The following is a 143,083-nucleotide window of genomic DNA, read 5'->3' on the forward strand; positions in this document are numbered from 1 at the left end:
CATGTGAAGACAGAGACAGAGATTGCAGTTATGCAGCTACAAGCCAAGAATGTCGAGAGTTGCTGGCACCCACTGGCAGCTCGGAGTGAGGCATCGAACAACAGACTGTCCCTCAGAACCACCAGAAGAAACCAATTCTGCCAACACCTTGATTTCAGACTTCTGGCCTCCAGAACTCTGAGAGAATAAATGTCCATTGTTTTCAGCCACCAAGTTTGGTAATTTGTTACGATAGCCCTAGGCAACTAATACAGACTAAAATCTTTAGTTCATACTTTTCTTTTCTGTGCTGCTCCATGGTTGCCTTACTTCGTGTGTTACTTTGGAGAAGTCTGAAGTCTGAAGGCTGTCTAGTTCTCTTGCCCTTGCAAGTTATTTAACCCTTTTGCCTGGAGGCTTTGAGAATTTTTCTGTATCTTTAAGGTCTAATCTACCACAATGTCTCAGAATTGACCATTCTCCGTTAATTTTCTCAAGTGGCTGCGGGTTCTTTATCTATTTTTATAGACAATGATGCAGATTGGTACTTTATCTTTATTTATTTATTTATGGCCACACCGCACGGCTTGCGGGATCTCAGTTCCTCAACCAGAGACTGAACCCTGGCCATGGCAGTGAAAGCACCAAATCCTAACCACTAGACCGCCAGGGAACGCCCCCATATTTTGCTTTTAGGTAATCTTTTGCTATCTTAAAAAATTTCTTCTTCCTTTTTTTTCTTATCTTTGTTTTATTAGTTAGTCAATAGTTTTAACTGATTTTTGAATAATGGTGAAAAATCCAAAAGTTACAGGACACCTACCCTTATACCCCATTCACTTCTCCCCAGAGGCAACCACTGTTCATTGTGTATCCTTCCAAATATATTCTATGAATATATGAATATTAGTGTATTTATATTTTTTGTCAGTGTATTTATATATATATATATATTTACACAAATACACTATATTATACATGCAGCCCTGCACCTTGCTATTTTCATTGTACATCTAGGGTATGGTTCCAAATTGGTGCATGTAGAGCTGCCTCATTTTTTTGAAGACCGCATGGTCTTCCATTGCATGAATGTACCTCAATTTATTTAACTAATGCCCTAATGCTGGACTATAAATTACAGTCTTGCTATTATAAACAATACTGTAATAAATATTTGGTACATATTTATCATTCCACACATGTGGGAGTATACATATAGCCTAAATTCCTAGAAGTGACACACCTATTAGAATGGCTAAAATCCAAAACACTGACAACACCAAATGCTGACGAGTATGTGGAGCAACAGGAACTCCCATTCATTGCTGGTGGGAACACAAAATATACAGACACTTTGGAAGGAAGTCTGGCAGTTTCTTACAAAACTAAACATACTCTAATGTTATGATCCAACAGTGGTGCTCCTTTGTGTTTACCCAAAGGAGTTGAAAACTTACATCCACACAAAAAACTGCCCACAGATGTTTATAGCAGCTTTATTCATAACTGTCAAAATTAGGAAGCAACCAAGATGTCCTTCACTAGGTGAATAGATTAATAAACTGTGGTACATCCAGGCAATGGAATATTAGTCAATAATAAAAAGAAATGAACTATCAAGCCATGAAAAGTCATGGAGGAAACTTAAATGTATATTATAAGTGAAAGAAGATAATCTGAAATGCTACATGCTGTATGATTCCAACTATATTATATGGAATTCTGGAAAAGGCAAAACTATGGAGACAGTAAAAAGATCAGTGGTTGTAGGGGGTTGGAGGGAGGGAGGGATGAATAGGCAAAGCACAGGGGATTTTCAGAGCACTGAAAATACTCTCTATGGTACTATTACGGTGGACACATGTCATTATACACTTGTTAAAATCCACAGCATGTACAGCAGCAAGAGCGAACCCTCATGTATGCTATGGACTCTGGGTGACGATGATGCATCAATGGAGGTTCATCCATTGTAACAAATGTCCCGTCTGGTGGGGGTGTGGTGGTTAGGGGGCTGTGCTGTGTGTAGGAAAAAGGGGTCCATGGGAACTCTCTACTTTCCACTCAATTTTGCTGTGAACATGAAACTGCTCTAGGAAAATAAAAGTCTATTTTTTAAAATCCTGGGGGCGTCTGCAGGATCAAAGGATATATGCATTTAAATTTTTAATAGATATAAGAGCTTTCCAGAACTACTGTGGCAATTTACATCAGCCTTGCCTATTTTTATACCTCACTCTCATCAATACAATATAGTTGAACTTTTTTTTTTTTTTTTTTTTGCGGTATGCGGGCCTCTCACTGTTGTGGTCTCTCCCGTTGCGGAGCACAGGCTCCGGACGCGCAGGCTCAGCGGCCATGGCTCACAGGCCCAGCCGCTCCGCGGCACGCAGGATCTTCCCAGACCGGGGCACGAACCCGTGTCCCCTGCATCGGCAGACGGACTCTCAACCACTGCGCCACCAGGGAAGCCCCTATAGTTGAACTTTTTGATCATCACTAAATTGTTAAAGGAATAGGGTATCTGCTTGTCATTTTAATTTTCATGTCTCATTATAAATTAGATAGAACACCTTTTTTTTCTTTTTTTTAATATGTCTGAGCCATTTGAATTTCCTTTTGGGTGAAGTGCCTGTTCATTTTCTTTGCCCATTTTTCTATTTGGTCTGCACCTAATTTTATAGTTAAAAATCTACAAATTGGAATGGGAATGATGGTGTTAAGATCTTATATTTTGGATTGAAAAATACAGTTATCATATACCCTGCAGTCAACCTTGCATCTTTAAGCATGAGGTGAAACTAGAACTGAATGAGAAGAGTAATAGCGTATGTGTAGGGCGCGGTCAGCTAACTGCTACGCGGCAGGAAGCTGAAATAAGCTGAGTCATCCTTCCTGTGGCCACTGCGCTTGCGCTAAGTATACTAATGAGGTTTTAAAGTAGCGACCTATCCGATGCTGGCTCACAAATCGCACCATCGGCGAAAGCCAATCACAGAGCGACACATGTTCTTAATCCCTATATAAGCAGACTGCTATAGGATTGCGGGGTCTTCCTTCCATCTTTCTTCAACCAAGCTGTGCTCCAATAAAGTGTGATACGAGAAGAATCTTGCGTGTGGCGGCTCGTTATTCTGCCGGTCAGAAACGGCTCGCCGCAAGTGGTGCCGAAACCCGGGAACTTCGCGCCCTGCATGGAGGACCGATTCAGAACTCGACACACGGAGTGAACCGTCGGATCAAGATCCGATCTGGGTGCCATCAAGACTGACGAGAATTGTTGAAGAAAACTTCAGAGAAGATGCTGAGCTGGATGTTCCTGATGATTCTTAATCGAAGTCTTTGTATTAGTTGGAATTCCACAAAGGATTATTCAAATTGTGCAACTGAGTGCTGCCGGGCTGGAGCCCGTTGCCTTTGGAGATTTTGCCTCTTGGCTCTCTTCTGCCTTTTCCTCCTTTGGGGAGTGGGTGGGGGTAGGAATCTTTGGAGTCTGCTGTGTATTTGGGATTATGCTGTGTCTCTGGTTGGTCTGTCGTGTGCGCATTAGGGCACATCGAGATAGGGTCCTGCTCACTCAGGCACTTCTGGCTATTAATGAAGGAGATTCTCCCGCAGCCTGGCTCTCCGCCCTGACGAAATGATTGCCCTTGCACAGAGAGGCCTTGTCGCCATTGCACCTCTATAGGGAGTCATTCATTGTCCTGATTGCCCTTGCACAGAGAGGCCTTGTTGCCATTGCACCTCTATAGGGAGTCATCCATTGTTCTGATTGCCCTTGCACAGAGAGGCCTTGTTGCCATTGCACCTCTATAGGGAATCAGCCATTATTCTGAGTCAGCCTTTGCACCCTGCAGCCCTTGTTGGCATTGCACGCAGGAAGGTGTCTCAAACATGCCAACGGAAAACTGCCCTCGAACAGTGAGCACATCATGAGGTGAACACTTGTACGGGCTACATTCTGCTTGGTGTTCTAATAAATAAAAAAGAGGGAGATGTAGGGCGCGGTCAGCTAACTGCTACGCGGCAGGAAGCTGAAATAAGCTGAGTCATCCTTCCTGTGGCCACTGCGCTTGCGCTAAGTATACTAATGAGGTTTTAAAGTAGCGACCTATCCGATGCTGGCTCACAAATCGCACCATCGGCGAAAGCCAATCACAGAGCGACACATGTTCTTAATCCCTATATAAGCAGACTGCTATAGGATTGCGGGGTCTTCCTTCCATCTTTCTTCAACCAAGCTGTGCTCCAATAAAGTGTGATACGAGAAGAATCTTGCGTGTGGCGGCTCGTTATTCTGCCGGTCAGAAACGGCTCGCCGCAAGTGGTGCCGAAACCCGGGAACTTCGCGCCCTGCATGGAGGACCGATTCAGAACTCGACACACGGAGTGAACCGTCGGTGAGTAGTCCAGTCAGGTATGTTTTCAAGATAGCGCATCAGAGAATGAACAAACAGGGACTACGGTAGATAGGCCTGAAATTATGAAAAGAGAAAAAAGAAAACAAAAGGAAAAGCAAGAAACGGTGCCAGGATTATATCCAATCCTAGATGAGTTTAAGGAATTATATTTGTTTCAAGATGAATTACATCCTAGAGAGGAGGAAGATTTAGAAGGAGCGGCCGCGGCATATGAACAAGAGCGGTATGGGCATTGGTACATGCCGCCACTCGCTAGCCCACCATATTTTAATCCTGCGGAGGCTAGAGCTTCCGCCCCTGATATCTAATAGAGGGATAAGACGTAAGTTATAAGGCATGACCGCCCCTATAGAAGCCCGCGGAAATTTAAACCGCCGAGGCTTGGGTTTTTCTCAAGGGTCACTGAGTTTATGATTACATGGAGGACCACAACACCTGTGTGGGTACCTCAGTGGCCTTTGTCAAAGGAAAAGCTGGAGGCGGCATCCAAACTAGTGGATGAGCAGTTACAATTAGGGCATTTAGAACCCTCCCAGTCACCCTGGAATACTCCGATTTTTGTTATTAAGAAAAAATTAGGGAAATGGCGTTTGCTTCATGATCTGCGAGCTATAAATCAGCAAATGCAAATTATGGGGCCTATACAGCGCGGTTTGCCAGTATTGACAGCTCTTCCGCGAAACTGGCCTGTTATAGCAGTAGATATTAAAGATTGTTTCTTTTCTATTCCTTTGAATAGTCGAGATAAAGCCCCTTGTATGGGGTTGCTTGAACAGGCCTTAGGCGTTTTGATTAAATATTTAGGGAATGGGGGATTGTTTCTTGCTCCCGAGGGAATACAGAAGGGAGATGTTGTAAATTTTTTAGGAGCTGCTGTACATGGGAATAAGATAGTACCTCAAGAAATTGAGATTGGGACTAATTGCTTAGAAGCATTGAATGATTTTCGGAGGTTGCTTGGAGATGTGAATTGGATTCGGCCATATTTAAGTTTTAACCCGCTTGGATCTAAAACCTTTGTTTAGTGTATTAGAGGAAAATCCTGATCTTAATTCCCCACGCCAATTGACCCCAGAAGCCCATCAGGCACTTCAAAAGGTAGAACAAGCTATTACAAATGCACAATTAGAACGCTGTGATGATTCTCAACCTGTTTGGATGTGTCCTTTTAATTTAATTTCCACACGCGCTCTAACAGCGCTAGACTATATCATGTGTCATCTACAGTCTTAAGAAAAAAAATTTAACATTACCAGAGCTTTGGCTAGGAATATTGTGAAGAGTTGTTACCCAAAAGACTGGGGTTAACCCCAGAGGCATTCCAAAAGCTTTGCTCTTTTTTGTCAAAAAATGCAGGTGATTCATATTACAGGCTTGCCCTATAATCCACAAGGCCATGGCCGACGAAAAGCCCAAGGAAGGAGTCAAGACTGAGAACAACGATCATATTAATTTGAAGGTGGCGGGGCAGGATGGTTCTGTGGTGCAGTTTAAGATTAAGAGGCATACACCACTTAGTAAACTAATGAAAGCCTATTGTGAACGACAGGGTTTGTCAATGAGGCAGATCAGCTTAAAGAACTCTTAATAAAACAAAAAGGGGGAATCGCAGAGAACTGTACCCCTAGACAGAGACTTTCACTTGCCTTATTTACCATAAATTTTTTACATTTAAATAATGATAAAGAAACCTCTGCTGAACGCCATGTGGCAACAAACCATAAAAATTATGGCAAAGTGATGTGGAAAGATGTGTTGTCCAATCAATGGAAGGGCCCGGATCGTGTTATTACTCGATCCAGGGGATCTCTTTGTGTCTCCCCACAGGATCAAGATCCGATCTGGGTGCCATCAAGACTGACGAGAATTGTTGAAGAAAACTTCAGAGAAGATGCTGAGCTGGATGTTCCTGATGATTCTTAATCGAAGTCTTTGTATTAGTTGGAATTCCACAAAGGATTATTCAAATTGTGCAACTGAGTGCTGCCGGGCTGGAGCCCGTTGCCTTTGGAGATTTTGCCTCTTGGCTCTCTTCTGCCTTTTCCTCCTTTGGGGAGTGGGTGGGGGTAGGAATCTTTGGAGTCTGCTGTGTATTTGGGATTATGCTGTGTCTCTGGTTGGTCTGTCGTGTGCGCATTAGGGCACATCGAGATAGGGTCTTGCTCACTCAGGCACTTCTGGCTATTAATGAAGGAGATTCTCCCGCAGCCTGGCTCTCCGCCCTGAATAATTCGAAATGATTGCCCTTGCACAGAGAGGCCTTGTTGCCATTGCACCTCTATAGGGAGTCATTCATTGTCCTGATTGCCCTTGCACAGAGAGGCCTTGTTGCCATTGCACCTCTATAGGGAGTCAGCCATTGTCCTGATTGCCCTTGCACAGAGAGGCCTTGTTGCCATTGCACCTCTATAGGGAATCAGCCATTATTCTGAGTCAGCCTTTGCACCCTGCAGCCCTTGTTGGCATTGCACGCAGGAAGGTGTCTCAAACATGCCAACGGAAAACTGCCCTCGAACAGTGAGCACATCATGAGGTGAACACTTGTACGGGCTACATTCTGCTTGGTGTTCTAATAAATAAAAAAGGGGGAGATGTAGGGCGCGGTCAGCTAACTGCTACGTGGCAGGAAGCTGAAATAAGCTGAGTCATCCTTCCTGTGGCCACTGCGCTTGCGCTAAGTATACTAATGAGGTTTTAAAGTAGCGACCTATCCGATGCTGGCTCACAAATCGCACCATCGGCAAAAGCCAATCACAGAGCGACACATGTTCTTAATCCCTATATAAGCAGACTGCTATAGGATTGCGGGGTCTTCCTTCCATCTTTCTTCAACCAAGCTGTGCTCCAATAAAGTGTGATACGAGAAGAATCTTGCGTGTGGCGGCTCGTTATTCTGCCGGTCAGAAACGGCTCGCCGCACGTATGGGTACGTTTTCTGTATATCTGGGTACAACCTCAGCCTCTTAACATGAGAAATAATAGCATACCTAAATGTTATAAAGAGCATAGAATCAGGTGCACCGTCTAGTTTCATTTATGCTGTCTTTTGTGGAACAGTCCCGAGCTACATTTCATTAGATCATGCAAGGTTCTTTGTGTAGCCTGAAATCTGGATAGCTGCTGAACATACTTTTTGGTATAATAAAGTTAAGCACTGTACCAGATGTGATCTGCAAACTGACTATTTAAAGTAGCCTGAATAGGGACTTCCCTGGTGGTGCAGTGGTTAGGACTCTGTTCTCCCAGTGCAGGGGGGCCGGGTTCCATCCATTGTCAGGGAACTAGATCCCACATGCATGCCGCAACTAAGAGTTTGCATGCCACAACTAAGGAGCCCACGTGCCACAACTAAGACTCAGTGCAACCAAATAAATAAATACATAAATATTTTAAAAAAATAAATAAATAAAGTAGCCTGAATAACTCAGTTGCTTTTTTGGCCAAACATGAGTAAGTGGACAAACAGTGAGCATGTGTTGCAGTATCAGACGAGATACTGACCTTTGTACTACTTTCCTAGAGCTACCTTAATAAAACAAAAACAAACTGGGTGTTAAAACAAATTTATTGTCTCATGGCTCTAGAGGGTAGAATTCTGAAATCAAGGTTTTGGAGGGCCACGCTGCCTTTGAAACCTGTAGGGAATCCCTCTTTGCCTGTTGGCAGTTTCTGGTGATTTGCTGGCCATCTTTGGTGTTCCTTGGCTTGCAGCTGTATAACTGCCGTCTCTGCCTTTGTCATCACGTGGCATTTTCCCCGTGTGTCTCTGTCTTCACATGGACACCTTCTTATAAGGACACCCTGCTCCATCTCCAGAATGACCTCATCTGAACTATATCTGCAATAACTATTTCCAAGTAAGATCCCATTCTGAAGTACTGGGGTTTAGGATTTCAACATACCTTTTTCGGAGGGACACAATTTAACCCATAACAACCTTTCTCTAGAATCTTTTGGGAGAAGGTGAGAAAGACAAGGTAAAAGCCAAAGAGGCTGACACCTTCTACATACATTGCATTCAGCCTGCCTGAGCCATATCGGCATTTGCTGTAAGCACAGGGTGGATGACTTACCAAAAGCTTAATTTCAGAGGAACTTACAAAGCACTTCTGCCCCATGTGGATCCTAGTCCTTTCGTTTGTGATTCACTGAACTGTATGCTCCACCTTCAGCCATCACCCTGCCACCCTGTCCCTGACAGGACGAGCTGCAAGCTGCAGAGAAAAAGAAATGAACTAAGAAGGGTCAAATGATCCCCCATTAGATCACAGATCAGACTGCAGGCCGGGGAGACTTCTGTCTGCTTCCCGTGCTATTGTGCTCCGAGGGGGGTCCCCTCCTGTTGTCCACCCTGTCGCCCTTTGAGACTGACAAGGACCCACACGTGGAGCTGTTCCTGAAGTAGTCTCAACTGATCTCAAGTTTCAGCCAAAAGACATCCTTTTTGAATTCGACACCTACTGGCCGCCTAACCTATTAAGCATCTATTCACCAAGGGCCAGATTTTACTACTTGGTTCAGTCACCCCTCTGCCGAGAGCCCTTTCTGTCTCGCTGTGGGTAGCATCTGAACTTCTGCTTGTTGTCTCAGAATTAATGTGCAGCCTTTCCTTGCTTTCCTGAGGAATTTTGTACTACTAATCCACTCACATCTAAGTGGCTTTTTCCCTTCTTTCCCAAAGTCACCTTAGAGCATTTCTTGCCCTTTTCAGTGGCCAAGGAATTTTATACTAACTTCTAAAAAGGCAGTGAGAAGTTATCCTTATTTTAAAATGGGAATACACACACACACACACACACACATATATATATATAAAATTGCCAATATATATTGAATATATATATTTAGAGCAGGCCACACTTTCACTTTTTTTTTTTTTTGGTGTGATGACTATATAAGTCCAGATGAGCTTTCAGCCAATTATTATTCCCTGCTCCATTCCCCCATTGTATTTTTTTTTTTAAAGAGCCACGGATGTTTTCTTTAGATTCTTTGCTAGTAAATAAAAAAATTCTTGCCTTGAATATCATATGATAGCTGGGTGGGGTTTTTTTGTTTTTTTTTTTAAGCATGACAGTTTTGTCAGGGATAATTTTCAGATTATCAACTGACTGTTAGAAATGCAAGCAACACAGAGAGTTTTGGTTTTTTCATCAGCTACACTTCAGGTATTTTTCTTTTGACTCCAGGCCCCAGAGATTGGTGGCTGAAAAGGCCTGGCGGACTTCATTCCAGGGAAGGCAGAAAGCAAAGGCCAATCCTGCCCTCCCCAGCAATCAGCAGCAGTTTTCTGGAAAGTAGGAAACAGAAAAGAAGAGGAAGATTAGATTTGAGTTAAAATTGTCACTTTCTCTCCAACTGGGAGAAGGTCATTCTCTGACATGATGTGGGGTATGAGGCACCGTATCTCTCTTGTTTGCAGAAGTCACCTAACAAAATCTTTCCCAGTAGGACATACCTACTCATAAATCAGCAGCGTCAGCTTCAATCACAGCTTGCATTCTAGAATGCAGACACCAGGGAGAGGCTGACCTAAGGTAACCTGGGGGGACTCCATGCCCCCCTGGCTCTCAGAGGTTGGAATTTAGAGGATGGCATGCTTCCTGCTGTCTTCACAGGGGCATTTAGAGAGCGATTTAATCCCGCATTATCTTTCCATTATGGGTACTTCTCCTCAAAAGTCCTACAGTCTTTATCTACCAGGGCCCCAAGTAGGGGGCGGTAAGTGAGGCACTCTCCTAGGGGCAAAATTTAGGGGAACCCTAAATAGCCCCAGTAATCAAGATAAACGGTATTTTAACGCAAAAAAATTAAACAAACAAATTGGCAAATAAAGCTGCTAACTGCTTGGTTTTGGAAATAAAGCTTCCAGGGCTGGGATCAAGGTGAGGAGAGAGAGGTGGGCTCGTACAAGTGCGGGGGCAGATCCTGCATTTGATATTTTGATATATTGTTCATTATGGGGTTTTCTGCATTAATTTTGGCCTTTAAAAATTTTTTAACTAAAATACTTACCTTGATTATTGACTTTTTTTTTCGAATCCATAAATACTGCAACTGAGGCAATTGCCTCTCACTGGCCTCACCCGAGTCCCGGCGTTTAAAATACTGACGAGTCAACAAAAAGCTATCCACCTTCCCGAACCACGACTCTTAGATAAGGACCAGGCCCCGGGGTACAGACACCCTGCCGTGAAGTCTCCGCGTCCCAGTGGGTTTAGACCCTCCCCTCCTCCTTTCCGCGCTCGGGTATTAAAACACTGCGCGTTCTGCCCGGCCTTACTCGGAGCGGCCGGCGCGCCCGGGCCACGTCCGCTCCCGCACGTCTGTCCACGTTAAGAGATGACCCCTTCCCTCTCAGAGACCCAAGTTTCACTCACCGCCAAGGCCGTCCCGCACAGCGGTCCCCAGGCCCGCGCACTGCCGCAGCGCGCTGTCCGCTCTCCTCTTTCTAGGCGCCGGGCCCGTGTGATCGCGCCTGCGCGCTCCGCCGTGCGCGGGCGTGAGAAAGGGCCCGCGCCGCTCCCAGGTTCTTCCGGAGGGGCAGAGGAGGGCGAAACTGCTCCCCGCGCGGCAGTGCGCAGGCGTAGCGGCGCGCGGCGCTTTCTTCCGCCTCAGCCACTGCGGCTCCGGCGGCGCGCCAATCGCTGGGCTGCCCGGTGGGGGGCGCTGCGGGCCGGGGCGCCCGGGGGTGGTCGGGGCCGGGCTAGCCGCCCCGGGGCGGGGCCGCGCGGGCCGGGATGGGGCGGGCGTCGGGGCGGGGGTCCAAGCCGGCGAGCGGCGGCGGCGAGCACAGGAGAGGCTGCGGACCGAGGCGCAAGGTTCGGACGCGGCGCCATGCGCGGCCCCCCGGCCTGGCCGCTGCGGCTGCTCCTGAGGCGGGGCCCAGCCGCCCGCGCCCCCGGGACCCGGCCGCCGCCGACGCTCCTGGCGCCGGCGCGGCTTGGGGACTCGGGGCCATCGCTCCTCGAGGGTGGCGAAGCCGCGCGAGCCCCGCGGTGCCGGGCGGGCCGCTGCCCGGGCGGGGGTCCCGGCAGCCCCGCGGGCGGCGCGGGCCTGGCGCGGCTCCTGGCGCTGTGGACGCGGCCCTCCGGGCCCTCCAGGTGCGGGGCGCTCGCCGGGCCCGGCGTCCCCCGGCTCCCGCGCGCCGCGCTCCCCGGTGGCCCAGCGGCGGTCGCGCGGGCCGGGGGCGAGGCTTGGCTGCGCGAGCCGGCCTTGCCTGCGGCCGCGGCGACCCCCGGACACGACCCGCTGCAGCGGCCCGTGGCTGCCGGGCGCTCGGAGGCCCAGAAGCTCCTAAGGCTGGCGCAGCCCGAGCGCCGGAGGCTGGCAGGTAGGGCCCCCGTCCCCTCCCCGCGGTCACCGCGACCTTACACACGCGAGGTCCGGGGCCGCCGAGAGGGGCACTGCGGTGGCGGCAGGGGGACCCGGGGCCACTGGAAACGGTGCGGAGGACGGGGTGCCTCTACCTGGGCGTCCCCACCTGGAGCGCGGACAGAGCGCGCCTGCTGTAGCGGTGTGGAGCCGGCAGGCCCGCCAGGAATCTGCTCCCAGAGCTAATGTTTGTTTTCTTATCTTGATACGTATTATACAAATGGGGTAGCATCTCAGTGTTGCAGTTTTCGGGTCTGTTCCGTTTTTACTTTGCTGGCGTTCTCAGAATGACCTGGGTTTTTTCCCCGTATCTTTGTAAAATTAATCCTAGCCCCAAATAAACCAATGTTGTCATATGTGCGTGCTTCAGGCAAGTTTATTAAGCAGCCAACAATATTTTTACTCTGTGAAGCAAAGCAGTGTAAACTTTTAAGGTTTGTCCCCTGCTTTTGTCTCCTGGGTGGTAGGCAGGAAGTTACTAAGTTCTTATCAGAAGAGTCAACACTGGTCGTGATCAGTGATCTGTAAACTCCAGAAGTGTTGAGAAACTGTGACTCATAACCCAACTAAATCATAATTAAGTAATTTTTAAAAAGAAATCAAAATGAATATTTTTAGGGCTTCCCTGGTGGCGCAGTGGTTGAGAGTCCCCCTGCCGATGTAGGGGACACGGGTTCGTGCCCCGGTCCAGGAAGATCCCTACATGCCGCGGAGCGGCTGGGCCCGTGAGCCATGGCCGCTGAGCCTGCGCGTCCGGAGCCTGTGCTCCGCAACGCGAGAGGCCACAACAGTGAGAGGCCCGCGTACCGCAAAAAAAAAAAAAAAGAATATCTTTAGAAACAAAATCCAGATAAACAGATTTTTGTATAGCTTGTCATTTTAGCCATAAATGGAGAAATGTTTAAATGCAAGGGCCTTGTAAGATCTCAAAGGTTTTGAGACTTCTCCAAGTCTTCGTTTCTTTAATAAATATTGAGTCTCATTGTGTGCTAGGCCCTTGGGTTCCACTGATGAGCAGGAAGAAGCATGGTTCCCGCTCCTGCTGGGGCTTGCAGCTTAGTGGGGGAGAAACATTGATGAAAAGATATGTGACTGGAGATGAAACTGCACGTGTGATGAGGGCTTGCAATGAGGGCTTGTGAGGTTCTTAGGCTTGAAAGAGGAGAGAATCCCACCTTTTTTTGTTACAAGTCCATTGCTTTAGGAAGGATAGTCCTAGAGAGCTATTTGTGATGTAGGGCAGGTTGGTGCCGTGGAGGAGGGCAGTAGAGTGGGAACATTTATACCTCTCACTGACTGTTACAGTTTAGGGGGCTTCTTGGTATTACTGAGGTATAAAGAGAACTATCTCATCGCTCAGTTGGTTGTGCGTGTATTTTTATGGAAATAAAGTTTTTTTCCTTTTTCCTCTTTTAAAAGAAAATTTTGAGGCTAGGAGCTCTCACTGGCCTGTGAGCTGCTTGGGAAAGGGGCTGTGTCTGCCTCATCTTTCTGTGTCTAGTCCTTAGCCTGTGTGTGTGTGTGTGTGTGTGTGTGTGTGTATGTGTGTGTACTTTTAAATGAAGAGGCCAAAAACAGCTGAGTTGAAGAGAAGGAATTACAATGTTAATTTGTTAATTTTTAGGAAAAGGAATACAAAAATCCTTTTTCAAAAATTCCGCTGTACGTTTGAATAACAGTGTTTTCATCTGTGTTCAGTAGTTTGGTGAGCATGCTGCCTGAACTGTGTGACCAGAAAACTTTGGTCTTAAGTGATTTGTGTCAGAAACTTTAAAAACAGGGTCCGCCATTTGAAATGTTTACAGGTGTCTGCTGAGAACAGTCATTTTCATTTCTCTTCTAAAGGAACCACAGTCCTCGATGCTCTCCGCGGCCCCTCCTCCCTGTGTCTCACTTTATGTAGGAATTTGCAGATATCTTCCAACAGCTGTGGCCTACAAGGTCGCTCCGCAGTCTTTTTTCACTGATAATTCTTCGTCTTATCACCTTGGTCACAGGAGTCTTAAAAGATGGAGGAGCTCACTGCGGAGCCCCTGTGGGCTGATGGGATAAGAGGTAACTGGTCAGAGCCGTCCTGCTGGGCCTGGCAGATAGAAGCGGCTGCTGGGGCTCCCAGGGAGTTAGAGACAGGCTGCGCGGTGCGTGGGGTTGGGAGTTAGGAGGGGGCCGTGAGATGCCGATGGAGGGTCTCTGTGCGGCGGGCCCGGTGCAGCAGGGGAGCTTGTCTTGCTCACGCTTTGCAGGCAGGCCCCTGGTCAGATGTGGCAGGTGCACGTCCAGCCCTCCACCCCCAGGGTGTTCACTTAAACACTGATAAGGGCCTGTGTGGTTTGAGAAGAGGACAGTTCTCAGAACCTGATGCCCGCCAGGAGCTTTTGCTGCATTTGTACTTACATTTTATGGAGATAGACCGTGACGTGACCAAAATGAACAGAGTGGTGAAACCAGTGGGTGCGGTAAGCAAGGAGAGGGCGAAGCATGTTTCCTGCAGCCCAAGTCGGGACAGAGGGTCTGACAAGGACAGCACTGGTGGGACAGTGAGGCTGAGCCTCCGCAATGGAGACTGCTCCAGAAAGCCCTACGAAGTACCACGTTGCAGAGAAAACATGAACATTCTGTATCTGTGCTGCGAAATGTGCTAGTCAGAGTTGATTCAAGACGGAAATACACGCCAGATTTTGAAAGGACTTAGTATGGAAAAAGAATTGTGAACTTTCTTTACTTTTTAATGTTCATCGCATGTTGATTAATATTTTGGATATATTGGATCCAAATATACAAATAAAATACAGTATTAAAATTAATTTTACCAGTTTCTTTTAAATGTGGCAGCTAGAAGATTTTAAGTTCTGTGGGCGGCGCCCGTCGCGTGTCTGCTGGACAGGAGCACCCGACGCTCTGGCCTTGCCCAGACCTTTGTTCTCCAGGTCACTCCACGAGCCTGCGAGGCTTCCTCACCCTCCGCTTCCTGCTGGCTGTCAGCCCCCTTCACCTCCTGCCCTGGCCAGCTTAGCTAGATGCCAGGCTAGCTCAGCCTCCAACCTGCACCGGGCCTCTACTCCTTTGTTCCCTGTAGACACAGAAAGCTCCTTTCCTCCTCTGTCCCACCCGTCAGAGAGTGGAGCTGCTGGCAGGGACACGGGTCATTCCTGACGCCTTGCGGTGACAGCTGTAATATAGATAATAGCGGATACTTACTGTTTACTAGGTACTGGGCACTGGGCCCGAGGCTTTACGTGTGTGTGTGTGTGTGTGTGTGTGTGTGTAATTTCTCCTCACAACATTTCTGTGAGGGAGGGGTTCTTTTTATTGCTATTTGACAGATGAAGAAACTGAGGCACAGAGAGTTTGAGTGACCCACTCAAGGTCAAACAGCTAGATGGCAGACCCTGTCAGTCCCAACTTCAGAACTGACCTTCCCAACATGCTTCCCAAATCTGAAATTCTCAGCTCCTGTAGAATCTAGTTCTTAAAAATATCTGCAGTCCTTGTCACTGTCCGTATCCCCTCTGCCCCTCCCCGTTTCACCCCAGTTCCCCTCTCACCTGGATCAGGGGAGCCTCAGGTCCTTTCTTTTCACTCTGCTGCCAGAGTGGATCATGTAAAATGCAAATCTGACTGTCTCACTCCCCAGCCCGAGGCTCTTTTAGCCCTGCCTTGCTGCAGAGTCCCAGTTCTACTTTAGAACCCGGAGCCTAGTATGCCTCCACTTTATTTCTCAGTACTTCTCTGCACCAGAGTCCCTGTTCCAGCTTTATCCTGCAGCCTTCCTGCTCCCTGGCTGCCCTCACCCGCAGGCGAGGCCCCTGCTGTGTTCTTGGCTTGGAATGTGAGAAGACGAAGAAGACAAACTTTGTCTCAGAATGTGGTTCTTCAGTGTATGAACTGGGTGACCTTGGGCAAGCTCCCTCACCTCTCTGTGCTTGAGTTTCCTCTCTGGAAACAAAAATGAGGGTGATAAAAGCATTGTTGGAGAGAGTGCATATCAAACGCTTCAGAGAGTGGTGGGTGGTTGGTGCCTTAGTACTTGAGTGACACGGGGGTAGCTGCACCTGCCCAGCACAGTGAGCAGACGAGTCATTAAAAGATCTGTCCCGTATCCAGTGGTGATAGACATGCTTGAGAGCCTCCTCCGCCCCCCAGACCTGTCCATCCAGGAGCTGTCTACCGGCCACAGCCCTTCTCCCAACAGCCTCTGTTTCAGGTTTTCCATCCCCTTTCTTTTGGAGGAGATTTCTCTTATTCTTTGAACGCTGTGATGCAGTAGAATGAGGGTAACGGAAAGATACTTGAAGATACCTGTCAAGAGACAGATGACAGTTGCTTGGGACCCGTCAAGCAAGGATAGGAACAAGCAAGATGCTTAACCATGGAGAAAAGGTGGGGAAGAGTTTCCAGAAGGATTATGGTATACTTGGCTTGTCGGGTTTGGGGAGGAATCAGAGATGACAGCTGTGGCGCAAATCTACATGATTCATGAATGTCCGAGATGGTGCTATGTAGTAAAACCTTAATTAACAGGAATCCAGCCCACCCAACGCGGAAAAAAAAATTTAACTTTTGTATACATTCAACTTGTAGAAGAAAGAGGCAAATGGCAATAAGACAAGCTGTCAATCGTTCTTTGTTTTTGTTTTTTTAATTAAAAGGAAAGAGAGGGGAGATCCTGGAACGAATTTTGATTCAGCCCAATTCCTTTCTCTTTGTAATCATTATCATTACTGTGTAAGAACTAGTGTGTGTTCATGAGATACAGGTTCTTATTTCGGAGTTGTAACTTTGAGTTTGAAAACTAGAGGCGGGAGGGAGAGATGGACCTTGATGGCACTCTGCATACATTACACTTACTGAAGTATTTGCCAAAGGGAAGAAACAGACCAGAGAAGCTGGCTGCTGATGACAGATGAAACAGGCCTTTCGGGTTAACCCCCGGCTCGCCAGGCCACTGCTTTCTGGAGCAGCCCGTTTGCCACGACCGTGCCCTGCAGAACCCGAGCTACACTTGCCTCCTACACCCTTCGGGCTTCCAGTCCCTCTGAGCACTGTCATCAGGAACACAGCGATTTGAAACAAGACCCCGGGTCTTAAAGCAGAAGGAAATGGCCCTTGGCCAGGTTCACGTTATGCAGTTCGGTTGTGATAAAAGGGGTTTTCAGCCAGTCACATGGGCTTTCTGGCTCTGGTAAAGGAGTCATTGCCACACACGGACTTCCTGAGCCACCAGATCTTACGATTCTCTTTAGGCTGTTGTCGAACTCTGATACGCTTTCATGCCTCCTTTGCCAAAGTTCAGTTTATTTGTTCATTCATCCAACAAATATTTATTGAGCTTTTCCTATATACCTGTCCCTGTAGGCAGTGGGGATACAACAGTGAACAAAACAGACAGAAATCTTTTATCCTACTGGAGAGAGACAGTAGACAAGTGAAGCGTTGCGAAGTGCTGGGAGGAGAACGGAGGGCGAGGCTGCTGTGTTTGGGTCTGTATTAACAGATAGGACTGCAGAGCAGGCCTCCTTGAGGGGAGGCCATTAGAAGACCCCCAGGAGGGGAGAGAGTGTGTGCAATGTTCCCGACTTAAGTCAGGCTCACATTCCTCCTACAGCTCTGTTTGCCAACTGAACAACCGGTTCACACTGAGTTCGTTCTCTACTCTTTTTATTAAGGTTTCGTGAAAGTAAAGCCTTTCACTGAAGTGTGAGCATTAGGCAAGACACAGATAGAGAAGCTGTTTGCAGGGTGTTGGCAGCACCCATTCCCCAGGGCTCAACCCTCATTGTGTCCACTTGGGGTTCTCGCCATTGATTCTCCAGTGATGGAGCTAGCTGGGCCCCAAGCGGGACCAAACTCAGAAGGTGCACAGTGGCACGCGCCCTGCCCCAGTCACTTGATGCCACTCTTCAGAAGGAACCTCTGTTACTTGTTTCTTGCTACTCTCCTGGAGATATTCTGTGCATTCATGAGCTTGAAAATCAATAAGCAAAAAAGTGCCACAGATGTTAACATCTGTGTCCTGGGCTTTTTCACTAACAGTGTATCTTGGTGGATGGCTTCATGTCTCTTCCTATAGACTCACCTCGTTCTTTTTAACGACTGCATAATATTTATAAAATAAATGCTCCATAATTGATTTAACTTTTCTCCATTAATGAACGTTCAGGATATTTTGAATCTTTTGCTGGGATAAGCAATGTCATAATGAACACCCTTGAGTGTACATTTTTTGCATACACATATGGGAGTGTATCTGTAAGTTAGAATCTTAGAGCTAGAATTGGTGGATGAAAGGGAATGTGCATTTATGTTTTGACTGATAAGATCACATCGCTCTGCCGTTGCAACTGTACCAGTTTGCACACCCACTAGCAGTGTAAATGCTTCCTTTCCCACAGCTTTACCAACACCATGCTGTCAAATTCTTTGATCTTTGCCAGTCATTAGATGAAAGTGTAGTGTAAATATGCATTCCTCTTATTAGGAATGTTGTTATCTGATACATGTTGTTCCTAATTGGATTTTCTCGATATTTTCTTTTCTGAAAAGATACTGTGCCCTGTGTCTTTTTTGTTTTTAAGGCGTGTGAACAGTTGTGTTCTTACATGTTTTATTATCATGCTCATACTCTGGTACTTTATCTCCCAGAGCAATAATATTAAGAAGGAACGTATCACATGTGTAATGGCTGCCCATAACTGCTTTCCAAAGGTTCAAGTGTTTTGAAATATTAGACATAATCAAGAGCTTTACCTGCATAGTTTGATCTTCAAGCTAAGATACAGTTAGATGCCAGGAAATAACAGTGTGTAGCACGAATGTAGGAAAAATGTCATCTCGGGAGGGAGGCCAGAACGGATTTTTGTGGTTAGCTGTCAGTTACTCCTGAGGAAGAAGAGAGCAGCAGACCAGGGTAAAGCAAAAGCCGTCTTGTCTGGGTACTTGGGGACGATCAGTGCCCTTACAGTCATCCTGCCTGATTTGGCCCCAGAAACTACTCGGTTCTTCCCTTTAGTCAAGGGTCCAGGAGCTAATGGGAGGAGACTCCCGGCATCTGAGAGCATCACATGATCTGAAAAGTTTATTCGGGAAAGAAGCGTGATGAACTCAGCACCCTGCCCCTTGGCCGAGGCACCGATGAACCGGAGAGTTGCTTGTGTTTTCCAGCTGCAGTTGGGTTTCTGACGGTGTCCAGTGTCATCACCATGTCCGCCCCCTTCTTCCTGGGGAAGATAATCGACGTCATTTACACAAACCCCTCTGCGGACTACAGCTCCAGCCTGACCCGCCTCTGCCTGGCGCTCGGCGGCGTGTTCCTGTGCGGCGCCGCGGCCAACGCCGTCCGCGTCTACCTCATGCAGACGTCAGGTGCCACGACCCATCTCCTGGGCCACATGGGGTGGGGGTTGGGGGGCGGATCTCGTGGGTTCCCTGTGCTCCGGCCCCCATGTTGTGCTCTCTTCCTCCACCGTGTGGGGGACAGGGCCAACACGGGGCTGGGGATTGTTGTAGATCATGTGTTCTGTGCTCAACCTGCCTCTCCCGTGAATTGGAGCGCAGTCGCCTGTGTGCCTTCCGGGAGGTTTCAGTGAGGCGGCCGCAGAAGCCGGGCCGTGCCCCGCGCTGTGCCGCCCCTGCAGGCGGAGCCGGGCGATAGTGGTCCGTGTCACTGTGAGGCTTGCTTGTTAGTAGGCGGTGACACCACAGTGACGCTAGAGCCCGGCACACCCGACTCCAAGTCGGTTGCTGGCCATTTAGCTGATGAAATACTCTCTAGATAAGTAACCAGTTCTTGCCATTCGAAGTTAAATCCAGGAAAGGATTGCGAAGGAGAAGCAAAATTAGCTTTTGAGAAGTTAAGGTCGTAAAACTTCTCTGTAAGTTATACTTTACGAAAGTCTCTTGGTCACATTCCGTTTACTACTGTATCCTGTTCTCGGCATCCTCGGGCTGTGGGCACCGAGAGGAGATCGGTGCTGGTCAGCAGCGCGTGCCGATTAGTGCGCACGGGCTCCCACCGCACCCGAGCCGGCGCAGACAGGCCTCCGGGGCTGCGGCTCAGAAGAGGCGCCGACCTCGGGCCGCGCGGCTGCGTGTTAGCGGCTGAGCCCAAGCCGATGCCACTGCTCTTTGCCTTGCAGGTCAGCGCATCGTGAATAGGTTGAGAGCTTCGCTCTTTTCCTCGGTTCTGAGGCAGGAGGTCGCTTTCTTTGACAAGACGCGCACCGGAGAGCTGATCAACCGCCTGTCCTCGGACGCGGCCCTGCTGGGGCGGTCGGTGACCGAGAACCTCTCGGACGGGCTCAGGGCCGGAGCCCAGGCTTCCATTGGCGTTGGCATGATGGTATGTCGGCCCGGCTGCCGGGGTGCCCTGCGGCCGGGGCTCGGCCCGCGCCCTCTTCTCAGGCGTGAGGTGCGCTCCGTTGAGCTGTTCTCATCGCTGTCGCAAAGGCCGCGGGGACCTGGAGCAGCTGCTTCCTTGGTGGCACCTGCGCCTTCACTTCTCCGCCATGAATTCCTGTCTGGAGAACGGACCGTTGGCATTTAGAAAAACTTACCTTGTTGCCTGGGTTTTCCAAGAACGTGTGAAAGTGGTGGGAGGGCCCTCGGGTCCTGAGTGTGGGTCAGAGGAGGGGTGTCAGTTCCGTCCCCAAAGGCAGGAAGCTGCCACTGCCGTCTGGATGGGACAGAGGCCTCATTTCCTCTCCTCCTCCTATCAGGAGCAGGTCCCCTCCTGCACGCAGGCAGCTCTGCCCTCCCTTAGGGGAGCCGGCTCCACCCAGGCCCGTGTCCCTTCCTTAGCTGGGGGCCTGAGCCCAGCTCCCTTCTTCACACCAGTGGTCTCTTCAGACCTGCGCAGCTGCCTGGTAGGAATGTAGTGCAGGCCACGTGTGCCAGTGTACATTTTCTAGTAGCCACGTTTTAAAAAGCAAAAAGAGGGAATTACCTGGCGGTCCAGTGGTTAAGACTCCGCGCTTTCACTGCTGTGGGCCCGGGTTCAGTCCCTGGTCGGGGAACTGGTACTAAAATCTCACAAGCTGCGTGGTATGGCCAAAAAAAATTAAAAAAAAAAAAAAGCGAAAAGAAAGGTGAGGTGAGATTAATCTTAATAATTTTACTTAATATAAACAATATTATCAATTCAACATGTGTTTAATATAAAAATTGTTAGATATTTCAAATTATTTTTTCATATTAAGATTTCAAAATATAGTGTGTTTTCTTTTATAAATTTATTTATTTTGGGGTCTTAGTTGCTTAGTGCAGGTAGTTGCAGCGAGCGGGGGCTACTCTTCGTTGCGGTGCACGGGCTTCTCATGGCGGTGGCTTCTCTTGTTGCGGAGCATGGGCTCTAGGCGCACGGGCTTCAGTAGTTGTGGCTCGCGGGCTCAGCAGTTGTGGCTCGCAGGCTCTAGAGCACAGGCTCAGTAGTTGTGGCACACGGGCTTAGCTGCTCCACGGCATGTGGGATCTTCCCGGACCAGGGCTCGGACCCTTGTCCCCTGCATTGGCAGGCGGATTCTTAACCACTGCGCCAGGGAAGCCCCCAAAATATAGTGTGTATTTTATACTTACGGAACGCTTAAATCTGGATGCTAAATTTTCATTGGGAATACCTGATCTGTATTTAGATTTCATAAAATTTGTGGTTGAAAAAGTATATTAACATACCCAAATTCCCAGACATTCTTAAAACTTTACCAATAACTAAATAGAAATGGAGTATCAGTTTTTAAATTTAAATTTTAATTAAAACTAAATAAAATGTAAGGTTTAGTTCCCCAGCACACTGGCCACATTTCAGGTGCTCAGTAGCTGTGAGAGGCTGTCATCTTAGCATAGTTCTAGACCCCTAGAATGAGGACGGTGACTGATCTTTTCTCACAGGTGGAAAAGCTTGGGTTTCTGTCCTGTGTCCCACAGGGCATTCAGTCCAGAGCAGAAGAATATGTTGAGCCTGTAAGATCTGACATACAGAGTGGAAGACAGCTTTGAAATCTTATGTATGCCCAGCCAAGAGAGAAGCAAAACTCTGGGAGAAGGGCCCTCCTGAACTAAAGCACCATTTCCAGATATTAATAGTCCAGGGCTCAGGAAGAGCTGGGAACCTCTTTTTGTAGCAGGTGAAGAGAGTCCCAGTGTAGGGCAGGTGGCTCATCAGGGGGAGGGAGCCTTAGTACCTTGAGCTGCATAGCAAAGTACCACACCTGGGGGCTCAAACAACAGAAGTTTATTTCCCGTGGTTCTGGAGTCTGGGAGTCCCAGATCAAGGTGCTGACAACGTAGGTTCGTTCTGAGGCCTCTTCTCTTGTCTTGTGGGCAGCCATGCTCTCGCTGTGTGCTCCGCTCACAAGGCCTGTCCTCCGTGCTTGTGGGGAGAGAGCTGACTCGCTGGTGTCTCCTCTCTTAAGGACCCGAATCCTATCAGATCAGGGCCCCCGCCCTTATAACCTCATTTTACCTTCACTCCTTCCTTAGAGGCTCCATCTCCAAGTCCAGCCCCATTGGGGCTTAAGGCATATGAGTGTGGGGGGGACACAAACACTCAGCTTATATCAGGGCCTCATAAGGGGGCATCCCCTGGGACCTGGCCTTTAGCTCTGGAGGAACAGAAGTGTGCTTTGTTTCTCATGGGCTCCCTGGACCTGACTATGGTAAGCCTGCTCCCAAGAACCTAATGATGTCTGTACCATACTGCCAGTTTGGTAATTTACGTTCGGGGGTCTCCCTCCCACCATTAAGATGTGTGTCCTGATACTCCAGCGCTCCTTGTATGACAGCACCCTGCAATATTCTTCAGAAGGATATTTCTAAGCGTGGAACCGGAGCACGGGAGGGAGGGTTCTGAGCCCGTCCCCAGGGCCTGGGGGGCACCGAGGGATGCTCCTGCCCCCCGTGCAGAGGGCTTGCTTGGGCTGTGCTGAGACCTGCCTGGGTGCCTCGCTGCCCCTGCATGTGTCCTGTGGCCACTGCCATCCCAGCGTCTGCTTGTCTGCTCAGGGTGGGTCGTCCCATGGATCAAGGTGCTGAGCTCATTGCTGCCTCAGGGCCTCTGTGTACTTGCTCTTCCAAGACCACATGTCCCTGTGGTTTCTCTCTCTCTCTCTCTTACCTGTTTGCTCTCTGACTCTCATCTTTGCTGTCCCCTTGGATGAAGCTCCATGTGGGTCAGTTATCTCCCAGGTGCCTAGAATAGTGTTCGCTGCATGACGGCATTAGGCAACCAATGAGTAAATAAGTGAATGATTGCGTGCTTCGTCCTTTACTTTACATTTCAGTCTGCAGCTTTTCCTCAGCATTTTAGGAGAGCCTTGTACTGATGATACTATTTTATAATTAATAATTTGTCGAAGAAATGCTAGTACCATTTAAAATACAATCACCTAATTGCAGGGTTGGCTACGGGAAAACCCCACTGTGTTACTTCCCCTTCGAGCAACTCCAGTTGTTAGGAGACTCCTCCTTTTGTTGAGTCTAGATCCATCCAACTGCGATTCCAGTCCTCTGAGCCGCGGAAACAGCTCTAACTTGGTTGTTACACCCCCTGCCAAGTCCTCTTTCAACTCTGTCATATGATGTGGGTATTTTTGGTCTTGCTGCCACCTGAGTCATTTCAGTGAGATATTGCTCAGGTTGTTCAGAGCCCTTGATCTGGACCTGAATGCAGAACTCCTGGTGAGGTCTGGCCAGCGTGGAGCAGAAGGCGGCCTCCTTCCTCTGCTCACATCCTGCCCCCCTTCTCTGTCGGTGAACAGCGTGGCCTGATTTACACAGCACTGGTCCTGCGTTGTGTCAGTAGTGGTGCAGCAGTGGAGGGTAAAAGAGCCCCACCCTTGCTTCAGCAGCTCTCTGTCGCGTCACTCCTGTGTGGCAGGCTGAATATTCATGGGGCTTTGTGAAGATTGAAAATGTTTGAAAAGTTCTACCAAAACTGGATGTACGATTTTGAGACAGCAACCTTTAAGCCTGCCTGTTAATTTCAACACACGCACACACTTAGAGCGGGCAGTGAGAATGTCTTGCTACTCTGTGTAACACAATACCTTTTGGCTTTTGTTTTTGACAGTTTTTTGTCTCCCCTAATCTGGCCACTTTTGTTTTGAGTGTGGTGCCTCCAATATCCATCCTTGCTGTGCTTTATGGCCGATACCTACGGAAACTGACCAAAGTCACTCAGGACTCCCTGGCACAAGCCACTCAGGTAAAGGCCCCTCCCTGGTGTGGTCTGCACTTGAATGAACTCAGAGCCAGGGTATCGGTGGGCAGACCCTAAGGGATGTGCTGAAGCTTTTCAAAAAAGTACTTCCTTTTCCTTACATTAGCCCCCCGGATCTTAGCAACACAAAGTACTCTGCCTTCTAGACTAGATTAGTACCCACACCTCAGCGTTGAGCCCACTTGACTGTACATTGTGTGAACTTCTTACTGTCACTATTTCTTATAGGACGAAAAAGCTAATTATATTCTGAAAATAGTTTCTGGATGATACTCTGTCCTCCATTAATGAATAAGGGTAGCTTTGTAATGCTATCCAGTATTGTCTTTTTTAAAAATTAAAAATAACTTATATTTTCATGTTACAAAACCATGCATATTTATGAAACTAAAATTTTGAGACTATAAAGAGAAAAAATAACATGCATAATTCTAGCTCTCAGAATGAATGTTATTAACATTTTGGAGTCTATCCTTTTCATCTGTCTTTTTCACTACGTAAAATATATGTCTTTATCTATCTACCTACCTTCCCATTTATCTCTTTATCTACCTATATATATGATGTGTCTATGTATAAATATATATTTGTTTCCAAAAACAGGATTGTTTATCACATACTCTGCTTTGTAATCTATTTTTGACTTAGTTGCGTATCATGAGCAGCTTTCTATTGATAGTATCTTAAAAATGAGAACCACATTTTAATTTTGCCTCCCTCGAAATATATGTATTATTTCTCCCAGCTAGCTGAGGAACGTATTGGAAATATAAGAACTGTTCGAGCTTTTGGGAAAGAAATGACTGAGATAGAGAAATACACCAGCAAAGTGGACCATGTGATGCAGTTAGCAAGGAAAGAGGCATTTGCTCGGGCTGGTTTCTTTGGAGCAGTAAGTAGATCATTTTGGAAAGAGTGGAAAGGGTAGACGTTATGACTGGGAGGGGTTTTTATTCTGTGAATCTTGCCATACGTAGAAAATACTTCTCCCTCAAGAGTAAGAATTACCATCCTTAAAATATTTTTGTGAAGGAGGAGAAAAACAAGTAAATGTAATTAAAAGAAAGGTGGTGAGACCAAGACAGTGTGGGATTGGGCACTGATTCTCAGAGTGTGGTCCAGACCAGGCATGTCAGCTTCACCTGGGAACTGGTTAGGCACACCAGCTCCACTCTGGATGTCCTGAATTGGAAACTCTTGGGATGGGGCTGGCAATCTGTGTTTTAGCCCCAGGTCATTCTGATGCAGGCAGTTTGAGACCCACTGAGGATTAACCAAAATAATCTCAGTGTATTTCAAGAAGGAAGTATAAGAAAATTGATCACGTTGATCACAATGAACTCGGGTAGGACACCGAACTAGAAAATCACCATGATGGCAGATTCATAATATGTTCAAACTGGAAAGAATGTTAGAGGTGATTCAGTAACGGCTTTGACTTAACGGATAGGAAGGCCCAAGGAGGCAGCACTTACAGAGACCACGCACCTAACGCAGGTCAGGGCAGGTGAGCGAGATGCAGGGCTCTAACTTCTCAGTGCAGCCTGCCCAGCCCAACACGGTACAGTGTACTGATTTCCTCCAGTTAGGGAAGGCCTCCTTACTATCATTTTTCTCCTTTGCAAATTGATTAGACTGAGTAAAATAGGAATCTGATGGGTGACTTAGTGTTTAGGTTTCTGTGTTAATGAGATTATTTCCTTCAATACTGTGATATTTCAAAAGTATTTTTAAATTCAGATTAAAACTTACTTAGTATTTTGGAAAAATCTTGCTTGATGGTGAAATGCGTAAAGGGAATTATAGGCCATGCAAATGCTTTTTGCATTTGGCGACTTTGGTTCCCACCTGACTTCTGTGTTTTCTTCCCTTGACAGACCGGGCTCTCTGGGAACCTGATCGTGCTTTCCGTCCTGTACAAAGGAGGACTGCTGATGGGCAGTGCCCACATGACAGTGGGTGAACTCTCTTCCTTCCTAATGTATGCTTTCTGGGTTGGATTAAGCATTGGAGGTATATAATTTAAATAGGCTTGGGAATTTACAAATCAAAAATAGGGTTATAGTTTCTGAAATGAAAAGTTAACTTTCCCATTACTCCACCTCTCATCAATTAACTAACTGCAAAAACCTCTCCTAGAATGTTACTCCAACTTGACTTTGAAAGAAAGAGCAGAGATACAAGTGGGATCCTCCGTGGGGTCTGGAATTTCCAGGGTTTTGCAGGCCCCCCGTAGCTGGTGGAGCTCCGGGTCTCACTGGAGCTCTTTCCAGCTGCATGTAGGGCAGCCTGTTCCCTTTCACCGTAGGATGGATGCTGGGGAGGAAGGGTGGTGTGAACAGACATGTACAGGAACCCCCGTCCTCTGGTGGTGATGCTTCCATGATGGGCAAGTCACTGGTGGGGAGTAAAGTTCCTTCTGTACAAAGTCAGCCATGTTCAAAACTAGTGAACAGTCACAAATATAAGTGATGAAGTACACGAAGCACAGTTGCTTGCTTTTGTCAAGAGCCTCTCAGATGAGCTTTCATCGTCTACTTCTGAGTGAAGGGAAGCAAGACCCGTGGAGTCTGCGAGGTTTTCTTTTCCGTAGCTTTCCTGAGGCCCCAGCCAGCTGGGAGCAGATGATTTCCTGCTTTGGAAAGGATGGAAAGGTTAGATAAACACTGAAGTCTGGTTCAAGGAGCTCAGGTATACCATGGGGGTCACCTCAACCCGACACTCTTGTTGTTTTCAGGGTTTCAGGGTTTTCTACTGGTTAAAGGTATAGACTTTTCCTTAGACATCTGCAGGCAAGTGAGGATGTTTTCTGGACTGAGATTTCCAGAGACTCCTTTAAAAATAGCATAATAGTTCCTCTGGCTGGTCTTGAAGACAAACCTGATCAAGACACTTCCGGGTGCTGAGTGACTTGGGATGCGAGAGGGCCAGTTCAGGAGGACAGAGCAATGACAGTGTTTCTCTTTTCTCTCCGTCTCTTGGGTTGGGCCTGTCGGGCTGTAGGCTCGCACACCCGTGTGGGTGGGTTCCTTTCAGCCTTTTGTCCCACCTCAGAGCGGACTTGTCTGCCGCCACCTTCCCTCTCTGTGGCCTTCCTGTGCACGGTCCACGCTTGACCGCTGTCAGCTTTCTTCCTGCCCGCCCCAATCTTGAGTTTTCTGCCACATTTGTCTTGATCTTTCTTAGTCCCTCTGCTGACACCTCCTTTTTCCCATAGTACTTGACCTGATAGACACTACCTCTGTTTTGGGGTGTTCTGCTGCCCTATCTTTTGTCCCAGGTTCATAGCTGTGTCTTGCACAGAAATTGGTTGGAAACACAGTTCCCGTCCCCTGGGAGTCAGTTACCTCCCCTGGTCACAGATGTGCTGCTGAGGCTTTGTCTGTGCTTGAGATTTCGGGGGGCTCGGCCTCCTGAGCCACAGGCCACCCCACAGCTCTGGTTGATGGTTCCTGCCGTCTGGAGGTGGAGAGAGGAGTGAAGTGTGGGCGGGACTGTAGGGACCTGTTACAGGTTGAGTTGGGTTTTAAATGTCTTTGTGAAGCTCACTGTTTAGAGTGATTCTGTAATGAATCTGCAATCAAGAAATCCTGTTTTATTTATTAAATAAATCAGAATTTTTATATGTTGGTTCCTGCTTAGAATAGATTTTACTGGAAAAAAAAAACCCACAGTAAATTCTACATTTATTTTCTGTTGTGAGAGTGTCAGAGGTGCTATTTGAAGGAAAACATGCTTGTTTCTTTTATACCAGAGAAGGCTCTTACATCTTCCTATCAAACCCAATATCTTTTTTTCTTACATTTTTATTGAGGTGAAATTCACATAACACAAACTTAATCATTTTTAAATGTACAGCTCAGTGGCATTTAGTACATTCACAGTGTTGTGCAACCACTACCTCTGTTTAGTTCCAAAGTATTTTCCTCACCTCGAAGAAAGGCCCATACTCGTCAAGCAGTCTATACCCGCCTCCCCAGCCCCTAGCAACCAGTTTGCTTCCTGTCTGTATGTATTTACTTATTCCGGATATTTCACGTGAATGGAATTATATAGTTTGTGGCCTTGTGTGTTTGGCTTCTTTCCCTTCGCGTGTTTTCAAAGTTCACCCACATTGTAGCATGTACTTCATTCCTTTTTGTGGTTGAATAATATTCGATTGTATGGATAGACCACATTTTGTTTATCCAGGGCCATTTTGTCTTTGTTTCTGTTTTCCAGAGTCTAAACTCTTTACTATGTTGTGAACTACTTCCAACTCTTTCCCTTGGCTTTTCCTTCCTTCCTTCCTTCCTTCCTTCCTTCCTTCCTTCCTCCCTTCCTTCCTCCCTCCCTCCCTCCCTCCCTCCCTTCCTTCCTTCCATAGACTTCTTAAAAGAGCAGTTTTAGGGGCTTCCCTGGTGGCACAGTGGTTAAGAATCCGCCTGCCAATGCAGGGGACACTGGTTCGAGCCCTGGTCTGGGAAGATCCCACATGTCACAGAGCAGCTAAGCCCGTGTGCCACAACTCCTGAGCCTGTGCTCTAGAGCCTGTGAGCCACAACTACTGAGCCCACGTGCCACAACTACTGAGCCTGAGCTCTAGAGCCCGTGCTCTGCAACAAGAGAAGCCACCGCAATGAGAAGCCCGCGCACCACAACCAAGAGTAGCCCCCGCTTGCCACAACTAGAGAAAGCCTGCGTGCAGCAACGAAGACACAATGCAGCCAAAAAAAAGGAGCAGTTTTAGGTTCACAACAAAGTTGAGCAGAAAGTACAGAGAGTCCCATAGACCCCCCGCCCCCCATGCACAGACTTCCCCATTTATCAGCATCCCCCACCAGATGGTGCATTTGTTATAATCGATGAACATACACCGAAACGTTATCACCGAAGTCCAGAGTCTACCTTAGGGGGTCACTCGTAGTGTTGTATGTTCTGTGGGTCTGGACAAACGTATAACGGCATGGATCCACCACTGTAGTGTCATACAGAGTAGTGTCACTACCCTAAAAATCCTCTGTGCTCTGCCTATTCATCCTTCCTTCCCGCCAGCCCCTGGCAACCACTGATTTTTTTTACTGTCTCCACAGTTTTGCCTTTTCCAGATGTCGTGTTGTTGAAATCATGCAGTGTGGAGCTTTGCACCTTAGCTTCCTTCACTTAGTAGTAGGCATTGAAGGTCCCTCCATGTCTTCTCATGGCTCAATAGCTCTTTTCTTTTTAATGTTGTCTGGATGGACCACAGTATCCATTAAAAGGACATCTTTGTTGCTTCCAAGTTTTGGCAATTATGAATAAAGCTGCTGTAGACATTTGTCTGTAGGTTTTTGTGTGGATATAAGTTTTCATCTCCTTTGGGTAAACACGGAGGAGCACGATTGCTAGATTGCATACAGTAACAGTATGTTTAGTGTTGTAAGAAATCGCCAGACATTCTTCCAAAGTGGCTGCACCACTGTGCGCTCCCACCAGCCCAGAATGGGAGTTCCTGTTGCTCCACGTCCTCACCAGCATTTGGTGGTGTTAGGATTTCGGATTTTTGCTGTTCTGATAGATTCGTTGTTGTCATAATTTGCTTTTTTCCCTGGTGACGTGATGCAGAGTATCCTTTTATATATTTATCTGCCATGGGTGTATCTTCTTTGGTGAGATGTCTGTTTGTCCATTTTTTAATTGGCTGTTTGTTTTCTTATTGTTGAGTTTTAAGAATTCTTTGTATACAATAGTCTCCCCTTATCCTCGGTTTCACTTTCTGTAGTTTCAGTTACTGGTGGTCAACTGCAGTCTGAAAATATTAAATGGAAAATTCCAGAAATAAGTCATAAATTTTAAATTGCACACCATTCTGAGTAGCATGATGAAATCTCACGCTGTCCTGCCTCCTGCCTGGGACATGGGCCATCCCTTTGTCCAGCGCATCCCACCCGTTAGTCTTTTGGTAGCCGTCTCAGTGATCAGATGCACTGTGTAGTACTGCAGTGCTTGTATTGACGTGACCCTTGTTTCACTTAATAATGGCCCCAAATTGCAAGAGCGGTGATCTGGCAATTCAGATATGCCAAAGAGAAGCCATGAAGTGCTTCCTTTAAGTGAAAGGGTGAAAGTTCTTGATTTCTTAAAGAAAGAGAAAAAATCATATGCTGAGGTTACTGAGATCTATGGTAAGAATGAGTCTTCTGGTCATGAAATTGTGAAGAAGGAAAAAGAAATTCATGCTGGTGTTGCTGTCCCACCTCAAACTGCAAAAGTTACACCACACTGCTTAGTTAAGTTGGAAAAGGCATTTAATTTGTACAAGATACTTTGAGAGAGACCATGTTCACATGACTTGTTACAGTATATTGTTATAATTCTATTTTATTATTAATGTTACTCTCTTACTTTATAAATTAAACTTTATCTTAAGTATGTGTGTGTAGGAAAAAAATACAGTTGACCCTTGAACAACACGGGTTTGAACTGTGAGAGCCCACTTATACAGATTTTTTTTCAATAAATACGTACTGTAGTACTACACAATCCACGGATGCAGTTACAGAGGGCCTGCTACAAAGTTATACATGGATTTTCACATGTGAGGGGGTTGGCGCCCCTAACCCCTGTGTTGCTCAAGGGTCAGCCGTAGTATATATGGAGCACCACGGTTTCAGGCATCCAAGGGGTTTTGGAACGTATCCCCCGCGGATAAGGGGGAACTACTGTATTTTGGATACCAGTCCTTTGTCAGATGTGTCTTTTGCAAATAATTTCTCCCAGACTGTGGCCCATCTTCTCATTCTCTTGACAGTGTCCTTCACAGAGCAGAAGTTTTTAATTTTAATGAACTCTAACTTCCTTATTTTTTTCTTTTGTGGATTGTGCTTTTGATATGATACTTAAAAAGTCATTGCTGAACACAAGGTCATATATGTTTTTCTCTTATGTTATCTTCTCAGAGTTTTATAGCTTGGCGTTTTACGTTTAGACCGCTTTGAGTTAATTTTTGTGAAAGGTGTAAGGTCTGTGTCCTGAATCATTTTTTGCACATGGATGTCTGGTTGTTCCAGCACCATTTGTTGAAAAGTCTACCCTTTCTTCATTGAATTGCATTTGCTCATTTGTCAAAGATCAACTGACTATATGTATCTGGCTCTGTTTCTGACCAATGCATTCTTAATTTAACCTGAAGGTTTTAATCCACTGTATCTTGTATAAATAACCGTATACCTTAGACAGAATATTTGAATTGCATTTTTTCAGCATGCTTACTGAGGGAAAGTGTTACAAGTATATGTTCTGGCAGTTGACATGGAGTGTACTTGGAGTTTAAATCATTAATTAAATCATAGTTCAAAGGTGGCTTTAAGAAGAGGTTGGAGGCTTCCCTCGTGGCGCAGTGGTTGAGAGTCCGCCTGCCGATGCAGGGGACATGGGTTCGTACCCCGGTCCGGGAGGATCCCACATGCCGCGGAGCGGCTGGGCCTATGAGCCATGGCCGCTGAGCCTGTGCTCTGCAATGGGAGAGGACACAACAGTGAGAGGCCCGCGTACCAAAAAAAAAAGAAGAGGTTGGAGTATTTAATATTGCCAAATTTCTTTTCAGTTTTTAGCCTAGTAAAAGTTGTATTTGTTGAGTGTCTGAAAGGAGGGTTTGATTATGTGGATATGTCTTTTAAATGAATATTGGGGTACCTTAAGTTCCTTATAAGTATGGGATAAGCATTATATTTTATTTATATTGCTATGTTTTTGAGTAGGTAGACTTTTATGTAACATTGTGATTTGTTTTTTGTGTTTTTTTTGCGGTACGCGGGCCTCTCACTGTCGTGGCCTCTCCCGTTGCGGAGCACAGGCTCTGGACACGCAGGCTCAGCGGCCACGGCTCATGGGCGCAGCCGCTCCGCGGCATGTGGGATCTTCCCGGACCGGGGCACGAACCCGTGTCCCCTGCATCGGCAGGTGGACTCTCAACCACTGCGCCACCAGGGAAGCCCTAACATTGTGATTTTAATTCAGTGGTTGATTAATATGACTATATGTATTTATAAATTCCCTGATCTGACCAAACATTAAATCCTTACTAGAAATAATGAAATTGGAGGAGGAGAAACTGAAGGAACACAAGGGTATGAGACTGAGGGAACTCTGATGGATTCCCAGGTAGCTGCTTCAAATCAGATTCTGTATTAACAGCAGGTTGTGGTCACTGTTCCCAGAGGTGCGGGAGTAGCAGAGGGCCGTTTCCTGGTACCAGTGATAGACGTGTGCCTTTGCTTCTCACCCAGGTCTGAGCTCCTTCTACTCAGAGCTGATGAAGGGCCTGGGTGCCGGGGGCCGCCTCTGGGAGCTCCTCGAGAGAGAGCCGGAGCTTCCTTTCAATGGTGGGTCTGAAATGGGTTTGCTCCTCTTGGCTGGGGTTAAACAAATGTGGTTTCGGACCGTGACACCAGCTTCCTGCCCCACTTGGGATGGACGAGCTGGAGCGGGACGCTGTCCCTTGCATGTGGCAGGGACAGGGCCGTCAGCGGGGTGGGCGGTGAGGAAGCACAGCTGCTGGGCTCTGTCATGGGGCCCCAGGGCGTCCCTGGAGGCGTGGGGACTGACCACAAAGTGTGCAGCCACTGCTTACCTCCCTGCAGGCGATTTGCTACCACAGACAGCAGGGTAGAAGTGAGTGCCTCTCAGGGGTGCAGATAGGAAGGGCCCGGCCAGTGGCCAGTGCCCAGACTCGTCTCCCTTGGTGCTTTTGACGTTTGTGTAGGCAGGGGGAGGGAGGCAGGAAGAGGGATCACACGTATAAAAGCCTCTGAGTTGCCTGGCTTCGGGGGTGGGGTGGAGGGTGCTGGTGCTAATTGGCCGGAGCTGTCTCCTTCATCAGCTGCTTCCCGGGAAGCCGGTGCTCGGGGCAGCTGTGTGGCCTGGGCCAGCCAGCCAAGGGGTCGGGGGACGGGGCTGGGAGCGGCAGCCACTGCCAGCTGCTCGCTGATTCCCTAGGTACTGGCGTTGGCCCCAGGTCAGTAGTGAATGCCCAGTATTCTCCACTATGACAGGCTGGGAGAGACTGAGCCCCTTCTCCCAAGTCAGGAGCAAGGTTACACAGGACAGAGCAGACCTCTGACCCCCCTCTAGCTCCGGGGCTGTTGTGCAGCGCCCGCCTGTTCATCATCATCCTCTGAAAACATTGATTTAGAGAAGGTGAGGTAAACCCTAGACAAGGGAACCGCGGAGGCAGCATACAGGGAGAAGGCCACTGGGCTCGCCCGGATGGCTCCCGGGCTGGAAGCTCCATCCACGGCTCGGTTGGCACGGGCAGCCTGGCCCCTCTTCACCTCGGCGTCCCGTCAGTAAGCCTGGGATGGGGACTTCTACCTCTCAGGGCTGCGAGGCTCCAGCAGGGTGGCGGGCGTATGGTTGTAGTGCCGATGCAGAGTGGGTTCAGGGAAGCGCTGGTCGGAGGCCTCCTGACTTGCCCGGGAAGAGCCCAGACTCCAGGACTCGCCATGCTGGGCCGTGTCTGCAGTCAGACAGGCGGGCACTGGGCTCCGCTGTGAGCCTGAGCTTTGCCCTGAGTGATTGGAGCTCCATCTTCCCTTGCAGAGGGGGCCATTTTAAACGAGAAGAGCTTCCAGGGTGCTTTGGAGTTCAAGAACGTGCATTTCGCCTATCCAGCTCGCCCAGAGGTGCCCATATTCCAGGATTTCAGCCTTTCTATCCCAGCAGGATCCATCACAGCACTGGTTGGCCCAAGTGGTTCTGGCAAATCAACAGTGATTTCTCTCCTGCTGAGGTTGTACGACGCCAGCGCTGGTGAGTGGCTGAGCACATTGTAGGACGGGAGGCCTCTCCTGGGCCCCCAGAGAGGGTCAGGTTACACAGGGGCCGTGCAGTGCGCGAGTTCTGAACACAGAGGGTTTGTTCCCAGCAAGGAAGTCCCAAACAGAGGATTCACTTTTCAGGCTATGGCAGCTCACACAGAGGGCCCATCAGGCACGTTGTATCTTGTGTTCGCCACTCAGGTCCAGAGTGACTTCCTGAACCCCATCTCCTCGTCTCCCGTGTGGTGCTTCCTCCACCGGGAGAGGGGCTCCAAGAAGGTGCCTCGGGGCTGCTGAGCACCACCGGCCACGGCAGCGCCATGAGTACGTGCCACTCTGTGCCGGCCCTGAGCTTGTGCAGGAGCCCGGGCTCTCCCTGAAGCCCTCCAGTCCTCCTGCCTGGGGCTGGTGTGCAGACAGGGCATGTGGCCGTCACTGATTCACTTCTGGGCCGCTGCTCCATTGAAGCTTTCTTGCGGTAGTAGAGATTTTCTTACAGACTTTTCTCATTCAGATTTTTTTTTTTAATTTTTAACTGGATTATAGCAGCTTTCAGAGCAAAGAACACATTATTTTACTTCTTTATATCTTTTTAAAATATACAGTTGACCTACAACATATTAGTTTCAGGCGTAGAGCATAATGATTCCATATATGTATATACTGTGAAATGATCACCACAGCACGTCGAGTTAACATCCATCACCATACACATTTACAGAGTTGATATCCTTCTTTGTATCAGAGCTCGGAGAAGATAGTCTGTTTTTGGATTAAGAAAACAATGATGGGGACTTCCCTGGTGGTCCAGTGGCTAAGACTCTGCGCTCCCTATGCAGAGGGCCCAGGTTCGATCCCTGGTCAGGGAACTAGATTGCACATGCATGCCGCAACTGAGAGTCCGCATGCCGCAACTAAGACCCAACGCAGCCAAAGTAAAATTAAATAAATATTAAAAAAAAAAAGAATGGTATTTCTCAGCAAGAAAACAATTGTCAGTATAAAATAAAACCATGAATTTGAAGAGTATGTCTTATGGTCTTTTTGGTTACAACAGTGTGAGAGCTGGTTATGTGCCAGGTAATTATCTGACTCACAGGTCCTGACCACAGAACCACCAAGTGCATTAAAATGGGTATTACTACACTGTTGGCCTCTGGCATCACTGCCTTGGTTTACCCTCTACTTGCTGTAAAATTCTGAGTTTAGAAAAATCCTAGTGAGTGGGATGCAAATCAAGTCAAAATACTAAGTCTCTAGTTTCTTCACAACGGTGAATAAATCAAGGAGAAAAGCAACTACACTTACATTCCTGCCTTGTGTAGCCTATAGAACACTTACACTTTTTAAGTCAAGACCTCAGGTTTTGGTAGGTTTATGAAAGTTTACAGCTGGCTTGTATAATGCCACACACCTAACTGAGAAGGAATGGGATTTCTTGTGTTGGTCACTGTCATTGTCATCGGGAAGCATGATTGCGTTCCCTCAAGGTGTAGAGGTAATTCTGTCAGCTGAGGTCACAGAGTTACATCTGACTGTTGAAACACTCTGCCACCGTGTCAGAGTGTTAGTTGCAGACAGCAGACTCTCCAGCTGTGCTTACTCGGGAAGGCGAGCTGGATGGATGAGCTAGGTGGGCTTAGTCATCTAACCACTGCAGGGAGATAGTAGGCGTGGACAATCCAGAAAAGTCCCTTTTAGCTCTGAAGTTCCCTAAAATACGTTGGTTTTAGATTCTGTTTGGAGATTTTGAGTATCTGATCTTTAAAAAACTGAGTCTAGAATTTTCACACCAGAGCCTTTCTGGGTTTACATGAGTCATTGGCCCCATGACACTCAGTGACTCTCCTTCTTCTCTGCAAGGAACGATCAGTCTTGATGGCCGTGACATCCGTCAGCTAAATCCAGTCTGGCTGAGATCCAAGATTGGGACAGTGAGTCAGGTAGGAGGAGAGGGCTCCATTTTTATTACATTTTCTTTTAAAATTGCTTTTGTCATTTGCTTTTTTCTTGGTCTTGAACCTTTCAAAAGAAAAGGAATGGAAGTTTTCTAGATGTATGAAACCAGTCTCCAGGGCAGGTTGTTTAGGTTTGTAAATAGTGCTGTTTCATGAAGACCTTAAACATTTTAACCACTCGAAGCATTGACTTTATCAGAAGCTGGGGACTGGCATTACTTTGTAATGCAGATAGTCTAGAAGATTGGGGAGAAAAAGATACAACTGTTTAGCTGCTTCTGGCTCTTCCTCAATTCTCATTTTCATTGCTAGCCAGTCTACTCTTTTGCATAATGGGTTTCAGAGACAAGCAAGCAAAGGCTGTGGCCAGAGCCAGGGTCTCCTTGCAAAGAGGCTGCAGATTTCAAGAACCTTGATGGAATGCGGTGTCTTTGATGAGGCTGTTTTCACAGGACCACTCGGTGCAGGGGAGTTTTGACACAGCTATTGGTATTTTTATCACCAAGCTTCGTGCACAGCAGGCAAACCTAAGCACCCCGACTGCTGAGCCTCTTCCTCTAATGAGCCTTCCCTCAGCACCACTCCATTGGTGGGGGGCAGCGACGGGGGGCTTGGCTTGGTGGTGCAAGGGTAACGGCAGTGCCACAGCCTTATTAGGGAGGGAGAAAGAAGCTGGGAGTTCATTTGCTTTTTAGCAGTATTCCACAGAATAGCTCTGTCCAAATGCCACGTTCCCTTCTGCTCTGTGTGTATATCAAAAAGTGATAGAAATGGATTCTCCCATTGCCCTTGGAAGGCAGGCAGCTGGAGAATGCAGACGGGCTCGGGGTCCTCCTCGGGGAGGGGGACTTGCGTTTACAGAGCTCCTGCTGTGTGCTGGACGCTTGCAGGTGGCTACTGTGGGACCCCGTGTCCTGCAGTGGGGGACCTACAGGTGATAAAGGCAGTCCTGCTCGTGCTAATGCATGAATTTTTTAATCGCCCATGGGGTATATTTATGGAGAATGAACCAGAAAAACAGTATATATTCTCTGGGAACCGTTTAGTGTCTTAGCTGTAAGTATTGTACTAAGCTCCACTGTATTTACTAGACTGTTGCAATTTGCAATAAATACGTTTTATTTCCAATGTGTAGGAACCAATTTTGTTTTCTTGCTCAATTGCGGAGAACATTGCCTATGGTGCAGACGACCCTTCCTCGGTGACGGCTGAGCAGGTAGAGAAAGTGGCTGGTGTAGCCAATGCAGCTGCTTTCATCCGACATTTCCCTCAAGGGTTCAACACTGTGGTCGGAGAAAAGGGTGTTCTCCTCTCAGGTACCTTTTTGTTACCCCTTTGCAGCAAACACTCTCTAAACACTTCCTGTCTCAGTGTTATTTTCTAATTAGGCTCTTGTCCTTAGAGTTTATGAAATTAACCTTTTTCGTTTTCTCACATCTCTTTTGTATGTGGACAACTCCCCAGTTCCTTTCACTTTCTACCCCAGACATGTTTCCAGATTCCCACTGGTGTCCCACTGGGTAGTACTCAGCCACAGCAGCTTTCTCTCATCCCAGAAAAGATACGTTTTGTAACTCGAGATCCTTGAAAATTGTAGAAAATAAGACAGATACCGCGGATGGCAGGATGATTTGTCCAGGGAGGCAGAGACTGCATCAGGGCAGACGTGCAGCTGAAGGGGCTCCTTATTCCTCACTTCGTAGGTTATATGTAGACCCAGGACTTACAAACTTTTCTGTAAAGGACCAGAGAGTAGATGATTTAGGTTTGTGCGTCACACGTGGTCTCTGTCACAGTCTTATTATCATTTTTTAACGACTCCTTTAAAACATAAAAAGCATTCTCAGCGTGAGGCTGTGCACAGACAGGCCCTGGTCCAGACCTAGCCCAGGTGGAGTCCGCTCTGCCCCATCCTGGACGAATGGGGGCTCGCAGGGCTGTGGCACCATCTGGCCCATGGTATCGGCTCACCCCGCAGGTCAGATCGCCTTTGGGGGCGGTGTTTCCAGGAGGGAAAGAGAAAACAGTTATAATGCTTTCAAATACAGAAGTGGGACCAATGAATAGAGGAGTAAATCTTTGGTGAAACAGATTTTTTTTTTAATTACAAATATTCAACTGTACTTCCTTTCACGACGAGCTCTGTCACGGGATGTGTGCGAGCAGGGGGTAGAGGCCTCCACGTCAGAGTGAAGCTGCCGGGTTGGGTGGGGGCAGGAGTCCTTCCAGTGCTAAACCGTTTGCTTGAACTTAGACTGCAGACAGTTTAACACAAAAACGTTTTAAGTTTGTTGTGTATGATTTGTTTCAATGATAGGCAGTAGATGAAAAAATATTTTTTGATAGATTGGGGAAGTTCCGGGGTTTTGATAGATTGGAGAAGTTCCGGGAGTAGAACCACTACTGTGTCGCTGGAACAGACGTGTCCTTGGGCAGGACTCCAGTGTAAGCTGCTGGTGGTGAAATTACCGAGATGGAGGGGTGGGGTTGGGAGCTACCTGTGCTCTGTCCCATGAGCACAGCACCTGCTCGCTTGGAACAGGTGCTGCATGTCCTTCCCTTCGACCAGGACGCTCAAGCTCCATCTCCAGTGAAGTAACCGAAGGTCACAGTCTACCCTGGAGGAAGGCCCCCCGTGTGCGCATTAGCACTGGGGTCTTCAGAGCTGACCAGAGCCCTTGCTGGCCGCTCTGCTGACCCACACCAAGCACTCAGACCCCCACCAACCAGAGAACTGGGAAAGGAAGGGTTTTTCCTCCTTCCCTCCTCGTGAGGGTGGGGTTGCCTGGTTGAGGACAGCTTTTAGCAGCACCACCCATTTCAGTTTAAATGATTAACTTGTCTCAGATGAAATAATAAGTAGGTTCAGCCAGTAACATCAACCAAAAAGGAATGTTTTCGTCACCAAAAGTGGAATTGAGTTTCCTAACATGAACTAAGTTGGGAGGAGTGAGTTGAGTCCTGTGCTGAGACTTCACCAGTTATAACTTAGGAGAGCGTCCCTGGGGGGAAGGAGAGGGTGGGGTGCAACAGGGGTGAGGAGGGGAAGTATCATCTGGCCGTCCCTCCCCCTTCCCCCACACCACCCCCTGGCGTTTAGTCGAATTTGAGTTTTACAAAGGGGGCTGGCTAGCATGGCATAGTCTATCTGTTGCCCCCATTTTCATACACGCACAAAGTACCGCGTGTGTCGGTTGTTCCCTGGGGCAGGAGAAAGAAAACAGCGTGAGAGTGGAAGTATGGAGTAGTGTTCTGGGCGGACAGTGGAGTTACCAGTCCCAGCTCCTTTCGCTCCTGTCCATCTCACGTACTGCTCTGAAACCTCTAACTTCCTCGAGTTTCCCGTTCGTTTCCTGCTACAAGAGGTGCCCTCTTGCGGGGCACGGCACGTGTGGTTAAAAGCGCACAGCACTGTTCAGACCTCGGCTCTGCCACTGGCCAGCTGTGAGGCCTCTCACAGGATATTGTGCCTCAGCTTTTCACCTGTAAAAAGAGAATCATTATAGGATCTACTTCAAAGGCTTGTTTTTGAGATGAAATGAAATAATACATGTAATGCATTTAGGAAATGCCTGGGACGTAGGAATTCCTCAATGTTAGCCATGATAATAATTATTGTTATTATTAATCTTGAGATAGATGAGGAAACATTATAATATTTAAAACGTAGGTTTCTGTTCTCACATCTATCTCAACTATGACTGGGAGAAACTACCTTCAAATTGCCACATGGCTCATCAGAAAAGCCTGTTACCAAGAATTTTTGTTAAGGCGTTCAATTTTAAAATGTATATATTGTCATTGTCAGGTGGGCAGAAACAGCGAATTGCAATTGCCCGTGCTCTGCTTAAGGTAAGCCGGAAGCCTCTCGGCGGGGGTTGGCATTGTTCTTAATCAGGGACCTTGTAATTTGTAATGTGCAACTTTTCTTCTTCTTCCTTTTTCTTGGGAAGGGGCGGGTGGGTATATGGTTGACAGTTCTGGTGAAAGATGAGTTGGGAATTCCACTGAGTACCTGTGGTCCAAATTTAGCAAGTGTTTCCTGAGTATTAGGAGCCAGAGGGAGAACAGTTTAACACACGGATCTTCCATCAAGAAGCATACAGAATATTTTAAAACAAGAATGTCTCTATGTGTGTAACTGAGTCACTTTGCTGTGCAGCAGAGCACAGCATGGTACATCAACTACACTTCAGTACAAAAAAATAATAAAATTAAGCATACAGTCTAACTGGTAGAGTAGTGATTATATCAAAATACCAAAATAATACAAGTATGCTTACTTGTGTAATCTGTAATCACCTGCTAAACTGAACAGTACAGACTTGAAATACTTATACAAGGCTCCTAAGAGGAGAGGGAAAAGCTGAAAGTCATAGACATTGTATTTTGTAGGAAATGATGGCCTTCTCCTTCGTTATATAACTATTCTCCTCAGATTTATAGGTGATTTTTTTTATCAGCTTTATTGAAGCATGATTTACATATCATAAAATTGACCAGTTTTAAATGTACTTTTCAGTGACTTTTAGTAAATTTACAGAGTTGTGCGCCCATCACACAATCCAATTTTAGAACATTTCTGTCACCCTGATACCCTTTTGCAACCTTTCTGCCTTCCCAGCCCCAGCCCGCCACTAATCTACTTTCTGTTTGTCTAGATTTGCCTTTCTGGACATTTCAGATAAATGGAATCAGACAAGATACAGTCTTCTGCTTCTAGCCTCTTTCAGTAGTATAGTTTTTGGGGCTCCTCCATGTTGTAGCCTATATCAGTACTTTATTCCTTTCCATTCCTTTGTATGGACAGACCACAATTTGTTTATCACCCAAGTGTTAATGAACTTCTGGATTGTTTCCGGTTTAGGGCTGTTGTGAATAGCACTGCTCCGAATGAACAGTGTACAAGCTTTTGTGTGGGCGTGTTTTCATTTCTTACGGACGGATTCCTAGACAAAGCTAGAATTTATGTGTTTCTCAGTTCTGTGTGTACTACTCCTAGCTAAACTACAAGCAGGACCTTCAGAGTCTAGACTCCATCTGACTCACTTTAGAGCCCCACTTCATACTGTTGGTTGATTCACCAGCAGGTTAAAGCTGCACTATGAAGAATATCCGATTCAGTGATCACTGTGATCATGGTTTTTGTGTGAGATCATGCGATCTCAGACACTTACGAGTTTGTTTTTCTTCTTTTGTAGCAGCTTTACTGTGATAGAATTCACACACTCTACAGTTCACCCATGGAAAGCGTGCAGTTCAGTGTTAGCGTATTCAGAGTTGTGCCTCCATCACCATAATCAATTTTAGAACATTTTCATCACCCCCAAAATAGCATCCACACACCACCCTGCCTATTTCCCCATCGACCCCAGTCCCAGGTAACGACTCTGCCCCTGCAGAGCTGCCTGTTGTGGACATTTCCTCTAAGTGGAATCGCACACGAGGTGGACTTCTGTGTCTGGTTCCTCTCGCTCAGCAGAGTGTTTTCAAGGGTCATCCATGTTGTATCACGTATCAGAACTTTATTTCGTTTTATTACTGAGAGTGTGTTTTTCTAATAAAATTATGTTTTCTTTTCCTTTTAATGTTTTTCCTTCTTCAGAATCCCAGAATTCTTCTCCTAGATGAAGCAACCAGGTGAGGCTATCTTAATGTGTAACTGGATTAAACCAAATTCTTCCTCTATCACAAATTTTTATTCTGTACTTCAAGTGATACGGCTGAGAATGCCTTACACTTTAAAGTCACGGGGTCTGAATTAATCATGACAGTTGGGAGGCAGTGAGCAGGCCGAGTCATGGGTTGAGGGTTCTAGTTTCAATTCAGACATTTGTGATGAATCCCTGATCACCAATCAGCAACTGTGCAAAATGCTTTTAACTTACATGGCAGTAGTTCTATGGAGGTCACGGGTCCAAAGCTTCTTTTTTTTATAGTAACTTTATAATATAAAATATAGATAGTTGACCCAAGAAGTTACAATTTTGATCATAGTGAAAATTGGCTGCTAATGAGGGGCCAGTGTACGTGTACCAGGAAATACACGTGTGAACAGTGTGCGTGGCCCTGACATCTTTGATTTCCTGTGGGTTCTCCTATTCAGTGCACTGGATGCTGAAAACGAGTACCTCGTTCAGCAAGCTCTGGATCGACTGATGGAAGGAAGGACGGTGTTCATCATCGCCCATCGTCTGTCCACCATTAAGAATGCCAATATGGTAGCTGTCCTTGACCGGGGGAAGATCACCGAGTGTGGGAAACACGAAGAACTGCTTTCGAAACCAGACGGGATATACAGGAAATTAATGAATAAACAGAGTTTTATTTCAGCATAAAGAAGCAATTATTGGTAAACTTAATATGAGACACTTTAAATCAAAGCAGCACTGCAGGAAAAACATTTTTTAAAAACCCAGGCTGTATGAAATCTGTAAATCATACTTCAAGTTATTTGAAATCTGCCTATTTTTTCCAAAGATTGTAAAATATTGTTTTGAGATCGACCTGTTCTCAAGACCTTTTTATTCAGAGTTTTAATAATTGTAACTTTCTAAATGTCTAGTTCACTGAAGTTATTTTCAGGTTTTGTACTTTTTATCTTGGAATATTTTGATGAATATAGCCTGGCACCTCACTTTATCTGCTGTTATAAATTGAAGCTATTGTCAAATGACAACTTTTAAAAGGAAATTATAAATAAAGAGCCTAATTATTTTAGGCCACTTTACCAATCACTGTGTAATCTCTTGGTAGTACTCTACCTACTTTGGGTATCGTTGTACCAGGTAGCATAACAGAAGGTGAAAATCTAACCCTTTATTTTATCCTGATAATCTCATAAAGCAAACCTGACATATATATATATGTATCTATATATATGTGTGTATATATATATGTATATATATGTGTGTATATATATGTGTGTGTGTGTGTATATATACACACACACACACACACACACACACACAAATAGTTAACATCACATGGCAAGGAGGGATCATGTATGTTCCCCATCTCCTCTCTTCAGAGGTGTGAAAGTTCAGGGACATGTGTTCCTCTGGGCTGAGACTGTGTTTGGATGTGTGCATTTTCAACATTTTTGGCACCTAAGAACCTGATGAGTTGTGAAAAGGGAAGAGGCCCCATCCTTTGAATATGAGAACTTCTGATTTCATTATTTACATATTTGTTTCTGTGAATTTGGGAAGCCAGGTATTATCAAGAAGGATGTAAAAATGAATTTTACACTTATGTTGTCTGAGGCATGTATCTTGAAAATTATCTTTTAAGAGTTTATAATTCCTAGCCAAATTTTACAGCTTTTTATCAGTTACTTAGTTTTGAAATTTCATTCAATGAGGCTAAATTCCAAAATTATTAATATAACTGTAATGTTCAACCTTAAAACATTTGAAGGAAACTTATACGTTCTTGCTATTCTGCAGAAGATCAAGAAAGCTTAAGAGCTTTTCACTCTTCTGAAAAGAGGACATAACTAACCATCTTTCTTTTATTTGTGGTTGTAGTTTTATTCACCTAAATTTCTGAAAATTCCTCAAGCAATGCTGATGCCATTGGATTTGTCGTATTTCATATCGGCACCATTAATTTGCTGTTGCCTCAAGAAAAAGTGCTTTTCTACATTGATAATGCCAGAACCTAAGAAGTGACAATGTTGATGTGATTAAAATGGACGTTTCCTCGTGTCCTAAGTATTGATTAGTTTCCTGATTATACTGGAAGAAACCACTATTTCACGATAAGCATGGAGTATTACATTTATTCTACGTAAGGGAATTTATTAATGAATAAAATGAGTTCAGTGAATGAATGAACTCAGTGTTCTTTGAATTAGTAAACAGTACATCTGTGACAGTAATTTTAACAAGCTTTACTTGTTTTCTTCATGGTTTACTACTATGGTATAGTTCTCAGAAAGATACAATCACAAGGTTGGATCTGAGGGAAATCTCTTTGTGCCATAGAAATATTTACAAAATTGAATTTGATCATTACATTTTATTTTCTTATACAATGTGTTAATTGTGTCTTGGGTAACATTTTATGTCATGGATTAAAATTCAAGCACATTACATTTATTGTGCACTTTATTTCTATTATTATTACAGATGCAGCTTGTCACTTGCCACTCACTGATAGGGTTTTTTTTTTTTTTTTTTTTTTTTTTTTACTGATAGGGTTTTGATATGAGTCTGCAAGCAGTTGATTTACTATGCAGTCAAACCTCTCTGCTAAGGATAATCTGTATCTGCAGCCACTCCCCAGCGCTAGCATCACCACCTCAGCTCCACCTCAGATCACCAGGCATTAGATTCTCATAAGGAGTGCGCAACCTAGATCCCTCGCATGCGCAGTAAGGTTCGCACTCCTGTGAGAATCTAATGCTGCCGCTGATCTGACAGGAGGCGGAGCTCAGGTGGTAATGCGAGCGATGGGGAGCGGCTGTAAATACAGATGAAGCTTCGCTCGCTCACCCACCCTTCACCTCCTGCTGTGCGGCCTGGTTCCTCCGTGGCCTGGGGTTGGGGACCCCTGATCTAGAAGATAAGCAAAAAGAAGTTTAAATCACATGAAAGTCTCCACGTGAAGATAAAATGTCCCATCAGTGAGCTTAGTGTTCTGTGGTCTGCTCTCCCAGGCTCCTCTCTGTGTAAGGTCTCTGACCTTGGACCTGACTGGTTCCCAGGAAATAATCACAAATTAAACCACTATAGGCCGTACCCTGTATATGTACTTTTATAAAGTAGGGCTCCACTTAGGGAAGTCCATTTTATTCCATAAAAGTGCCAAAGCTGTTAGAAAATAAGTGAAAACAAATGTAAATGTTGTAAAACGTTAAGTATATTAATGAAAGAAGTATATGGAAACTGCATTGTAAATGTTCGTTTGAGGGTGTTTGTTTTTCTCCGTTTTTACATCTGAGGCATCATGGAGCTTAGCTGGTAATCGCCATTCAACCCATTCAGTAAACATTTATGGAGCATCTTCTATTTTGTTAGGTCCTGTGCTAGGTGCTGGCTGCACCTCCCTCATGAGGCTGGCACAGGGGTCCACAAGCTGTGACCTGCTACCTGTTTTGTATGGCCTGCAAAGCTAAGGATGGTTTTTACAGTTTTAAATGGTTAAAAAAAATTCATAATACATGAAAGGTATATGAAATCCAAATTTCAGTGTCCATAAGTAGAATTTTATTGGAACACAGCCATACTCAGGGCAACAGACAGCAAGCTGGAGATTCTTCCTCTCTGGCCCTTGACAGTAAAAGTTTGCAGCCTCCAGCACTGGGGAAAACAACACACATTCTTCACTGCTTAAACATAGGATGTTTAAACTATGCTGAAATTTAGAGTTATCTCAAGAAGTTCCATTGCCACTAGATGGGGGCCTTGGAAATGACTAGGCCTGGATAATTTCCATGATGAGTTCTTCATTGCACCCCTGCCTTTCCATTTGAAGAGGATCATAATTTCTGTGTTGCTGAGAATGGAATTCTGATAGTTCTACCACATCTGCAGGAAATAATCCTGGCTGCTTCCCTGTTGTTGACCGCAGGGATGAGTCCCACATCAATCAGTGTGGTCGTAACAGAATGGGCTGAGTTTTAGGAAGGTTGGACAGAGGGAGGCACACCTAGGCTGAGAATCTTACACACACACATGCTGCACTTGTGGGGTATTTTTCTTTTTATCTTAATGAAACAAAAATGGGCTTATATTGGACATACTAATTTTTAACCAAACTTTTTTTTTTTTTTTTTTACCGGTATGCGGGCCTCTCACTGTTGTGGCCTCTCCCGTTGCAGAGCACAGGCTCTGGATGCGCAGGCTCAGCGGCCATGGCTCACGGGCCCAGCCGCTCCGCGGCATGTGGGATCCTCCCGGACCGGGGCACAAACCCATGTCCCCTGCATCGGCAGGCGGACTCTCAACCACCGTGCCACCAGGGAAGCCCACCAAACTGCTTTTTTTATTTGATAATATCTTCCTACATCTGCAACTATTCATTACACACATCCACATGTATTCTTTTTAACCATATAGCATTCTATAATGTGAATATACTAGAAATCTATTGTTGGACATTTATCTTACTTGCTGTATTCTTTGCTGTCATAAACAACATTACCTATATATCTTTGTTTTGATTTCTTTGATTTTTTCAGACAAATTTCTAAAAGTGAAATGGCCAAGTTTAAAGAGCATATACAAATTATAAGGCTTTTTGATAGACTGTCCTAATAAAAGACTACTAATTCATAATCCCACCGGGAGGCTATACAGTAGGACCTCTTTCTCCACAGCCTTTTCAACATGAGCTATTTTCTTTTTCTTTTCTTTTTTTTTGCGGTATGCGGGCCTCTCACTGTTGTGGCCTCTCCCATTGCAGAGCACAGGCTCCGGACACGCAGGCTCAGCGGCCATGGCTCACGGGCCCAGCCGCTCCACAGCATGTGGGATCTTCCCGGACCAGGGCACAAATCCGTGTCCCCTGCATCGGCAGGCGGACTCTCAACCACTGCGCCACCAGGGAAGCCCGCTATTTTCATTTTTTAAAACATTCCTGCTGGTTCAACAGGCAAACAGTGCTGATGGGTGGTTTAACTTGCATTTCTTTAATTAGTAGTGAAGTTTAAGACTTTTTCATGTGTTTTTTGTCATTTTTAGTCTTTGATTTAGTGCTACTTCATGCCCTTCATACATTTCCATTTTTTTCTATTGGGGTAGCTTACTTTCTCTTACTGATTTTCTTTAAAGTTTACTATTTTATTATAAATATTTTTCCTTCAGATTTTTTGTGTTTTTTGACGTCCACAAATGTAATGGTGTCTCTGTTCTCTAATTCTCACAAGTGGGCACTATTAGCAGTTTATCAGAGGCTCAAAAAGGTGACACAGATAGTAGACAGCAGAGGCGGGATCTGAAACAAGTCCCATTTAATTCCAGAGTCTATACACTCTTGTCAGTTACTACACAGTAGTTAGCAAAATGTCCCAAGACAGCTGTCTCAATAACACTTGGAATAAAGACACAGACCTGCTAGAGAACGGACTTGAGGATATGGGGAGGGGGAAGGGTGAGCTGTGACAAAGCGAGAGAGTGGCATGGACATATATACACTACCAAACGTAAGGTAGATAGCTAGTGGGAAGCAGCTGCATAGCACAGGGAGATCAGCTCGGTGCTTTGTGACCACCTAGAGGGGTGGGATAGGGAGGGTGGGAGACGCAAGAGGGGGGAGATATGGGAACATATGTATATATATAACTGATTCACTTTGTTATAAAGCAGAAACTAACACACCATTGTAAAGCAATTATACCCCAATAAAGATGTTAAAAAAATAAATAACACTTGGGAGTGCAAATTGTTAGAAATGCAGACTCTCAAGCCTCAGCCCAACGAGTCAGACACCGAGATGGGGCTCAGCCGTGTAGCTTAGCCAGCCCTCCAGGTGCTGCTGGTGCCCACTTAAGCTGGAGAGCCACTGCACTACACTACCCTTCATTCTGGATTTCCAGAGTAAGTGGCTGCACTAGATTAAATGAGGTAGAAGGATAAACAGGGAAATGGCAGCACTGGGGAGGGATAGAGAAGCCCTCGGCTGCCCCAAGGTGTACGTGATGTCTTCTGTTCCACGTGCCTTCTCCACCCTATCCTCTGGGAGGCTGGCCTCCACAGACTGTCCTCGTATCCTCCTCCCTCACACCCTGGCCTCCCTGCACTGAGGTCACAGTACGAACACTCCCAGTCCCCTTCCTTCCAGGTTGCCATGAGTTGCTGCATCTCCTGACCCAAGGCCACGGCTCTGGCAGGTGGCCCTATTTCTCAGGTTCTGGTGACCACTTCCTTTCTTGGCCCATCTGCTGTTAGGAGCCTCAGGGCTTTACACAATCCCTAATAGTCCTCTTTTGAAATTTTATATATTTATTTTATTTTGGGCTGCGTTGGGTCTTTGTTGCTGTGCACGGGCTTTCTCTAGTTGCGGCGAGCAGGGGCTACTCTTCATTGCAGTGCATGGGCTACTCACTGTGGTGGCTTCTCTTGTTGTGAAGCATGGGCTCTAGGCACTCAGGCTTTAGTAATTGTGGCATGAGGGCTCGGTAGTTGTGGCGCACGGGCTCAGCTACTCCGCGGCATGTGGGATCTTCCTGGACCGAGGCTCAAACCCGCGTCCCCTGAATTGGCAGGCGGACTCTTAACAACTGCGCCACCGGGGAAGCCCCCCTAATAGTCCTTTATTAAACTCTCTACCCAGCTTGAGGGTGCTATCTATTTCCTCTGGGATCTTGTCTGATAGAGTTTACAAGGCCCTTCCTGGACCCTCATTTCTCCAGTCTCCTCTACTTTTACTCACTTGTTGTTGGTTGGTTTGTCTGAAGTCCCTGGAATGTACCAAGCTCTTTGCTGCTTCAGGACCTCTGCCTGAGGACCCACTGCTTCAAACACTCTTCCTCCTCTTCTTTGCCTGGCTGACGGCACGTCTCAGCATAGATGGCCTTTTCTCTCAGAGGCCTTGTAGATCTTCTTCCAAAATCAGGTACCCCAGTCATTCTCTGTCAGACACCCTGCTCTTTTCTTTCATAGTACACATCTCAACTTGTAGTTGCGTAAATAAGTTTGTGTCCATTTGTTCAGTATCCGTCCTTCTCACTGGCCTGTGACTCCATGGGGGCAGGGCCCATGGCTGCTTTGTTTACAGTCATAAACCTCAGCACTTAGCGCACAGTCTGGCACGCGGTGGGTACTCAATAAATCCAGAATGAATGAGTGACTGTCTATTCGCCATCCTTCCTTAGTCATACATCTGGGCTCCAGGGAAGTTCCTTTGAGCACAAAGGTGCTGGCGAGTCGTTTCAGCCCCTGCAAATAGCAACTTTTATAACTGGCTGGTGGACAAACCACCACTAACCAGACCCACAAAGCCCAAGAACAGATTTATCCCACAAATACCCACTCAGCCACGACTACTCTCATCCCCCTGGTAAGAATGAAACAAGAGGGGAATGCACGGGGCTATAAAAGCTGTAAGACTCAAAGATGGGGTGCAAAGTTGGGTTATAAATCTAAGGGGAAGAAAGAGCAAAGCAGCTTGCCTATATAACCTTTGAGTGACTGTCCTGATGCTATAACGTGCACAAAAGAATGGCTTCCCAGGGGAAGTGCCAACACCTGACATCCACATTGTGGTCTCCCACATCATATGCCAGTGTTTACTTAACCATTCCCTTATTTCAACAAATATTTAATGAAAGTCTATGTACCTGTTATGGTGTGCACAAAGGGAACAGCTGTTAAGGCATTCAAAAGGAGCTAAGTGAGAGAGGGTTATGTAAACAACTGTCATGCAGTGTAAAAATATTATAGCCTCTACGTAGGAGCACAGCGGGCAAAGGATAAAGGGATGCCTAGTCCTGTGGAAGTCTGCACCGAGAAGGCAGCACTGAAGTAAGATGATGTAAGAGGCAGACGCTTGTGGGCAAAGGGGGAGGGAAGGCATTCCAGGCAAAAGACACATGTGCAAGGGCAATGCAGGGGGGTGTGGGTTAGGGACAGAAAAGCCAGCCAGAGTTATATCACAAAGGACCCTGCAAGGGAGCTTAGCAAATTACCTTTGGGCAACGATCAGCCAGAGCATTTAGAAGCCCAAGAGCAGCTTCTGGTTTTCCTTAGTTTGTTAAGCGGTGTCAATTAAAAATATATATTCACAACCTGAAAGTTGAGAGTTGTGTTTTATTTGGCAGGAATTTTTAGGACTTCAAGTCCAGGAGGCAGCATCTCAACTAACCCTGAGAGAACTGCTCCAAGGAGGTGGGGAGGGGGGGAGCCAGGATATATAGAGGTTTTGTAACAAAGGGCAGGTAGTCTGAATGTCAAAATATTACTGTTAAAGAAAACCAGGTATGTCAAGTTATGGAATTTAGTATTTTTCTATGTATGGGAAGATGCAAGAGTCTGGGCTCACCGAAATCATTCCTTTGATATGCACCTCAGCTATCTGGGGCCAGCATCCTGTGTTTTAATATCCTGAGTTTCCTCAAGGCGCATCAGCTCACCATCAGCTGTGGCTGCAATCGCTGATGACTGACATTCTCTGTTTACTGATACGACAGGCAATATTCCATTTATCAGCTGGCAGCATGGGAGGACAGTGTTGTAAGACTACACAGAGGCACGGAGACTCAAAAAAGAGGTGAAAGTCTACAAGAGAGGGAAAAGGTGAACACGTGAACCAAGGCAGAGGCAGTGCAGATGTGGTTTCTACTACAGATGCTCAGTACAATGTCCCAGGTGTCACAGTGGAGGAAAGTATGAAGAATGACCCTAGGACAGAGCTCTTCCTTTTTTTTTTTTTTTTTTTTCCCGGTACGCGAGCCTCTCACTGTTGTGGCCTCTCCCGTTGCGGAGCACAGGCTCCGGACGCGCAGGCTCAGCGGCCATGGCTCACGGGCCTAGCCAGTCCACGGCATGTGGGATCTTCCCGGACCGGGGCGCGAACCCGTGTCCCCTGCATCAGCAGGCGGACTCTCAACCACTGCGCCACCAGGGAAGCCCAGAGCTCTTCCTTTTGCCTTGGCCAACTGCCCAGTTTTACCAAATGTGGCAGAGGTGGTAGTAAGATAGGGGTCCTAATGAAATCGTGAAACCAGCTTTTAACGACTGAATTGCGAGGGGTCTGCAGGACTTCCAGGTGAAAGCGTCCACTAGGCGGCTGTCAGAAGCCTGTGGTTTTTGAGCAGGATCTGGTTAGCGATACGGACTTGTGGCGTCACCAACGTGAATGGGAAATGACAAACCTAAAGAATAACACCTAAAACACTGAGTGTGAAACCCAGTGTCAGATTTAACACTTTTCCTCCCTTCTCAGCTTGGACCAGGGAAGAACTCATTTCCCGAGAGGCTCAGGAAGGACCAGCGTGCAGAGGCTTTGCGTTCCAGTTGCTGGAGGGCCACCCCCACCCGCCGGACTAGAGAAGGGCACCTGCTTTTGCTGCTTCACTTCCCTGGAAACTCCGGATTCTCGCCGCTCCAGGACGGGTCCACGTGCACACAGACCCCCTCCCCCTCTAGGGGCCGCCGCCTTGACCACGCCCCGTGGCTCGACGTCACCACCCCACCCCCTCCTTCCCGGTTTCTCCTGACTTCCCGACCACGCCCCGCGCCTCGGCGCGGCGCTTTGGCGTCATCACAGCGCGCCCCGTGGCCTGGCGCTGCGCTTTGACGTCTTCACCACGCTCTCTCCCTCCCCTCAGGTGTTCAAGCTTCGCGCGCTGCCCGAGCCTCAGCTCCACGGTTGAACGTGCGCTCTCTGTAGCCTCTCCCTTGCGTCATGTTCCCGGCCGTCTCCTCTCCGCGGACCCCGGGGCCCGGGGCTCGAAGGGGCCCGCTGGGCGGAGTCGGGCCGGGCTCCACGCCCCGGGCGACCAGCAGGAAGGGTTTGGCCCTGGGGTCTTCGCTCAGCTCTCCGGTGCTCTTCTCGCCGGCCGGCCGTCGTAGCTCGCTGAGCTCGCGGTGAGTGATCGTCCCGGGTTTGGTTTGGCGACTCACAGGCTCACGGGCCTCCAGAAGCCACCAGAACCGGGGACGGCGCGGGACGCCAGTGTATTGGGAGAAGAGACCTCTGTCACCCTTGCATCCTTGTGTGTTATTTTAGTCTCGCTTTAATTCATCAATTGAGTCTTCGCATCATGCACTTTGCATGGAATTACCTTTGTGTAGAGGTGAAGAACACATTGGATTAGAATCAGTGGTTACCCGCCTCACTCTTAGTACCCCTGTGATCTGGTGTAGGTCACTCGTGATCTCTTCGTCTGCGAAATGGCGATAATGATACCTGACCAGAGCCTGCGAGGAGTCAGTATGAAATGCCACGATGCAGATGTAAAGTGGAGAGTGAGGACCTCAAACCCTGGAAAATCATTATATGTGCTTAACATACTAACTGCCCTTAATATCCGCTGGTGGATAATTAAAGGGATTTTAGCTACAGAAGTTAGCTTTGTAGCCAAATTAATAGGGAAAAGGCTTTCCATAAGCAATGCGATAAGACTAGTAGTTTTGTTACCAAATAAAAGCGTGGCACACCAGTTCACGTCACTCGTGAAACCGTGGTCTGCATCTCCCCTTTCATAATTAAACTAGAATTTTAGAAGAAGCTAACATGTGTCTTGAGTGGTTTCTTTTGAATTCATCTATCAAAAATGAATTTTCCCCTGCAAAAAGACGGTGATACTGGATCTTGAACTTATAGTTAAAATTTATCTATAGAAGTTTGCAATACTTTAAAGGAGAAATGATTTTTAAAGAATACCTTGTATCCTTTTGCGTTTTGTAAAGTGCTCTTCAAATGGTAATCTTGTGATTGTTTTCTACTCCTTTTGAGAAAAGTCAGTGAATAAAAGTCATACTTGGTTTTCTTTTTTTTTTTTATTTCTTCTTATCTTTCGGTAATCATTGAAAGGAAAAACCTTTGTTATAATACTTTGTAAGAAACAATGCTCTCAGTCACTCTGCATCTCCTCAGTTAATCCTGTGATAAGAGGTAGAATAACTTTTATACTAATAAATTTACACTGGTTTTCTGAATGTTAAGAAGAAGGGGAGAAGGAAATATAATTTCTACTGCTGTATCTGTTATCGAAGACCAGGTAGCAGCAGATACTCACGACCCTATTTAATTTCTTGATTTTGATTGTATAAATCTGGTAGATTCTTATAATTCTGTATCTGATGAGAGCTTAAAGATAATCTAACCCAATGTTTGTAAAACATTTTTGACCACAGAGTATGATAAACTCTATATTCTATTTCGTTTTTTAAAAATGTTGATTGAGACCCATAATTTGAAAAACACTGATCTAGTCCAGCCTTCTTATTTCACAGCTAAGGAGGCAGAGTTATAAAGAGTTTAAGTGAATAGATCATGCATCTAATTACTAGAGCATGAAAGTCTGAAACCAAGTTTTCCTAAATCCTGTCAGTCTTTTTTTTTAATGAAAAATAAATTTAATAACACAGTATATATGAGCCAGAGTTTTTTCACTGTTATACTTCATCTTCTTGTTTATCAGAGATTTTTCTCTTTATTGCGAAAATATATACATAAAAATTATAATGAATAATGGAAATTTTTAAGTTATGAGTGAAATAATATGGTTCCGTTTCTTTAGAGGAACACCTACACGAATATTCCCGCACCACTCCATAACTGAGTCTGTGAACTATGATGTGAAAACATTTGGATCTTCTCTCCCTGTTAAAGTCATGGAAGCCTTAACATTGGCTGACGGTGGGTATCATTTTCCATTTGTCTCTGTTAGCAATGCAAAATGAAGCCTAGGTCTGGCATGGAGATTGAAATTTGTGCGTTCTCTGGTATACCTTCACTTCAGTGGAGAGAAGTAGGTGGCTTATTTGGTTTTTCATTGTAGTTGAGAAATATGATAAATTTGGGAAGCAGAATGAGTTCATTTTAGCACAATCAAAATAAGTGTTTATGGTTGTACATACTGTATATGCAAACGTTAGTCCAATTTCAAAAGTTGATTGAGTATATGAGCATATGAGTATATGCTTTTTAAACAAAATCCAAAAAACTACTGCCTCACATTACTGGGTTTAATAATTCAGTAGAATCAAGTCTTACCTCCATTTCTGGATCCTATGTAGCACCCTAGAGGCTGTATGCACAAATTTATGTTATCAGTTTGGTGCACCATTAGAAGATTCTCCTGGCAGACAATTAGAGTGGAAGTGTGGACGGTGCAGCCAACACAAGCTTTAGAAAGACACCGTTAAGGATGAGTTGGGGTGACTAGAAGAGCAAAGTTCAGAGCATCCTGTGATTTCCTGGAACAGTGTTTTTGAGACTGCAGGTAGTGACTGAAATCAGTTTAGTGGTTCATGACCAGCATTTTTTTAAAAAATGAAGTAAAATAGATTGCAAAATATCAGAGTGCTTCTCATTTCGTTTTATTAAAATTGTGTATGAATGCATCATGATGTAAAATGGATTTCATACTGTGAATGACAGTCACAAAAGTTTAAAGTACTCCGTTCAACAAGAAGGAATATTTCTCATCAACTTGAACCGGCACATCTTGCCAGTAAGTCCATGGGAGCTTCAGGTCCAATTATTTTCAGGCAGCTAAACTTCCATGAACCTCTGTCATGCATTGTTCCTATTTTAAATATATATTTTCTTTTCCTGTCTAAAAATTTCAGCTTAAATTGCATTTAAACCTTTTGACACACTCCTGGTTCCTGCCACCAGATCATGTTAATAACAAATAGTACACAGCCTCAGAGGAGAGAGTCTCTAGAAATCAGGATGTGTAAATTGAAGAGTGTGTAAACTTGAGAGGAACTCGTCCTCACGTGGAAACTTCCAAGTGCTAGTCAGTTGGTGTGCTGTGTTAGCGTCCTCGAGGGTTCACCAGTGGAGGATTTGGAGCTGCTGTAGTGCTTTCAGGAAAAGAAAATACGGAGCAGATACTCCAGTTCAGCAAAAAGCCCACCCTTAACCTAGGTATGATGTGGTATTTTAGCTTGTACATTATTGATGCCTTTTATTTTGCCCCTCTACCCTGACTTTAGTTTTATTTATTTATTTTTTTTGCGGTACGCGGGCCTCTCACCGTTGTGGCCTCTCCTGTTGCGGAGCACAGGCTCCGGACGCGCAGGCCCAGCGGCCATGGCTCACGGGCCCAGCCGCTCCGCGGCATGTGGGATCCTCCCGGATCGGGGCATGAACCCGTGTCCCCTGCATTGGCAGGCGGACTCTCAACCACTGCGCCACCAGGGAAGCCCTACCCTGACTCTAAACGAAGAGCAAAGCTCACATTAATTAAATTTCTAGGGCCGCTAATACATTTACTCAGGTTTACCACCAACATGTACAACAGCAATAGAGCAGTCTCCCTTATCCACAGGCGTATGTTCCAAGACCCCCAGGGGATGCACCAGACCCTGTGTGTACTGTATTTTTTCCTGGACGTACATACCTGTGATAAAGTGTAATTTATAAATTAGGCACAGTAAGAGAATGTCCAAGTTGCCAGCGTCACTTCTCTGTGCTTTCAGCCGTGTTTAAGTAAAATAGGGTTACTTCAACACAGGGACCGCGATACCGCAACAGTGACTCTGATAACCTGCACTACGACTATAATTGGCTAATGGCCGGGTGGCAAAGGAATGATTCACCTCCCCATCAGGACATCAGGACAGTGTAAGATTTCATCACAAACTTAAGAAGTGTTATTTCTGGAATTTTCCATTTAATATTTTGGACTGCAGTTGACCACGGGTAACTGATACCATGGAAACTGAGGATGAGGAGTGACTACTGTATACTAATTTAGTTTTGTCACTTAATACGGAATGTAACCCTTTAGGTCACCATATAATTAAGTAATTTATCATACTTTCAGAGAGCTCTTATTTGAAAATCTTGTTCTTTTGAAGGAACGTGATTTTTCCTTGAAATATTTTATATATTTAATGAGGTTTATTATTTGTGTTGCTTTATCAAAATTATGAATGTTACTAAATATAATATTATAAAAAGTAAGATATCTGTCTCTAACAAAACTTAAGAAGTATTAAACCTAGGCCCAAAATATACTTTTTGCCTTTAGATATATTTCTAAAAGTAGTTGTCAAAGTTAAATGGATCTCTTGTTTCGGATATTAATAACTCTTGAATTATTCAAGAGTATTTTTTGTTGGTGAGTTAACCTCGTGTGTGTGTGCTGATTACTTTTTTAGGTGAAGATGGTGCCAATGAAGAAGATTTTGGTGTGAGGAAGTTTTAAGTTTTTCTTATTCATACTTTAAGATTAATTACGTACCTCATTTTTTTTCTTCAGTTGACGATCAGCTGACTGTTCACATAGATGAAGGTGGATGGGCTTGTCTGGTCTGCAAAGAGAAACTCATTATTTGGAAGATTGCTCTGTCACCTATTACCAAGGTAATGGTTCTTTAGAGAGCTGGAAAGAGAGGAGAGGATTCCTGATTGGCTCTGAATTTTTACCCTAAATTTTTAGAGTTGTTGGAGAGAGTTGTTCATAATTTGAATCTACTCAAGCATTATAGATTTGCATTTTCACAGCAATATGAAATACTGAGCATATCATTTCAAAAAAGTTTCTCCCCTTATCATGATTTTAAGCAAGATCCATCTTATTTACATTTAATAAAATTAGAGACATGGAAGTTTTTAATGAATGTCATGCTAGTCACTCTGTCTAATGAAGTCTAAGACTAAAAGCCATCCACATAAGCTGATGAACTGAGTTTATTTATTTATTTTTTTTAAGGTTTTCAAAATAACATTTATTTCTTAAAAGTTAACATGTGCATAATAGGACACCAAAGAACACAAGAAGCGAAATACAAAGTCATCCATCATCACAAGCAGTTTACCATTTGATGTGTCCTTCTAGGTCTCGTTTGTGTATTTAAACACAACCAAGCATCCATTTTTATGGAATTAAGATCATACAGTTATGTATCATGCTTTTTCACACATCGTGAATATTTACCATTTCAAAGTCCCAGAGCTATGAGTATTTTGATAACCAAAAATACACTACACCAACTCAATCTGGAAGGGAAAAAAATGTAATCCTTTCTTGGCGACAAAAACTTCAGAAAAGACAAAAATGGCAACAGGCCTCTAGATAAAGATATTGGCAGAGTTATGATTAAAATACTACATTCCCTTAACGTTCAATTAAAAATGAGACATAAAGCAACAGAGGTCCCAAAGTATAATACTTTTAAGAGAATTCATTATCTGATCTAAACTATTAAAGTATTAGCAAGGAGGTATATTTCTGCTGAATTACTTAACAGTGTATTCCTATAGTACAGCTAAGAGATGCACACACATCAATGGTTATCATCAAAATATAAAAAGGAACACATCCACATACTTCCCTCCCTTCTATACTTCCTTCTGCCCCTCTGCTGCCAACCTAATGAACAAGTCCTGGTGTACATTTCTCAGATGGTTTAACAATTCCATGTCCAAGATGCTACTTTTTTACCAATTATAACAAAGATATTTACAAATTGGTTAATTCACTAGCTCTACTTTTTATCATACATTGTCACCTCAGGACTCCTAAAAAGCCTAGATGTTGCAAAATAATGAATGAACCTTGTCCATAGTAACCATTGGTACTTTACAAAAATGCACATTTAGACCTATGGTTATAACCTAAAACTGTCTTCTAGATATGGAGATACTAGCTAAGAGCCCTTCCCTTCACCCTTCCTCTTACCCCTCCTCCAGCATATCAGCGACTAAGTACAGGACTATATCTAGCTCCAAGAGGTGGATTAACGTAGACGCTCCCAGAAGACACAGCCCTTCCTAAAAACCAACAAAAGGGCATTTATTAAGGGGTTATTTTACTACCTCTACTTTTAATATACTTTGGGCATTAGGACTTGCTTATTCTTTAATACACAGCAATATTAACTAAAACACACAAATAGAACAATGGTTAGACAATCTGAACTTGTCTAAAGACTCATGGGCACAGATCCCTTCTCTGTACTTCCTTCCCTGTCCGCTCCCCGCCTCCCCACCACCCAGTGAATAGTCAGCTTACTCTCCAAGACTCAAGTTTAACAATTTCCACTCCCCCAATACAACCATTCCTATGAATTAACAGAAAAAAATACTTAAAAGGTGTTACTTTTAACTCTTTATTTTCAACATACGTTGTATACTTTTACACATCTAGAAAGATTAGATGTTTCAAATCCAGATTTAAGTTTGTCCACTATGTATACACGTAGTAACACTGAAGAAACTGCACACAAAGGCTATAGTCACAAAGTGTCTCCTAAACAGGAACACTGGCCTAGAAGCTTCCCCTTCTCATCTCTATCAACCCAGTGGACAAGAATAATAAGCATCTGTAATGCTTAGAGGGGATTTTAACAATTTTACTTCCTCCAGTTGTTTTCAGAAGTCTTTCCTATGAATTTTAACACAAAGTGTACACAATGTATTTGTCGGCTATTTTTGTCATACACTGGCAACCTCTTTAACATCTAGGAAGACTAGATGTTGTAAATTTGGACCCTCTGTCCTTTATGTACGCTATGTACAGAGCCAAGTAAAACAAAACGCAGAGACACACCAGACAATGGTTAGTCTTGGTATAAAGCCCTTTACACTTTCTTCTTTCTCCCTGAACCAGCACAAATAAAATAATGTGTACTGCTCAGAGAGGTGGTTTGATCATTTTGATCACTTCATTTCTAAAAGACAGTATTTCATATGAATTTTAACAAAAGGATATATCTACAAAATATGTTACTTCACTGCCTCTACTTTTAACATACTTTGTGCACTTCTAAACATCTAGAAAGACTAGATGTTTCAAATAAGGACTAAAGTTTGTCCACTGTATACACAGTAGTGTTGAATAAACTACGCACGTGTAACAATGGTTAGATCTGAAATTGTCTTCTACATAGGAACATTCTAATCTAGAACACTTCATTTCTCCCAGTACCTCCTTTCTGCCATCCATCCAACATTGGGCAAGTACAGGCACAGGTGTCACTTAGATGTGATTTACAATTTCACTTCCAAAGGCCCTTTTCAGAAGACGGCCTTTCAATGAATTTTAACACAAAGTGTACAAAATGTGTTAGTTTACTAACTCTACTTTTGTCATACATTGGCAACCTCTTTAATATCTAGAGACTAGATATTATAAAATTGGGACCCATTGCTCCAGTATATACAAAATATATACAGTAAAGTTAAACAAAATGCATGTAACATATAGAGCAATGGATAAGTTGAAATGTCCTAGTACCTGCTAGCAAAACATCTTTTGCAATCTTCCCTCCCACCTCCCTAAACCCAATGAACAAGCACAGAGTATACTGTTCAGAGAGGAGGTTTAACAATTCCATTTCCAAAGACAGTATTTCCCATCAGTTTTTAAAAGCTATTTACAAGAAGCATTATTCTACTAAAATTACTTTTAAATACATCAAGCACTTCTAAACATCTAGAAAGAATAGATATTTCATATAAGAACTTACTTGTCCACTATGTACACAGCACTGTTAAATAAAATTGCACACATGTAACAATGGTTATAATCTGAGGTATCTTCTAAATATGACCATTTTGGCCTGAACCATTTCCTCCCTCACTTCCTTCTCTCCACCGCCAATCCAGTGGACAAGTACATGCATATGTAATGCTTAGAGGTGGTTGAACAAATTCATATCCAAAAGTCATTTACAGAAGACAAGCTTTCTTACGAATTTCAGTGAAGTATACAAAATGTGCTCATTTTACTACTTTGTCATACACTGGCAACCCCTTTAACATCTAGAGACTAGATGTTGCAAAACTAGGACTCAATTTGTCCATTATATACACGATATACACAGCAAAACAAAATGAACATACAAAAAATGGTTTTGTCTGAAAATGTCCAGGTATGAACACACTAGCATATTACCTTTGCAATTCTTTCCCTCCCTCCTCCAAACCACTGAACAAGTATAGAAAATAGTATACTGCTCAGAGAGGTGGTTTAACATTTAACATTCCCAAAGACAGTACTTCCTGTGAATTTTAGCAAAAAGTTATTTACAAAGTGATATTTTACTACCTCTACATCTAACATACGTTGGGCACTTCTAAACATCTAGATGGACTAGATGTTTCAAATAAGGACTTAATTTGTCCACTATATACAGAGCAGTACTGAATAAACTGCACACATGTAACAGTTATAATCTGAAACTGTCTTCAAAATACCAGCATTCTAGCCATTCTAAGACCAATCCCCTTCTCTCTCTCCCCCCTCCACCAACCCAGAGGGCTATAATGCTCAAATTTTCAGAAGACAATCTTTCCTATAAATTTTAACACAAAATGTATTATTTACTAACTATTTTTGTCATACACTGGCAACCTCTTTAACATCTAGAAAGACTAGATGTTGTAAATTAGGACTCATTTGTCCATTATATACACTATATACACAGCAAAGTGAAACAAAATGCAGGAACATAAAAAAGACAATAGTTAATCTTGCCTCACTATAAACACACTGGCAGAGATCTCTTTGCACTTCCTTCTCCTCCCCGTGACCTTGAACCAGTGCACAAACAAACACAGTGCATACTGCGTACTGTTCACCCCTCCCCACCCGAACAACAGTTCATACGAATTTTAACAAAAAGATATTTACAAAATGTCTTTTTACTACCTCTACTTTGAACATATATCAGGCACTTTAGAAGATCTAGAAAGACTAGGTATTTCAAAAAAGTACTTATTGTCAACTACACGTACAGTAGTAAGGAGTAAAATGCATACACAAACCAATGGTTCTAATATGCAAATGTCTTCTAACTGTGACCAGTCTGGCACAGAACCTTCTTTTCTTCCTCCTCAACGTCTTCCATTCCATGTCCTCTAACCCAGTGAACAAACGTGGTCCTCTGTGGCTCCTGATGTCGCCTCTAGAGGCGGTCAAACAACTCCATTTCGAAAAGTCATTTCTAGAAGACATTTCTTTTCTACGGTTTTTTTAAAGAAACAAATAGGCATTTACAAGACATGTGACTTTAACTCTATCATACGTCGGCAACCTCTTCACATCTAGAAGGCCTATATGTAGCGAAAAGTTTTCTTTCGAAAGGTTAGGGGGAAAGTTGAGAGCAGCTTTTTCATATTATATACACAGGCCTTCTATAAACGGCCAGTAAATCTTCCCAAAGGGTGGCGGGCACTTCCTACTGGTAGCACGTGGTACATTATTCTCCCATTTCTATCTTACGACATCGAGGTCTTGGTAGAACGACGACCAACCGCCCGATGACCCGATAACGTTCCACCCGTCGTCGACCGGGGCTCCGCTCACCTTCCGGGCCCATTAAGGCCTTTGTCCGTTGTTGTCCGGACGAAGTGAGGTCTCGTCCAGCTAGGGCAGAGAGGTCACCTCAGGTCCTGGATCCGCGCGGGCTCCAAGGCCTAAGGGTGGGTGAGCTGGCGTCCACGTAGAGCCCCCTTCCCAGGCCCTCGAGGCTCTAACGGCCCTCCGCAGCGTTCCAGTGGCCGCCATTCTTCTCGCCCTGCCACGCCCGACGCCCAAAGGCGCCACGTCCTCGGTGGGCTCCCGGAGGCTTCGCCTAAGCCCTGCAGTGTGGGGTCAAGAGACCCGGCGGTGGGCGGGATCTGGGCTCCAAGGGTCCGCCGCCATTAGGTCGCAGAGGTGGGGGTGTGGGAGCAGTTCGTTGCTGCTTCCAGGCTTGGGCCCTGCCAGTGGACGGCTGCGGCGAGGGCTCTGGGGCTCGGTAAGACACAGCCTGAGCTTGTCCCGGGGGCCCCCCAGTTCACCTGCCCACCAGAGGCCGGAGGGCCTGGAGGGCCCCGGGCTACAAGGCCGCGATCCGCTTCTCACCGCGCTCTCTGCCGGAACTCTCAACTGAGTTTCTTAGAAGATAGGAATGTATTTCACTGAATCTACTGAATGATGCATAATAAAATAGGAAAAAATGATACCAGTTTTTATAACGCTAATTTAACTTTCAATTGTCAACTTCTCACACGGGGGTTTTCATTTGTACATCCACTACCGTACCCTCAGCAGCCTCTTTTTCTTTCCGCTCCAGATCAGGCATACTCTCCTGTACCACTTGTGTTCACTGGGCCATTGTTCCACTGGGACTTGGGCTCCCACTTACCTAAACTCTTCACATCTACTGGCCTCTGTACTGCTGCTACCTAGAAAACCGTGTTTGTAGTTTTAGGAGCATAGGTGAGGGAGAGGGCCTGGGGTGGGCATCCTGAGTTAGCAGAGGAACAATGATACTTGGCTGAGTCTAAGAAATGTTTTCTAGGTGACTTGGAATACTAACTCTGTGGTCATGCAGATTTTAAATGTCAACTAAACAAATCAAGATTAGACTGGGAAAATTCCATAGGAAGCCTACACACTTCTTTCAACCAATAGACTTTTTGGTCTGGGAAGAGATTGGAGTAGTTTATATTAAGGGTCTGGTTTAGCTGCTACGTTTTCCTGATTCTATATCTCTTAAAATATTTTGTTTTAAAATTACTGAAAATGATGATGAAAGCCTGATCAAAAAAATATGAGAAGAAAGAGTATTTGTAGAATGGTATTTCCAGCAATGAATTAGAATCTAAAATATGCAGAGAAGGGAAATAGTGAAGCCAGATACATATTCAAAAAATTGGATTTGACATGAAAGATTTTTTGTTTGGATTTGTTCTATAGTTATCTGTTTGCAAAGAACTTCAGCTACCACCTACTGATTTCCACTGGAGTGCCAACTTGGTGGCTCTCTCTTACTCTGCTACCTCAGGTGAAGCACATTCTACTCAGGTAGGTGACTTAAATGCTTATTGAAGTACATTTTTTAAAATAAGGGAGTTCTAAAGTTGGAGGAATCATCCAGCCCAGTTCTGAAGCATAGCTGTAAAGCTACAGGAATCAAGACGGAGAGGTGACGGCAAAGAGATGGACACACAGGGCAGTGGAACAGAATAGAGAGTAGAGATACAGACTCGCTCAAGGATGGCCCTTTGATCTTTGACAAAGGCACAAAAGAAATTCAGTGGATCAAGGATGGTCTTCTCAGTAACTGGTGTTGGAATCATTGGCTGTCTTTATGGAAAAAAGAAGCATTCCTCCTAAACCTCATTCTTTATGTAAGGATGAACCCGAAATGGATCATAGATCTAAATGTAAAATGTAAAACTAAAAACTTTTGGAAGAAAACAGGAAAAAAAATCATCATGACCTGGGATTAGGTGAAGAGTTCTTAGAAATTACCAAAAGCATGAGTCATAAAAAAAAAAATAGATAAATTGGACTTAATCAAAATTTAAAACTTGGCTCTGCCAAAGGCACTGAAAAGAAAATGAAGAGAGAACTACAGACTGGTAGGAAATAGTATATTATATAAATATTATATACGATTTATCTATCCAACAAAGGACTTGTATGTAGAACATAAAATGAACCCTCAAAGCTTAGTAAGAAAACAGACAACCCAATTTAAAATAGGACTTGAATGCTTTACCAAAGAGGATATAAGGATGTCAAATAAGCACATGAAGAGGTGTTCACATCATTAGCCATTAGGAAAATGCAAATAAAACAAGTGAGATACCACTAGACCCCTGTTACACTGGCTGAAATTAAAAGCACTGACACTACCAAGTGCTGGCGAGGATGTGGAGCAACCGGAACCTCATACATTGCTGGTGGGCCTGCTGGTGGTACAGCCACTTGATTTTCACTTCTTATAAAGTTAAAGTACCCTTGCCCTATGACCCAACAATTTCATTACTGGCTATTTACTTTAGAGAAAGTAATGCTTATGTTCACACAAAAAACAGCACGCTAATGTCATAGCAGCTTTATTTGTGATAGCCAACGGCAGAAACAATCCGAATGTCCTTTCAACTGATTTATCCATAGGATGGAATCCTACTCAGCAGTAGAAAGGTATGAGCTACTGATACATGCAACAACAACCTGGATGAATCTCAAAGACGTCATTCTAAGTGAGATAAAGGTTATATTCAGTGTCAAATATAACCAGAGTCAAAAGGTTATATTCTATATGATTTCATTTGTTTGGCATTCTCAGAAAGACAGAACTATAATGATGGAAACGGTGATTGCCAGGGGTTAGGGTAGGGAAGGGTGTGACAGTAAAGGGAAAGCGTTAGGGAGTTTTGGGTGCAGATGGAACTGTACTGTATGTTTATCGTGGTGGTAGTTATATGAGTCTACACATGTTTTAAAATTCACAGAACTGTAAAAAGCAAAAGATTTTATGCGGTCTGAAGAGAAACCAGAGTATAAAAATTCATAGAACTGTAAAACAAAAGGGGGAAAATGTCAGTTTTACTGTATGATAATTTTTTTAATATGAAAAAAAGGAATTTTTATTTCTGATTTCTGTTAATCAATAATACATTGCCCTAGTTTCTTTATATCAGTGTCAACAAACTCCCGATTTGGGCTCCTTCTTTTATTGTGGTTACTGAGTGTTATGGTCTTGTTTTGAGGCTGTTGCTGTCATGGTTGCCACCAGAGAAGGATCCATCCGCTATTGGCCAAGCCTTGCAAGTGAAGACACCTACACAGAGACGTCCGTAGATCTGGGAGGTGATAAGACTTGCAGTTTCCTAACAACAGTGCAGGTATATGATATTCTTTTATATTTATTGGAAAGCTGTGATTTGGCTTGGAAGTGGGATTTAAATGACTAAAAATTTGGGGTTTTGAGCACATCATACAGGCAGGGGGTGGGGGGAATCAAAAAGAGGCAAGAAAAGAAAGTCAGGATCTAGGATTTGAACACTTAAGACAGAGGGAAGCCCTTCTCATAGGACTCTGCAATATCAGTAGTGCATAGTAGCTGATGTTATTCATTTCTGTCAGGAAGATCTTCATAAAATGACGTAGAAACTCTTAGACAGCAGGAGGAATGGTTTGCTAATATATACTCTGCAGGTTTACTGAAGAAATAAAATCTGATACTTGATTTGTTGAACCTGCATGATGGTGAACCTATCACTTAAAAATCAGAATTAAAAAATACATGCAGTTAAAAAAATTGCAACAAAGTTATTCTGTGTAGAATTAATATTAAGTAAATGGATTCATAAGTAAGTGATTTTAATAAAATAGCACTGTTCTTTTTTATTCTTTTAGATTTGTTTTAAGGTACAGATGATTTCCTTCTGTATCAAAGTGATTTGTGTTAATTTTCTTTTCTTAGTCTTAACTGCTTAACTAATTTTGCTATGTTTGTTCACAGGGAGGAAGTTTTATTTTATCCTCATCGGGAGGCCAGCTGATTCGCCTGATACCCGAAAGTGTAGGAAAAATTCATCAGCATATCCTGCCTCAAGGGCAAGGTGTGCTTTCGGGAATTGGTCGGAAGGTTTCTTCTCTTTTGGGAATTTTATCTTCTAGCAGTGATCTCATAGTAAGTTGATAAAATAACTTTGTTTTACAAGCTTCTCTTAGTGAAATCAATAAGTTGGCAGTTCCCTATGAAGTTGGTATTGCCTCTGTATGAACTGTGGTGTACATGAGCTGAAAGCTTTGATCTTTCAGTGAAGCATTTTTATTATGATGGTCAAATGAGTTCATACCCTGTAACGTTAATATTCTTAAGTCACACAGATTATCTTATAAGTAAATTCTTTGAACTAAAACTATGATGTAAAATTATAAACGTGTTTAAGGATTAATTTTGCTTTCTAGACATAACCAAAAGTGTGTTCTCCACCCCCATGACTCCAGCTATCTGTGTGGATGACTCAAATCTATGTCTGCTGGGCTTCTGCCTCAGTCTCTGGAATAGTGAAGGGAGGCTGATGGGAACTAACGTGTGGGGGGCATCTGCTCTCTGCTAGGTGCTCCATGTTTGTTACCTCCTGTAATTATTAGATGACCTGTAATGTAGAGAGCTTCATTTCCAATTTGTAGATGAGGAACTGGCCTCAGTGAGGCTAAATTGCCCAAGGTTACAGAACCACTCAGCGGCAGGTTCATACCCACGTCTGTTTGAATTGAGAGCACACCTTTTTTTTTAACCTATGCTGTTCCCTCTAATTTCAGGTTGCTATTATTATCTGCTTCCTTAACTGGTCTTTGAACCTAAAACGTAACATGTCTGGAAGCAAATTGCTGATATTCTCTTCTCTCCTGTTGACTTACAAAACTCATTTCTCTTTTGACCTATTTCTAATGGCACTGTCACTTTTTTCAGAGACCCAGGTATAAAACCCTGGTGCGTGTGTGTGTGTGTGTGTGTGTGTGTGTGTGTGTCTGTGTGTCTGTGTGTCTGTCTGTGTGTCTCTCTCTCTTTACCAGGTTCTATAGGTTTGGCTTCTTTCATGTCTCACTGCCATCCCCATCTTCCTGCTTCCATTGTAAGGCCCTAATATGCACTCTTGGTTAATTTCCCCTAATTCTTGGTGCCAGTCCGCTTTACTCACTGTTGGCCCCTCCGGTCCCATTAGTGACTAGAGTCATGGTGACAGGAGAAGTGGAGACAATTAGGGTTTTCACTCAACAGTCCTGTATACCCAACTTAAAAAACACATCTGTTCAGAAGCAAGAAAGACAAGGTTAACATACCCACGTGGAACTACACACAGCCCTACCAGATTCCTTCTCCTGTAACACAGCTCTTGTGCTCACAAGCCATTGAGACTATCTCCCTTGCTTATTAGGTTTACAAGCTCACATTTAAGACTGTGCTGTGTGTGAACCTTATTTTTGCTTCTTTCCTGGTTGTAATCCGCATCCCAATTAAGCAGGACTGTGTCTTGTTCTCTGAAGATCCTGTGACTTTCCCACCTCCCGACTCTGCTCTTCCTGGGCCTTCTGCCTTTATATTTGTGCCTGTGGAAACCCTCCTTACTCAAGGTCTGTTTCAGGATCACTCCTTCCTTCGAGTCCTAAATGAAGAATTCTGCTAGGATTACTATCAAATAGCTATAAAATGTACTAATTTTGAATTTCAGAAAAATAGTTCATTAACATTAGAACGTAATAGTCTATAAACTTTTTTCTCCTCTCCATATAGCTTTCAAGTGTCCTTTGGGATAGAGAGCGATCAAGCTTTTATAGCTTGACAAGTTCAAACATCGGTAAATGGGAATTAGATGATTCTTCAGAAAAACAAGCACATAGTTGGGATGTAAATAGAGTCCTGAAGGAAAACATCATTGATGCTATCTGGGTAAGGAACAGTAACATTCATCTCTATAATTTTCATTTATATGAGACTGCTAGTTCCTTTAGTTGTTGTATTTATTAGAACATATTTCAGTGTAATACACAAAGTTTTAGCCAGCAGATAAGCTGAAATGGAGTAGTCAATCTTTAGAAGTATTGGGAAGCACTGATTTACTTAACTTTTTAAATGCATACATTCATTCAATAAATGTTTGACTTACTGTGGATGAGGCACTTTAGTAGGTGCTGGGGATATAAAGGTGAAAAGAAACGATTCCTAAACTCAAGGAGCTTACGTTATTGATATTTTCATGTAGGGATCTGAAAGTAACTATGAAGCTATTAAAGAAGGGGTCAACATTCGGTATTTGGATTTGAAGCAAAACTGGTAAGCAATTAATTTGTCATGAAGAACATAGGAGTTGTTTGGAAAAACAAACTGATGTTTGTTATAAAATGATGAGCAGTCTTGCTATCTGTTTTTCGAATGCCTCTAATGCTAATCTTATACTATTATGTCTTAACTAAATCATTTTGTGTTGTCTAGCGATGCTAATTCATTTGAGAAATATAGGCAGTTGTCAGCCTTCCACTGTGTGTTCCATTAGCTGTCTGCCCTCAGTAGGGATCCGTCTGTTCTGCTGTCACAGCCGGAGCCTCTAAGAGCTGCCTACCCCGCTGCTGGGGGTGCTCCGTGCTGTCATTTTTCCCGACTCAGTGGAGATGCCAGGCGCTCTTCTCCAGCCCTTTTTCTGTTGCTGAAGGAGCTTTAGCCTGTGTTTGTCGCTGTATTGAATAAAGGAAGGATGGGGTGAGGTTTTGTCATGGTGGTACAAGTTAGAATTCAGTCATGGTTTATACTCAGAGTGAATTTCCTCTTAGAAATGGTGCTCTAAATGGTGCTTAAGATCCCAGGTTAGTCTGATAAAGCTACTTAATCCCATGTTATTGTTTAGCTTTAATACCAGAGGCCATATGGAACTTAAAAACCATTTGTAATATGGCTTCTGTGGCAGAGCTCATAATGAGTGCAAATACATGACTTGTAATTTTTCAAAACGCAACTTACCAGAAGTTAAGGAGTATTTTTATGTGTTCTAGAGTAATTTAGTTTAGTAGAACAAATTCTACTTGTTTCTTGGCTTGAAGTTGTGCTGTTTAATTTTTCTCTCTTGGGCTATTGGGACTATCAGGACCCTTTATAGTTTCTGAAAACCACATATGTAAACTATCAAAGAAGTAAAAATAATAGTATATATTTAATTTCCCAAAACAGTTGCATTAGATACAGTGTATCTTGTTTTCATTTAGCTTTACCAGACCTTCATAAATTTAGAACTGCTGCCAGGACACAGCCCACTGTGGGTGTAGGATGCGGGGATGCAGACGTTTCCTCATGTGTAGTTTTCAGAACGGAGACACGGGTTGAGAACAGAGAAACCTGCTTAGGACTGGCTGTGCCGAGGCAGACCAGACCCTGGGCGCCTCCCCCGGTGCTGTCATGCTAACGCAGCTTGATTCTCGTGGGGCCTGTGAGATGCAGCTCTCACCCTCCTTCTGGGCCCCTCCCCACCATAGCTCCAAATGATGTGGTCTTCGCTCTTTTGAATACTCTTGTTCTGGTGATCCGTTCACCGCGTCTGGGTGGGCCTCTTCTGTTTAAGGAGCGTGTGTGTCTCCCTGATGCTTATTGCTCCTCCTCGGTCGATTGCTCCTTTTGGCCAGAGCTGCAACCTCAGCTCCTGTTTGCAGTGAACAGCCTCATGAGTTCTTTTACCAGATGATTACTGACGCAAAGCTCAGGTAGCTTCATTCTGGATTTTTTGAAATCATAAACGTATTGCCCTGTATATACTCGCATAAAAATTTGTCAATTAAAAAAAAAATTCTGTTTATTTATTTATTTATTTTGGCTGCACCGGGTCTTGGTTGCAGCACATGGGATCTTCATTGAGGCATGTGGATCTTCTCTTGCGGCACATGTGCTTCTCTCTAGTTGTAGCACACGGGTTTTCTCTTCTCTAGTTGTGGCGCACAGGCTCCAGAGTGTGTGGGCTCTGTAGTTTGTGGCATGCAGGCTCTCTAGCTGAGGTATGTGAGCTCAGTAGTTGTGGCGCGTGGGCTTAGCTGCCCCGCGGCATGTGCGATCTTAGTTCCCCAACCAGGGATCGAACCTGCGTCCCCTGCATTGGAAGGCGGATTCTTTACCACTGGACCACCAGCTAAGTCCCTGTCAAATTTTTACTGATTTGCAGAATTGGTTATCTTCCTATCATCTTTACTACCTAAAATACCTTCATGTTTTTTTAATCAGGAAGATTTTTTTTTTTATAAAGATGTCAAATGAAACTGGTCCAAGCACCACTCCCTGAGGAATCCTCTGTTAGCTGTGTCTCTGGGCCTCAGGGGGCACCCATTACCCCACAGCGGTCCAGTCTTTGGAGTGACTTCAGTGTCGAGCCTCATCTGGACGTGGCCGTCTCTCCCTCCCTACCTGGTGCGGAGGGCAAGAGACTGCATTCTCTGCGGCCTCAGTCGCTTCCTTCTTACGTGTCATCAGTAGCTCTTTAGGTCACTGCCAGTATGTTTGGATGTGGGCCAGTGTCCTTGAATTCTTCTCGGGAATTCAGGTAGAAGTGATAAAGGCTGGGGAGCTGGAGGAAGAGAACAGTGGAGAAGGGAAATGAGAGCCGCGTTAGGACTGCTTGGTTTGAAGTGCATGTTGTCCAGCCACTAGCTCGGTTTATTATTTTTAGTTGTCAGTAGAGGGTGCTTGCCACCCTGTTAATATTTCTGAGACTTGAACCGAGAGTTGCTAAAAATGCTACTAAACGTTTTAGAAGGGGTTGAGATTAGAGACCATTTAATTGGTTGGGGGCAACAACTTTGATAGACTTAAGAGGACCATATACACTTTAAGATGGAAAAAGGTTTGTTTTTCACATATATAGCAGCTTGAATATACAGCAGCACTTCTATGATTGGTTATTAAATTTAAAAACAACATGTTTTTCCTCTGTACAAAAGTAAGCTTCAAAGAACAGATCAGATCAGGGGTTGGCAACCTTTCCTGTGAAGGTTCCAAAACTTTTATATTTTCAGGCTTTGGGGAGCATGTGGTCTTCACTGCAGCTCTTTTACTCTATCAGTGGTAGCATTAAAGCACCCACAGACAACACATAACGAGTGGCTGCGTGGCAGGGAAGCTTCATTTACAAAGCCTCCACCTGGGCTCAGTTTAGTCTGAGAGCTGCACTTTGCCAATCCCTGTAATTGATGATTTGTTGGTCTTTTTAAGTCAGATTTGTTGAGTTATATTTTACATATAGAAAATACCTTGCACCCTTTTTAATGTATAATTTGGTGAGTTTTGACAAACGCGTAGTCATTTAACTAGAACCGCAATCAAGATACAGAACAGTTCTATCACTCCAAAATTTCCTTGGTACTCTTTTGTCAACCCCTCTCTCCACCTGCGGCTCCTGGCAACCATTGATGTATTTTCTGTCCTTATAGTATAAATGGAATCATAGGGTATAAAGCCTTTTGAGTGTGGCTTCTTTCACTTAGCATAATGCATTTGATATTCATTCAGTGGTTTCTTCCTTTTTACTGCTGAGTAGTAGTTCATTGTATAGATTTACCAGGATTTGTTTATCTATTCAGCAGTTGAAGGATGTTGGGTTGTTTCCAGTTTTAGGCAATCATGAGTAAAGCCACTATAAGGTCCCAGTCTCTAAGACTGGGCTTGCTAGGTCATACGGGAAATGCGTGTTTAACTCTTCAAGACATTGACGCACTGTTTTCCCAAGAGACAATAGATCTTTTTTTCTCACTAATTAGCGATGGTCTCCTGATTTTGTCAGCGGCATGGCACCTGGCAGACAAGCCCTGTCTCGTCTATTACTCGCTGGTAACAGTAGAAGATAACGGCTACCAAATGTCAGATGCAGTGACTGTGGAAGTCACTCAGTATAACCCACCTTTTCAGGTAAGGTTTCCATCTGTAAGTTAAAGTACAAAGTGACAGTAACATGCTGAGTTCTTTTCCTAACCATTGCAGGGTCAGATTCTTTGAGAAATTCATCTGCAGAGCTTGGAAGTACATTTTATTTTATTTTATTTAAATCTCTTTATTGCTTTATTGTTATTATTTTTGGCAGCTTGCGGGATTTTAGTTCCCTGACCAGAGATTGAACTTGGGCCCTTGGCAGAGAAAGTGCAGAGTCCTAACCACTGAACTGCCAAGGAGTTCCTGGAAATACATTTTAAATAGCTAGTTTTTAGGCATTGCATTCTGTTTGCCATCTCATACTCAGTCCTTTGTTCAGCCTTAGCTAAAGAGAAGTGAGAGTGGGAGCCCCTCACAGCGAGGAGTGTGCCTCTCCTGCCGTAGCTCTGTGAAGGGGTCTTCATTTCAGTATCGCTGAGAAGGAAAACATTGATGATGAACTGCAGAGTGAAAAATAAGGAAGAAACCTGACATGAACTGGGCTTTGGTTTTGAGCCCTATATACTATAGAAAAATCCCATTTTTCCTCAAAGTAGGATTATATTTGTAGGTAACCACATTCTATACTTGTCAAATTTCATGTGAACGATTAAAAGGCAAGCTCTCTAATTTTAAGCTTCTTAATAGCAATTGAACATTGTTGAATAAGTATGATGTTTTTGAGGAAAGGCCTTAACTGCTGTAAATTCATTTCATTTAATCTTGTATAGTATCTAATTCTGTTGAACTCTCACTATTAATATGATTTGTGTAGCTGAGTGCCCTAAGGAAATCTTTTAGTTTGGTCTTTTATTTCAAACAGAAATAAACCTTATGTGTTCTGATTATACAAGAAAAATATGCTCAGTGTTAAAATTTTTCAGACAGTGGGAAAGGGTATAAAGAAGACAATTTGAGAATAAAAAAAATTCCATGTTTATGTTATGTTTGTAAAATTCTTTTAATAAACGGAATATCCTTTTTAGCTTTCGTTAATTTTATGATTAGGTCTTACTTATAATTAGGTCTTATTTCTATTTTTAATTTCATATATGATCAAATTAACTCAGTTTTCTTGTGCTTGATATCTGGACAGTGAAGAAAAAGACAATATTTATCAGGGGTCGTTTATAAATAAATTTGTCGATTCTAAAATAAATAATGAACTAATCCTTTTATTTTCTTCCTCACATTTGTTACAGGCGGTTAGTTAAAATCTTATCACCATGGAAACGTTTTCAAACTTTGCTAATTATTTGCAACTCAGCAAATGGTCTCTCTAATTGATGTTTATAAACTTATTGTCATGTTTTGTAAATCATCTGATGGATAGTGTTTAGGTTTTCACAAGGATAATCAACAAATTATTTTATCATTTTTATGAGCGTACAAAAGTGTGAATTACAAAATCATACAAACAAGTATTTTTGTTTCAATTGTGATTAAATGTAATCTTAAATTTAATTTTCAGTCTGAAGACTTGATTATGTGTCAGTTGATGGTCCCAAACTTTTCAAACCAGACTGCCTATCTGTATACTGAAAGTGCTGTCTACGTGTGCTCCACAGGAACTGGGAAGTTTTCTCTTCCTCGGGAGAAAATCGTCTTCAACACGCAAGGTAGGGTAGTGGTTTTAGAAAACAGGATTAGGGAACTCGTTAGTCATTCTGAGCAGTTTTTGTTCTCTTTCCATAAACTTTGCTTCAAGCATGATGCCTGTGACATTCAATACCACGCCTACAGTAGCTGAAAAACTGGAAGGGTGGTAGAGTTCCCAAACTGATACATTTATGGGCAAAAAATAGTAACGTTTTTCCCAGAAGAGGCCAAGAAGAAAAGAACTGATGCTAACAGAAGTAATTGCTTGTTCCTGATCAGTAAGAGTGACTTATTCTGAGCTGATGTTCTTTAAATGTTTGTCCAGACCCCTGGGTAAGAAGAATCCCAGGTGCTGGACTCATGCAAAGGGGGCTGGAATTGGGGGGGAGGTGTGGGTGATGGGGGGAGCCAGCCAGCAGTGAAAAACACCAAGCAGACAGTCTCATCAGGGTCTTAAGGGGCAAAGGGCAAAATCCATGTGAGGCAGCAGGATGGAACCTCAATTCTCTAGTCCCAGCACCAGAGCCTTGACTGGGTGAGTGGGATGCTGTTAAGACTCCAAGAGAGCTTAAACCTTTTCCTTCCGCACTGGCTTACTCAGTAAGTCAAGGTAGGGTTGGCAAGCTGTACTCTGAGTCTTGCAGAAGGGATGATTTTCTCGTTTGGTGCTCTGTACCCACTACTCTTGCAAGGCACAGTGAAGGACACAGCCTACCACTCCAGATAGCGGGGAGCCTTGACTTTTGATGCGGGATTACAGAGTAGGAGTAACACGGCAAAGGATATCACCAGGATTTTCTGCTGGGAGGTGGATTTAGGAAAGTACTTTTTGGTTATGTCTATCTGATCGTGTACTTTTCTTTCTCTTAGGAGATAGTATTTTAGGAGCTGGTTCCTGTGGGGGCGTTCCTATCCTTTTTTCTAGAAACAGTGGATTGGTGTCTATTACTTCAAGGGAAAATGTGTCCGTATTGGCAGAAGACCTTGAAGATTCCCTGGCATCTTCAGTTGCTGGACCAGGCAATGAGGTAACGTGGTTCCATAAGATTTTTTTTTTTTTTTTAAGTATAGTTGATTTAAAGTGTAGCTGATTTGCGAAGGATTTAACGATTTTTATCAGGGTGTTTCCCACAAATGTTTAAAAGTCAGACCCTTTTAAAAGAGTTGTGATGAAGACATTAGTTCTTTTATCTCTCTCATCTCTTTTGTCCTCTTATTCAGAAGCGACTACTTGTAAGTCCTTCAGCTGTTTTTTTTGGTGTTTGCCTCCACATTTCTAAGTAATATGCGTGTATTGCTGTCTCTCATTCACTAATTCTCGTCGTCTGTAGATCTCCTGTTGGAGGATGAGGACTTGGGTAACCTACATTCCTCTCTGCGTTTATCACCCCAGTGTACATTTTTTCCATTATAAGGGCTACGTGAATGTTGTTTATAGTCCAGAGTGAAGCAGCGTGCTGATTACATTTCCTTTAGTGTACAACTTTGTGCGATTCTTGGAGTGGACTAATTTCATATTTGCTTACTTTTCTTTGATATATGGCTTAATCTTCCCACACCCTCCAGCAGCTGCGTAGGCGCCTTTCCGTAAAGCTTTGCCCAGGGTCACGTCTCTAGAGAAGCCCCTTGCCTGCTATCTGCCTGGAACTTCCCTATTTCTTGTCCTCAGGGCCTGTCCCCGCACTGCACGGGTTTGCCTGGCCTCCTCCCTGCTCTGTCACTTGCTGCTCCTCCCTTCTAGTTTCCAACTTTGTGTTGCAGTTGGAACCGCAGATGTGTGGTGGTTGTGTTTCTTTTTCTTCTGGGATGATTTTTGAGGGGAGAGTGGGGGAAAAAAACATCATTTTTTTTTCCTGTCATCTTGAATTCTGAAATACCCTGATCCGTAAAAAAGATTTTTATCATTCTTTTACAGGAGGCTAAAAATTAACACTGTTTGGGGTAATTTCCATTTGAATAGTATGTAAAATATATAGACTGTAATTCAAAATGAAAATGATTTGATACAGGTTCAACAGAAAGTAACTTTTTTTTTTTTACGTTTTTTCTTTTGTAACCATGTGGTTTTCATAATACTGCTGTATGTTAAGATTGAAATCAACCATTATGCTTAGAAATACACTTTGTGATGAGTTGTATAAGGGTAAGCCTATAAGAAGGTTGTGTTGTGATGAAATCTGCAAATGATTTTACTCACAATATAATTCCTGAATTATATATACATTTTCTATAGGACTTTAGTTGATCATTTGGTGTGTTTTATCTTGTTTCAATAAATGTCTTAAGTATCAATATATAAACCGTTGGTATAGAGAGTACGGCAAACAGCTGTGTGTCTGTACTGTTGCTCTCATAGGTGGGTCCAGTGTTTAGTCCAATAACTAAGAATATTCTTATACCTTCACCTCTAAATTATAGTTTGTTATTTTACAGAGTGTGGTTTTTGACACCTCTACCAAGAATGAAACTATTGCCCGGGAAGATAAAACCAAATTGCTAAAAGCTGCTTTTCTGCAATACTGCAGGTATGATAAGTCTTTAAAATTACTGCCCTTTTGATGTTTGAGGACACATGTTACTGACATATGCTGCTTATTTGTTGACTAGTGGGAACGAGTTGAGGAGTGAAGCCATCCAGGAGAAGATGTTTTTCTGAGCTTTAGCACTTTAACAAACTCTTGTTCTGAACTTGGTAGCCGCGGGAGGGTTCCAGCTAGGCTGGGAGAAACCTGGTGTAACACAGCCTCTCCACTCGATGGAAACAACGTCCCACTAGAAATGGTGGTCATGAAGGCAGCTTGCAGGCATGCTTTATGTATAATGTGAAGGCAGTGAAGTTGCATACAAAGGGTTATCATCGCTGTTGTAAAGGAATTAGTCTTGGCCTGTTGGTTGAGTTCTGCTGTGTAGAAATCACCGCAGAGCTCAGTGGCTTATTTAATACAGCTTCTGGCCCTGCGTCTGGCTGTTTGGGGCTGTGCTGGGGTGGCAGTTCTCCTGGTCCTGCCTGGGCTCGCGCATGGTCTGTGGTCAGCAGCCAGCTGTCTGGTTACACTTGCTCCCATCTGGGGACCCTGGCTGGTCAGCTCTGTCTGCCTCATGTGGCATCTCTTCCTCTAGCAGGCTACCCTGGCCTGCTCACAAACCTCAGGGCTCTGGAAGTGGAAGAGAGGAAGCCTCGCTGCACAAGTGCTCTTCGAGTTTCTGCTTGGTCACATTTGCTAATATCCCGTTGGACCCAGCGAGTCCCGGGGTGAGGCCCCGTGGAAGGCTGCTCGCAGGAGGGTGTGCGCGGGGTGGAGGAAACAACTGCACTCGCTCTGTCGCACTTGCTGACCCTATACAGTCATTTCAGTTTGTCCTGCACACACATTCTGCACGTTCTGTACCTGGTACCTTCCATTTATATTGGAATGAATACTCGGGAAAATTGTGATCCAGCCCTTGCTCTGTCCCAATTAACTGTGTGAGACTTTGGACAGATTGCTTAATGTCTCTGGAATTGGGGTTTAGCAGATCTTTGTTTTGAAGAAATAGTCAGACTTTACCGCCTCCATTTTTGCCGCTCTCAGCTCACGGTCCCGTAATTCCACTCCTAGTGGCGTCTGGTGCGTGGAGGCTCCCTCTCACAGAAGGGACACACTTGAGACTTTGTAGTGCAATTACAGTTTGAAAATTCTGTGCCATCGTACTGATGGTCTACTGAGCTTAATTTCCTGTCCAGAAGAGGGCACCAGTGTTTTGTTTCTGTTTTTAAATAGTATTCTTTTAGTCTTGTTCTGTTGCATGGTGTTCAGTCTGACTGCCAAGATTTGGATTAATACTCTGATTTTATCTTGTATAAATTTATCCTTTAATTAACAGTCTGTCAGACTTGTGGCATCTCAACATTTAAATGGTAATGGAGTCACTGTACTAGTTTCCTGTGCCTGCTGTAGTGAATTGCCACAAACTGGGTGGCTTAAAACAATAGAAATTTATTCTGTCACAGTTCTGGAGGCCAGACGTCCAAGAGAACGGTGGCAGCAGGGCCGTGTACCCTCTGAAGGCTCTGGGGAAGGGTCTTCGCTAGCCTCTCCCTTAGCTCCTGGTGATTGCGGGCAGTTGTTGGCTTTCCTTGGCCACATACGCATCCCTCCAGCTGTCTGTATTGGCATATGGCCTTCTTCCCTGTGCATCTGTCTTCACGTGTCCTGATGATGACACCAGTCATTGGGTTTAGGGCCCACCCTAATCCAGTATGACCTCAGCATGAACTTAGCTGATCGTATCTTCGAAAACCTTATGTCCAAATAAGATCACGTGCTGAGGTTCTGGGTGGACTTGGATTTGGGGGAACACTATTCAACCCAGTATAGTCATTTCTAAATGTTTTACTGGGGAAGATGATTAAGTACGAAAAGCGGTCCCTGGCCTCAAGTGCTCAGAGCGTAGTAACCTTAGGACCGGTGTTATTGGGCTTCTGACACAACTGTGTTATCCTGTTTAGCATAAAGTACCATGAGGTTAACAAGAAGTCATTTCTGGGGTGGTGTCAGCCAATGGTCTAAAAAAATTAGCCTCTTCACAAGTGGGATCATGGAACCTTTAAAGCAGCATTTCTCAGCCTTCTCACTACTGACATTTGAGGCCAGATGGTCTTTGTTGTGGGGCCATCCTGTGCACTGTAGGGTGTTTAGCAGCATCTCTGGCCTCTTCCCGTTTGATGCCAGTAGCATCCTTCCCCCCAGACCGTGACAACCAGAATTATTTTCAGGGGGTCAAAGCTGGTGGATAGAACTCTAAACTATTATCCATTCAGTTTTTTGCTAAGGTAATATTACTATTTTTATAGCATGGTTTCTTTGAAATTAATTTGTATATTATTTTGATTTTACTTAATATAAATATAAAATCTTTTGTTCGTGAGAGTTTTAAGAAACTTAGTCTTTTGATTAAAATAGTTCATTATTGAGTGATCATGCTATGGTCCACTTTGTATTCCCATGACCTCTAGCATAACTAGGTTTCTGGCTTCAACCTTGCCTTTAACACTTGGCGGCAGTTTTTCTGTGTTTCTCTGGTCAGCTCTGTCTCCTCTTCTGCAGAGACCATTTCAACCCTTTCCTCGCCTCCCTACCTTCCCATTTCTCTGCCCCTTTCCCCCCCAAGCAGCTGACTCAGGCTCCTGTTGCACAGAGATAGTAGAAGCCATCAGAGGACAACTCCCTGTACTTAGCGCCCACAAACTTACCTGCATCCCGGCTCCTCTTCCCTTTCCCTCCCTGGGGAGTAGGAAGAGGTGTTCTTCTTCCTAAGGCCAGTCTCTCTGTTCTGAGTGCCATTGTGTCCTGTTTCCCTTGAGACTGTACTCTCTCAGTTACTCCCCTTCTACATCTTTGACCTTGTGCTGGTCTCTTCTCATCAGCTGTTAATCATATGTAATCTGCCATTTTTAAAAAAGACCAGTCTTTGATTTGTTGTCCCCCTTTGAGCTAGCACCTCTTCTGTTTGTTCCTGTTTACAGCTAAACTGCCTGAGACGTCGCCTCCAGTTGTTATCGTCTTCCATATTTTTCTCTTTCTACTCCCTGTGCCATCTTTCCTCCTTCCTTGGCTTCATTTGCTGAAGAAGCACAGCCCTACCTTGCTCTGGGCCATTACATACAAATGAAGAATGTTCAGAAGCAGTTGTGTGTTCCACAGGAACCTAGTTGTAACACATGTGAAACTGTGCTTGTCTTCTCCAGAGCTTATTCTTTCTTTCCTAGCCCCTGTTCCAGTGGCAGGTCCTAGCAGCCACAGTCAGTTGTTCAGTCATCCTTACGCATCAGACCCAGCCGATGACCAGAATTTCCCTCCTGTGTCTCTTTCTCAAAGCTGTCTGCCTGTCTCCTTCACTGCTGCAGCTGCTGCTGATGGAAACTCCAGTCCTCTCTTGCCTGGATAGATTTCTGCAGTAACTTCCTCACTGGATCTTTCTCCCTTCTGTCTGATCCCTCATCTCCATAGCGTAGTTAGAATGATCTTTTAAAAATAGAACAGATCGCGACATTTCCTTCTAAGCTCAAACTCTGTCACGTGCTTTACGAGACCTTCTGTGCTCTGTCCTTTGTTTCTAAGAGGTCTGCCTTGGACCCTTCTTCCCTCTCGCCTCACTGGGTGATCTTCTCTCCCCCAGGGCTTCCGTTCTCTGCTGGGATGCAGGCGTACTTCTTAGAGGTGTGCCTTGTGCTCTCTCTGCCGCTGTGTGTCCCTCCCACACTCACCCCCACCCCGCTAAACCTCTTACTCCAGGAAGTGTTCCCTGCCCGTCGGGGGATTTGGTTTTCCCTCTGTGTGCTATGTGGCCTCTGTTCTTTCCCTGTCTAGTGTGTGTGTGTAACTGCTTCTTTAATTATCTGACTCCTCATGCCACTGTATACTTTGTGAAGTCTTAGGACTGTGTTCTGATGTTTTGTTTATTGTTCTGTCTCCAGAGCCTGCATATTATCAGTGTTCAACACATATTTGTTGAATTAATGAATGCATAATTGTCTCCCTTTTAAATAAATGTTATTAGAAGTAATAAACTTTGGGCTAACATATGGGACTTTTAATTTCACAATTAACTTTTTCATGATGAGTTTAATACTTTTACTTTTTTTTTAAATTTTTATTGGGGTATAATTGCTTTACAATGGTGTGTTAGTTTCTGCTTTGTAACAAAGTGAATCAGCTATACATATACATATATCCCCATATCTCCTAATACTTTTACTTTTGTTTTCTGATTTTATTTCAGAAAAGATTTAGGTCATGCTCAAATGATAGTTGATGAGCTGTTTTCCTCTCACTCTGATTCGGATTCCAATTGTGAACTAGACAGAGCTGTTACCCAAATCAGCGTGGACCTGGTGGACGACTACCCTGCTTCTGATCCGCGGTGGGCTGAGTCTGTCCCCGAGGGTAAGAGCGTCCTAATTTTAATGTTATGGAGAAGAACATTCTGGTTCTTTTGTTCAAGCGTTTCTCAGTGCATACTTTTTATTTTCTGAAACAATTTAATATTAATTCAGTATTTTATAAAAGTTGTAACTTTCCTTATAGTAGATTTTTTTTTACTACTGTAAAAAAAAATCTACTCTCACTGTTATGGCCTCACCTGTTGCGGAGCACAGGCTCCGGACGCGCAGGCTCAGCGGCCATGGCTCACGGGCCCAGCCGCTCCGCGGCATGTGGGATCTTCCCAGACCGGGACACGAACCCATGTCCCCTGCATCAGCAGGTGGACTCTCAACCACTGCACCACCAGGGAAGCCCATAGTAGATTTTTAAAAGGGCTCAGAACAGGGAGCTCCTGGATGGTCTTAGTGGTTAGGATTCGGAGCTTTCACTGCCATGGCCCGGGTTTAGTCCCTGGTCGGGGAACAGAGATCCCGCAAGCTGTGCGTCATGGCCAAAATAAGAAAAAAAGAAAAAAAGACCTCATCTATTTTACATACATACAGCCATACATACATAAAGGGCTCAGAACAGGTGTACATAGTAGAATAGAAATAGAGGAAACATTGGAGCAAATCCTACATGTTCTGTCTGAACAGATTAATCAGCCCTACTTAGCATTCTCAGCATTTTATTTCTAAAAGGAAATTGGTGGCATAGGTAGGCATTTGACATTTGCCCCAAATTAAATGATAATTTTAGCATAACTACTGAATTTGGCTAATGGAAATTATGTGCTTCTCTAAGAGCAGCAGTGGTCAGATCTCAGCCTGTAGAAGTGGGCATGTGTCCTCCTGTTCGGCCTGGGTGACTGTCCCTCTTACCCTCCACGCAGCATCGGGGCACTCAGGGGTCCCCAAGGACCATGCAACTGTCACAAACATCCTTTCAATCCCTAATTTCCTGCCTAGCAAGTAATTCTCATTAGAGTCTTAGGAAGAAAACATCAGTGCTCACCTTCTTTCTTTGACTGTTTTGAGCTGTCAAGCTTAGAATGATACAAGTGATTAAACTAATAATAACATATTTGTGTTTTGAATAAATACGGTATGAATTGTATCAAACCCCCAAAAGTTTCATCTAAATTTTTAACCTCTTGGATAATGTAATTAATAATTGCATTGAAAGGTTAGTACTTTCCTTTTGTATAGATTTTTCTTAACTTTTAATAGCAGTACTTTATGTCAAGCCAGTGTATTATGTTTCTGTCTTGTTATTGTGTTTCACCAGAAGCACCTGGGTTCAGCAATACGTCTTTGATTATTCTCCACCAACTCGAAGACAAGATGAAAGCCCATTCTTTCCTTATGGACTTCATTCACCAAGTAGGCATCCCAGTCGCTGTGAACAGGGATGGCCAGACACCTGGCTTTACTGTGCCCTTTGTGGCTCTCTCCAGGACAGTGGGAGACCCTTTCTCACTAATTCTGAGGTGTTTCATTGGGTGGGACATGACTAGTGTTGCCCATTTTCTTTGCTGACTTAAGTAAATAATTCCAGGGCTGTGTGGAGGCCTGTTACTACAAGAAGCAAAGCTGCATTGAAAATAGGATAAAAAGAAGAAAAATAGTGTATTTCAGCAGAAATGTTATTTCAGCTTTTCTTGTTACATCCTATGATACCCTGCTTTTCATTCGGATTTCCTGTGTGCTTTTATATAAAACTTAGGTTTTCCCGAGTTGATTTTGTATTACTAGAAAGACAGTGAAGAATCTGAAGGTGGTGACAGGTTTTTCTATGTGGATGTTTAATTTCGAGGTGCCATTAGCATCAAATACTCATATAAAGTATTCTTTTTTTTTAAGGGGTAAGGGAATTCCCATTTATATTGAGCCTAATAATAGAAAATGTTTTTGCTGCTAGCCAGAGTTGTTACACAAAATCACCCATCCTTACCTTGTTGATCAGTTGTGGCTCCCAGGCATAATCCAAAAGAATTAATTTAAATCCATTTTTGCACACTTTTTCCCAGAATCAGTATGCCTCCCTGTTAAAGAGACTGAAGTCAGTGCCACCTAATAGAACCTTCTGTGGTGATGGGACTGCCCTGTGGCTGTGCCGCCCAGCGTGGCAGCCTCAGTCCTGTGTGGCTGCTGAACACTTGAAATTGCTGCTGCAGCTGAGGAACTGAAGTTTTCTAAATTTAAATTTAATTAACTTAAAGTCACCACTTTGCTGGATAGTGGCTATCTTATTGGACAGTGTGGTTCTAGAGGATTCCAGAAATACCTTGGTTGTTTCTAATACCTCACTCTGCTTCAGTTTTTTTTTTTTTTTTTTTTTTTTTTTTGTGGTACGCGGACCTCTCACTGTTGTGGCCTCTCCCGTTGCGGAGCACAGGCTCCGGAAGCGCAGGCTCAGCAGCCATAGCTCACGGGCCCAGCCGCTCCGCGGCACGTGGGATCTTCCCGGACCAGGGCACAAACCCGCGTCCCCTGCATCGGCAGGCGGACTCTCAACCACTGCGCCACCAGGGAAGCCCTCTGCTTCAGTTTTAATGCACAGTCTGGCTCCAGTCTGCTCTTACTGTCTGGGCAAGAGAACTTTATTTGTTCATTGAGTCTTTTCTTAGTGTTTTAGGTGGGCTGCAGATCAATGGGGAAAAAACATGTTTTCTTCTGATGTAATTGTCAGGTGTTATCAGTTAACTCTTAATACATAACAAATACCCCCGGATGTGGTGGGTTAAAACAACTGTGGGTTAGCAGGGGCGGTTATTTGCTGATTTCCCCTGGGCCCTCTCCTTGAACTGCATTTGGGGTGGGCTGAGCTGGCAGGTCCCCAGGCATCTCTTGTCAGACTGGCAGTCGGTGACACCGTCCGCTGGGGCCTCTTGGTTCTCCCCCCACTTAGTCTTATCCTCCTCTAGGCTGGACTGGCCTCCTGTGGTCTCCAGGCGGCGCTTCAAGGGGATGAACTTAGAAGCTGTAGGCTTCAGACGTCACATATTATCACTTCCACCAAAGCGACGTTGGTCAAAGCAAGTCACAAGGCCAGGCCAGATAAAAGGGATTGGGAACTTGATTGTGCCTCTTGATGGGAGGAGTGGCAAGGTCACTTTGCAGAAGGGTGTGCAGAAGGCTGGGGTGGGAGGAGTCCATGGCCCTCACATGCCACACTGCGGGGATGCTAAGTTATCGGCGGGGGGCGAAGGGGGGGAGCCATGGGGCTGGAGCCGTTGTGGTATCTCCTGGTACAGCCTCCCTGGGCCTCAGACCCTCATGGAGTCACACAGCTGTTGGCAGTAGCATCCGTTGCAAGGGAATGTCTAGCCAGATCTAAAAATCCCAGTCTGCCTGTGCCTTTATATTTCCTTTAATATTTAGAGCTCATTTCATTGAAAGATTTACATTAATAATCAGGAAAAATGTACAACTGGATACTTGTATCTAAGAAAATAATTCTGAATATAAAACTCTCCTCCTCAAGCCAGAAATGGGCATCAAGCAAATCAGAGGCAGCTGATGCAAAGGGTCAGAGACACCCTCCCCCCCAACCCTCCCCATGGCTTTAGGGTTCTGGAAGGTGGAGGCTGCTGAGTTTCTAGTTCTGAAGGTCTGGAGTCTAGGGGAGTTGATCAATGTAGCTAGAAAAGAACAATTTTATGATTTTGATAACCATAAACAATCATTTGAGGAATAAGGTAGGTAGAGACAACAGTAGTTGACCCTAATCTTAGAACAGGAATGTCTGTACTTTCTTACAGGTGTAAATGGCCCTGGCTGAAGAGAGAGAGAGAGAGAGAGAGAGAGAGAGAGAGAGAGTGTGTTAGGAACAGCCCCAAAGACCAATAGACGGAGGTCTTTCTGGGGGAGGATGGGGCCAGCATCTCTGTACCCAGTGAGCTGCTGGTGGAAATGTGACTGCGTTCTCCTGTATGTTACTGTGAATGCTTTCTAAGAATATGTGTTCGTCTTGCCTCAAGGTCGGCTTGTTTGGACGTCTCGGCACTTTTCCAGTGAGAGGGCTGCCGATGGCCACACGGCTGCTGCTCTGTGAACACGCTGAGAAGCTGGCCGCTGCCATCGTCCTCAAGAACCACCACTCGAGGCTTTCCGACCTTGTCAACACAGCGATACTGATGGCCTTAAACAAGAGGGACTGCGACATCCCGTGCAACCTGACTCCCGCAGACGTCTTCTTCAGAGAGGTGAGACGAGACCCGTCCTCCCCTTAGTGCGGCTCTGGAGCGCTGTGCCATTTACAGAACGGGCCCCCGGTGAGGAAAGGATTGAGAACAAAAGATGTCATTGAAGTTTTAAATTGGACTCCATGTTTTCTGGGTAAATTATCCCTCAGAAGTATCACTCATTTATCGCTTTCCCTGTAAGTTAGGGCTTGTAGAGATGACTACAAAGTCTTCCCTATCACGTCTGGATGTTTTCCTTGTGTTTCTCCACACCACGTCTTGACTCTGCCCCAGAGGGCATCTCATCTCCATGGTGGGCTCCCCTGTCCCCCGGCTTCTGTTGTTTTGATGAAGGTGCAGCACCATCAGGTCAGAGCTTGGAGCTGTCGTCCCCAGCTTCCTTCCTTGCTGCTTCCACCTGTTTGCTGTGCCTGCTGTCAGACCAGGCTCCTCTCAGGCCGCCCTCTCCGCCCCTCCAGCGACTGCTCTGTCCCAGTTCCCCTTCAGGCCTGGACCTAATTGTGGCTCCCCATCTTGCTAGCCCGGGGCTGCACCATCCTGCCTTGGCCCCCTGACTCCTGCTCACATCTTTGTAAACAGTCCCTTCACTAAACTCTCCTCAGCTGCCTGCTGGGATCCTGCTCTACACCTCACTTTTAAAGTCAGATTTATTTTCAGAGGAAAAGAAAAACCTGCTGTAAACTTGGCAGGGAGAAAAGATGAAGGTGCTGGCCAGCTGGTGGCAGCTGGGCACTGGTTAGAGCACACAGCTCTGGTACCTGAGTGACACCTCACAACCTCATGAAAGGCAGGGCTGACTTTCCCGTCTCCCTTTACAGGTGTTGACGCCAAGACCCAGGGGCCGGTTGACTCAGCTGAGACCACAGATCCTGGCTCTGAGCCACCATTCAGCAGGCTGTTTTGGGTGTGCTAGTCAGTTGCTTCAGGAGTAGTCCTTCACTAGGGCTGTTCCTTCTCCCTTTGTGGCGTTATCTGAGTTTAGAAACTGCTAGCTCTTCCCCCAGCTCTGTGGAATTTGGAATTGTTTTTTGCATTTGGGAAGTTTTTCTGTTTGGTGCCTCTAATTTTATCTCCTTCCTCGTGCAGTCCGGCTGTCATCTAGCATCTAATAGCCTGTGCCAAGGGTCTCTTCTACTCTGAATATTTGATGTACTGCAACCAAAAATAAGACACTGAACTATGTTCAGTTCTGTTGACTCCTTAAATGTGTTTAGTTTGAAGGCCTCATTTTTATACATTTGGACTTTTTCTAGGGAATGTAAGGCAAAGCACTTTTCTGTTTTATTTTGTTTTTTAATCAAGTATACCTGAAATCTGAATGAAAAAAAAGAAAGACAGTTCACCTCAAATTTCATGATCTAACCAAACTGTTGTCATTTTTGTGTCCTTTTTTGTCTTTATTCATACATAATTTTACAAGATAAAGTTTTTGTTTTTCTTATTTAATTATTAATGACAAATTGAGTTGAGCAAGAACCTGGTTGCTTTTTCTGCTTTTGGATCAAAGTGCAAAGCATACTAGTTAATTATGTATAAGTACATTTTTCCAATTAACTGGAAAAGAAATAGGATCTGGAAATTATCAGTTGGATGAATACATAATTCATGAGTAGCACCGTAGGAATGTGATAGGAAAAAAAAACTAAAAATGTGATTGGTTCCTCAAAAGAATGCTCCATATGGAAGATAGTAATGTTTAAGACTGTTTACATCACCATTTATCTTAATTTCTCTTTACATTTACTGGTCTTAAGTTTCCTTTGGGTGAAGTTCTAAAGGTCCTCCCACATGGCATAACCATAATAAAAAGAGAGAGCTGAAGAGGTATGCATGTGTTTAGTGAAAAAATATGTATCGATTTTTTTTTTTCTTTTTACCTGTCCATCCACTTGGGAGTGGTAAATTACATTCCAAACAAGTATGCATTTTAAGAGAAGAGCTGGATAACCCAAGTCAGGCTCTGATTGGTGGGCTGTGTAGGGGAGATGTGATCTCATAGCCCTGGATAGAAGGTAAAATGATACAGACTCTGCTTGAGGGTTGACCCTCCACCTGTAGCCAGTCTGGAAGGAGCCCCCGCACCGCCTGGGTCTCTATAAAGCGAGTTAACTGCTTCAGAACAGGCCCTCAACAGTGTTGGTACAGCTTATGAGCAATGTTTGAAACCACTGAACATGTAACTCACGTGGTAAGGCTGTCTAGCAAGTGTCTTGGGATTTTATTTGCTTTTATGTTATTTCGTGCCTTTTATATCACATGCTTTCATTATCTTTTTCACATTTACAGTGTAAAAAATTCTTACAAATTCAACGTGCCAGAGGTTTCTTGCTAGGGCTGTTAGGATGCCTTTGACTGACATCAGAAATACTAAAAGAAGAAGAGTGATTTTGTTTGGGCTCCATTGTGCATGTGTTTATGAATCGTTCCTTCAACTAGTTTGTAAGTTCCTTGAGGGCAGCAAATCTAATTTCCATTTCTTCTTATCTCTGAGCGCCCAATGCTATGCAAACTCTAAATGCCAAGTAAATATCCACTTGATAAATAAAGGGGGAAAAGCTTAACTGGGGGCTGAAACTGGAAACAAGTGTTTCAGTGCTTAACATTTTTGCACAGTGACCTTCATGTGTTAATTAATGACAAAAAATAGAACAGTTACAAGTTATGTATTTAGTTAGTTTCTATGTAGCTACTGCTGTTCTACAAACATTTCTATTTTGTCTAAAGAAAAGAAATTCTTCAAAGAAAGAAATTAGCAAGTTCATTGGTTGGATAACTATTTTAATCCATTAGTTCATTCGTTTAATTCATTACTTTGGGGTCTCGCATTGTTATGTGACATCATTTGTAGCCTAGTACTATTTAAAGGTGGCATTGAGCCCTCATAGCTATAATAAACAAATATTTCAGTTACTTGATATTTAAATACAAAACCTACTGGCTACCAATCCAGAATTTGCTTATTTATCAGACTCAGTTATTTGGGCTCTCCACCTTTTAAAAGTTAGGAGATTCTAACTTTTCTTGGCTTTTAAATTTGTTTTCATCACTGACTGTCCCTTTGACTACTGAGCAGAGGGTGTGACTTAGTGAGGAAAGCCTGCTGAGTCGATTCCAGGCAGCTGTAAGCGTGGCCCATCGGCATGGTCTCTGTTCCTAGTAGGTACCGTCTCTGTCCTTCCTCAGGTGTCCCAGGTAGATAGCGTCTGGGAGTGCTTACTGGAGCACGAGGAGCAAGTCTTGAAGGACACGGCCTTGGAGCCAGTTGAATGGGCAGAGGTGGCGATCAGTGTGAACAGTATTCTCAAGGTACGCACACATGCTGAAGATACCAGCAACTCAAAGCCCAGGCTGTGGATGGGGGAGGAAGTGGTCTCCATGTTCCTACTTTGCATCACCAGCGATCCATAATGGTTTAGCCATTCGTTCATTCCAAAAAGTTAGGAAAACCTCAGTCATTTTATCAGTCAGTTAATACACATCTGAGTGTTTGCCTTGTGCATGTTAAAAGTTTCTATTTGGTAGAATAAACCTTTTATTTGGAGAAGACATGTATATCATTGCAAAGGTATTAATGTTACTGTAACTGTATGCTTTTTAATTACACAAAAGCACACTACTTATATTATTGATTAAAATGTTTCATTTAATTTTAGCTCATGGACTTTATAGTAATGGTCTTCCTAGTTCGGTTACCATAGTTCTCTAAAACTGAAGTTAAGCTCTAGAGTAAAACAAATTTCAAATGCAGAAAGAATCAAAAAGTAGTCCAACAGGTCTCTGCCGAGTAATTTTTTGTAATAATAGACTTGATGTTTCAGATTATCTTAGAGATCCTGGGATCCCTTGCTTCCTGCATGTGATAACACATTTCATATTCCAGGACATGCTGCAAGCTGCTAGTCATTATCGACAAAATAGAAACTCCTTATATAGAAGAGAAGAGCCAGTAGAAAAAGAACCTGAGTATATTCCGTGGACAGGTGAGATTGCAAGCACTGAGCCCAAATACACTGATTCATTAGCAGTTGATCAAAACATATTTCTAATGGTCTGTTATTTTCAGAAGCCATGTTGTTCTCCTAGTGCAAGTTTGTGAGTGAAATGAAAAATAACATAAGTGCCATCCCCAAGATGAGTAGTTCTTACGAAAATCACTTTGTTGCCTTGGAATAATTTGTAGATCTCTTTGTAACTCATTTTTTTAAACTGGTACTCAGGCATCTACTAGGTTTTAGTACGTGTAGTTATTCATAGCAGCAGGCCCTGGATGTACTGACTGTAATTTTTGTTGTTTTAATACAAGGAAATAAGTGGAGTAGCATTAAAGGAATTTAGAAGGAAGAAGAATCATGTTTACCTGGCTCTGCTGAGGCCATCCTCATAGAGAAGATGGGTTTGAGCAGGACATAGAAAAGTATCAGCTGACCTCCTATTGGATTTCTTTTTCCATCCATCAAGGCTGACGGGATATAATTTTTAGGCAGTTGGTCTTTCCCGTAGCCATTATAGAATCCTTACTTGTCATATTATTTTGTGTGATTTTACAGCAACGAGTGGTCCTGCCGGCATCCGAACAGCAATAGTGCGCCAGCATGGGATTGTCCTGAAAATGGTTTATCCTCAGGCGGATAGCAACCTCCGAAACATTCTGACAGAGCAGCTGGTAGCACTGATTGATTGCTTCCTGGATGGTTATGTTTCTCAGCTCAAGTCTGTGGACAGATCCAGTGATCAAGAAAGATACAACAATCTGGAAATGGAATACCTGCAGAAAAGATCAGACCTCTTATCTCCGCTTCGTAAGTGCCTGATATTTAGTGAGGGCTGTGGGTCTTGAGTCTGCAGAACAGATGTAGGAGCCAAATCATTCACGCAATGTGTTATGCAGTGTAATGTCGTTAACCCAGCTGTAGCTCAGAGCTTAAAGCAGAGCTTTCCTGTGTACAGCTTTCTGTGTTCGTTTATTCAGCCTCGTTGTCATTACTTACCAGGTAACAAGTGTCCTAGATGGTGTTAAAGATGATTTAAAAATAAATAAATTAACAGCATGTGGAGACTGCTTACCATCTCAGACCTTCACAGGAACAGCTAGACTGCAGGGTAGAGCAGACAAGGGTCGTTCCACGGTGTGGAGAGGTGGTACGGCTCTTCAGAGGAGAACACGAGACGGTCACAGCCAGGATTCAGAGAAGAAGCTTGTCTTGCTACATGAAGGAAGGGGATAGCATCTTAGGTGGGCAGTGATGAAGCAAGGGACTGAATTTACATCTTTAATGAGTTTATATGGATTATGAAACTAAATGCCAGTAACTGGAAAGGTTTCTATTAATTAACTTTAGTATATAATATGAATAAAGGTAAAATTTCAAGGAATAATTTTTTTATTACATATTAAGTTTTCGCTAACAGGATTTTTTTCCATCTGTTCTCATTTCCATAGTCACACTAGGCCAGTACCCATGGGCTGCTTCATTAGCAGAAAAATACTGTGACTTTGATATCTTAGTACAAATGTGTGAGCAGACTGACAACCAGGCCAGACTGCAGCGCTACATGACACAGTTTGCTGACCAGGTAACGAACCCTGGGGGTGTAGGCTGTGGACCCTGTGAGAAGACTTTACCATTTCAAATCTTACTTGGGGTTTTTGGAAGATGATACAGTCTTTTTGCAGATTACCAGATACTAATTTGTACATTATGTTTCGTTGTAAATAGGTAGACAATTCTTTATATATAAATATTACTGACGGATTCTTTGACCTCTGAAAAATATGTTAAGACTTTTATTTCTATTCTTATATTTTCAGTTATAATTAAAAGTACTTAGGGATACGGATATTGCTAGAGTTCTAAAGTTTGAGTAGAAGGTCTTGGGAGCATGGGATGCTACTTTTAGAGAGCTCAGATTTCTGTACACCTAAGATTCTTGTTTTCCTTCTTTGACATGCTTCCTGTTGTTGTTTTTTTACGCTTACTATTTTTTTTTAAAGTTCGCATTGTGACACTATTCAGGTACATTTAAGTTGTTCCTTAAAGCCAGTCTATTCAGTCAGTTGATCTTTATGTAAAAACTGATTTTTTTTCTTACTATAAAGGTAACATTGTATAAAGTTCAGGAAACCACTATAAACAAAAAAGATTAAAAAATCGTTCATAATTCTACCACCCAGAGAGAACCCTTTTTAACATTTGGTTTTATTCTTCTAGTCTTTTTACTCTACCAAACATGTTTCATTAACTGCTTATTTCACTTAATACATAACAGACATTTGTCCATATCATTAAATATTACACAACCACATTTTTAATGTCGTTATGGTATTTCATGGACTGGATGTAACTTATTTGATCAGTACCTGATTGCTGGACATGGCTTATCTCGTATTTCACAGTAGTGCTGAAGTAAGTACTTTGTGCCCATCATAATTTTTATTCCTTTTAAGGATTCTTATTCTCCGTTGATATTTTCCATCCTTTTGTGCTTTTCTTTTCTTTAATATGTTTACTAGTTACTTTAAGTCCTTTTGTGCTGATTCCACAATGAGCACTCTTAGGTCTGCTTCTGCTGCCTGCATATTCATATTTTTCTGCTTCTTATGTCTTACAATTCAAAAAATATACATTCATTTATTTTTATTTTGGCTGTGCCAGGTCTTAGTTGAGGCACATGGGATCTTCGCTGCGGTATGCAGGATCTTTTTTTTTTTTTTAGTTGCGGCATGCGGACTCTTAGTTGTGGCATGCATGTGGGGTCTGGTTCCCCGACCAGGGATTGAACCTGGGCCCCCTGCATTGGGAGCATGGAGTCTTACCCACTGGACCACCAGGGAAGTCCCTTGCAATTTTTTAAATTGTATTTTGGACATTGTGTATAAAAGAACCGTAAAGACGGAAATCAATGCTGTTCTTTCCCCTGGGAGACAGGTAAGATGAGAGGCAGATCACTCAATACATCAAGAATAGAGGTGGGTCAGGGCTTGACTGCAACTTCCGTTAAATTCATTCATTTCTGGTTTCAGATGTCTTATGGGGCTGGTGTGTTCCTTGCAGAATTCCCCCTTTAGTGGAAATATCTCTTAAGTACTGTGAGACTGCAGGACACTTTTGTCTTCCTTTCCAGCCCAGCCTCTCACACCACCCCAGAATCCAGCAAACGTCCTGTGGGGAAACTGGATGTGCCTCTCTAGATTCTGATTTATTGTGCCAGCCCACATGGACACGTGACACCCAGTTCTGCCCCTGAGAATCTTTCATTCTGGAAGGATAGCGTCTCAGTACCGTCCAGTGGAACTTTCTGTGGTAATGGAGATCTTGCCCATATGTGCTGTCCCAAATGGAGTTTCTGACCACAGATGGCCTTCAAGTACTTGAAATGTGACTGGTGTCTCTGAGGGACTGAAGTTTACATTTTAGATTAAGTTTAAGCAGCTACATGTGACCGGTGACTGCCATATTATTGGACAGTGCACATCTGTGTGACCCTGAGCAAGATCCCCTTTCTGGATCTGAATGGCCTCATTTGTTAAATGAGGTGATTTGAGGACCCTACAATGCAGGAAATGAGTGTTTAAAACTGGATTTCTATTCTGGAGTTTAAGACCTTTGGGAGAAATTTAATACTTTATTATCAGAAATGTGTGTTGTTTTTTTTTTTTGGCACTACGCGGGCCTCTCCGGTTGCGGAGCACAGGCTCTGGACGCACAGGCTCAGCGGCCATGGCTCACGGGCCCAGCCGCTCTGCGGCATTTGGGATCTTCCCAGACCGGGGCACGAACACGCGTCCCCTGCATTGGCAGGCGGACTCTCAACCACTGCGCCACCAGGGAAGCCCCAGAAATGTAGTTTTAAAAACTGTATTACTATATATTCTTGAATTCTTGGCTTTGTTCTTTATAGAATTTTTCAGACTTTCTCTTCCGTTGGTATCTGGAGAAAGGAAAGCGAGGCAAATTATTATCTCAGCCTATTTCTCAACACGGACAGTTGGCCAATTTTTTGCAAGCTCATGAACATCTCAGCTGGTTACATGAAATTAACAGCCAAGAATTAGAAAAGGTAAGAAGGATTCAGTTATATGGAGCAGATTTAGGCAATTTTTTGTTTAGTTTTAACTAGTTTAGTTTTTTGTAGTTAAATACTACTTATGGATTTTTTAAAAATGTATATCTCCTATTCTCTCACATAATTTGATAAAAGTATTTTTCATTTATGATGGTACTGCCATTACTTGTTATATCTCAGTAAAAAAAAAAAAATGAAGACTATTGTGATTTGACTGTTATTACAGTAAAATAAAGCACAAAAACTTTAACACATAATTAGCAGTTATTGGCCTTTTTTTGTAATGAGTATTTTCTTGTAATAAAAATGTTCAAATTATCAGTAAAAAGAGTACATGAATTAAAGTTTGTCCTTGACAGGGTATTGACGTGAGAGCAAATGTTGGGATTTGGGGGGGGTTTTTTGGCTAGGCTCCTGTTACAGCCCTTTTTTTTCTTGAATTGGGGTATAGTTGTTTTACAACGTTGTGTTAGTTTCTACTTCACAGCAAAGTGGAGTTCCCTGTGCTATACAGCAGGTTGTTACTAGTTATCTATTTTATACATGTTAGTGTATATACGTCAATCCTAATCTCCCAGTTCATCCCACCCCCCACTCCCTACCCCCCACTTTCCCCCCTTGGTGTCCATACGTTTCTTCTCTACATCTGTGTCTCTGTCTCTGCCTTGCACACGGGTTCATCTGTACCATTTTTCTAGATTCCACATATATGCATTAATATATGATATTTGTTTTTCTCTTTCTGATTTCACTCTGTACGACCATATCTAGGTCCATCCACGTCTCTACAAAAGACCTAATTTCGTTCCTTTTTATGGCTGAGTAATATTCCGTTGTATATATGTACCATATCGTTTTTTTCCATTCATCTGTTGATGGACATTTAGGTTGCTTCCATGACCTGGCTATTGTAAATAGTGCTGCAATGAACAATGGGGTACATGTGTCTTTTTGAATTATGGTTTTCTCTGGGTATATGCCCAGTAGTGGGATTGCAGTAGTGGGATTGCTGGGTCATATAGTAGTTCTATTTTTAGTTTTTTAAGGAACCTCCATACTGTTCTCCATAGTGGCTGTATCAATTTACATTCCCACCAACAGTGCAAGAGGGTTGCCTTTTCTCCACACCCTCTCCAGCATTTATTGTTTAGATTTTCTGATGATGCCCATTCTAACCGGTGTAAGGTGATACCTCATTGTAGTTTTGATTTGCATTTCTCTAGTTAACGATGTTGAGCAGCTTTTCATGTGCTCTTGGCCATCTGTATGTCTCCTTCAGAGAAATGTCTATTTAGGTCTTCTGCCCATTTTTTTATTAGATTGTTTGTTTTTTTGATATTGAGCTGCATGAGCTGTTTATATATTTTGGAGTTAATCCTTTGTCCGTTGATTCATTTGCAAATATTTTCTCCCATTCTGACATTTGTCTTTTCGTCTTGTTTATAGTTTCCTTTGTTGTGCAAAAGCTTTTAAGTTTCACTAGGTCCCATTTGTTTATTTTTATTTCCATGACTGTAGGAGGTGGGTCAAAAAAGATCTTGCTGTGATATATGTCAAAAAGTGTTCTTCCTATGTTTTCCTCTAAGATTTTTATAGTGTCTGGTCTTACATTTAGGTCTTCAATCCATTTTTTTTTTTTTTTTTTTTTTTTGCGGTACACGGGCCTCTTACTGTTGTGGACTCTCCCGTTGCGGAGCACAGGCTCCGGACGTGCAGGGTAAGCGGCCATGGCTCACAGACCTAGCCGCTCTGCGGCATGTGGGATCCTCCCAGACTGGGGCACGAACCCGTGTCTCCTGCATCGGCAGGCGGACTCTCAACCACTGCGCCACTTCAATCCATTTGAGTTTATTTTTGTGTATGGTGTTAGGGAGTGTTCTAATTTCATTCCTTTGCATGTAGCTATCCAGTTTTCCCAGCACCACTTACTGAAGAGACTGTCTTTTCTCCATTGTATATCCTTGCCTCCTTTGTCATAGATTAGTTGACCACAGGAGCATGGGTTTATCTCTGGGCTTTCTATCCTGTTCCATTAATCTATATTACTGTTTTTGTGCCAGTACCATATTGTCTTGATTACTGTAGCTTTGTAGTATAGTCTGAAGTCAGGGAGTCTGATTCCTCCAACTCTGTTTTTTTTCCCCTCAAGAATGCTTTAGCTATTCGGGCTCTTCTGTGTCTCCGTACAAATTTTAAGATATTTAGTTCTAGTTCTGTCAAAAATGCCATTAGTAATTTGATAGGGATTGCAGTGAATCTGTAGATTGCTTTGGGTAGTATAGTCATTTTCACAATGTTGATTCTTCCAATCCAAGAACATGTATATCTCTCCGTCTGTTTGTGTCATCTTTGATTTCTTTCATCAGTGTCTTACAGTTTTCTGAGTATAGATCTTTTACCCACTAGGTAGGTTTATTCCTAGATGTTTTATTCTTTTTGCTGCAGTGGGATTGTTTCCTTAATTTCTCTTTCTGATCTTTCACACTTAGTGTATAGGAATGCAGGAGATTTCTGTACGTTAATTTTGTATCCTGCAACTTCACCAAATTCATTGATGAGCTCTAGTAGTTTTCTGGTGGCATCTTTAGGATTTTCTATTTATAGTATCATGACATCTGCAAACAGTGACAATTTTACTTCTTCTCTTCCAATTTGTAGTCCTTTTATTTCTTTTTTCTCTGACTGCCATGGCTAGGACTTTCAAAACTATGTTGAATAGTAGTGGCGAGAGTGGACAGCCTTGTCTTGTTCCTGAATCTTAGAGGAAATGCTTTCAGTTTTTCACATTGAGAATGATGTTTGCTATGGGTTTGTCATATATGGCCTTTATTATGTTGAGGTAGATTCCCTCTATGCCCACTTTCTGGAGAGTTTTTATCATAAATGGGTGTTGAATTTTGTCAAAAGCTTTTTCTGCATCTACTGAGATGATCTTTATTCTTCAATTTGTTAATATGGTGTATCACACTGATTGATTTGCATATATTGAAGAATCCTTGAATCCCTGGGATAAATGCCACTTGGTCATGGTGTATGATCCTTTTAATGTGTTGTTGGGTTCTGTTTGCTAGTATTTTGTTGAGGATTTTTGCATCTATGTTCATCAGTGATATTGGTCTGTAATTTTCTTGTTTTGTAGTATCTTTGTCTGGTTTTGGTATCAGGGTGATGGTGGCCTTACAGAATGAGTTTGGGAGTGTTCCTTCCTCTGCAATTTTTGGGAAGAGTTTGAGAAGGATGAGCGTTAGTTCATCTCTAAATGTTTGATAGAATTCACCTGTGAAGCCATCTGGTCCTGGACTTTTGTTTGTTGGAAGATTTTTAATCATACTTTCAATTTCATTACTTGTGATTGGTCTGTTCCTATTTTCTATTTCTTCCTGGAAGAAATAGAATGGAAGCTTATACCTTTCTAAACATTTGTCCATTTCTTCCAGGTTGTCGTTTTTATTGGCATAGCATTGCTTGTAGTAGTCTCTTAGGATGCTTTATATTTCTGCAGTGTCCATTGTAACTTCTCCTTTTTCATTTCTAATTTTATTGATTTGAGTCCTCTCCCTCTTTTTCTTGATGAGTCTAGCAAATGGTTTATCAATTTTGTTTATCTTCTCAAAGAACCAGCTTTTAGTTTTATTAATCTTTGGTATTGTTTTCTTTGTTTCTATTTCATTTGTTTCTGCTCTGATCTTTATGATTTCTTTCTTTCTACTAACTTTTCTTTTTCTTCTTCTTTCTCTAGTTCCTTTAGGTGTAAGGTTAGATTGTTCATTTGAGATTTTTCTTGTTTCTTGAGGTAGGCTTGTATAGCTATAAACTTCCCTCTTAGAACTGTTTTCACTGCGTCCCATAGGTTTTGGGTCGTCGTGTTTTCATTGTCATTTGTCTCTAGGTATTTCTTGATTTCCTCTTCGATTTCTGCAGTAATCTCTTGGTTATTTAGTAATGTATTGTTTAGCCTCCATGTGTTTGTGTGTTTTACGTTTTTTTCCCTGTAATCAATTTCTAATCTCATAGCATTGTGGTTGGGAAAGATGTTTGATATGATTTCAATTTCCTTAAATTTACCAAGGCTTGATTTGTGACCCAAGATGTGCTCTGTCTTGGAGAATGTTCCGTGTGCACTTGAAAAGAAAGTGTAATCTGCTGTGTTTGGATGGAATGTCCTGTAAATATCAATTAAATCTATCTGATCTATTGTGTCTTTTAAAGCTTCTGTTTCCTTATTTATTTTCATTTTGGGTGATCTGTCCATTGGTGTAAGTGAGGTGTTAACGTCCCCCAATATTATTGTGTTACTGTCGATTTCCTCTTTTATAGCTATTAGCAGTTGCCTTATGTATTGAGGTGCTCCTATGTTGGGTGCATATATATTTATAATTGTTACACCTTCTTCTTGGATTGATCCCTTGATCATTATGTAGTGTCCTTCCTTGTCTCTTGTAACATTCTTTATTTTAAAGTCTATTTTATCTGATATGAGTATAGCTACTCCAGCTTTCTTTTGATTTCCATTTGCATGGAATGTCTTTTTCCATTCCCTCACTTTCAGTCTGTATGTGTCCCTAGATCTGAAGTGGGTCTTTTGTAGACAGCATATATATGGGTCTTGTTTTTGTATCCATTCAGCGAGCCTGTGTCTTTTGGTTGGAGCATTTAGTCCATTCACGTTTAAGGTAATTATCGATATGTATGTTCCTATTACCATTTTCTGAATTGTTTTGGGTTTGTTTGTGTAGGTCCTTTTCTTCTCTTGTGTTTTCTGCTTAGAGAAGTTCCTTTAGCATTTGTTGTAGTGCTGGTCTGGTGGTGCTGAATTCTCTTACCTTTTGCTTGTCCATAAAGCTTGTGATTTCTGCATCGAATCTGAATGAGGTCCTTGCTGGGTAGAGTATTCTTGGTTGTAGGTTCTTCCCTTTCACCACTTTAAATATATCATACCACTCCCTTCTGGCTTGTAGAGTTTCTGCTGAGTAGTTAGCTGTTAGCCTTATGGGAGTTCCCTTATATGTTATTTGTCATTTTTCCATTGTTGCTTTTAATAATTTTTCTTTGTCTTTAGTTTTTGTCAGTTTGATTACTGTGTCTCGGTGTGTTTCTCCTTGGTTTTATCCTGCCTGGGATTCTCTGCACTTCTTGGACTTGGGTGGCTATTTCTTTTCCCCTGTTAGGGAAGTTTTTGACTATAATCTCTGCAAATATTTTCTCTGGTCCTTTCTCTCTCTCTCCTTCTGGGACCCCTATAATGCGAATGTTGATGTATTTAATGTTGTCCCAGAGGTCTGTTAGGCTGTCTTCATTTCTTTTCATTCTTTTTTCTTTATTCTGTTCCATGGCAATGATTCCCACCGTTCTGTCTTCCAGGTCACTTCTCCGTTCTTCTGCCTCAGTTACTCTGTATTGATTCCTTCTAGTGTATTTTTCATTTCAGTTATTGTAGTATTTTTCTCTGTTTTTTGTTCTTTAACTCTTCTAGGTCTTTGTTAAACATTTCTCGCATCTTCTTGATCCTTGCCTCCATTCTTTTTCCAAGGTCCTGGATCATCTTCACTATCATTATTCTGAATTCTTTTTCTGGAAGGTTGCCTATCTCCACTTCATTTAGTTGTTTTTCTGGGGTTTTATCTTGTTGCTTCATCTGGGACATAGTCCTCTGTCTTTTCATTCTGTCTGTCTTTCTGTGACTGTGGTTTTCATTCTGCGAGCTGCAGAATTGTAGTTCTTCTTGCTTCTGAGAGCAAATGTTTTATACATGTCTCTTTTCCCAATAATTAGTGTGGGTGGCTGATACTTTATGTGTAATTACTCTCAGCGTATGGTACTCATCTGTTTTTAGGCTTGCTAGCAGTGACTTGATCTTTCATTGATACAGCTTGGGGGGAAACCAAGTTTGGGTTTTACTTAATCTTTATTGCAACTTGAATTAGTATCCAAGATTTTATCATAGTTTTCATATTTTGTTTATTGTAGGCTCATGCAACACTTCTGGGTTTGGCAAATATGGAAACTCGTTACTTTGCAAAGAAAAAAACCCTTCTTGGCTTGAGTAAATTGGCTGCATTAGCTTCAGACTTTCCAGAAGATACACTGCAAGGAAAAATTGAAGGTAAAATACAGTATTTGAACAAGAAGACATACAAATCAGTCATACTGTCAGTGTATTCTTAGAATGTGCTCTTGTTATCATTTAATGGGGTCCATTAGAAACAGGAGCCATCTCCTTTGAGAGGAGTGCTTTCTATTCAGTGTCCTTAGGCAATTACTCAGTTACATAATTAGGATTCTCTTTTTATGGAAAAAGTAATTTGTGCCTTAAATAAGAATTCCTAAAGAGTAAATTCAAATGATTTGAACAGAGTACTCTGATTACATCCCTAGTGACTCATATGCTAAGAAGAAACTGCAAAGAAACTTGACATTTACTCAGTGGGTTTGCTGTAGGTGGTGGTAATTCTGTAGTGGTGGTCTGCTGTAGGTGGTGGTTTGGGAAATTCTTCCTCATTCTTTTATTTTTAAACGCTAATAGTGCCTTTTGTTCTAGAGAAGTGTGTATATGTTCTGCAAGACTGGCTGGTAGTCTGAAAGGGGAGCTGTATTTTAACCTGGCCACCAGAGTTAGATCATGTTAATCAAAATATCTTAACACAAGGCTTTATTATTGCTGGTTCCCCCCCAGCTTCTGGTCATCACTTTGCATTTTGATCACTTCTTCTTAGCTTTTGCTTTCTTAGCACAATGAGAATATTTTCAGGTCTCAGTAATTTCCTACAGACTATTATCACAGTGTATCTAATTGAAGGGAGTAGATTTTTAAGAGATAACTTTCTATTGGTTATACAAGTTTAATTATGGAAATTGGTAAAGTATAGAAAAAACAACAACAAAATAAATTGTCTATAATCCCACTGCCCTAGAGATAATTACTGTTACTTTTTTAATCCTCCCAGTCTGTTTTCTTAGGTATGGAAATTGCACAAAACAGTTTTAATTTTTACAAGCTTGGGGTCATGTGGAATGATGCCAGTATTTGAATGAGCATATCTGTGATTTAGTCACTCCATTTTGCTGTAACTGCTGTTAGCAAACAGTTCTCCGTCCTTTTTTCCTGCAGCCCAGCTCATTCGCGTGGGTGAAGCCAGGTTATGATAGTTTATGTAAATCAAAAGCTCCTGTCACCCTATCGTATGGCGATAAATAACCATTGCTGGGTAATAGGTCTAGTGCACAGTCCTCTGGCTTGTGTTTTTCCTGGCATGTACTCATGGTGGCTTTTAAGTAGATCATTTCCCTTAGTGAATGAAATTATACTAGAAACTCTGGTAAAGTGAAAAGTAGTACTTTACAGAGTAACCTTAAAATGGCCTGAGAGACCTCAGATTTGGGGGACTTGTGCTTCTGAAATCCATCTGCTCTACAGTTGCTTCAATCAGTAGGTTTGTTTTCTTAGCTCTTCTCTCCCCTCCTAATATTTCCGGTTGCTGTGATAATCCACATGACTTGGATCAAACCCTGAATATTTGTAACATAACTAGGAATCAAGAATAAGCAGAATTAATAACATTCTAGGATCACTGAATTAGTGATGGGATTACCCTTAGAGCTGTTCCATTTCTTTTTAAATTCAGATTTGTTTATGACAGCGCAAAAGTGAATGTTTCCCCCTCCCCCTGTGTTGCCTCCTAGAAATGGCTGAGCAGGAGCGCTTCCTGCTGCACCAGGAGACGCTGCCTGAACAGCTGCTGGCCGAGAAGCAGCTGAGTCTCAGTGCGATGCCGGTACTGACTGCACCACAGCTCATTGGCGTACGTGCTTTTCAAATCCCTGCACCACTTCGTAGTCTCAAAACCACCTCAGTGTTTCCTGGACCACGTAGTACAGTTCCTCAGAGTAGTCATCTCTCCATTTCTTATTTTCCTGGTCACTTTCCCCTGGAGTCAGGTGTCAGAAGCTGCTTAGGAGCAGGGTGCCAGTTAGCAGAAAGCAGTGGGTCAGCCTCTGCCCCCCATAGCTCTCTGCCTGTTCCTCAAGACGCTTATCCAGGCGACCAGAAGAAATTACTTCCATTGTGCTTTTCTAGTACAGGACAGATATGTACCATGAGACATAGTTCAGGCTCTTCAAAAACAATGGTTTTAGGAACTGGATTTGCATAGCCTCTAAGTGCCATCGTCACCATTTCCCTCTGCAACATAGCACATTCCTGAGGACATAGCTAGATTAGGGGCTGCAACCCAGATAAGGTAATTTTGTTGCTGTGCACACTTAATAGCCTTAATTCTGCTTCTCTCTTTTCCTTTCAAGAAAGCATTTCCAATGCAAAAGCGGTGTCATAGAATCACCTTGAATTGCCCTAATTATGTTACTAAGAAAGCAGACAATTCAAAAACTTCAGTATTTTAGTCATTATTAGTAACACATTTCCTATCATTGAGCTCACAGCAGCCTCTCCTGATAGAGCACATTTAATTTAAAAATCTAAGGGGCTGTTGCCTGTAAGACTCACCATTATTTTATGTATTGGTAAGAAGGAAAAAGTTGTCCAAATTTACCTTGATACTGAATCAATTTTAATACTACCTTCCAATTTCAGGGATGTTAACATTGTGGGGAAAAAAGGTTCAGAAACAGTGAAATAAAATATTGTTTTCAAGTGTTGTAAGACAATGACAACAAGTAGATAGCTTTTCTTCTGAAATGGTTTGAGTATTGTCTTTGCTGTTAAAGGATTATGTGCAGTATTTTAAAATGAAATTTGTTATGTTATAAATAATTTTTGGAAAAAGAAGTTAGGAAAAATTCAAATTGATATTGTTAATAAGGCAAGCATTTTTCTGATTATAAAATTACGGGACATTTATGATCATATACAGTCAGCTGTGATCTACCCAACCAGGGGTAACCATTGGTAACATATTGGTGTGTTTTGTTATCTCTTAAGTAAACTGTAGACCAACTGCATGCTTTCTCATAGGTCTCAATTTTTAAAACTATTGAAAGGGCAACATTTCAAAAGCATTATAGCCAGCTTTAAAAATGCAAGGGCAGCTGTTTATTACAGAGTATGCTTGAAAGAGTACTGAAATGTATACTATCTTGAACTTATGAATATAAATTTACTGGCATTTTAGAAGTATATATACCAAGTTATACAAGTTAGTTATTGTGAATGAACATAGGTGTGTTTTAAAACACAGTTTGCTGTGAGGTAGATGGAGTTTACTTTCCAAACGTGTTGCTGTTCTTTGCTATAAAGATACCTATAGACGTGATGACTTCTCTGTAAATCTCTCCAGTCTTGGTTATATGAAGAGTTAAAATAATTCTCTACCTTATTTTAACTTGCCATAGCTGTATATCTGTGAAGAAAACAGAAGAGCTAATGAGTATGATTTCAAGAAAGCTTTGGACTTGCTTGAATATATTGACGAGGTAAGTAAAATCACTTGATGATCTCAGGCAAGGATCACAATTTGTGTATGGTTTTCTGTAGAACTGAGTACATCTTGAAAATGTCTTAATTTTAAAAGACTCTCAAAAAAATAAAATAAAAGACTTTCTGGTTCAGCTACCCGTAACTCTTGGAATACGTATAGCTCTTTAGAAAAGCTGTCAAGAGATCTCACCTCTTGATAATTCTCACACATTTCCAGGTGTCTTTTTCCCTGCACAAATAAAAAATGTTGCTTTTCAAGGTCCTGACATATTTTTTCTCTTTCATTTATTGAGTCGTTGTTAGTTTCTCAGACTGATATGCTGCTTGTCGATTTATTCTTCATAGTATTCACCCTAAGAGAAGCTGTTTCTCAGCCTTCTTTGAAAAAAAGATTATAATGATAATTCTGTAGGGTGAGTAGTCGGCTCTGCAATTGAAAGTAGTTTGGTAGATTATAAAGACAATAATATGTTGGCTTTTATGTTACTCTGTTTAAAATCTTGACTCTCTCAAGCTTCTTGATAAAATCAGATTATCTCAGAATAATCGGAAACAAATTCACACAAAGTTCTTAATAGTTTTACTCTTCTGAGTAGTATTAACGTCTCAAAGAAAGGGAAATTTTTTAAAATTATAAATTAAAGCATAATAATATTTATGTGGAATTAGGAATTGACATAACTCAAATTTAAGCATGTATTTTTTTAAATCAGGACTTAATGAGGATTTTTTTGTTTTGCTGTGAAGGAGGAAGATATAAATATAAATAATCTAAAACTGGAAATCCTTTGCAAAGCTCTTCAGAGAGATAAGTAAGTTCCCATAGTGTGAATACAAGACATGGTTTTGGAAAAGGACTCTTTAGGAAGATTATGATACCATACACATCAAATCGTTTTGTAACCTAATTGCATTGTAACGTATATTATAAAAATGTTAATGGTTTCATTAGCAATCCTAATGTTTTTATTCAATAATTAAGGAATAGCTTAAGGACTTGGGGCCACTGGTATAATTCTCTACTTTTGATTTTAAATTTTACACTGTCAGTTGGCACAGAAATGTGTATGTTCCTTATTTTCACAGAAGTTGGGCCAGTTCTGCCAAGAAAGACTTGAGGCTACAAATTTTTTTTTTTTTTAATAAGAAGTTAGTACAGTTTGAGAATCAGTACCCTCTTCTAAGTTATTGTGACGTCTTTTTCACTGTAATCTCCCTACATAGGAGGATTTCTGTCCACTGGAACGGTGGTATTAAGATTCAGTGGCAAAGAGAGACAGAATAATCAGCTGTAGAGATGGATTTTTCCCACGGAAAGAATTTTAAAGGGAGCATGACTTGAGTGCTAAAAGCCTTCTCTACTCGGTTTTCCTTTTTCCTGTGGCTTTGAGAAATGGCAATGGAAGTATTTTTACTAAAGCATTTCTTCCTCTAATCACTCCCAGATAGTTAAAATTGTTGTCAAATTTGGTCTTGGAGGTCATCCTCCGAAGCATCTGGCTCTGCCTGTTGGATTCTCCTTCGCAATCATAAAAGATGTATTATGTCATTTGACTGGAATACCTTGTCTTGGCTTCCTGATTAAACACTCTACGGTATCATGAGGGGTATAGCCATTGATTACTACAAAGGAGTGGTTCTGTGGGTTTGTATTTCAGTAGTAGATAATCTCAACTAGATAAAGGAAGCTTTTTAGGTTACACCAGACACTGGTTGCCATTTTACTTTTATGAGAAACAGAATATAACATTCTTTAACTATCACCTGTGCTCTGAAGGGTCATACTTTAGGGTCGTTACTAGGTTGTTACATATAGAATTTTCTTGGGAAAGATACCTCACTACTTGGTTTTGACATCAAATACATGCTGGTTATATTGGGCGAATAGCTACCTGAGTATAGCATCTCCTATCTAATAGAGAGACTCTGGGTATATCCAACATTTAATAAAGCTCCTTTATTTAAATAGTTTTCAACAGTATCACAAAACTCAAGATTCTTCACCCCCTACAAACATCAAAACAAATCCACAATAGCAAACAAGTCATTTGTTTCAGATTGTGGCCACAGTTCCATTTTCTCCTCACAGTGATTTTGTTTTCTAGCTGGTCCAGTTCAGATGGTAAAGATGATCCAATTGAAGTATCTAAAGACAGTATATTTGTGAAAATCTTGCAGAAACTTTTAAAAGATGGTAAGTGGTTTGTTCATGTTGGAAATTAGTGTCACTCCTCAGTTTTAGAATCTTAGAATAATGGGGATTTGCCTAGGTGTCAAATGCCAGGGGGTTAAAATTAAACGGTATCATACTTAGAGAAACTTGTTTAAAATAAAGGGAGGGCTCTTTCCTCCCCTACATGTTGGGGAGCTGTGTCATGGTGGAGTTGCCGTCTGCTTGGCCACTTAACTCTTGTGAAGATTGAAAACCTAAAATGTGATTTTTTTGGTATATCCCGTACTGAACTGGCCATACCATGCCTGAGAGCAAACTACAAAATGTTTTATCAATCCATTTTGGACATTAATACTATAAAATTAGTTTTAAGAACAAAATAAGGGGCTTCCCTGGCGGTCCAGTGGTTAAGACTTCACCTTCCAATGCAGGGGATGCGGGTTCGATCCCTGGTTGGGGAGCTAAGATCCCACATGTTTCAGGGCCAAGAAACCAAAACATAAAACAGAAGCAATATTGTAACAAACTCAATAAAGACTTTAAAAATGGTCCTCGTCAAAAAAAAAAAAAAAAGAACAAAATAAAAGGAGACAGGAAGGGAGTATGTTTTGTATATGTTTTGTACCTAAGACAAGTGAGCAAAATTCCATTTGCTGATCGAGGTGCAAGTAAGTAAAGAAGCGTTTGTGGTTAAATGTTTATTATGAAGGGAGAAGATGAGTTAGAGGGTACTTAACTTTTACTTTAATATAACTGGAGGTTAATATATGGAGAAAGACTAGAGGTGAGAGATTTTCCACATTTTATACATGAAGACAAGTGTGGCTCATTTGTTGTAGAATTATTAAATCAAAATATACGATGATGGGCTTCCCTGGTGGTGCAGTGGTTGCGAGTCCGCCTGCCGATGCAGGGGACATGGGTTTGTGCCCCGGTCCGGGAAGATCCCACATGCCGCGGAGCGGCTGGGCCCGTGAGCCATGGCCGCTGAGCCTGCGCGTCCGGAGCCTATGCTCCGCAACGGGAGAGGCCACAACAGTGAGAGGCCCGTGTACCGCAAAAAAAAAAAAAAAAAAAAAAAAATATATATATATATATATATATATACACATATATGATGATAATCCAGGCAATGTGCAAAATAGGCTAACCTAGTGTTTACCAATCTTTTCAGGTGTAAGGACACTCTCTTTAATACCAGCTGGAAAAAAGTACACAATGACAAAAAACCACAGTAAATTCAGCAGCCCTTCTAAACGGATGTGGATTTTATTCATGATGCTGACATTTACACACATTCGGAAATTTCTGTACATATATCTGCAAGACACATTTAATCTACATAAGACATGCGCGGCCCAGTGCCTGGTACATAGTAGTCACCCAACAAACATTTGTTCTTTGAATGCCTAGAATTATTTTACAGATTCATAGCCCCAGTTCTTCTGTAATAGATTCCACTCTCCGGTCCTCTGCTTGAGAATCACTGGCTTAACCGAAATGACGGGGGCCTCAGAGAAGCACTGCGGAGCTCACCACACCAACCAGTGTGCCGAGGGGAAAGGGCGCTGAACTTGGTGTTTACACCGGAAGTTCACTCCGGATAGAGCTGTCCACCTCAGCATTGACCTGGGTGTTTACTTATGAAAAATGAATACTTGACTACCCCACATTGACAGTAGATTTACTGAATGCTTTTATTTTCAAAGATGAATAAATAACACAAAGGCAATTAAGCCTTTTCATTGTCAAAAAAATAAAAAATTAAATAATGAAGGGGTATAGCAAAAGAAAATATCTTTTGCTTAAAAATACTTGAAATTCAGACAGAGTTAAAATATATCTATTAGGCTTTTTCTCTTTGCTAGATTTGGAATTGAAGAAATAACTGGATATGGTTGATTTCTCTGTGCTGTTGAAGAGATTCATTCGGACCCATATCTGATGCTTTCCATGAAGTTAGCTCTTGTAAAGGGGCCACTGAACCGAATTGTGGCTAATTAAGTATTTGGTGCTATTTAAAGTTCACTTTTCAGTTGTTGCTATTTTTAGATTATAAATCATAGATGGAAAACAGAAACCTATAATTTTACAAAAAGAATTATTAAATTTTGACCAAAGGACAAAAACAAGTGGAAACTATTATATATAAATTATAATATGTAATGATATAATATATAATACATATATATTAATAACATACATTTATAATATTATATATATATTATAAAACCAAGCCAAAGACATTTATTTTTGGAACCTTTTAATAATATAGCTTCCATGTACAAGAATAAATGTTTTTTTTGGTTTTTTGGGGGTTTTTTTAATTTATTTTATTTATTTTTGTCTGTGTTGGGTCTTTGCTGTACGCAAGCTTTCTCTAGTTGCATCAAGTGGGGGCTGCTCTTAGTTGCGGTGTGTGGGCTTCTCACTGCAGTGGCTTCTCTTGTTGCAGAGCATGGGCTCTAGGCACACAGCCTTCAGTAGTTGTGGCACGTGCACTCAGTAGTTGTGGCTTGCGGGCTCTAGAGCGCAGGCTCAGGAGTTGTGGCACAGGGGCTTAGTTGTTCCACGGCATGTAGGATCTTCCTGGACCAGGGCTCAAACCCATGTCCCCTGTATTGGCAGGTGGATTCTTAACCACTGTTCCACCAGGGAAGCCCAAGAGTAAATGTTTTTTAAAGGGCAGATTCTGAAGGTAGATATAGATAACTTCACATTGTATTTCATAGACTTGGGCAGCCCAACAATTACTTCAGCCTGTGGAATGAATTCAGCCTGCAGATATATTTAAATTACCCACCTGGAGCTTTTCAGTTTTTACATGTTATTAAAGTACATTATACGTACAGAAAAAAATGCACGTCATTGCATGGAGTATAACATTTTTCCTAATTAGTCGCTGGCATTTAATAGTTGAGAAGAGTTCTTACGAAAGTCTTGTTTTCTGACTTGTCTTAAAAATCAAAAGATTTGCCTATACCAGACTGAAATGTTTACCTGGCAGCTGTCAGCTGGAGCTGATGAGCACTGCCCACTTTGAATGGGGCGCTGGTCCTAAGTTTACCAAAGCCCCTAGGCCATCTTCCTCATGGTACCTGCCAGGGCTTTGCAGGCATTTGAGTTTTTTTGACTCCTGCTCTAAAGAAAAATAAACCATCAAATATTATGTCTAACAGAAGGCATGCATTATAAAAATAGAAGTTAAATAAGATGGTTTTTTTAAGAGAATTAATCTTTAGGAAATTAATGTGATATTTTCACGAGTGTAATGCTGTTTTAGAGAGAAAAAGTCTCTCTTGAAAGTGTGTTAATTGTAATAAATGATATATAAATATTGCAGATTTAGTCTCATAACACTTATTATGAGATTTTTTTATTGTATAATAATTGAGTATCAAAAATGGTGCTAGGCACTTAGATGGTATTAAAAATAAACAGTATTTGATTTTGAGAAACTTATGATAATGTAACAAACTATAAAATATTGCCTTATTAATTTAAAATGTTTCCTCCAGTTCTCTTTATTTATAAAATGAGAAAAATCGTACATACTGTTTTGTGACTACACAGATGCGCATTGGCTTTCCAGGTCAATAGAGGACTGACTGATGAAGACATAGTTCTTCCCCCTCTCCAGTTGTAGAGAGAAACTGATACGTTTGGCGACACTGTAGATAGCTTTCACGGCAGTGTTTCTACTAAATTATTTTCCTGAATAGGAGAATATTGTTTGACCTACTTGTTTTCTTCTCTTTTTTAAAAATTTTTAAACAATTAAATAAACTTGAAATACAAAATAAAGTTGATCAATTTCAAGGAAAATACATATTACCAAAGTTGACTCTAGAAAATAATTATTTAAAAATTAAGCAGACCAATCACCCCAGGAAAAAAACATTAAAAACCGGTTCTCAAATAAGCACCTCTGCAGTGAAGCATTTCTAGAGTGTGGGAAGACCACCCATCCAAGCAAACAGTGGATCTTTGATCTGGGAGACAGATAAATGTCTGAAAGTCTTTTAAGAAGATATGGTATAACTTGTCTTCCTTGATAATTCAGATTCCTGTCTTTCAAATTTTACATGTGGGTTATAAGCAATCTTTCACTGATACCTTCTACCTCTCACTATACAGCTGCTTGGAAAGCTGTTTCCTCGGGCTTGAAATACTTATTTTCAAGTGATTATTAGTTTAAAACTTCCACACCGAAGGAATGGCTTAAGCTGTGGAGAGACATGAAAGTGTTTCAGATTGTATTAAATACTTTAAATAGAGTGGCTGTTTTGACCACTAGGGCGAAGAACAGTCACACAGCCCCTGCTAAGTAAGGAATGTCATATTCTCAGGCCTGCGAGTATGCTTGGCAGATGGGAAGGAATTTAGAACAGAGTATTTCCCAATAGCAGAGTGACGTTATATTTTAAATAGAAGCACAGGTGTTTTTGTCATCAGTCATCTCAGTTCGTTTGAGAGTTATGTGAAAAAAAAAAAAAAGTTCTGTGTTTGTGTTTATAGGCATTCAGCTCAGTGAGTACCTGCCAGAGGTGAAGGACCTGCTGCAATCAGACCAGTTGGGAAGCTTGAAGTCCAATCCTTACTTTGAGTTTGTTTTGAAAGCTAATTATGAGTACTATGTCCAGGGACAAATGTGATTTTGCTAAAATGGTCATTGTTCCTGAAAATTTGTATGAGTGTGTCCTTATAAAAATTTTAGACCTTAAATATCTAGAAGTTTGTACAGTTTTATAACATGTATTCCTGAACTTTTTATACTGTATTTGGAAGCTACTACAAAATATTTGTATGACTGTGGTTTTAGTTTTTGTTTACATGATAATTTTTTCTTCCTCTTTTCCTCTGAAGTTTATCTGTGGGTTTCATACTTGCTCCCCTTCCTTTTTATCTCACTCCATCCAGGGCCCTGGTTCTGGCTACGTGTATGCACGGGTCACTTCTAGGCTTCAGCCTCTGTAACTCTAAAAATGGCAAGACTGCACTAAGTTGTCTCTGAAATTGCTGTGGCTCTGGATGTTACGTACTGGACAGTGTCTGGAATAGTTGGTGTCCATTTTGGTTAGGTCTGGGGAAAATATCTAGTGGGATAAATGTCAAAATTTGCTAACTTATTATGAAACTAAAGGACAAAGTGGGCCTAATTCATTGTGAGCTTGATAACTGATTACTTCACTGGGAAAAATGTCAGACTTTTCTACATAAATAATAGAGTATTAATAAAAGTATTTTGGTGAATAAAACATATTTATGTGGCTTTCTAATCTATCTATAAGTTACCGTATAATAGGTTATAACCTGTCAGTATGGGGATTCAGTCAGGTTTATGCATTTTCAGGATGATTTACACTGAATTCCATCTTTACCACAGTCTGTCTAGCTAATCTAAGGTGTGTGTAATGCTAGAAACCTTTATAGGTTTTCCTAATGTGGCAACTGATTTAACTGAAGAGTAGTTGTTCTCAAAGGTTTGTCCTGACCAATGTTGTCACTCAGTTTTTATCGGGCTTTAAATAAAGATGGAGTTGCTGGCATATTCAGGCTTTGGCCCAGTTGAATCCTCACTAAACAACTTGCTCCAACAGCTGAAAAGGTCAGGAGTTAAATATGGTGAAGAGAGTCCGGTTCCCGGCTTCACAAAGTGCAGCTCTCGCGCGCTGTCCCCTGCAGGCTTTAGACCCCGCCTCTGAGCATGTGTGGAAGGACGGCTTCATGGAGGAGCTGCTCTCGGCCGTCACCAAAGGAGGGAAACAGGCAGCCTCGCCTCTGTCTGCAGCGCGGGGCGCAGTTAGGGATATCCTGAAGGGCACTAGGGGAAGTTAGGGAGAGGAACTTGTCAGACGGCACAAGAATTCTTGTGTTAGAAGACTTTGGTTTTACCAAAAGGTGAGGGCCCTACGGTTCTCACCTGTGAGATCCTGTCAGGTGATGCTGTGACTGGGACACAGGACCCTGCCACCTTCATGCGCTGCCACAAACCCAGTTATCCCCGTGTGACGAAAGCCAGTCTGACGATGACCCCGGCCCATGGACCCGAGGATGTGAAGCTGCTGCTCTCACAGCAGGATGGATGGTTGTCTCATTTTGAGGGAGAAAAAGGCTCTCTCTTCTACCCCTGTTAGAGATGGTAGCCATAGCTCCAAAATGGTTGGGTTTCTTAAAAGTTATTTTAACAGGAGTACTGAAATTAAGGCCTAAAATATTGAGTAATTTTTTCTTCTAAATTTTAAAAATTTGTTGCACAACGTAGTCTTCATTAAAGAATTACTGATTTTTATATAAACTGAGTAGTTGACGATGACAAAGTGTAAAGGTGCTGTAAAGGGTGAACATGTTTACTAGGAAAGAGAAAGTGTACTGACTTGGAAAAGGTTTTCTTCACTCCTGTCTTTGAACGCTGCTTGAAAAGTCACAGCTTGCGGCCCCAGTTAAATCAAACAGGAAGGTTGGGGGTTTGATCGTGAGCAACAGGCTTTGTGTGTGGCTGTGTTTTAGGAACTTGTGAACGTGTCGAGGATTAAGACAGAATTTGAGAATCACAGCAAGAGACGGTGCTGAAATTCTTGGTGAGGTGGAAGGCGACTGATGCCCTCAGTTTTAGGGATTTCGTTTCTGAAGAAAACTTTTTAGAAATCGGGTTGTGCTGCTTTTTATACTTTGGGGTCTGAATCGTGTTTTTCACAGCTTCACCCTCCAGGTGTAGGGGGCTGTCGGGAATAGGTGTGAAGCATGCTCCTCGAGGTGACTGGGCCTGAAGGAGAGCCACGCCAAGGTGACTGCAGCCTCGCTCCCCACGCACGTGTGCGTTTTGAGGCTAATAACTACGAATGTATTAGTGTAGCCTGCCTACCTGTTCCTAGAGACTTTATTCAAGGAACGCTTCTAAAGAAAACAGCTTTCTATATTCCTACGTAAAATTCACTCATTAAAGACCAAGGTATAAGTACTGTAGAAAATGTGAAACCTATTAAGAAAAAAGAAATGCGTGGAGGAAAATAAACCCCTGTAATCCCACCAGCCAGAAATAACTTCGGTTACCATTTTGAAATATATCCTAGATTGTGCATGTATCAGTATTGGACTGTGCGTGTGTTACCTTTTGTAACCTGCTTATTTTGATGTGAGGTATTGTGAGCATTTCTGTGTATCTTTAATCTGGTATTTCTCAACCTTCCTTTTTTTTTTTAGCATCTTTATTGGAGTATAATTGCTTTACAATGGTGTGTTAGTTTCTGCTTTATAACAAAGTGGATCAGCTGTATGTATACATATATCCCCATATTTCCTCCCTCTTGCGTCTCCCTCCCACTCTCCCTATCCCACCCCTCTAGATGGTCACAAAGTACCGAGCTGATCTCCCTGTGCTGTGCGGCTGCTTCCCACTAGCTATCTATTTTACGTTTGGTAGTGTATATATGTCCATGACACTCTCTCACTTCGTCCCAGCTTACCCTTCCCCCTCCCCGTATCCTCAAGTCCATTCTCTAGTAGGTCTGTGTCTTTATTCCCATCCTGCCCCTAGGTTCTTTATAACCTTTTTTTCTTTAGATTCCATATATATGTGTTAGCATACAGTATTTGTTTTTCTCTTTGACTTACTTCACTCTGTATGACAGACTCTAGGTCCATCCACCTCACTACAAATAACTCAATTTTGTTTCTTTTTATGGCTGAGTAATATTCCATTGTATTTATGTGCCACATCTTCTTTATCCATTCATCTGTCAACCTTCCTTTTCATTATCACTCCTCCTAAGGAGACTTCTTAAGACAATTTTCTTTAATCACTCTGCTCCCTTCACCCCCTCTGAAAGTTTAATACCACAAATCTATTGTATATCTTTTTATGTACCACAGCCTTTGGAGCCACGCATCATTATAATATCTAAGATTTTCTTTTTAACCCCCTAAGAACCAACTTTTCCCCCTTCAAGAATGTATGTCTTCAGGGGCTTCCCTGGTGGCATAGTGGTTGAGAGTCTGCCTGCTGATGCAGGGGACGTGGGTTCGTGCCCCGGTCCGGGAGGGTCCCACGTGCCGCGGAGTGGCTGGGCCCGTGAGCCATGGCCGCTGGGCCTGCGCGTCTGGAGCCTGTGCTCCGCAACGGGAGAGGCCACAACAGTGAGAGGCCCGCGTACCGCAAAAAAAAAAAAAAAAAAAAAAGAATGTATGTCTTCAGTATTCTTCAAGGTACAATTTTTTTTAATGACTGCCTGACACTTTACCATATATGGCTGTATCATAATTTAACAGGTCTCTCTCTTCTTAACAGTCTTAAAAACACTTGGGTTAATGGTTTGGGGTTGGGTTGGGTTGGGGTTTTGTCTTTTTTCTTACCGTAATACTGGAATAAATCTGTACAAAAATCTTTGTTCATTCCAGATACATTTCAAATGACACTGACTCTTCCTGTTCAGTTAGTGATGACATTGATAAGCGGTCAGTGAACTGTTCTAATGATTTTTAGTGTCCTTTGCTCACCTCCCCCCTCTGTCCTCCTCCAAACACTTAGAAGAAAGGTACTGTACCATTTATCGTTTCTTGTGTTCCAGGCACTTACCTAGTTTCAACCTTCAAATCAGTCTTAAAGGAGTAGGTGGAGTGTCTCTGGAAGCCACCGGCCCCAGGCCACATAGCCCGTCAGAGGGGTGGGTACACCCAGATGTGCTTTACCAAAGTGCAGGCTTTCTTAACTAGTGGGCTGGGGTGGGGATGAGGGGAGCGGAGGGGGAGGAGAGGGGGAGGAGGCCAAAGGAAGCCTCGGATGGAATCATTAGTCCCTTAGAGATGCCAAAGCAGAGCGAGTCCCAGTCTGGGAAAACCAGTAGAAGATCGAAGTCCTCTCTTCCTGCCTGCCACGGTCAGCTGGACATTTGTGGATGTGTGGCTTGGGAGGGCAGTGAGTTGGTTTTTTCTTTCACCCCCCTGCTCACTGGAACGCTTCTGACTCTGTGCCTTGCCAGGCAGCCCCCCTCCCTGTTCTTTTTGAGATGACAGAGGACGGCTGCACATGGAGCCATGGCTTCATTTAAGATGTCTTTGGCCCTTCACTGGAAGAGGTCCCTCGAGGATCTGTTATGTTCCCGAACATACCAAGTGTTGGAGGAGGTTAAGGGGAGATAGGAAGCAGCCCCGAGCACTCCTAGGGAAGGGTGGGTCTCCCAAGCCGCTGTGTGTCCCAGGATGTGCTGTCTGGCTCATGGAGCCTTGGTTTGCTTCTTTTTAAAGCTAGCGCAGATAGTACCTGCCTCATGTACCTCCAGACAGTTACAGGATTAATGGAGCAACACAAAAACATGTGAAGCACTTTACAGATTCGTGTCTAAATAGGTAGGAAACACAGTAGAAGGCTTAGACTGCTTGAGATTGGGGACCACAGGTATGTGAGGAGCTGAGGGGATGCGGCTGGACTGGGTGTGAGCACAGTGGCTGGGCCCTAGTAGGAGGGCCTGTCAGAGGATCGAGCTAAGGCTGCCCCCGAAAACTTGGAAGCAGGAGCTCTATGTCGAGCATACCCTGCATGGCTGACCTTTCCTCAGGGTGTCTCTCAAAAGGCTGTGCAGGCAGTGGCCCACTTACTCAGGCGTGGGGTGCTGGGGTGATCCCCAGAGTGTACATGTATGGAGACGGCCTTCCACCTGCTCCTCAAGGCCATTTATGAGCCAATGAGAACTCAGCAGGACCAGGATGGGCCTGCGGCTGCCCTGTGATAGCCCTCGGGTACTATTTCAAGCCGCGCAGGTGTCCCAGCTGGCGTTCCCAAGCCCACCTCCCCAAGGTTTGCTGTACCAGCAGATCTCCGCTAGCTTGTGACTGCTTGATTCATAGCTTTTCATGTGTGTCTGAACCTAACAGACCCTGAGATTAGAAAAGCTCGCTATAGGAGCGGAGTTGCCCTGAGCAACAGTCTGGCAAATACAACCTCCTTCCCCTTTAAGATGTCAACCAAACTCTTAGGTATTCAGTAAATGACAGCATACTTCTTCCTACCTTCAAGACCAAAATTTATTTATTCCCCTTACACTGTACACAGAGTGCATTTGCCAGGTTTTGTTTTTTTTCTAGTGTCGCCACTTCACACTGCCACAGCAGGACACAAGGTATCGAAGATGAAATGTAGCTCTGTCCATTATTCATGCATTCTCAAATTTCAGAAACTGAATATGAAGCCACAGTGGCATTATACTCACTACCGAGGCCCCGTACTAACCAAACTCCTTATTTTGTCATTGACTTTGGCCATTTTGGGGAAGGGCTGCCATGATGTGGGCTGCGGAGACGGGTTTCATATACTTTTATATCCCTCCTCAAGAGGACCCACACCTGGAGTCCCACCGCCAAATGTGAATGGTAGCTATTTTGGGAACACTTCGGCACATCAGAAAAATGAGTGGTTCCATTCTGGCTCACACCGCATCACTGATGTACCCCTTAAAGCATGTCACTGAGTTCATCACAGAAAATTGTTTCTCCTTGTGCCTTCCACAGCAAGGTTACAACTGTTCTCGTCCGGGAGCAGAGGTGGGGGGGGGAGTGAGAAGCGCCAACTGGGTAACCTCCTCTGACCCCCACTCCACCTTACCATAAGTAGATCGATCCAAATCCTTCTAGAAAATTAGAAAGGCATATCCCCGTATATCAGCGGTATAAATAGAACGGCTTCCGCAGGCCCTGGTGGACCGGTGACTCTACAAGGTGGACTGGGAAGCGGCCGGCCTCGGCTGGGCGTCACCCTCTAAATATAACGATGAGTTTGTTCAGCCTTCGCAGCAGGAAAACGTTTTGCCCATCCTAGAGCGCGACGTCCTTGTCCTCTTTACCGAGAGGAGAGACGGGCGCGGCTTCATCTAGTAAGAACACCTCACCGTTCCCACCTCCAGGTCGTGGGCTGTGACCTTTGCCTTTCGGCCCCAGAAGCAGGGCCCTCAGTGAGCTCCGCCAAGGATGCGGGAGGGTAGGGCGCTCCGCGCGGCCCGCCGCACCCCGGAGCGCGCCAGTCACGCCCTGAAATTCACTGCCTTCACAAGCCCCCGAGCGCTCCGCGCGTCCCCGAGGCGGGCAGGTCCACGGGCCCTGGCTTTGCGCCCGGCGCTGCCACAGCCGGCCCGCGCCTCCTCCCCGGCGCTCCGCCCTTGCCTCCCGCCGCTAGCTGTCTGCCCCACGACAGCTGCGCGCCCGCCCGCCGCTGGTGACCCTCTCCGGTGGGGGTGGGGGCCGACGGGTCAGCCCTCTGGATTCGGGGAGCTCGGGGTGGGGGGAGAGACCAGGTTCTCTGGGGAGCTGGCGGGAGGGGTCGCCTGCCTCCCCTGCCCGGGACGCGGGTGTGACTGCTCCCCCGGTCCTCTCGGGCCCACCACTTGAACACGGCTCCCTCCTCCCTGGAGCCGCACTTGAGGTTCTGGGGTCTGAGCAAAGAACCCGAAGAAGGGGCGAAATGTGGGGCGCACCTCCCCGAGGCCCAGTGCGCACCCAGCGGCCGGGGTCGGGGCAGGGCGGCGGCGGCGGACAGGTGCAGCCCGGTGCGCAGGCGCGCTGGCGCACGCCGCGCACGCGGTGACCCTCGCCGCACCCCAGGCCCTCCGCCGGGCAGCTGCGCGGGGTCGGGAGGGGCCGACCAGCGGGGAGACGCTCCATATACGGCCCGGCCCGCGTTACCTGGGTTCGGGCCAGGCCGCTCCTTCTTTGGTCAGCGCGGGGGACCCGGGCGGGGACCCAGGCCGCGAACCGGCCGGGGGAGGGGGCTCTAGTGCCCGACACCCAAATATGGCTCGAGAAGGGAAGCGACATTCCTGCGGGGCGGCGCGGGGGGAGCTCCCGAGGGCTATATAAAACCTGAGCTGGGAGACGAGCGGCCACCGCAGCGCCCCAGCCGGAGAGCAGCAGGTGTAGCCACCCGCCGAGGTAGGCGGGTTCGGGGTGGGGACAGGGGGACGGGGCACCACCGAAGGGAGTCCGGAGAACTCCGGGTAGGGCCCAGCCGACTCACTATATCAGTCCCAGCCCTGCGTCCTCAGTGCTGCGCCTCCGACCCCAGAGCCACGTGCGCTTTAAAGAAGAGACAGGAAACCTTCGTCCTTTGGAAACTTCTCCAAATTTATGCCCAGCCCCTTCGGGCTGCTCTCCCTGACACTTAGTTTGTGCCCAAGTAGATGAAAGGTTTTGCTCTAGTCGTCCTCAGGGCAGTTCCGTCCCAACCGAGCCAAAGGACAGCAAGGGCCACTACTCCCCGGGTTCGCCGTCAGGCCCAAGGGCGCCTCGGTTGCGAGTCTGGTGTGTCGTGGGGGTCCGGAATAGACCATTCGTCCCCGGGTGGAGCGCCTAAGCCCTTCCCACGGCGTCTCCTTTCACCCTCACAGTCGCCCAGCGGGCAGGGTTCGCGGACCTTGACCCCCTAGGTGAGACCCCGGAGGTGTGGAGAGGGCGGCGCCTGCAGCCAAGGAAGAGAACCCTCGGGGACACTGTGCCCTGGGTTCCCAGATGGAGAAAAGCTCCGTGTGGTCTCCCCCCGGCGCAGGGCCCGGCAGCGAAGCTCGGCCCGGGTGGCATTAATTTCTTCCCCTTCGGGACCGCGCCGGGCTGGGGGCTGGGGGTGTCCATAGGCCCCGGGGGAGGGAGGGCACTCGGGATGGCGGGGCCTTCCGCCTGACACGCCGAGCGTCTCCACGGCCTTCCCGACCTTGCAGAAACCAGACACCATGTGTGACGAAGACGAGACCACCGCCCTCGTGTGCGACAATGGCTCCGGCCTGGTGAAAGCCGGCTTCGCCGGCGACGACGCCCCTAGGGCCGTGTTCCCATCCATCGTGGGCCGCCCTCGCCACCAGGTCAGGCTGCCAGTCCGCGGAGGGAGCCGGGCCGGGTCCCCGCTCAGCCCAGCCCCGCGCCACCCGGAGCCGCGGTAACGAGCTCGTGGTGTCTCCGCTCCGCAGGGCGTCATGGTGGGTATGGGGCAGAAAGACTCCTACGTGGGCGACGAGGCGCAGAGCAAGAGGGGTATCCTGACCCTCAAGTACCCCATCGAGCACGGCATCATCACCAACTGGGACGACATGGAGAAGATCTGGCACCACACCTTCTACAATGAGCTCCGCGTGGCCCCCGAGGAGCACCCCACCCTGCTCACCGAGGCCCCCCTCAACCCCAAGGCCAACCGCGAGAAGATGACCCAGATCATGTTTGAGACCTTCAACGTGCCGGCCATGTACGTGGCCATCCAGGCCGTGTTGTCCCTCTACGCCTCCGGCCGTACCACCGGTGAGTGCCCGGGAGCCGCCCCACCCCCTTCCCGAGCGCCGGGCACTGAGCCGCCGCTCACCGCCCGCCCCACCCCCGCGCAGGCATCGTGCTGGACTCGGGCGACGGCGTCACCCACAACGTGCCCATCTATGAGGGCTACGCGCTGCCTCACGCCATCATGCGCCTGGACCTGGCCGGCCGCGACCTCACCGACTACCTGATGAAGATCCTCACCGAGCGCGGTTACTCTTTCGTGACCACAGGTGCGCTGCTCCCCGGGCAGGCGGGCAGGCGGGCGGCCCGCGGGTGCCCTGGCCCCGCGCTGAGGGCTCCTCTCCCGCCCCGCCCCCCGCAGCCGAGCGCGAGATCGTGCGCGACATCAAGGAGAAGCTGTGCTACGTGGCCCTGGACTTCGAGAACGAGATGGCCACGGCCGCCTCCTCCTCCTCCCTGGAGAAGAGCTACGAGCTGCCCGACGGCCAGGTCATCACCATCGGCAACGAGCGTTTCCGCTGCCCGGAGACGCTCTTCCAGCCCTCGTTCATCGGTGAGCCCCGAGCGCCCGCCCCCCGGCCCCCGCCCGCCCCCGGGGCCCCTCGCCCGCCCGCTCACGCTCCTCCCCGTGGCCCCCAGGCATGGAGTCGGCGGGCATCCACGAGACCACCTACAACAGCATCATGAAGTGCGACATCGACATCAGGAAGGACCTGTACGCCAACAACGTCATGTCGGGCGGCACCACCATGTACCCGGGCATCGCCGACCGCATGCAGAAGGAGATCACCGCGCTGGCCCCCAGCACCATGAAGATCAAGGTGGGCGGCGCCCCCTCCCCCGCCCCGCTTCCCCGGCCCGCGAGGGGCTCCGGGCCGCGGCCGCGTCCCTGACGGACTGTCACTGTCACTGTCTTGCAGATCATCGCCCCGCCCGAGCGCAAGTACTCCGTGTGGATCGGCGGCTCCATCCTGGCCTCGCTGTCCACCTTCCAGCAGATGTGGATCACCAAGCAGGAGTACGACGAGGCCGGCCCCTCCATCGTCCACCGCAAATGCTTCTAGACGCCTCTCCGACAGCCGCGACTTCTCCCCAGGACGACGAATCCGCTTGCGGCGCAGGCGGCTGACCTCGAGCCACCGCGCGGCAACTGCCCTCCAACCACCTGCGCTGCTGCCGCCGCAAACCGACACTGTTTATAACGTGTACATACATTAACTTATTTACCTCATTTTGTTATTTGTAAAACGAAGGCCTGTGGAAGGAAATGGAAAACTTGAAGCATTAAACTCAGCCGTTCTGTTATGCTGCGTAAAGTTGTCTGTTGTGTTTATTTGCGTGGGCGGGGAGCGGCCGGGGTCGGGGAGGAAGAGGGACCCCATCTCCTCCATCACTTTGCACAATACTCCGAATGAGTGCACGCCTTTCAAGACCGTAAATTAAGTCTTCCCCTGCTCACGGCTCTCCCCTCTGGCTCAGATCCATTCCCCAGAATGGCAGGCGCGCCGGGGCCCGACTTGACCTTCGGGCGTGTCCGGCTCTGCACTGCGCTCGGGTCGGCGGCGGCGCTGGGGCCGCGCGCGGGTGGCCAGGGGACGCCGCAGGCAGGGCGCTGACCGTGGTGCTGGGCCCAGGGGCCGCCCCGCAGCGCGCACTTACGCTCCGCCCGCGGCGGGCGTGGCCTTACAGAATCCGGGTTCCCTCCGGAATCTGCGATCTAACTGTGCTCATTTGTAAGGGAAGATCCCCACTTCTCTTCCCGATTGAGAAGTCCTTTGCTTCGTACCAGGTGATGGTGGCATAAAGAAGCGCCCTTTCCAGGGTGGGGCGGGGGAGGAGCGGCGCTCAGAGGTGGGAGGAGGGCGAGGAAGGACCAAGTGAACGCTCCGAAAGAAGGACGGCGCATCCTAGGCGGGGAAGGGCACTGGGGGCCGGCCAACAAGGAAATGCCTGCAGGGAAGGGAGCCCAGATGGTGCTGAAGAAGAGGTCAGCAAGAGAGAAGCAGCAACCCCACTCCACTCCCGCAGTGTCTGAAAGGCACAAAACATAGTAACAGTTTGCATTTCTATGAGCGAACACTGCATCTACATATTTTAAAGTAGCCCAGTGTTTCCCAGTCAAGACTTTCGGGAAAAGTGGTCCCTAAATGAAATAGATTCTGACTCAAGAAGGTAATACACTCATTCAGAAATAAGTTTATAAGTAGAATTAACAACATAGCTGTGTTATATGCCACTGTGCCATATGTTTATTCCCTCCTGTTATGGCCTATTGAGAAGCTTCCGAAATCATTGAAGCCTGCAAGGCAGGAATACTGCCAAATCCAGATATAAAGAGAATCACCATTCAGTAGAACTTAAGATTTTAATAAAACAAGTATATGATACCAAATCCGCTGAAAAACATGCATTTATCCACCTAGGATGGATAAAGGTGAGAAACGAGCTAGGGCTTCCCTGGTGGCGCAGTGGCTGAGAGTCCGCCTGCCGATGCAAGGGACGCGGGTTCGTGCCCCGGTCCGCGAAGATCCCACATGCCGCAGAGCGGCTGGGCCCCTGAGCCATGGCCGCCGAGCCTGCGCGTCCGGAGCCTGTGCTCCGCAACGGGAGAGGCCACAGCAGTGAGAAGCCTGCGTACCAGGAAAAGGGCTAAATTCTAGCCTTCCAGAGATATCCAGGTTTTATGGATAATACTACATTGACACAGGCATATGTGAGCAAACAACACACACACAGCCTGAATAATTCGTATAGCCAACAGCTGGGAAAACACGTCAGAATTACATGAGTCAGCTAACCAGCACATTAAATCTTTTTTAACCAGGACCCCAGGTCTCTTAATTAGGATTTAAGTAAGATATTTAAGGAGGTAATGACCCATTTCTCCTGTGGTCATAATCATCAAATGCCCGAGAGAAGTTTTCCATATAATCTGTAGCATTTCCTTCTGCCCCACCTTTGACGTTGTTCTACTGAAAACATGAGCAAAAATTAGGAATTGTGTGTTTTTACTGGAAGTGTGCCAGATGACCTTTTCTTTTCTGGTTCTTCTCTAAAAGGAAACAAGCATCACACATTTCATTGGTGTTCTGTATCTTTCCTGCTCTCCTAGTAGGCTGTGATTATAGGTATTTGGTAAATTGTGTCACCTATCTTAGGCCTGAAAGAAGATATTTGGTTGCTATAGTAAAGAATTATATATATATAACATATATATTATATATTATGTATATATAATAATGTATAATTATATGCATATATAATTAATGTATAATTATATGTATATATATACATTTTTATATAATTATATATAATTTTACGTGTATATATAAAATATATATAAACACACACACACACACACACACACACACACACACACTGTATATAGAGTGTATATAGTGTGTATAGGGATATACACATGTTTGTGCTGCGTGAGGAGAGCACCCAGCAGCTCTAAGTGCGTTTGCAGTATGAAGAAGTGAGAAGCTCCTGTGTGACAGCAGTGTACTTGGCACTAGAGGGAATAATGTTACGGCTAATTTCCCACTGAAAAGCCATCTCAGAGAATCAATTTTTGGAGCTGTGAGAGAATTGAACGCAACAAAAACAATTTCCCCAGCAATCACTTATGGTGTGTTTCCTTAGACCTGGTAGGTCTTATCAGGGATCTCACTGCAGTTATTTCATTCTCTCAAAAGCTCATTAAATAGCCGTAATTTTTTTCCGCACCAAATCTATATTGCTAGTGTCCAGTTGAAGGAAGAAGGGACAAAGAAGAAAATGGGAAGAGAGGATGTGTCAGGATTAAAAAGAAGGATTAGGCTGAGTGGGAAAAATAAAAGGGTCTGGGATTGGGGTACAGGCTAGGTTTTATCATTTAAACCATTGGCAGTTAGAATTAGACCATGGAATACTGGAGTACCTCCCAGCTGTTTAGTCCCCTGAACTGTCACCCCAGATTTGGCACAATCCTAAGGGGTTAATGAAATATTTTATTGCCCATCTACTATGTGCCAGGGGTACGGAGAAGGCTAAGATGTGGTCCCATCCTGGGAGTTCACTGTCATGACCCCCGCCATCACCAGGCACTTATGCCTTGACTCCGATCGCCGCAAAGCCTGTTGGAGGAGCTGCCTGGGATATCGGATGCTGTGGGTATCTGGCTGCTTTGCACTCGCCACCACCAGGCCGGCTTCCCTCCCGCACAGCATTGTTTTCTGATGAGGCTGGATGGTTCCAGAAATAGATTCTTACAGGGAAACATCCATCATTGTGCTGGAGAAGGCCTGCCCACCCCTGGCCTTGGGGACACAGACTACTGCTGCCTCTCACCTGGCAGTGCCTCTGCCCTGAGGACAGGAGTCAGAATGGGCTCAGGCCACAGACCAGCCCTGCCCCTGAGGGCACTCATGTGGCCAGGCCACCTGCCTGCCTTCCTCCCTTTCCTTCTTGCCTCATTTCTGTCGCTGACATTTCCTCTCTGCCCCACACTGTCCTTGGAAGTCACCCTCTTTTGCACTGTCGCTATGTCACGGTCCTTTTGGGGAGTTCCCACAAGTTGATGCGCTGTGTCTGACCTCAGCTCAGAGAGAAGCCGAGAAGACCTGGTGTGATGGCGCGCTGGTGAGGTGGGCAGCATGGCGGGTCCCACGTCCGGGTCCACCTGCGTCCTTGTCACCCACAGCCAGAGACACTCCCCCCAGCAGGCCATGGGCTGCACCTTCCAGAAGGGGCATGGATGGCAAAGGCAGCTGGAGGTTAGCTGACGTGAATGAGGAATGGGGGCCCCTCATTAAGGGTGGCCCTTTCACTGGGTGCAGGAGCCCTGAGCCTTCTGATTGACCCTGCCCCTGCTTGTAAGTTTCTTAATGGCTTATCCTGATGGAATGGAGCAGGACCCTAAGGGGTCTTCATAGAACAGAAACACCCCCCTCTATGTCCTCTGCCTGCCTCTTGTCTGTAGAAAAACTTTAGCCAACGAATAAATTTATTCAGAGAAGTGAGAAAATGCAGAAGCAAAGAAAAGCAGTCAAACAAAAATAATAATAATTTAGTCATTAAACAAAGTCAAGGATTTTAGTTCCTCCTCAAGGGTTATAGATAATATTCTGAGCCATATTCTGTGAGCTACCTTGTAGATATTGAAACTCCCACCAGGTGGAAGAAGTTAACTACATGATGACCAGACTGTAGCCATGACATAAGCTGCCGCAATTCCCAGAACTGGCCTCAAAGAAAGGGGAACAAACCGACCCTGGAACTGAAGGCTCACTGTACCGAAAACAATCAGACTGACGCTGATCAGACCACCAATGACCAGTTTCAAGATGACGGTCAGAGCTGGCTGTGCTGTTGCTGCATGTAGCCCCCTCCCTCTGCCCATTCACCCCTGAAACTCCCCTTTAAAAGCTCTTGCCCTCTGATTGGCAGGGGAGAATTGGCCTTTGGACATGAGTCCACCTTCTCCCCAGGTTGCCAGCCTCCAGAATAAAGCAAACTTTCCTTTCTACCAACACTTACCTCTCAAATATTAGCTTTCGAGTGATGAGCAGCCGGACCTGAGTTCAGTAGCACTGATGCTGAACAGTTTCTGGGGGTGGTGATTGGGTGAAAGACTCAAATGTGCAAAGGTGATGTTGGCGGTTCTCAGAGCTGTCCGTAGAATCAGGATTGCCTTTCCTGTGACAGTCATTGGGGTTTCCTAAACCTTATCACCACGTGGAGAGCTCTGGTCACTGGAGATGGACTCGGGAGTAGAAGTCTCTCTACATCATGGACCAAGGGTGGCCGTAGCACCCCTGGATCCTTGTTCACCCCATCTTTCCTAGTTTCCTTCATGGGACCTGTATTAAGTTCCTGTAACAGATTACCACAGACTGGGTGGCTTAAAACAACAGGAATTATTTTTTTCCACAGTTCTGGGGTCTAGAACTCCAAAATCAAGGCAGGGTTGTCATCACTTGAGGCCTCTCTCCTTGGCTTGCAGATGCCATCTTGTCCCTGTGTCTGCACGTCCTCTTCCCTCTCTCCATGTCTGTGCCCAAATTCCTCCTTATAGGACACCAGTCATGTTGGATTAAGGCCCACCCTAAAGACTTTGTTCTAATTACTCCTGTAAAGGCCCTGTCTCCAAATAGTCACATTCTGAGGTCCTGGGGGTTAGGACTTCAACATATGAATTTCAGTTGGTGGTGACACAATTCAGCCCACAATAGGGACAACAATTTAACCCACTATAGTAACTAAAAGGCCATTAGTAACAATTCATTTTAATGGTCCATTTTAATAGCCCATTCATTTTAATAGTCCATGGACTATTAAAATGTTAATGTTTGTTTGACTGCTTTTCTCTTATGTTATGTCCCTTATGTGTCTTATGTTATATGAAGAACTTTCACATACGTTAGCTCATTTTATCTTATAAGGTAGCTAGGATAGGGATTATTACTCTACTTTCATAAATGATGACAGTGAGGCCTCAAGACTGAGTGACTTGCCTAAGTTTATAAACTTAGTTTATAAATTAGTAAAAGTGGCAGAGGAAAGACTTTAACTTGTAACTCTTGACTCTATTCTTTTATTTTCAATTTTGATGTACCCTTATATTTTATATACATTTCTTGTAAACAGCATAAGGCTGAATAGTTTTCCCAGCCTGACAATTTTGTCTTTTAATTGAGACACTTTGTCCATTTATATTCAATGTGATTACTGGCATATTTTGGTTAAAATCTATCATTTTATTTTGTACTATTAGTCCAGCCTGTTCAAAGTCTAAAATTAATCAATATTTTTACTTTCCTTGGACAACACGAGACCCTTGAGGACTTCTAATTCATCCATTTATTTTCATCCTGACTCATCACATATTTTCATTCTATCTTTATAAACCCTTACATATTATTATTTATCATACATCAGTCATGGTTTTAACCTCCTCAAAATACTGTAATTGTCTTATAGAGCTCAGATTTTCTTGTATATTAATAATTTTCTCTGCTCATTTCTTCTTCCCTATGGGTACCTTCCAAGGGAGATTATTCCCTTACACCTGAAGCACAGTCTTTAGAATTTCCTTTTGTGATGGTGTGTTGGTTGCAAAATCTTTCAGTTTTTGTTTGCTTATGTGCTTATTTCTCCCTCATTCTTGAAAGACACTTTTTTCTCATAAAGAATTCCTGGATAACAGTTATTTCTTTTGGCATATGGAAGATGGCATTTCTCTGCTCTCTAAGTGCTATTGTCACTGTTGAAAAATCAGCAGTCTAGTCCTTCTTTGAGGAAATCTGCATTTCCATTTCCCCACATTTCAGCTTAAAAAATTTTTTTTCTTTTTGTCTTTGATATTCTTAGAGAAAATCTTAGAGAAAATATCGCTTCTCTATGTCATACCTAATTGTAGGTTTCTTTTTACTTATCTCGTTTGGGATTTACAAGCTTTTGAATATGTGGATTGCTATCTTTCAACAGGTTTGGGACATTACCAGCCCTTGTTTCTTCCAATGTTGCCTTCAATCCTATTTTTTCTCTCATCTCATTCTGAGGAATTGACAAATTGGGCTTCACCAAGTTTAAAATAGTTGCTCATCAAAGAACACCACTAATAAAATGAATAATCAGGCCACATACTGAGAGAAAATATTTGCAAAACGTGTACCTGACAAAGGGTTGGTATCCAGTCTATATAAAAATAACCTATAGGGCTTCCCTGGTGGCGCAGTGGTTGAGAGTCCGCCTGCCGATGCAGGGGACACGGGTTCATGCCCCGGTCTGGGAAGATCCCACATGCTGTGGAGCGGCTGGGCCCGTAAGCCATGGCCGCAGAGCCTGCATGTCCGGAGCCTGTGCTCCGCAATGGGAGAGGCCACAACAGTGAGAGGCCCGCGTACAGCAAAAAATAAAAAAATAAAAAAAAAACCTATAAAATTCAATAACAGACAAAAATGCAATAAAATGGGCAAAATATTTTGAACAGACACTTCACAAAAGAATATATAAATGGCCAATAAAATAAGCATACAATCATACTCAATGTAATCAATGGCTGTTGTCAAAAACAAAAAAACAGAACAAAATAACAAGTATTGGCAAGAGTATGGAGAAACCGGAACGCTTGTGCGTTGCTGGTGAGAATGTAAAATGGTATAGCCGCTATGGAAAAATGTTATAGCAATTCCTAAAAAATAGAATTACCATATGATGTGGCAATTCTACTTCTGAGTATATACCCCAAAGAAATACAAGCAGGGACTCAAAGAGGTATTTGCACACCCATGTTCATAGCAGGATTATCCCAATAGGCAAAAGGTGGAAGCAGCCCAAGTGTCCATTAATGGAGGAATAGATAAAATGTGGTGTATATGGACAATGGAATATTATTCACTCTTAAAAGGGAAGGAGATTCTGACCCATGCTACAACATGGATGAGTCTGAAGACGTTATATTAACTGAAATAAGCCAGTCACAAGAGGACAAATACTGTATGATTCCACATATATGAGGTACTCAGAGGAGTCAGATTCATAGTGAAAAAGTAGAAGGGTGATTGTCAGGGGCTGGGGGGAGGCGGGAATGGGGAGTTAGCTTTTAATGGGAACTGAATTTCAGTTTGGGGGGATGAAAAGTTTCTGTGGATGGATGGTGGTGATGGTTGCACAACAATGTAAATATACATAATGCAGTAGAACTGTAGACCTACAGATGTTTAAAATGCTAAATTTAATGTTATGGTTTTTTTTACCACATCGAAGAAAAAGACAAGCACATGAAAAAGTGCTCAAAGTTTTTAGTCATCCGATAGATGCAAAATAAAAGAACAATCTTATACTATTATATACCCACTATTATGGCTAAAATTAAAAAGACTGACACCAAATATTGGCAAGTATGTGGAGCAACTGGAACTTTCATACTCTGAGTGGGAATGTAAAATGGTGCAACCACTTCGGAAAACATTTGGAAGTTTCCTATAAAACTAAACATACACCTGCTCTAACGCCTGATAATTTTAATCCTAGGAATTTACCCACTAAGATTAAAGACATAGTCACAAAAGGACTTATACAAGAATTGTGATAGCAGCTTTATTGATAATAGTAAAAACTGGAAACAGGTCAGGTGTCCATCAACAGAAAAATGGATAAACAAACTGTGTACAGCTGTATAATGGAATACAATTCAGCAATAAAGAGGAACAGACTGCAAATGCACATACAACATAATGGATCTCAAAAATACCGAGTGAAAAAAATTTACACATATATACAGTAAGATTCCATTTATATGATATTCTAGAACAGGCAAAACTAGTCTATGGTATAGAAAAAAATAAGAACAATGGTTGTCTCTGGGAGTGGGATGGATATTGAGAAGTGGCATGAGGGGACTTTTTGGAATTATGGAAATGTCTGTATCTTGATAAAGGATTGGGTTACAAAGGTCAGATTCAGTGACTGTACAATTAAGATTTGTGCATTTCATTTTGTGTACATTTTAATCAAAAGAAAAAATTGCAGACAAAAAAATAAGATGTCAGAACTTCTGATACCCTCTACATTAAAAAAGTTTTTTTAAAATTTTTAAATGGAAAAAATTTTTTTTTGTATTTTTCATTTTAGGGGGTTTATCTGAATTGCATTGTGGGTAATTTCTTCCAATTGATCTTCCAATTTACTAATTCTCCCTTTAAATTACTTAATCTATTGTTAAACCCTTTTGCTCAATTTTAAATTTCTGGTATTGAATTTTTAACTTTTAGAAAATTTTAGAAATTATTTTATTTTAAAATTAACTAGATCATATTTTTATAGCTTTCTGCTTCCTATGGATATGCGTTAGCTTGTCTCTTCTTTAAAAGAGCAAGCATAGGTTTTTAATAATATGAATCTAATAATCCTAGTGGATGAAGTCTTGGAGTTTCTTTCTATTACCTATTGTCCCGGTTCATACTCACACTACCTTTTTCCATGTGTACGTGACAGTGTCGCGTTCACTGTCTTTGAAGAATTATTTCTGGGACACTTGGAAACCCAGAATAAAGGTGACTCTCTCAGGAAAGGACTTGTATTTGCTTCTGTCAGGGATCTCCTGGGATACCACTAATCTGAAATGATGGTAAACTAAATCCACCGCCTGAGGTCTCCTGGTCCCCCCAGATGAGGTGGGCTGCGAATGCATGTGAGAACTCAGCCTGAGTTTACAATTTCCCAGGAATCTGCACCCCACGCCACTACCACACACTTGGTACCAGGGCCACTCGCCTGTCTGATCCTCAAGTGTCGGTGTGGGGCAGGGCTTACCCCTGGCTCACTCCTTCACGCTTCCCCGTGGTGTAAACCCGTGTCCCAGCTTCACGAGGGAGGCATCAAGCTTTGCAAAGCTGTTAAACCCCAAGAGCAAGGTAAGTGAGATAAACAAACACTCTCAGGGCAAGAGCTGTTTCTAGAATCACTGTCCTGCTGGTGATTCCTTACTATCTTGTCAACTCTTCGGTCTTGTAAGATGTTCAAAATACTTGATGTGGCTTTTTAGTTGTTTTCCACAGGAATGTTGTTCCAAGAACTCAGCCTGTCATATTCCCTAAAAATAGAACTCAACACCTTTCACGGTGCAGGCCTGGCTTTAGCCACCCTTGAAACACAGCTCAAATCTCACGCATGGGCTTAAGGAATTTTGCCCCAAATTCTGTTGCCTTATTTTAAATCTGTTATATTTTCCCTGGGCCTAAAAATACACTGGGTCTGAAAATTCCCCAGGATAACAGGGCACCAGCTGGGAGACAGAGCTGCCTGGAGCCCTTCAGCCCAATGTTAATGTGCCCTGTGTCAGCAGGGACCCATTGGACCAGGGAAAAAATGAAGGGCAAAAGGACAAAGCAACTTGGTCAAAGTGATAAATTACCACGATGCTTTCTGCATGGGGGGTGATAGGTGATTTTTTTCTGCCTTTTTTATACTTCATTATTCTTTTCAACTTTATTATTTTCAAGATATAAGTGTTATGTTAATATTAAAAATACTTAAGCGAAAAATGAAAAAATAAATAAACAGAGAAGAAAAGGCCCCTCTAGGCCCTCAGCCCTGAATGGTACTGAGGGGCAGCAGAGATGAGTTTGGGCAGATCCATTTGCAGCCACGCGGGTGGCGGGAGGTGGGGCCATGGAGGCGGGGGTCGGAGAACGGCTGTGTCAAGCGTGACCCCAAGGTGGCCCCCGCTGAAAGGACTAAACTGCTCCTGTCATTTCTCCCGTCTGAGCTCCACAGGCATCCTGAGTGAGCTGGGCAGATGGCTGGGGAGAGCATCTCTGGGTTCCAGCCCTGGCTCCGCGGAGGACGTTGGTTTCCATCGGTAACAGGAGGGGGAAGCTCTGCTCTAGGTGGTCCCCGTTCCTCTGACAGTCTGTGATCACGCCCCCCCACACTTCTTTTGCTCAGGATCCCTGGGAGAGGAAGGGGGGGCTGTTGTGAAGCCCCTCAGGATGCAGGACAAGGGGATGAGCAAAGGGGAGACTCCAGTGCTATAAAGAGTTTCTCCACTTCCAGGTGCCCTTTGAAGTTCTGAGAAGGCTCTGTTTACCCTTTACCCTTCCTAAACCAGAGTGCCCACAGTTCTGCCTCCCCTCCCCCTCCCGCCCAGTCCATTCACGCATTTACCGAGTGTCTCTTCTATTGCAGGCACAAGAGGCACTACATGGAATAACTACACTGCACTTGAACTTCTCCAGTAAATGCTTAAAAAGGATGCCTACTATGCTTACCCTCTGTCTTTGGAAGGTTCTCTGGAATCTAGGTTTTCCTCTGAGTTTCGTCTCCGGCCTCTAGCGCTGGTGCAGGGCAGGCCAGTGGAGAACCAGGCTCCAGGAGGCCCGCGTGCTGGGATCACCAGGGACGCCCAGAGCCTCCCTTGGGAGACGCTGTGTAGTGATTTCTTCCTACGCTGCCCTGGCGGTGGAGGCCAGGAATTTGAAAGCTGGGGATCTCAGCACCTCTGAAATTACAGGGCATCTCTCACTGACATGAGAGCGAGCGCAGTGGTCCAGCCTGGACAGGGTGGAGCCCTCACAAACAGCCCTTCCTCAAGCCTCTGCTCCCCTGCGCACTTCCCTTGCTGCACTGCAGTCCCAGCCCTGCACTGGGTGGTCATATTTTTTCCAAAGGGCAATCCAGGCAATTTGAAGCAAACAGATTTGTTCCCAGCCACACGAGAACACAGGGTTGTGGTTCACAGCCAGGGAGATGTCCTTTTTCTCCACCGTCTTCCTGGTTATCCAAGGTGCAGGTGTGGGGCCAACCTTCCCTCAGCTGGAGAAGCCAAGACATCCAACATCTAGTCTTGATTATTCTTTTTCTTTAAAAAATATTTATTTATTTATTTGGTTGCACCGGGTCTTAGTTGCGGCTCGTGGGCTCCTTAATCACGGCATGCGAACTCAGTTGAGGCATGCATGTGGGATCTAGTTCCCTGACCAGGGATCGAACCTAGGCCCCCTGCGTTGGGAGTGTGTAGGTTTTTTTTTTGGCTGCGTTGGGTCTTCGTTGCTGCACGCGGGCTTTTCTCTAGTTGCAGCGAGCGAGGGCTACTCTTCGTTGCGTTGCGCCGGCTTCTCCTTGCGGTAGCTTCTCTTGTTGCGGAGCACGGGCTCTAGGGCGCAGGCTTCAGTAGTTGTGGCTCGCGGGCTCCAGAGCACTGGCTCAGTAGTTGTGGCACACAGGCTTAGTTGCTCCGTGGCATGTGGGATCTTCTTGGACCAGGGATCAAGCCCGTGCCTCCTGCACTGGCAGGTGGCTTCTTAACCACTGCACCACCAGGGAAGTCCCTAGTCTTGATCATCCTTTAGCTCATTTTCCAAAAGCACCCAGAACGCTGTCACTCCACTCTTGCCCTGCTCGTTGACACACCTGCAGCTATAAGTTTGCTGATTTACTCAACAAACTTTTACTGGGCACCTACTATGTGCAGGCACCGTGCTGGGAGACAAGGAGGCCAGCCGAAGAGTCCAGGTCTCAGCCTCAGGGAGCCCTCAGTGCAGAGTGGGAAACAGAATTCATCAAACAACAATGCAAGCCTGTCCATTTAGCATGGGCTGCAAGAGAGCCGTGCGGTGTGACAATATAGAAGAAGCCAAGGGGGGTGGGCTCCTGAGCCAGGGCAGTAGAGGTACTTTGAGGGTGAGTAGGCAGCAGCAGGTGAAGTGGGGAGGCTGGAGGTTCATGGCCTGTGGAAAGGTGGGTGTGACGGGGTGGGGATGGGGGAGGGTGGTGGGCAGAGAGGATGCAGGGGGAGGCAGACCCAGCCTGAAGACCCTTCACCGCTGACTGTATATTTTTTCTTTATTCTAAGAGCGGTGGAAAGCCATGGAACTGTTCTAAGCAGAGAGAGAGAGAGGGAAGCTGCCCTGCTGGGGCAGGCGGGGGTTCCAGGACGCCTCTCGGGTCTCTGACTCACCTGCGGATGCTCACTGAAATGGGCACCCGGAGCTTGGGACTGCGGCTGGTGTGGCAACCAGGCAGATCGGTGGTCCCAGGCAGGAGGGCGGCAGGGCAGTCCTGGCCCTGAGGGGGTGCACCCTGGGCTCTGAGGCGGTAGTGTGACATGGGCTGCAGCCTCTCACTTCCTCTCATTCCATTCCCACCTTGGAGCTGGCCGGGTACTGGAATGTTCTCTATAGAAAATCCAGAAAGACCACAGGAGAATGAAGGTTTGTGCTATTTCCCTCCCATCTGAGGGGAAGGGCTGGGGAGGGGGAGGGGAGGCAGGGAAGGGAGGGGGAGGGGAGAGGAGGGAGGGGAGGGGAGGGGAGGGAGGAGGGGGAGGGAGGGGAGGGAGGAGGGGAGGGGAGGGAGGGAAGGGAGGGGAGGGGAGGGAGGAGGGGGGAGGGAGGGGAGGGGAGGGAGGAGGGGAGGGAGGAGGGGGGAGGGAGGGGAGGGGAGGGAGGAGGGGAGGGGAGGGAGGGAAGGGGAGGGAGGAGGGGGAGGGCTGGGGAGAGGAGGAGGGGGAGGGGAGAGGAGGAGGGGAGGAGAGGGGAGGAGGGGAGGAGAGGGGAGAGGAGGAGGGGATGGGGAGGGGGAGGGGAAGGGAGGAGAGGGGGAGGGGAGGAGCCGCAGCTGTCTGCCGGCCTTCCGTCACACGGGGAGTCGGGTGCCGGCCCCCACCGCCTACCTCTATTTTTACATCAGCGCCGCTGGCAGCTGGCTGGTTGAATCGGCCTCCCAGTGGCGGAGGGACTCTGGCGGCGGGCGAGGGTCGGGGAAGCACGTAGTCGTCTCAGCAGGAATTACGAAGCGAACCGTCTCTCCTGCGAGGAGATCTTCGCTTTTCCCCTGAGCTGCTGTGCCCTGGGCGCGACAGCTGCCAGGCGGTCAGGGCTCTGGGGACTGAGCCGGGAGTCAGCAGGACAACAGCCTGGGCTGGGCAGCGAGCGCAAGGCGTGGGTGGCTGCGGGGCGGCTGGAAGCTGTGCTAATAGGCACTGAAACGCGCCATCCCGCGGCGCGATGGACCCAGCGACACGCGATCGGGCGGGTGACAGACGCTCAGAACCCGGGGCCGGAGCCTGGGCGGGGCAGTCAGATGCCGGAGGAGCCGCCTTCTTCCCGGCGGCGCCGCGTCCGGCAAACCCTCGGCGTCTCTGAGCCTAATTCTCACCTGTGCGAGGGGTAGCGAGCCCAGCCCTGCGGGGCTGGAGGATCTCAGGCGCTCGGGACTGGTGTCCGCAGTGCCGAGAGCGGGGCTACTTCTTCCTCTCGCTGTGTCTGGAGGGGAGCTCGGCATACACCCCCTCCCTTGGTCTGTGACGGGTGCAGGAGCCTTCCTGAGGTCACCGGCAGGGCTCAGGTGCTCTGCCACGCGCCTTCGGGCCCCTCTGGGTCTCAGCCCGCATGTAAAACAAGATCATCTCCAAGAGAACATCACTCCTCTGAGCTGCGGCTGTACCTTCAACCACCTGGTGGTTTGGGGCGTGGAATCAGAGGCTGATGTTGGGTCCCGGCTCCTGAATTCACCTTGTTTGCACCACAGGGTGAATGTTGACTGTGTCCATCCTGGGGATATAGATTCCCAGAAGAGGGAGTCAGGGTTGACCCTTGCTGGAAGGAAGGGGATGGGCTGGGAGCAGCACACCCTTCTTGCCTGCTGTGAGGGGTGGCTGCTGCCCTCCCCCCACACAGTGGATCCCCCAGCTCCCGGGCCTGGTGGAGGAGAGCCATGAGTCTCTCTGGTCTGTCCTCTGACATTCCGAGCGAGAGCCTGGTGGCCCAGGGCCCAGGCCTGCCTGTGCTCTCAGGCTGGGGCGGGCCAGGCTGAGCCTGACCCCATGCAGCTCAGAGCCCCGAGGGTCACGGCCCGACCACTGGCACAGCCTCTCCTTCTGGGGACTCCGGAGCAGGCAGCTGTCTTCCCCTTCACACACTCCACCTGACCCTAGAAGGAAGCAGAGGGACATGGACAAGTGGCCAGTGTGGTTTTCCCCTTTCTCCCTGGGTGAGTAAGCTCAGCTTTACTCTCAAAGTCAAGAGCAGCCGTGGTGGGCCCCGAGGGGGAGGCAAGGGTGTCCAGACCCCGTGAGGGACGCACACGGGGCGGCCCAGGCCGATGCACAGGCGTCCTCTCCGCCCTGCTCCGCATCCCCCCTTCCCCACGTCTCTGAGCACCAGGCGCCCAGCTCCCCTCACACTGTGTGCCCGTCTTCCTGTCGGGTATCTGGAATGCTTGGCCTGTCTGTGGACCTGGGCAGTGGGCAAGGCGTGGCCCCAGGGGAAAGGCAGCGGGCCTTGAGCTGCTGGGACCCTCTCCCAGGGCTTCAAGTGTCAGGTCTGGGTCTCGTTAATCTCAGATGCTCCTTGAGGGCGGTGCCCAACCTCCCCAATAAAGTGGCCACCAAAGCCACGTCGTTCCTCCCACGGGGGCTAGCTTGGTGGGGCCGCTGGTCCAGCAGCGAGTCTCTGCCTGTTGTGACCTAGGGTCAGGGGTCTCCCCACCGTGCCCTGTGCCAAGGAGCAGCTGGCCCCAGAGGAAGCTAGAAGTTTTCCCATTTTGCAGATTGGAAAGACAAGGCTGAGAGGTGATTCTAAAGTCCCAGGCTGCTGTTGCGTCAGGAAGCTGGACGTTTCTCCGGCGCCCCGGGATGCCCGGGGCAATGACATGGGGGGGATGGTGGGCGAGCCCTTGGCAGCCCTGGAAACACAGAGTCAGTCTCCTTCCTGGGGAAAGACCAAGGGGGCACGACCCTCCCCCATCCCCTCGGTCAGAATCCGCCTTGAGGACAAAGCCCGCCACCACCCTTCTCAGGTGTTTTATTTTTCTCTCTTCTAAGTGGCCTCCCCTCGCGCTATGCACCTGGCTTGCCATCTCACAGGTTCATTATCGTCCAGACTGAGCTCCCAGCGCTGGGTCTGGACTGCAGCCTGGGGACAGGAAGAAGGGAGTGGGGGGAGAGCAGCCTTCCTGGGCTGGTCTCACAGTGACAGCTGAGCCGCATGCCTGCCATTCCCCCCAGCGCGCTCATTCTCTGGATATAGGGGCTGCTGGCACAGCCAGGGCCCTGGCTCCGGGGCTGGACACGCTGCTGCTTTAGGGCAAGGCCAGCGGCCGGGCTGGGGCGTCAGCTTTCCCCCTGTCCTTGCATGGTCAGGGCCCACAGCCTGCATTCTGATTTGTGTGTATTATTAGGTCCCAGGACTCCTGCAGCCCTGGGAGAGCCTCAGAGGGTGGGCCCCAAGCCAGTCTGTGAAGGGAACTTGCTCCTGAACTTGAACTGTGTTTGGGGGTCCTCTGGCCTGCTTAAGATGGCAGGCCCGCCAGCTCCTGCTGGTAAAATGGAAAGGTGCCTCAGTGCCTCTCCTTGTTGTCCCTCCAACTGCCCTTGAGCCCACGGTGCTTGGCAGTCCCCTCCTGCACCTTCCCTCACCCCCGACCCCGGGGCTCCTTTCTGTTCTATAACCTAGTTCATGGCTGACGGAGCTTCGCTGCTTTCTTCCCTGGTGACATGGGGGAGTGTTTACTAGGGCGGTTAAGGCCACGATTCTACAAGGAGGGTTAATTCTGGGAATTGGGACCACACTGCCTTGGAGGTGAGGGGGCGTCCCCGTCCAGGGCACAGAGCCCCCCGACCCCCAGGCAGGAGGAATGCCCAGACACTATTTGACGATGACTGTGAACGGGGAGAGGCTGTGCAACTTTGCCACCGAGGGGACAGGAGTGACAGGCCCCTCACTCTCTGCCTTTGGCGCCTGCCCTCCACCTTGGGGGCTCAGAGCCAAGGCCAGGCCTAGTGAGCAGGTCTGGTTTGATTGGACTATTACTATTATGAATTAATCTTTTTTACAGGTAAAGAACTTCGTTAACCTTTGTTTCAAACGTTATTCCCAGGCCTTTTCAGCTTACTGAGCTGCAGAGAATGAATTGTTTAAGCAAAGGCTGAAAAGAGATGCAGTGTCCGGGGGGCTTGGGCTTAAAATTCTCAGAGGTCTGATTTTATCACATCCACGAACAAAATGTTTAAAGGCGGCCATAACAGACTGGCAGCTCCTAGTAACGTCTTCAAGTTTTCTCTTCTTCAGACGTTGACTCCATTCAGTTTGCCTGGTTCTTAGAAGCCTCATGAGAACTCTCAGCGGGCTCTGGACCCTCACCATCACTCCTGACCCTGGTTGGAGCGCACAGGTGAGGGGCTGATGCCGGGAGGCCGGGCCTGCGGCAGGAGCTGCAGGAGAAGCCAGGCCAAGTGGAGGGCACCACACCCTGACCCCTTGCCCGGCCCCTCGGCCAGACCCCCTTCCCAGTGGGCGCCTCTGGGTAAGGGCTGCAGCCTTTCTTCCCAGGGAGCTCCTCCCAGGCGGGCAGCCTGGCAGGCCGATCTCACCTGTGCTCTCACAGCCCTGGGTGCCCCACCTCCTGGGGACAGAGGTCCTACCTCGCACTGGGGACCCTCCTCTGCAGAGGTGGGCACAGCCCCCAGGGCGTCTGAGCTCTCCCCACTCGCTCCCTGGGACAGTCCCTCATGACTCAGTGCCTCGGGGCCTTATCTTCCGCAACTGTAAACAAGGGGCATCGCGGTCACCGCCAGGGGCTCTCTCTGCCCCAGCCCTGAAGTCCTGCCCGCGCTGCCATTCCAAGAGCAGGACGTGGTGGGCTCCTGAAGGCCCTCTTGGCTGTGGCAGTGCTGGCGGACCCCCCACCCTCGGGGAGGAGCTCTGGCCCCCCGGCTTGCAGCGCCCAGGCCGTGGACCTTCTTGTGTCCTCTGCCCTCTGCCTGCCGGCTGCGGCCACAACGGTCACCACTGGGGTCACCACTGTGTCAGAGGGAGAAGTTGATATTTCTGCTGCCCTGAGAACAGTGTCCTGAATGGGGTAAGCGCAATATATGTGTTTGTTGAATGCATTAAGGATGTATTATTTAAGACCTCAATTAGAGATTTTTCAGAAATAAACTTTTATTTTGGAAAGTCTTTAGGTTTGCAGAAAAGTGCCATGGGAGCATGTAGACTCCCACACATCACACCCCCAGTTGCCCCACTGGTAGCCCTTCTGTTAACTGGGAGAGTTGCCACTCTTGGGAACCAGCCTTGGCGCGGTGCTATTGCTTACACTCCGGGCTTTCTCTGGGTTTCTCCTGTTCTCCCGTTGGTGCCCTGTTTCTGCTGCAGGACCCCATGGATGCCACGTTGCACTGGGCTATCATGTTCGCCTCCTCTGGTCTGTGAGAGTTTCTCAGTCTTATCTTGGTTTTCGTGACTTTGACAGTTCTGAGGAGTTCCGGTCCGGTATTTGGTAGAAGGTCCGTCAATTTGGGTTTCCCTGGTGTTTTTCTCATGATCAGACTGGGATTCTGGGTTTTTGGAAAGGATACTAAGAGGCCAAGTGCCCGTCTCCTCATATCACATGAGGGGACCCGCATGACACCCCTGCTGACGTGAGGGCATGTGGCTGAGGGGGTGCCGGGCAGGTTTCTCCAGTCTGAGTGACTATTTCACTTTCCCTACAGTATTCTTTGGAGCCCAGGCTTAGAGCTTAAAGGAGGGGGATTAAGCCCCACCCCCTGGAGGAGGGAGTCTCTCCGTACACTGTTTGGAATCCCCTGTAAGGTGGAGCTGCCACTTCTCAGCCATTTATTTACTTCTTCAATCATAATTTTCATCAGTCTGGGTTTATAAATATAGTTGTTTTATACTTTGGGTTATAATCCAGGTCTATATTATTTATTTTGTTGCTCGTATCCTTCTGAATTTGGCAGTAGAAGCTCTTACGGGTTGCGTAAGATAGTAGAAAACATATATTGGTCTCTGCCCCCGGTTCCTGACACAGGGCTCCTGAAACCCTTGTGATTTCCTGGGCGATAGGAGGGTCTTCTGTTCTAATGAGGTGACTCTGCGTGGTTTCTGAGTGAGGGCTGGTCACCAGCAAGACCCAGCAGGATGAGAAGCTTGGAATTTCCAGATCCACCTCCCATTGTTTTGGGAAGGAGAAGGACTGAAAGCGGAGTTAATGATGGATCACGTGAGCCTCCACAAATCCCAGTAGGCTGGGTCTTTAGAGCCCAAGGGGAGGGGCCCACAAGGTGCTGCCTTGGCCACAGGGTCCTGAGAAACGGGGTCTTCACTCCTGCAGGAGGAGCCCAGCCAGGCCCCTGCCCAGCACAAGCCTGCCCGTCTGAAGGTGGCTGAGCTCTGCCTTCACCTTTGGGGACGTCGGCAGTGACCGGCTGCCAGCGACACTACCGGTTTGTCGCCAGCCCCCTCCTCTGTGTGGGCACAAAAAGTTCCCGCAGCTTGGGCCTGAGGTCTCGCTCTTTAAGTCCGGGCAGAGGGCACATCTGAGGGACACGTGGGGCTCAGAGATCTCGGAAGCTTCCAAATTAAAGGGAAAGGAATCTTGGCTGGAAGCACCAAGCATCTTAAGAGACGCGACTGTAGCAAAACAGAGAAGTGTCGTAACTCCGCCTTCTGCCTCAGACCTCGTGCAGGGGGAGCCCTGCGGAGGGCTCGCCAGGCCTGGGGCCTCATCAGTGCTGATCGCACAGGGAACTGTGTGCTCTCTGGGGAGAGAAGCAGAATTTAAGTCTGAGGCACGTAAGGCAAGGTAACAGGCCATTTATTGGGCACCCACCGTGTACCGAGCACTCTGCTGGCCACTGGGAGAGACAGCAGGGAAGAGGACACGTCTCTCCTGCCTGAAGAGCATCTCTCCTGTCTCCTGAAGAAAGTAAGACGCACAGGAAACCACCCTGTTAATAGGGATGCTGGCCGGTGACACCTCCGTGATTCTGCGAGTTACAACCGGGCTTCCCGCAGACCAAGTCCAAGGCTGCTCTCTCTGCAAGCTCTCAGGGCACCTTCAAAGAGGCACAGCCAGGCACGGAGGGGAGGGCGCATGCCCCAAAGCACTGCCCTGCCCGTGTCAGACAGGCATTTCCTCCAGTAAGAACCTGAGCACCACCCTGTGCCCTTCTGCTCCTGCCTCACATAGGAGCAGGCCAGGCAACCTGGACCTCTTGCCAGTTCCCTTGGAAGCAGAAAAGGCTACAGTGGTGTGGTACAGAGGATAGATAGCCCCCAGAGATGTCCATGTGCTAACCCCCAGAACCTGTGACCGTGGTACCTTATATGTCCAAAGAGATCACAGATGTGACTCAGATAAGGACCTAGAGACGGGAAGCTTATCCTGGATTATGTGGCTGGGCCCAGTGGAATCACAGGAGTCCTTAGAGGAGGGAGGCAGAGATTCAGAGTCAGGGAAGGAGAAGTGATGGGGCCAGTGATGCAGTTGCAGAAAGGGACCAGGAGACAAGGAATCCAGGCAGCCTCCAAGGAAACGCACTCTCCCCAGGGCCTCCGGAAGGAATGCGCCCTGCGGACACCCATTTCAGACATCTGGCCTCCAGAAATGTCAAACAGTAAGTTTGTACTGTTTAAACCACTAGGTTTGGGTTATTTGTTACAGCAGTGGTAGGAAACTAATACAGCTAACTGTCTTATGAAAAATGGCCCTTTCTAGGGCTAACTTCCCTCTTGACCTGGACCACAGGTTGTACAGAAGCGATGGAGACCATGTTGCAAAGGGGGATGATTTCTTGGGGGTCTGTATTAGGTACTTGACATTGACGTTTATGTCGGGCTCCCACCACCTCCACATCAAAAGCACATTTTTATACGCATCCACCTTACTCGGGTGGCAGCAAACTTGCCTTCCGTTCTCTGAATTCTTGCTGACTTCTCTTTGGACGGCAGCAATTAGGTGCCTTTGCTATTTCGAGCCTCTTCATTTCCTGGATATCAGCATGACCACAATACCCCACAGACAGACCCTCTGCCACCCGAGGATTTATTTTCGCACGTTGCTTTTCCCTTCTACGTGACAAAGTGTCTCAAGGGAAAGGCAGCTTCGCGGAGCCGGGCACACAGAACAGTGGGCGACATTTCTGTGCACACGTGTCTGTGAGGACGTGGGTGCCATGTTCTCTAAACCTCTCCAGAAATAGACGAACGAAAACTTCCACGAGATTGAGGAAGGCTTAAAGCAACAACCCCGCTCTAGTCTCTGTGCACTGTAGCTGAACCCTCCATAAATGGAGGTCCCCGGTCACGTCACAGATGCCCACATGGAAACCAGCAAAGCGCGCGTCCCGCGCCCTGCCATTCACGACGGCGCTCAGGAAGCAGCACCCGCGCGTCATACAGCATCTTAAACCTACTCTCATTTTACAATTGAGAGCTGCTTCTTTGCCTCCGAGACTTGAGATATGGCAAGTCTGGGCTGTCTAGGTGCTGCGCTCCTTGCCTAGTGTGGTGGTGAGGCAGGTATTTGTCGATGCGTCACGTGCCTCACCCTGGAGCCTATAACTCAACGCGGATTAGCTTGCGTCGTGTATACTTCTTGACTGATGGATGCTCAAGTGATTTTCAACAGCAGCGCCAAGACTACTGGATATCCACATGCAAGAGAATGAAGTTGGACCCCTACCTTATACCAACACAAAATTAACTCAAAATCAATCATAAATCTAAATGCAAAAGTCAGAATTATAAAAATCTTAGAAGAAACATGGCAATCGATCTTTGTGTCCTTGGAATAGGTGATAGTTTCTTAGATATGATACCAAAGGCACAAGTCACAAAAGAAATAGGTAAATTAGACTTCGTCAAAATTAAAGACGCTTTTCCAAGTTCTGTGTCTTCTTTTTTTAAACATTGAGGTATAATTGACATATAACATTGTATTCATTTCAGGTGTCAACATGCTGTCTCGATACTGTATATATTACAGAATGGTCACCACAAAAGTCTAGTTAACATCCATCACCACACACTTTTATAATTTTTATAATCAAGTAAGTGATCTCTGTGACTGGAAGAAAATGAGGACTCAAAGTAGGTAGGTGCCAACTGCAAGCTGTCGGGGGGAAAAAAAGAAGAAATGAATAAAAAAGTGAAAGGAAGGGGAGGGGAGATGTGTGGGGACAGCAGACCCTGGGGAGCATCAGTTTTTCCTTTAGAAATTTGATGGGGAAGAAAAGGCCTTGGTTGTTGACTTCATTTGCTTTTCTTTGTTCACTAGTGAATTGAAGTTTGTTTTTTGTGAAGCGTGTGGGGCATATGCTCACTGGGCAAACTTGGCCTTTTGTGACGGGCCTGTTGCATCCTCTGTGGAAAAGCACATCCGATTTTCCGATTAGTTTGTAAGGACGCTACACTCCAGCTTCTGGGCAGGTTTACAAGTTGGGAGCATATTTTGCGGCTCCTCAATTTGAGAAGCTGTGGTGGATTTGCAGGTATTTACACATTCTCAGCGTGTGTCACACATCTATGGCTGGAGTCTGGTTTTGAATTTCATGCGCGAGAAAAACTCATGTCACTGGGGATGATAAATTTCCTTCCCTCTAGAGTCTGGTAGAGCGGGGCTGAGAGTGCTTTGTGGGCCCGGAGAGGTCTGTGACACCCTTGCTCGTGGGTGAGGGAAGAGGAATGGCAGACAATCATGGTGTGACAGGGAGAATAATGATGCGGACTTTAGATAGTGGGACAGAAGCCTCCTGACTTGCAGCGAGATCTTGGCAAGAGCTGGAATTTCTGCTGGAGAGGGTGTGGAGAAAAGGGAACCCTCCTACACTGTTGGCAGGAATGTAAATTTGTGCAGCCACTGTGCAAAACAGTATGGAGCTTCCTTAAAAAACTAAAAGTAGAGTTACCGTATGATCCAGCAATCCCACTCCTGCGCATATATCCGGAGAAAACTATAATTCAAAGAGATACATGCACTCCAATGTACATTGCAGCACTATTTACAATAGCCAGGGCATGGAAGCAACCTAGATGTCCATCGACAGATGAATGGATACAGAAGATGTGGTACATATATACAATGGAATATTACTCAGCCATAAAAAAGAATGAACTAATGCCATTTGCAGCAACATGGATGGACCTAGAGATTGTCATATTGAGTGAAGTAAGTCAGACAGAGAGGGACAAATATCGTGTAGGATATCACTTATATGTGGAATCTAAAAAAAGTGGTACAAATGAACTTATTTACAAAACAGACATAGAGTTACAGATGTAGAAAACAATCTTGTGATTAGCAAGAGGGAAAGGGGGGAAGGGATAAATTGGGAGATTGGGGTTGACACATACACACTACTATATATAAAATTGATAACTAATAAGGACCTACTGTACAGCACAGGGAACTCAATATTCTGTAATGACTATATGGGAAAAGAATCTAAAAAAGAGTGGATATGTGTGTATGTATACTTTGCTGTACAGCAGAGGCTAACACAACATTGTAAATCAACCATACTCCAGTAAAAATTAATTAAAAAAAAAACTATGTGCCAAAAAAAACAGAAAACCAAAACTCTGAGCTTAGAAGTCAAAGCCAAGGATACTCGGCCTCTCCTGATGCAACAAACGGCAGCCTCTTTAATGATGGAAGAGTCAGAGGATAGAGAGGAGGTACGGAGAATAATGACATTTCAAAATATTCTGCCTCATCAACATCAACAGATGTAATGATTCATGTGTCTCAGAGCATATTCAGGGAATAAGCAAAAAGAGGAAAGAAACAGAATTAAGCAACCTTGGCCCTACTTTGTCTCCTAACTTCTTCAATGTGACATGACACTTGTCATGTTTGTTTAGGCCACTTTTCCTCATGGTGCTAGGAACTTCTTGATCACTCTTAAGAGTGATACTGATTTTGATTACATCTTTGAAGATTACACCTTTGATTACATCTTTGTAATTTTGATTACAACTGATGATACCGTAATAAGGAGAAAAACGGATCAAAACGTAAACAAATGATTCATCGTGTGGAAACCGGCAATTGATCCAGCCCTGTTACCACTGTGTGTGCAGTGCATTTCCCACAGTCAGGGAGAAAAAACACTTTGTACCTTCATACAAAATAAAAATAATACGGCCACTCTATCTAGTTTTGGTCTCACCAAAGAACAAAATCTCGAGCATTTCCTGTAAGCCTGGACTCTCAGCAGGGACCACGTCATCCTGGATCTGGGGTTAATGTCTGAGACAGTAACACAACATCAGGGCGTGAGGAGCTGGTCCTTTCCCACCATGAACAGACAGATGTAAACATGCAATCCTGTGGGGTTTTATAACATGAGATACTTGTTGGATTTTTTATTGGATGAGCTGGTCTTACTGAAGTCTGGCTCCCTTGCCCTTTTTGCAAATAAAAAAATTTTTTTCATCCTGAAATACTTCTTGCCTCTGAAGCTTCCCTTGACAGACTCAATGAATTTGATCTCACAGTTTTGAAAAGCCATACATGTGGCTCTTTGTAGAGCCATGTGGAACATCTAAGGGGCCCCAGAGCCCCAGTGCCCGCTTTCCCATGGCTCCATCCCAGGTCTGGCACCCTCCTTCACGGTGAAACTGGCATCAAGGCTCAAGGGACAGCAACGGCCTCACTGGAAGCCTGGAAACTCCACGGGGCTGCCTCTCTCAGCCCACTGTGTAATCCATGCAACTGACAGCGCTCAGCTTCATCTCCTTGAGAAAGTGTTAGCCCTGGGGCTGCAGGTGGGCAAGATGTTGCTGGAGGAGTTTGGTGACCTTTGAACCCAGTCCCCATCACCTAGGGCCATTTGTAGGCATCCATGTATTTGGAAAGAAACATGGAGATGCATATGGCCTGATCCCTGGACCAGCCACAACGCGTCTGAAACCACCTCTGCCCTGCAAATCCAGGGCTGTGCTCGCCCCAACTGTGTGTCTGCTTTCCATCGGGGCTCCTGGACCCGGGAGGCTGCCCTCACTAGAGGAAGCTCTGCAGGCGGCATGTCAGCTCTGACGGAGGGAGGGCCGCCCCATCAGTGTGTCTCTAGCTCAATGTCAAAGCTCCAGGGTTCTAAGGGTCCCCATGGTCCTGTGGCAGCTGCCTGTGTCACGCCTGCGTTACACGGTAACTGAAGCCTTCTTACCATAGCAGGGGGTCGCTAGCAGAGCACCTGTCTCGTCCCTGCTGTTCGGCCTCAGTGAGACGAGCTGAGCGCTGACATCCCCCGCGTGGACCTTTCTGTGGGGAGAAGGAGAACGGCTGCGCGCAGACCTGGCGGAAGTGCTGCGCGCGCCGCGCAGGCGCAGAACGGATGCTGAGACTGGCGGGTGCTTTCTGGCAGCCGTCTGTCCACACCCTTCTGTCCTCCTGGGGACTGGCCCTCGATGCTGCCCTGCACTGTCAATCACATTGTGGTGCACCCCCCACCCCAGCCCGCCAAATCGGAACCGGGCACCTGACCCGGGATCAGCTGGAAGCAGCATTAGGTCCTGGATGAGTCCGTGATCCAAATGGTCCAGTCGTCGCCCAGATTGGTCTGTGGAGTGCAGAGACGGGGGCTGCTTCTGCGGGGCCGGGGCGTGCCACATGGGGGGGGGGTGCTGTGCGGCCAGGACCCCGCCCGGGGAGGGAGCTGGGAGACAGAGAGACAGATGGAGGCGCTCGGATCGGGTCTGAGGACCCAGTCATGCCCGCATCCATTCCCATTGCTTGAATAATGGGAATTTACTTCCTTCCCACCTTTGTTTGGCTTCAGCTAGTTTGATTTGGGCTTCTGTCATTTTCAACTAAAACAGTCCCAGCTGTCCCTTGTACCCAGGCAACTACCTAGTGGTTAAAGGCACAGATGCCCGGGTTCTGATGCTGGTTCCACCTCTCCAAGTGCAGGACTCTGACGCCCCAGCCTGTTTCCTCAGGTGCGAGGTGGCCCCGGTCGTGTTAAAGAGCCTGTTGGTCATGCCCAGGTGATAACGGGTAAGAAAGCTTCCAACACCTGCCAATCATTATGACTGGGTCCTTTCAAGACCTCCAACTGTTAGGTGCTCCAAAGAAGAGCTTTCCTTTGGAAAGAATGTTTTTATTTTTGAGGCAGTTTTAAGTGTAACTGGATTAACCCGAAGACCTCTACTTGCTTGTTATAGGGAAATGTATCCAGAGGAAAGGAACACATTCCCATTTCTCCAGAGAGCTCTTCAAGAAAGGAAATCCTCCTTTACCCCAAACATTCTGCTAAATCCCAAGGCAGAGGTGTTTTAATTAAGTGTGTAATAAATACCTATCGTGGCCAGGACACTAGTAGGTCATGTTCCTCTTTCAGCTGCAGAGCCTCTTTTAAGAGCTGCAGGGCATTGTTTTGTAGAGTTCTGATTGCTTTTTGTGAAATCGCTGTAGGCTTTCATTCACATAGTGATTTGTATGCAAATCCTTGCAGGAGGCTGAAATGCTGTTTGTTTTTTTATTGGTTTTTTTTGTTTGGTTTTGTACACCTTCTTGTTCCAGAAAAGGTTTATGATAATTTATACAAGATTATAAAAGATAAAATAAAAACAAATAAGTGAAGAAATTGGACTATGGAGGGTGGAAAGCTAAGACAAATCTAGGAGTAAGATTTATAGGCAGGTATAAATAAACCATAAATTTAA

General features: G+C 45.1%; 3 protein-coding genes across 4 annotated transcripts; all 3 read left to right on the top strand.

The window, feature by feature from the left end:
- The first annotated feature begins 11,146 nt into the window (after positions 1-11,146).
- On the top strand, positions 11,147-43,557 carry ABCB10 (ATP binding cassette subfamily B member 10). Of its 2 annotated transcripts, XM_060035117.2 has the most exons (14): positions 11,147-11,733; positions 18,936-19,136; positions 19,910-20,112; positions 23,836-23,970; positions 24,731-24,877; positions 25,863-25,998; positions 32,232-32,327; positions 33,544-33,753; positions 35,625-35,704; positions 36,855-37,035; positions 39,528-39,571; positions 41,325-41,359; positions 41,826-42,071; positions 43,249-43,557. In XM_060035117.2, exons 1-13 carry the CDS (start codon positions 11,238-11,240, stop codon positions 42,055-42,057), a joined length of 2,196 nt encoding a protein of 731 aa, XP_059891100.1. In that variant the 5' UTR covers positions 11,147-11,237; the 3' UTR covers positions 42,058-42,071; positions 43,249-43,557. The 2 variants fall into 2 exon arrangements, with proteins under 2 accessions (XP_059891100.1, XP_059891099.1); XM_060035116.2 differs by having other exon boundaries at positions 41,826-43,557.
- A 7,414-nt stretch (positions 43,558-50,971) lies between these two features.
- On the top strand, positions 50,972-108,440 carry NUP133 (nucleoporin 133). The gene is made up of 26 exons (XM_060035118.1): positions 50,972-51,252; positions 52,911-53,029; positions 55,608-55,711; positions 62,037-62,144; positions 63,842-63,976; positions 64,597-64,767; positions 66,379-66,534; positions 66,848-66,918; positions 70,374-70,521; positions 71,993-72,140; positions 72,991-73,148; positions 74,554-74,645; positions 78,883-79,046; positions 80,313-80,407; positions 83,008-83,232; positions 86,416-86,538; positions 87,113-87,212; positions 87,780-88,031; positions 88,673-88,806; positions 91,132-91,290; positions 97,264-97,399; positions 98,977-99,095; positions 100,642-100,722; positions 101,474-101,538; positions 102,832-102,920; positions 107,418-108,440. The coding sequence occupies exons 1-26, from the start codon at positions 51,071-51,073 to the stop codon at positions 107,552-107,554; spliced, it is 3,471 nt and encodes a 1,156-aa protein (XP_059891101.1). The 5' UTR covers positions 50,972-51,070; the 3' UTR covers positions 107,555-108,440.
- Positions 108,441-114,783: 6,343 nt separating this feature from the next.
- ACTA1 (actin alpha 1, skeletal muscle) lies at positions 114,784-117,460 on the top strand. Its single transcript, XM_060035119.1, has 7 exons — positions 114,784-114,815; positions 115,598-115,738; positions 115,844-116,168; positions 116,252-116,413; positions 116,506-116,697; positions 116,784-116,965; positions 117,065-117,460. Exons 2-7 carry the CDS (start codon positions 115,610-115,612, stop codon positions 117,206-117,208), a joined length of 1,134 nt encoding a protein of 377 aa, XP_059891102.1. The 5' UTR covers positions 114,784-114,815; positions 115,598-115,609; the 3' UTR covers positions 117,209-117,460.
- Positions 117,461-143,083: the final 25,623 nt, after the last annotated feature.

This window comes from Delphinus delphis, chromosome 16 (genome assembly GCF_949987515.2).
Source record: "Delphinus delphis chromosome 16, mDelDel1.2, whole genome shotgun sequence".
Classification (NCBI taxonomy): Eukaryota; Metazoa; Chordata; class Mammalia; order Artiodactyla; family Delphinidae; genus Delphinus; species Delphinus delphis.

Bases quoted from the DNA above. Each gene is read 5' to 3' on its own strand.
- ABCB10 (XM_060035116.2), top strand. From the start codon at position 11,238: ATGCGCGGCCCCCCGGCCTGGCCGCTGCGGCTGCTCCTGAGGCGGGGC. The intron at 23,971-24,730 runs GTAAAGGCCCCT...TATTTCTCCCAG, and splicing joins CCCTGGCACAAGCCACTCAG to CTAGCTGAGGAACGTATTGG. The intron at 35,705-36,854 runs GTAGGAGGAGAG...TCCAATGTGTAG, and splicing joins AGATTGGGACAGTGAGTCAG to GAACCAATTTTGTTTTCTTG.
- NUP133 (XM_060035118.1), top strand. From the start codon at position 51,071: ATGTTCCCGGCCGTCTCCTCTCCGCGGACCCCGGGGCCCGGGGCTCGA. The intron at 51,253-52,910 runs GTGAGTGATCGT...CCGTTTCTTTAG, and splicing joins CGTAGCTCGCTGAGCTCGCG to AGGAACACCTACACGAATAT. The intron at 74,646-78,882 runs GTATGATAAGTC...ATTTTATTTCAG, and splicing joins GCTTTTCTGCAATACTGCAG to AAAAGATTTAGGTCATGCTC.
- ACTA1 (XM_060035119.1), top strand. From the start codon at position 115,610: ATGTGTGACGAAGACGAGACCACCGCCCTCGTGTGCGACAATGGCTCC. The intron at 115,739-115,843 runs GTCAGGCTGCCA...TCCGCTCCGCAG, and splicing joins TGGGCCGCCCTCGCCACCAG to GGCGTCATGGTGGGTATGGG. The intron at 116,414-116,505 runs GTGCGCTGCTCC...CGCCCCCCGCAG, and splicing joins TTACTCTTTCGTGACCACAG to CCGAGCGCGAGATCGTGCGC.